Consider the following 121,896-nt stretch of genomic DNA (forward strand, 5'->3'; position numbering starts at 1 on the left):
AGTTTGTATGAAACGAAACACTGTGCGGCGCCTGCCAATATCGAACGAATGCTGTGGTTCAATGATGCTTGTATGTTTGTCCAGAATCCATATCACTAATTATTAATTACTTAGTCCCATTTATTTGCGATTAATCATCTGATTGAACCTTTATCTACTAGCTGAAAATATCTAGTACTAAAGATGTCCTCTTACGGCCATTACTTAGTTAGCGCGGAACTCTTATAAATATATGTTGTTCAAATTCATACAAAGCCATCCCAGACATTATTGATAAATAATGCCTATGTGAGATTTTTTTGTTTTGAATAAATATTATGTAGTAAAAAATCTAACAAACGTAAAAAAAAATAATAAAATAAGTAAACCCATCGCACACAAAATATAAAATTAACATTACGGCCTCGTAGTGTACTGGTCAGTGCGTTTGCCAACCATGCGAGAGATCTCGGGTTCTATTCCCGACATGGTTGATATGAAATATTTATTTAAAAGGGTGTTTTCACTCCAGAATAATTCATAGTCCCTGGAATGGTACCTGAAGCGTAAGACTGATTATCTTATCTTAATTTAACAAAAATTATCAATTAACATATTTAAATAGAGATTTGCATCTACAGGGCTTATGACCTGTCATTGGCTGGTTTTAGTGGCCCCTTTATGGTGGCATATTTAAACATCTATATTCCTTCAATTATTTCATCTGTTGATGTTTGTGAAGCTAAAACCTTTATTTATGCGGGTGAGATTCATCTAATTGTATTATTTCGCCTACATAGAATTCAACGCCTGAAATGTTTTTTTTTCAATTTCTATAGTTCTTCATGGACCAGGTGGATTTACCAACAATTTTTTGAGTTTGTCCAAAGTTTTGTAAACAAGGACTGGATTCAACTCCCTAGGGAGCTATTAACATTTACATATTACAACAGAGATGAATAACATTTTAGATAAGGTAATATATAAGTCTAGGCATCTACAGGGCTTATGACTAGTTTCTTCCCATTCCGCCTCCTTTCTTCATAGTATAGTGTTTACTTTTAGTCTAGTTAAGTTTTATTTCTACAATAAAATGTAAATATATGTTAAGGAATGGACGACGTGTGAAGAATACTTGATCCTAGGAGGAATAAAATTGAGATGGTGTACTGTATTGTTGGGGAAGGAAGTTGCGCAATTCAAATAACCTACTGATGATGAGGCGTGACGTGCGCTGAAACCTGCCTGGTGAAGTGGACGGTCGGGAGACGCTGGGACAGCTTGCATGGAGCTGGCGGTCTAAACGGACGCAGGCTCAGCTCCCTTGATGAATGATTTGTCAAGCACTTCACTTGTTTGATGTTAGATTAGTACTGCGATTTTAATGTCGTTACCGGCACTCACACGTAGAATTATTGTTACGTGGAGTACGCTAGAAAATGGGGATAACATAATTTAGAAACAATATAGATTTGGTTGAGAGTTGGTTATTAATTAATATACCTAGAATGTGTCCATATATGTAACAGTTTGGGTAGATAGGAAGCAATTGCCTTAAAGTAATATGTCCGTTCTCACAAACATACACCATAATAAATTAAATGAAATAATATATTTTGAAAAAATACATAATTTATTATGTAAGCGACGGCCAAATAAATAACAAAATGCAGTAATTTTGTAAAACCTAAGGTTTTGGATTGGATTGGATTAGATGTTACTAAAGTCTGTTCATTATTACAAGAATTTCCAAATAAACAAACCAGCCGCGTGATATCCGACGGTGAACAGCCTATTTCACACATATTATCTTAATCTAAACGGTACGGTAAAATTAAAGTGGATTTACATTCATTAGAATTGTTTGTACCTATTTAATTTATTAAAAAATATATATTTTTTACACAAACATATATACAACATTACAAGAAAAACAATCGTTGATAATATAAACATTTATCTTTTTTTTACAAAACTCCTTAGTAAATGATTTTTATAAAAATATCAATAAAAACCCATCGGTTAGTATAATATTATATATTTTTTTTATAAAAAGAAATATTAGCCTTCTTATAATTTACTCAAACATTTCATTTTCGGTTACCGTTTTCAACGAGTTGTAAATAACTCGCTATTAGAAAATGGAAATCAAGTTGGGGTAAAGTGAGGTTCGAACCTTGGACCTCTGATCCGTGAGTCCACTACACTAGCCACGGGACCGCAAACCCATTCAAATAATAAAGTAAAACTTAATAAAAGAGATTTTTACGATAACTTTATCAAAATCATGATTAAAATTTAGCGAGTACTCTTAGGTAAAAATCCTGCCAAACGAAATCGACTGGAGATGAGTCGGTTAGGTATCGAGCTGGTTATTGCTTTTGCCAAGTAAAACAAGTGTAAAAAAATAAATATCGATCCACTTTTTTGTATGTGAAATGGGCCAATCATGCGATATCACGCAGTGGGCTCGTGGTATGCACGTGCACAGCGGTTCAGTCTCCGTGAATTTACGGTAGCATGAAATAGTTAGTGTGTAAACGGCTCCAGTTCTTAAGGAGCAATCATCTAATTCACATTCGCTCGCCATCTCGTCATCGGACTGCGTTCAGGGAGGCAGTGGGCGCTCGACAATCGAAAACCAAATCTAACAAAGAGATCTTTTGACAACGCTTATTTAATTCTTTTTACATCCTAAATTGTCTCTTTTTATTTAGATTATAAAGTAATTACCATCTATTCAAATCTTTCTATTAAAGGCTCTTTATCTTTGTCGTAATATGTTGATATTCGTAACACCCTATGAGAAGATGTATAAATATTCCGGCGAAGCAACTTTACCACTTTGAGCTAATAATAAAGCACTTTGATGAGGAAAAAACCCTGCTCAGTCACCAACATGGAACAAGATCGATAACAGCCATAAAACTGGTAGAATCTAGAGCACAAAACTGCTATGGAAACAGGACGACAGAATATATTGTACCAAAGCTTTTTAATAAGCTTCTTGCCGAGGTAAAGAATTCTACCAGTTTGCAGCAAAGAAGCAAACGATTGAATGATTACCTCATCAAGAATCAAAACTTCAAGGTGTGAAGTTGTGTTTATCCAGTCCAAATACAATTGTGTTGTTTAATTTTTACAGTGGTTTTTGTTGTTGTTTGTTTTTGTGTTTATTTGATATTTTATGATAATTTACAATTTAATTTTTTTTTTAAACATGTAAAAAACTGTAATAAAAACGCGCCGATAAACTTTTATTTATTATTAATTTGGCGCGATCTAGATTTTGTTTACTTTTGTACACTATGTATTTTGAATATATAATATATATATTTTTATTTTTTAAAATATAGAGAAAGCGAGGTCAGTATGTTTGTTTTTGTTTAGCTTGTAATTAACTACCTAGGGGAAAAATCCTGTCTTTGTCTAAAAATATTTGGACAAACTCAAAAACTTTTTTTTTATTTCCTCTTTTAAATTACTATAATTTTTAAAAATATCATGAATATTTAATTTTCTCTTTCTTATGTTACACAAAAATATTATTAAAGCAAAAACTCATCCACATTTTCTTGTATACTCGCGAACAGGCCATGCCCTTGTGGGATTTTTTCGTTTACTATTTTTACTATTAATATGTATTTCATTGCTATGTTATTATCCTTTATTTTTTACCTCTTATGTATATTGTAAAAAACAGAAAAAAAAATAAATAAATTATAACTAAATTTTTAAAAAGCAACTGGTCCAAGAAGCACAATTTTTTAATGTTTTCAGGCGTTGCCTAGTGTGTAAAATGTTTCAGTCATATGAATCTCACCCACATCTTTAAAGAATTCAGCTATTTAACTTGACAAAAATCATTAGAAAAAGTACTTCCTCCATATACCCAAAACCGTTTTCAAGACCATGAATCTTCGGTTTCACTCTTTCACGGTTGCAATTGCTTTTTTGTCAATAAACGAGTTAATCTTTTAAAATGTTTAATTTCAGGTATCGCGATTTTAATTGAACATAACTCTAATACTTTCACTATGAGCTTGACAAATCTTAAAAGGCTCACCATATATTCGAAAGTATGTGTGTTTTTAATCTTATTCGGTGTTTTTTAAAAATTTTGTATTATTTTTTTACTGGAATTTTTTTATAATTCCTTTTATTATTTATTGAAACAATTACGGTCATACAAAGTTAACATTAGATACAAAGTAAAACAAATCAATAACTAGACCAATTAGGGTTTTAAATTTATCGATATATAAATATCAGTTCTCCACTGCAATATGTATCCTCATATATTTGCTACTAGTTACTAGTTACAAGTTTGTCATGATGATTATTTTTATTTGTTTTATTTTTCTTTTGCAAAATAAAATGCATTTCTATCTTCATATTTAAAAATGAACTTCTGTTCTTTTCACTTTTATACTAATATGTAAAGAAGATATTTTTTATATTTTTCTTTTCCTTCTAAAAATCATTTATATAATTTTTTGCTACTTCTGTGTAAAATACATGTCTGTCTTTTTTTGTATATATGTATGTAAAACATGTAAAAGCCTAAAAGGAGTTTAAATAAATAAATAAATTTACAACTCGTTGAATTGGCCTCCAAAATTAAAATATTTGGGTCATTCATATGAACAAAAATATTTTTTTTTTGTAAATAAAAAAAGAATACTCGTACGAAACTATAATTGACTTATGTTCATTGTTTTTCGGTAAAAAAAAATAAAAATAATAACATTTGCATTTCGTATTGTTATCACATACCTACTAAACCTATTTTTCAAAAACTTTTCTTTTTCATTTGCATCATTACACATGTATTATTTTTACATAATCTATTACTATATATAAATTTAATAATTCTCATCATTCCCTTTCCGCACCCAATGGTGCTTAGAGCACTGCATTAGTAAACCAATCGCAGCGTAACTTGATCATTTTTGTTACATGAAGGTCAGATGATTATTCTTACGCTTCGAATATCAGTCCAGGGACTATGAAACATTCTAGTGTGAGAACACATTTTTAAATAAATATTTCGTATCAACCATGTCGGGGATCGAACCTGAGACTTCTTGCATGGTAGGCAAACGCACTGACCATTACACCACAAAGCCGATTATAAATGAAATAGGTATTTCACTAATACTATAATTTTACAAAATAAATTGCAAAAAAAAAATGTATTATTTAATTGCCGGGCCTGGTCCTGGATGTGTAACAGTGGAAGAAGTGAAATGATCAAGAAGAAAAAAAAATGAAATGAGACACTGTCGAAAAGCATATAGTTAAATTATAAACGCCATTTTCTTAAAAATAGCTTGCACAATCTAAATGTATCGCATTAGAAATAATAAAACACCCTTTATTTCTTAAAATACTCTATATGTTTATGAGTTGAGGAGTCACATAACCGAAAAGCGAGCTAATAAACCACAAGAGGGGTTGAAAGTGGAACTTCAGCCCTGTGAGAAAAGTATAGACAAAAAATGTTTTCCAACGCGCGGTAAAATTTAAAGCATTAAATTATACGGCAAAAATTCTTGAAAATGTATGAAAAATATTATTAAAAATATTTTAATAAAAACGAACTAATTTGAACGATGTCACTAGTTCCCATGATTCAACCGATGATAAGAGAGTTCTGGAAGATTTCTGGTTTCCTAGAACTAGAACTGACTGAGAAGAAGCGGAAGAGAACTTGAGTCGTCACACGCGGAGTAATTTCAGAGATACAAATTTAAAAAAAATCTTAGCTCTGAAAATTTTTTTGGCTTAGTTTAATAGTCTATTAAAAAATGAAAATACATACAAAAACCATTGAACTGCCTCATTGTGAAGTTATGTGTTGCGGATTGCGATGAACAATGAACGTGTCTCTCATAGCAGATCAGTACCTTCGAAATCTTAGCGGGAGATGTTTCATACTACAGTCGCGATAGGAAATAGCGTATTTTTCAATTAACATTGGATGGAATGACACAGTACTCTGTACTTACTGCGAGCGTGCTAGTAATAGTCTGTTGATGGAAGAGGTGGAGTGTCCTTCTATTTAGAGTATTGTGAAGGTGATATGAACGTTTCTACGCGAACAGTGTTTAAATTTTATCAATTTTTTTCTACTTAATTGAAGTTATTGGGATGTGTTTTCAAAAATTAAATAACTTGTGTTGAATTGTTGCTTTAAGGTGTAACTCAAATAATTAATGAATTAGTTGATGTTTGAATGTGAAAATCTACCTTATTAAAAAATGTAAATCAACAGTACATGTTCATCTTCTTATTGTCTATCTTGGTCAGGCCCAGCGTTGCCAACTCTACTGATTTTTCTGTAGATCTAGCGATTTTTGAACATTTTTCTTTTTTTCAAATTTGTATATCATTTTTTTTTTGTATTTTTTCGTCCTCCATAAAGGCAATGCTCTTACGAATGAATAAACCAAATACTCACTTTTTTCTGTTCGCTCCGAAAGTCACTTTTCTACCATCTGTTAATTATTATGAAAATTGTTTATCCATTAGTTGCTTGGTTAGTATTGCTAAATAGTGACTCCCGGTTATTCTCAAAGTTTGTAAATTAAATTTATGTTATTTCTATTTCGGATGTTTGAAGCACTAACTTTGTAGTTCATTGTTATACTCGTACTTTTAATGTATCAATAAAATCACTTTGTTTCATGAACCACTTTTTTTACTGTCACAACTGACTAGTTTCGGCAACTCACGTCGCCCTCTTCAGGGTTATATAATATCTAAATTTATTTTAATTTAATAAGTATGTTTTTTTTAATTGACTAGCTTAATTTGATTGTATTAATATTATTAATGATACAGTAATGAAACGTTTATGTCACCTGCAAATATTTTCTGTTCAAATTTAGTTACTTATTTCAGCGATAAGTAGTTATTTTTTTATCGTTGTGCTAAAAAATTACGAAAAATGTAAAAATTTTCATAAATTACTGTGATCTCGTCGGAAATCGAATCCGGAACCTCCGTGTTCAAGTGTCGTTCATTGGTCCACGGTGCCCGCCATTTAAGTTTAGCGAAATTTTGTAATTAAAAAGGAAGGGACATTTTAATACACCTCCCCCCCTTCCTTCTCTCCTTGACGCCTACTCCACGAGGACAATGAATCTACGGAGTCCTTTTTCTGTACCTACTGATTTTAGCATGATGGAGGTTGGCACCGTTGGTCCGGTCTATTGTGAAGTGAACTACCAGTTGGACGTATGCCATTATCCATATTTTTTCTACTTTAGCGTTTTTCCCAGAAGACGCCTGCTCTTAGGAAAATTTTCAGAAGCAGAGAAACTAAATTTTATCATACTTTTTTACAATAATTCATATCAATTACCCCCATTGTCATATGATCGGCGTATACGAGAGTTCAACGAAACAGTTATAATGTATATTTCTTATCTTGGTATCGCATTTTACTATGCCATGTCTGGGTCAAGTTTTTTTGGTTTGAGTTGCCTTTTTTGTCAATTGTTTTTAAATACATAAATCCTTTTTTAAAACCATTCTTACATCTAAACCATCGGTGCGATGCGACTAATAGTTATTTATTTTTTTAAAAAAGGAAAACAAAATAATCATATGTGATGCATAAAATCAACTTCAATATATTGAAAAAACACATATTTAATCTTAATTACTAGTAGATTGAAATTTCTTCTGTTCAACAAAAATCCATGTTATTTGTACTTAACAAATTACAACAAGGATGGATAATACCTTAAATAAGGGAATATGGAAGTCAATGCATTTACAGGGCTTATGACCTGTCATTGGCTGGTTTAAGTGGCCACTTTACACACTGTGTAACATTCACCATTTTGCCTATGTTTGAACATCCATATTTCTTCAATTCTTCCATCTGTTGATTTTAGTGAAGTTAAAGAGCTGAAACCTTTATTGTTGTGAAGAGATTCATCTGACTGAATTATTTCGCATACTAGGCAACGCCTGAAAACTATTTTTCAATTTTTAAACTTCTTCTTGGACCAGTTGGTTTCATTACAATATTTGAGTTTGTCCAAATGTTCGATGTTATTTGTACTTCATAACGTTTTAAAAATACGTGATATTTTTATTTTTATTTCGTTGATTCTAAAAGAAGTATTTATTTTTGACTATGGATGTTGCAATTAAGATAGGCTTGTATATTTTACTTCACAATGACAGGCTTAAATACCTACCGGTTGTTATTCGTATCATTTCACCGGTTTTTTTATCGCAAGTATGTAATTAAAATTGAACACATTTGTTTCACATTTATCTACAAAATTCTTCTCACTACAAATTCTTAATGGACTACTGTTTAAGAATAATATATTTAATTCCAAGCTTCAGGCGATTATTTACTAAAGCACAAATATATTTTTTTTTTTCTATTTTCGCTTTATTTTATGTGTCACGGGGTGTCGAGTAGCACTCTGTAATGAGTTATGAAATCGCCCTTCTGTCGTTAATAGACAGCGTCAAATATTTATTTTTATTTATTTATTTATTTATTTATTTATTCATGCAAAGATACGGATAAAAAATTTGATTGTATTGTTTTATTTGATTCACTTTAAAATATAACAAGGTGTCTCCAACTACACTCGTTGGGTTCACTGTACTTTTAATTAATTATATTCTAATTTATATTTAATAATAATAAATATGTACAGATACTATCTTGTTATCTAACAAAGTGAATAAATATAACACTAATCTTCGCCGCTGTTTTACTTGAAGACTGGAGGGCGATTTATTGCAGGTGCTACTCATCAACCCATAGTACATAACATTAAGGTCAAATAGTACTAGAGCGGTACTTCACGGCACTGTACGGTTCGTCGCAGCAACACGAAATATTATTTACAGTGTTTTGGATGAAACAAATTATACTACAGCTACGCTACATTGCGCGGCACTACACACAAAATTTTGTCGCGCAGGCTTGACCTTTAAACACTTAAACGTCCAAAATGTAATTCACAGTTAAGTGAAAAAAGTTTTTTGAATAAAGTAACAGTACATTTTAATTTTATTTTATTTACAAGTTAAGGGATTTAGAACTAATGTGAACTGGTGACATCCTTCATTTAATTTGACTTTATAAATTAATCACAATAATGGCTATTGATGGTTGCAGATTTTATATCACTAAAAGGTGGCTAAACAATTTTATTGATTTTCTTAATACATGTGAGTAAAATGGTTAGTTAATTAACTTATTAAATAATTTACACACCTTACGGGCTTTTACATTTATTAAAAATACATTTTAAGTGCAGCAGTGAAACATAAGTATGTACATTGAGTTAAAATTAAAGATAACATAAAAAAACTAAAATATACAATAATAAATAAAAATAAGGAAATGTACTAACATAAGTGTATAAAGAAATATGTTTACATACATTTACATATAAAAACATACACACATTCATACACATGCACATGCATGCATACATACACACATACATGCATGCATATATATATATTTTTTTTATTTTTTTTTGTATTTATACTTATTTTAGAAGGTAAACATGAACATAAAATATAAAAGGAATAATAATGAAACCCACTAAACCGCGAAACCGGCTTGTCAGCAGGTTTCTTATTTTCCTTTACAAATAAAAACGTCATATTTAAATTTAAAAAGTAATATATACATTATTAAGAACTAAAAACATACGTACTTTTTACAGCAAATTTATTTACAAAAATTTAAATAGATGACTGTTAACATAAAATAATAATCAATATAAAGACTTGTTACATTTTAGCAATTTAATTAGTTTTTTCTTAAGAGTTTTGTTAACATTTTATTTTTAAATCTGCTTAGGAATCTTATTGAAAATTTTAGGAATTGTATAATGAAGTGTCCTGTGGCCATAGAAAAGCATTTACGGAGAGGCACCCTTGTTTTTTAAAAAGTTCGGATACCTCTAATATATAAATATGTACACGTATATATACACATTATTATAGAGATACATGAAAAAAATAGTAAATAAAGAACAATATTAAGAATTTTTATACAGATTAATGAATAGCCTTTTGAGTACTTAACCTATAATTATATATTAAAGTACATAGGTAATACTTGAGTAAACAAAATGTAAGAACTCTTCCGCTGTATCGTAATTCACCCCGAGTTAAGAAATGCTCGTCAGTTATTCAATCGCTGTAATTTTATAAACTCAATATTAAACAATACATGTTTGTACAAGCTATCTCAACTTTCTGTTATCGTTTGTGAGTTGGCAGGAAAACTTTAATTACAGATGAATACATCTCAGTCAACTGGTTAGTTCATCGGACTTCAATCGTGAATTTTATGACTAAAGAAGCAAACGTAGAATTCAAAAAAATATGTTAAGTTTGTAATATAATAATCATTTTTTTCAATTACCTATTTTCAGTGATAATTAATAATGATTAAATAAATTTGCTACGAAAGTGCTTGATAAGTGTGAGTGGCAGAATCAACTGCAAAAATGACAAGTGAAAATGGAAATATCAATAATGTTAATCGCGTTAAGACAAATGAAGACGAAGAAAAGAAAAGGATGCTGACGTTGAAAGAAGAACTGAATGAGTTTATCAAGGAGATGCCCGTTACTGAGGAGACCACGTGTGGCTTCTGGATATTCCGGGGACCGAACTTACAGAAACTAGCCAACAAGAAGATGTTTGTTTTGTTGTACGGACTCGCGGGGATGTTTTACGCTGCCACATATGCTTACTTCAATGGTACAATTACTACCATGGAGAAAAGGTTTAAAATACCAAGCAAAACAATGGGTGAGTTGTAAATAATGTTTATTTAAGTGTCCTTATTAGGATTTTTAGATCAATTTTAGTCAACCATGCATGTCCTGAGATATTAAATCTATGTTTAATTTTATCTGGTTGGTTTATCGAGTGAATGGATTCTCTCGGCATTTCTTAACTCTCTTTTTATTATATTATTGTTATCAAAAATATTTTTCACTTTGTGGTGTGACATTTTACACTTATGTGTTTATAAATTTGAATAAACCACTTTAATTTAGAGTTGTATTTCGACCGGTTTCGAGGTTACTACCTCATCGTCGGGAATTAAACTTACTTATAATTACTCATGTTGCTATTTATATTATAAAATATCGTATGAAAGAGACAGAAAAATGAAAAAAAACTAGAGAAAGAAGATAAAATGAACCATAATGGGAATATTTTTAAAAGAGGACTCGAAGTTAAATTTTATTGATTATTTATTATTTGAGGTTTTTTATTAATGGGTTTACTAATCGTTCTAAATTGTCTAAACGCAAACCATTTTTATTGCCATGCAAAATTTCCACACCCATTTCTTGATTAAAATCATGGTTTTCGGATATAAGATGATTTGCAAATTCTGAAAAATTATTATTACTGAGACATCTTATATGTTCTTTGATTCTAACTTCAAATTTACGTGAAGTTTTTCCAATATAGAAATTTGGGAAATTTAAACAATTTAATTTATAAATTCTCGAATGATTTAATTTATCATCCTTATCTTTTCAATTGAATAATATTTTACCTATATTATTATTGGTATAAAAAGCTGGCCTAATATTGTTAGGTACAATTTGATTTATTTTTTTAAAACTTTTTATTTTTTATTCGGATAACCAACAGCTATATTTATCTTACATATAAAACAAAACAAACTGCAAATAAGCTTATTACAGGTTTTCACAAGTAGCATCACAGTAATTTAAAAAATATTCTCGAACATAAAATGAACAGTAATCTAATGTAAATCCAAAAGAAAAGAAAAAACACTACGAATTATTTAAAAACAAACACCGCACATCATTATAATTATGCGTAAATGAATCTATGCTAAGTGACTTTGTTATTGCAATAAAATTATTAAAAGTTCGCCATAAATATTAATTTTGCCTATAATTAGATGAAACAAGAGGAATATGAAGAGGGGTGGATATAGTGCGAAAGGGTCTCCTGGAGGCAACTGGTGATGTCCACATGCTCCATTTAGGAACCGATGTGAAAAAGAAGAAAGGAGAAGTAACACGAGTCCACATATAATACAACACTTGAAATATCTTGCTTATTTATTTAAATTATGAAATTGTATTTTTTGTTATCTTCAAATGCACATTTTTACATCGGATTTGTAAAGCAAAATTTGAATAAACACGCTGGATTTTAATATTAAAACAAATTCAACAAAAAGTGGTAGTGTTTTGTTTTGGGTTCGATTCCCGACATGGTTAATATGAAATATTTATATAAAACGGTGTTTTCACACTAGAATATTTCATAGTCTCAGGGCTGGTACCTGAAGCGTAAAACTGATCATCTTACCTCCATGTGTCAAAAACGATCAAGACATTCTGCGTTTGGTTTACCAATGTAGTACCCTATGCACCATTAGGTGTGGAAAGGGAATTATGATGTCTCTATTTTTTTTTTCAAATGTCTGAACTTCAGTTTATTGTCCTTTGCTTATGGTAACACGATGTTACAACACCGAGTTAAAAGGAATTTTGTAGCACAGACTTTTTAAAGTTAAGCTAAGTGCTGATTAAAAATTTAAAAATGAATATTATACATGATTTCAGATTTCCTGAAATACTTCGCAAAAATCGTAAAAAGAAATAGGAATATTATATTTATTTTATCATTCATTGTATGAAATAAGTGATATAAAGCAGTGGATAAATTTTGGATTTCTTGTAAGAAATAGATTATTTTAAATGATTTTTCTTTTAAAAATTTTGGGCTTTTGTACAATTTCAACTAAATTATTCCAATTTCAAATTTTGTATACACCTGAAATGATTTTTTTTTTGCCTGGTTATTTTTCTCCTAAAATAAGGTTTCGAATGAAATGAGAAATTGGTCGTTTTTTTCCTTGCAGGAATAATTTCAGTTGGCAACGACATAACCCAACTATTGGGCGCAGTCATCATCAGTTACTATGCTGGGAGAGGACACAGACCAAGGTGGATAGCCTTGGGTATCTACACCGTGGCTATGTTCTGCTTCCTAAATGCACTTCCTCACATCTTGTATGGGCCGGGAGAAGATGCTCTGCAGCTGACCTTCGAGTATGGAGACGATTACCAAGTTAACGTCACCAAAAATTTGACGGAACTGCTCAAGACCAAACATCTCTGCAACTCGCTAGGTAATAGGAATATTTTTATGTTACATATTATGCCATCAAGTTATGCATTATCTTATCCTACTTTTTATGATAATCTTTATATGTAAATATAATTCTTGTTTATGTCACTGAACTGTGTTTGAGTGGGTCCCTGGATGGTTTAAATTCATAATTAGACCCGGTAGGTGGCGCTGAGATCTGTAACAAACTCTGTAAAAACTAGAGATATTGCACTCTTTTTTTCATTTTGTTTTGCAGCAAATCACACAATTACGAAACGAAAAGATTGAAAAGTCACTTAGTATATAGTTTATCGAAAATTCGAATATCGAAAAAACGTTTGCTGAGCTAGCTAATAGCAAGCTAGCAGTCTACCGGGTCCGCCAGTAATGTTTTAATAAACCCACTTAAAGGTCAAAGTAATATAATTATGAACCACAATCATTTACTTCTTTACTATGTCACAACAACTTTAAAAAAAGTATTTCGAGTTTGATTTCGCCGAGATAGGGTTTGCTAGTGTTGTGGACTCACGGTCACGAATCAGTGGTCTCTTCGAACTCTCCTTTACCCCAACAAAGTAAGTTTTTTACAACTCATTCAAAATGGCTACCAGAGTTAAAATATTTGGGCAAATTAAAATAATAAACATATTATTATAAAAATATTAAAAAATATCATAAAATATAAAATAAAAATGTTAATTTTTTATAAGGTTATTAGTATAAAAATAACGTCGTGTGAAAGACGCTAACAAATAGAATAAAATAAGGCAATTTCTGCATAATAAACCAAAAAATAAACTTGTTTATTACAAATACAATAAAGTATAATTTTAATGCAAAATATAGACAAAATATGGAATTCCAATAATGCAAGCGCAGAAATATCAAAGCATCTGATGTATAGTTTTTATGCCTGCATCTTAGTTTATTGACATAAGCAGCAGCTCAAACCGCTCGCTTAGGTTTTACAGCGGTTGGAGGATTTATAAAACAGATAACCCTAAGTGATATCCACGAACTCTTCCATTTTCAAATTGGTTCACTTCGCGTCTAATGCTATTCACCAAAACTGATCAATTTCGTACATCAGTAGGATCTTGGGATTCCATACTCTAATCAATTTCTAGTTGTAACTTTTCCTTCAGTGACAATTGGGGTTGGGATATGTTGCCTTCGTTCATCAGCGTAAGGTTGATTTAGTTTTTTTCGTATCATTAAATACCCTTAATGCTTCCTAAATGAGGTCATCATCAAGACGCTCTTGAATGCAATCCCAAAAAACCCCGAGATGAGCCGATTAGAAAACGACCGGAATCTCGGGATTCAGGATCCCAGGACTGTATTTTTTAGAATCAAGCCACAGAAGTACATGTTGTTGTATAATTATCATTACATTGTTTTTGCTATTTATCTTCCACGGATGTCATCTAGAATATTCTAGAAACTGGAGTATTTGAGAGATCTCACAAAATGCTTCTTGTTACGTAATTTATATTATCATTTAAATAAACTTTAACGCTCTTGTACAAACAGTTTTATTTGATTGTCTCTATCTTGTATTATTTAATGTAGGTAACAACTGTAGTAGATTTATCTTGTGGTTACAGCGAATGCCGAATGTGAGCTGGGCGAGTTGAGCGTTGCCCCCCTAGCGATATGGTTTATTGCCCAGCTGGTCTCCGGCATCGGGGGCACTTTGTACTACAGCCTGGGGTACTCCTATATGGACGATAACATCAAGAAGTCCAAGTCTCCGGTTATCATAAGTTGGTAGTATTCCTTATTCCATCACATCAACGTCATAATCATTTTAGCGAATTATCCACCGCATAAGGTTGGTATGGTAGCGGAATACAATTAAACTGTTTTATTCGTAGATAGTTCAATAGATAAAGTCATTATAGATTTCGCACCCCCAGAAGTACACTGTGGTATGTCTAAACTGGCCATTTTGTAGCAGAGCAAAATAAAACTTTTTAAAAATATTATTTGAAATTGACATTATTTCCTGGACTGAACGCGAACAGAAAGAGGTGTCAAAAACGCTCATCTACGTGTATGTGACATTCTATTTGGAAGGTTTGCAATCAAATAATATAATATTAATAATACCTTGTAGCGCTGAAAATTTGCTCTCGATGACGTATACCTTTACCATTTTGTTTAATTTTTGGTGCTCATTTTTAAATTTTAAAAAACGCACACAACTTATGTTGACACCTAGTAAATGTCACAAAATAATTGTAATTAACCGCTTACATACTTGCAAGATAGTGTTAGCTACTAAAAGCATGTGTCGTATCAGCTGGTTGGTTTTATATTTTTGTGCAACTACTATGGTGAATGTGTATAGTAAATTTTGCATTTTCATTTCATTATTGATTTTTTTGTGAATGAGAAGTGCCCTAGAGTACAGTTGCCTGACGTCCAGAACACCATCTCGTTCAAACACCTCCGTTGTGGGTGTTCTGATAAGGACCCCGAGCAGAGCCTTGAGTACGTACTTTTGTGCTATTTCCAAGGTATGCATAGCACTATTGCTGGCTCCGCCCCATGCAATTATTCCGTAATCTATAATGGTTTGGCACATTGTGTAGTATACTTGATTTAAAGTTTTTCTGTCAAGAATGTTTCTTACGGTATTAAATACAACAAGCTTTTTAACTTTTACTGAAACATTATCAATAGAAATTGTCCAGTCCAAGGTACAATCAATTTTGATTCCTAGATATCTTTTATTTTTTACATTTTTTATACAGTTACATGTGCATTTGTCACTATCAAAATCATTTTTATTGCATTTATGTATAATTTTTTTTTTGTTGCACTAAAATTAATGAATTTTGTATTTTCTTTGTTTAACGTCAAAAGATTCGAGTCTAAATAACCCTTGATCGTGGAAAGTGCTTTTTCCACTGTTTGGTAGGTTTCCTCCCAAGTGTTTCCATCAATGAGAATAACAGTATCATCGGCAAAGCTTATTATTTTCATATTTTCTTCTTGAGGGTTAAGGTCATTTATATACAGTAAAAAAGGAATTGGTTCCAAAACGCTACCTTGAGGTACCCCGAATGTGATTGGTAATTGGTGACTCAAGATTCCATTTACTTGTACCATGTGTATTCGATTTGTCAAATAGCTCCTGATCCACGCCAGTGCGGTGTCTTTTATGTTTAATTTACATAATTTACTTTATAACTTATGATGAGAAATGGTATCAAAAGCCTTACATAAGTCTAAAAGTATTCCAGTGCACTTTTTACTTTTGTCCAGCTTTAAAATATTAAGACTTGTTTACGCATTTAGCGCGTCATATATATACAATATACGATTATGAGTTAGAAACTAGCTTAAATATATCTTCTCTTCAAGACCGTCAAAATAAATCCGACCTTCTAGTCCTGTATACAATTCTCAACTCACTCTTTGATGAGCCTGAACTACTAAGCTCAATAAATTAAATATCCCAACTAGAAACCTCAGAAAAACTTACTTTTTCATACCGATAACCATAGAATTAACTATGGTTTTCATTCCCCAATGCCTAGAATTCTTAGGTCTGCCAACAAACATACCAGTCTTTTATAACAAGTTATCTTCATTCATAAGATCACTGAATCAAATTCAATTTCAAACACCTCTTTCCCCCTTCCCCTCCCACCAAGTCTACTGTTTACCATTGCGTCTTTCTACTTTCTTTGATAATAATTTTCTATGGATACCTATACAAATGTAATTAAAAATGCCCATTGGGGATATATACAAATAAATAAATATGTAAAGGAGATTTAGTATTTTTTATCTTTGTCTTTTATCTTTTTTTATTATTTCATAAGAAATATTTCTTATGAATTTTTCCTGTTTAAACAGGCTAAATATAAAAGGCTTAATATTATTACAGCTTCCGTTTGTAGCGGAAAGCTGAGTCGTTAAAAAAGTCAAGATCATACTTATCAAATTTTTAAAAATTACTAATTGCTCTTCCTAATAGAGAATTCTGAGCTGCTCTGGGGTTGGATTTGTCTTTACTCAGTAACGTAATACGATACAGTTTAATCCATTTGTTCACACGAAATACCACTATTTATTCTTTTGTAATATAAATCAATAAATTAAAGTATAACATACAAAAAAAATCTCTATGTTTGTTGTCAACCATTATCGTATTACGATAATTCCTTTTAAATAGGTGACGAGTCAACAAAATTTTGAGTATGTCGAGTAGACGAGTCGGATTTAACTTTCCAGGCAATTATCATGACCTGAATTTATTACAACAGAAAGAGAAAACAAATTTGAGAATTCAGTATGGAATCCTGGGCATTTACAGGACTTATGACACGAACTGAATTTGGCAATTTTGACGAAAGTTTTGAATTTTTGTGAGCATTTTTTTGTATCATGCACTAAGATAAATTTATTACACGTCAGAGAAGCAAAACGTTAAAAATTCCATAGTAAAAGATCTAGCATTATTACTATCAGCATCATTAATTACCTTTCCGCACCCGGTGATGCTTAGGACACTGCACTATTACACTAATAATGCAGCATATTTTGATCGTCCGTTTTATGAAAGTAAGGTGATAAATAAGTCATACGCTTCAGGTGACAGTCCACGAGTAGTGAAATATTGCATTGAATATTGTAACGGTCAGTGTAGGTTGAAATAAATTATTTGGTCCCAGTTGGGTGACATTATAGAGGTAGGTTATCAAAAATCAATAAGCAAATTTTTAAGATTAAGAAGAATAATGCAGATAATCAAATAAAGTACCTACAAACACTTACCATTCACCAGTTTCGCTCAATCGGCAAGAACATGAGAATTCTCCAAAAGAATAAGATTATGTTGTATAAGTTTAATTTTATGAACGGAATCAAAAACGTTATATTTATTTATTTATTTATTTATTTATTTATTTATTCACACTTTTTATCAAAATACAATTCCATATTCACTTTGCCCAGCTAACAAGGGTACATACCCCGTTCCAAGCTAGGCAATTACATTTTAATATATTATAATACTTAACAAATTAATATAGAGCACAGACAAACAAAATATAAACTTATTCGGATACACATTTTGATTCATATACATACAGACATACACATATATACACACATGTATATATAAATATACACATATATACACATGTACATACACACACACGTACATACACCCATGCGCATACACATACATACATTCATAAAAACATAGACAATTTATTTATGCGAAACTTCATGGTTGTCATCTATAAATATATATTTTTTAAATTATTCCTTATTTTTTATATTATATTTTTGACATCCAGTAAGGTTCTCCAATTCGTGGCATGCATCAACTTTTCTGACTCTCTGCGACCAATGTCATGAAAGAGCGAGGTCAACACCTTCCGTAACTTGACAACACTCCCGTCTTTCCACGATTCTGGCAAAAGGTTATGGACCTTTTTGCCTACGTTATAGTGTTGTCTCGATGCCAGAACAGTGTTGACCCCTTCACTTAGTATCAGATCCCTATTAGAGTATCTTGTATTATGGTTGTGGTTGACGCTTGGGTAAATGTCTCTCTTTATGTGTGTAACCACTACCGTTCTCAATATATACTGTTGAATAATATTCAGTACTCTGAATTCTTTGAAGAGCAAGTCACTTGGATAGCGAAATGTTTTTTTTAAGATGACTCGGATTAAAGATTTCTGTGCAATTGCTACAGGTTCAAGGGCGGTTTTTGTGCAAGCTCCCCAACCAATTAGACCGTAAGTCAACACAGAATTTGCCAGTGCATGGTATAGGTGTTTCAAGTCCGGGACTTTAAGTATATTTCTAAGTGGGATGAAAAAATGTATTAAGCGCTTAATTTTTGCAGTTATAGTTTCAATTTGTTCATTCCATCTCAAATACTGGTCTATAATTATTCCAAGATATTTTATACTTTGAACACTACTCAGTTTTTTGCAGTTGCAATTTACCATCACTGAACAATTATGTAGTTGAAGTTCGTGAATTTCATTAGGTTGCCCGGCGGAAGTTGCACTAAAACGTATGAACTTTGTTTTATCCGAATTTAAAGTCAACAGGTTTTCGTCTAGCCATTTTTTAATATAACTTAAGTCATTACTTGCTTTTTTATGAGTTTCTGACCAAGTTGATGCACTATAAATTATAGCTGTATCATCTGCAAATGAAATGATTTGTCCAAGTGATGGCTTGTTACAAAGTTCGTTAATATATATCAAGAACAGCAGTGGTCCCAAAGTGCTCCCTTGTGGAACACCAAATGAGAGCTGAGCAGGTTCGTTATATATAGAATACCTTACTGTAAAATGGAACAAATATGACTTAAAGATCTGGATTTTATGAAATAAACAACTCGTTAGTGAAATACAAAATTTTAATAAAATAAGCAATTCTCTACAAATGTACCAAGATTAGTAAATATAAAAATTCAGGATTCTGCCTAGCTAATATGAGTAAGTGGCTGACAATAAATTTATCTAAGAAATAAATATTCGTAACAGTAATAATGACAAGTGAAATAGATTCTTGATTTCGATCTCGATATGCGACGTCTTCAGTTGATATATTTTTACTCGTGGTTGGCTCAGTTGATGATTTCCCAGAAGATTATTTATATTTGTCGACATTTTAATTCAGTAAATGATCGTCTGCTTCCTTGCATTTGTGAATTTGTGTCTCATGATCTTGAAGAAAACTTTAAAATCTGACACTGACTTTTCCAGGTATTTACGAATAAACTTCGTAATAATTAGTGATCCATTCGAATCATGGAGTAAATATATTACATTGTAAAATCTTTATCATCGGACAAAGTAGATAAAAGGTGGAGTAAATAAAATAGAATTAGGTGGAAAAATGGAAAAAGATAGAAAAAGGTAGAAAAAGGTAAAAAAAGGTAGAGAAAAGGGAACCAGTATAAAATACAATCTCATTAGAATATGATATCTCTCTCTACAAGAACTTCGGTAATAAATTTAAAACAAATAGGCTTACGTTACGTTGAACGTTCCCTTTCTTGAAGGACTACATTTTTGAAATGTGCGGTCGCCTCTCTTTGAGTCCTTGCGCGACAGTTGGACTGTTTGTCCCGAGTTTTCAAATGGAAAAGAAGTTGTTTCTAATGCACGGATATCGTATGGATGAGTCACTACCGCGGCCGTCAGATGGCGCTAAATCAGGCAACTTAGAATTATAATCCAATACTAAAATGCTTTCAAAACGGGGTACGTTGGACTTGTTTTTTACAACGTTACAATATCACCTTTAAAATTTAATAATAATTTACGTTACCCTGCCAGTAATTGAGCCCGGGACTTCAAGCATGGTGAGCAAAAGCCCTAATCACTACACTACGAGGCGGATTTCGATCTCGATTTCCTTTTTCGGGATTTTTACTTGAGAATAGACATCGAGACGAAAATGCTCGTCCCGGGTTCTGGTTCTATTTCATATTTAAAACTGTTTTCTTCGTCCACCTGGACACGAACACACTATTGCTTTATTGTATTTTAATTATTTGTATCCATATTAATATGTATTTTTTTAATGTGACTTATTTCAGGTTTCACATATTTCATTAGAACCATTGGTCCTACTCTGGGCTATGCAATGGTATCCATATTCCTTAAGATGTACATAGCTCCCGAGCTAACTCCGACTATAGACAACTCTGATCCCCGTTGGCTCGGGGCCTGGTGGGTGGGTTGGCTGTTGCTCGGTAGTCTCCTTACTCTGTTCGGCACCCTTTTGCTGGCCCTCCCCAGGGAACTACCCAGGGCTGCGGCGCGCAAGCAACTTCTCAGGCAGAAGAGCAAAGAAGCCAAAGTTGAAGAATTTGTAAAACCTTCGTTCCAGGGTCTGTATTTTACCTTAAATTTGTTTGTGAAAATTTTAAATGGAAGTTTATATTAATTTAGTAACACTGTAAATAAAAGTTATGTTATGCTTAACCCTTTTCTTGGCAATGATCCTCTATCTCTATAGGATACATTAATCTCATTTTTTCTCATGAACTGTTAACGAAAAGCGGACAGTAGCGAAAAAAACGGATTCCATTCAGTTTCATAAAAGATTGGAAATATTTGAAGAAAAAAAAGGAACACGGATATGGATCTACCTTTGATACGATGAGGATGGTTTTCAATTTTGGGCACTGGGTGATGAAATTCTCTATGAAATGTAACGATTAATGATAACTTTTACAACAACGCGCGACAAATCCAAGAATTTTTATGCAATATTTATGTGTAGTGTCAAAAATGTTCATTGTTTTGTTACAAATCCAAATAATTTTTAGAAAACATATGGAATGTGTTGACAACTCATCTTAAAATTCAAAAGATGACTATCTTTAAAAAAAACATGAAATTTGGTCCGAAAAGGAAGAAATATAAACATTTAAGCACGGTGCAATTAAAGTATGCCAATAATAAAAAGTAATTGAGGCAGTTATTTCTGCCAAATGTGGAAATTCTAAATATTGTCTGTGTAAACAAGATAAAGTTGTAATGAGGCATTTATTTGAAAAATAAATAGATTATGTGATATTTATTCAAAGTAATTTCAAAGAAATGCAAGCTTGAATTGAGAAATTGCGTAAAATCCGCGTGGCCATAATTTGTTGTGTAGGTTTTGTATATCCAGATAATGTTTTTTTACAAATATAATTATAAAAATCAAACTTATAACACATCAAGGAGAAAAAAACCAAAAATAAAAGAAAAGAACGGCACTGCTTGCAAGAAGGTTGAGTATGATGAGATATGGCAGAGGAGAGGAAGACGGATTTTTACAATGGAATTAACATGTGTTTTCTTTGTTCCAGACATGATGACAACCATTAAAAGACTGATGACTAATCGAATTTACAATTACAACCAGCTGTCGTCGATTGCCTACGTGTTTGGTTACACCCCATACTGGATCTTCCTTCCCAAGTATATAGAAACTCAGTACAGGCAATCAGCTTCCGTGTCGAGTTTGGTGACTGGGACTGTAGGGCTGGTGTTCTCAGCTCTCGGAGTTCTGGTCGCAGGAATCATCCTCCAGAGGTTCAAGCCGAGGGCCAAGTACATGGCAGGCTGGAACACCATTATAGGAGTCATCACTTTGATGGGAATTATTGGATACTCTTTTCTTGGATGCCCAGCGGTGGATGAGAAAATGCCCATGTTTCATGATGGAAAGTGAGTATTTTGGGCTCATGTGTTGTTGTTTATATTACATGAACTAATTTTGATTAAATTTGCGTTGATTTATAAATCTATTGCGTATACATATATACAGTGGAACTCCAATTATCCGAATCAATTGGGACCGGACCCCATTTGGATAATTTGATTTTTTCTAAAAAAAAGGGTCTATTTAAATTCATTACTGTTTATACGGATATGTTTAAAATGAAAATTAATGATTGAAATCGAAAAATTAGCTTTTTTTTTTTTTTTAAAGGCAATACTTACATGTTAAGCGTAGTTACAAGCGCTGTACATTACTACAGTATGTACGTACCGTACTGTAAATGAATGCCATTGCACGATGGACATCTCGGTCAAAGTAAGCTGTTTGACTGTCATTATCCGTTTTCGTTTTAATTATTTTTATTGAAATTCTGAAAGCGATTCGGATAATCAGCGATTTAAAGCATTTTAACATTAATATGGAGTGACCTCTGACAAGGATAGCAATTTTTCTATTTGTTAATAGATTATTAAACTAAGCCAAATTGTATTTGTTTTTATTTTTATAAATCGTATTATCACCGCTATGATTTTTTAAGGTTTTGTATTTCTTAAATAACTTCGCGTGTGACGTCTGCGGTTCATCTCAATCAGTTCTTCCAATCGGTTCGTTTACGGTAAGCAAACCGGATATCCTTCACAGTTCTCATATCATTGGTCGGTTCACGTAAACCATTGACGTCGTTCAAAGTAGTGCGTTATTATTAAAATATTTTTTATTATTTTTTTCGTACATTTTCAAGAAACTTTTGATACAATTTAATGCTCTATTTTTTCCGCGCGCAAGAAAACATTTTTGTATCGAATTTCCCGTAGGGCTGTAGTTCCTCATTACCTTATAAAATAAATAAATAATATAAGCGTGACAAAGAATGCAAAATTTTACTTGAATATAAATTATATACTTAAACTAAATGTTATAAAATATTTGTATATAACGACTCACAGACTTTTCTAGGTCTACGGGTTTCAATAGGTACTGTCTCTTTGTCGGGTTACCCATTAAACCAGCATGCTAAACCCATTATACACCTTCACCATAGATGTTGCGCAAAAATATAAAACCGACATGCCATGCATTTTAATAGGCAACCCTTACATGCACTGATCATGTTAGGAAAATATTTTATGTTGTTGGAGAAATAGTTGAAAAAAGTGAGAGGGGATGAAGGAAGTCCTATAATATAATCCAATCAAACACAACAAATTACATTTCTATTGTCCTTAAAATATAGCTTGATTAGAATGACAGCAGTCAAACTAATTTCAGTGATGGGAAATTATTGATCACTGATCAAATCGATTTTATCAGTTATTTCATGCAATCATGAAAATCTGTTTAAAAAAATTGATATAAAAAACGAAAAACAAGCCGTAATACTAAAAATATGTACATAGATTTGTTCCACTTTTATTTTTATTTTTTTAATATTTTTTTTACCAGTGACCGGGTTTCATCGTGACCGACGTCGTCAGACTGGTCACGACGGGTCGGTCGGTCACGATGAAACCCGGTCACTGGTAAAAAAAAATATATATATAAAAATAAAACTATATTGGTAAGTATTTTTATTATTATAATTAAAATGCAGTTCCACCAAGAAATGTCAATAGAAAAACACCTATTTTAGTGTGTTTAACACAATTATTTACCAAAAAATGAGACATTTATACTTTTTTCATGAACAACATCAAATTAATTATTTTTTTATTCGATCGATTTGTCTCATCTCTAACGTTTTTGCAAAATGATGTAACCTCGTAAGAACGTCGTTAATAATTAGGTTTGTTTTAGTTTTCTTTTAGTTTTAAAGTTGATTTTATATATTAATGTTGATTTATGTTTCAAGCATTGTATTGAAAAAAATAATTAACACGCCAGTGCTGGTATTCCGAACGCGTTTACAGCGCGCTATAATGCGTATTTAGTACGTAAAAACGCGCTATACCGCGCTATAATTTCGTTTGGAATACCAGCCCAGATACAAATGATTTTTCGTGTGTCAAAATAAATAACTCCTTTGACGTTACTACAAAGTTATGTCGTCACTTTTTCCGATAACTGTCATTCTAATCATGTTACATTTTAAGGACTATAATACGTGTTTTGCCCTTTTTTTCAGGCTCATCTCGAATATGTCATGTAACGCTGACTGTAAATGTGAATACGTTAAGTTCTCTCCCGTGTGTTCTGTAGAGAGTAGAGAAACCTATATATCTGCCTGCACAGCGGGGTGCAAGAACCAACGCAGTGGAGAAAATGGAAAAATGGTATGGGAAAAATGAATAATTTGTTAACTCTTAAAAGACGGTGGTAAATAATTCCTTTGCGCACGGTGATGTAACATCGTGCTATCACTAGTAAAAGACGGAATATTGTAAAGTTCAGACATTTGAAAAAGAAAACATGACTTTCTCTTTAATAACTCTTTTTAGATAATTACGAATAAACATATAATTTAGCCCTGTTGCAGTAAAACAAATTACAAATACGCCGCTCACATTACGCGCGTGCGCTCCCCGTTACTGTCATTAACCAACTGAAGACTGAATCTGTTTTAGACAACACTCGCCGTAGAACAGCGTCTCTGTCTTCCTTGTTATGACTTTTATCTTTGTGCTATATAACTCTTTATTTCAATATGCCCCTTCAGGAGTTTCCCAGGGATCGATTCTAGGTCATTTTCATTTTAATGTTTTGTTTTTATGCCCAATGTCCGGACAGTGTATATTCGTCACATAACTTGTAATTTTTTCCGATAGATCTTCCGGCTTTTCGTAGATCTCTTCGCCACTAAAACAGAGTGGGATGAAGATGGATGGGCATGGTTTAGCTCGAAGTCTTATATGTTTATTGTGTTTATGAATATATTTTTTACCATTAATTTATTGCCTTTTGTTTGTCTTTGCTACATAGTTTGATGTTATTTTTGTTCAGGTTCTCGTATATATATTTCTTCATGTATAATAAATAGATAAATTAATTAATCCACAGAAAAATTGTTCCACGATGTGACACGTTTTGTTATACCTGTTTTAATGTGGGAATCTACAAAATCACCGCTCGTTAATTTGCCATTAAGCAGGCCATTTTCAAATAAGTCTAAACTGTGAATTATTTTAGATCTATACAAACTGCTCGTGTATTAGTACAAAGTACGGAGTGTCTGAAGAGGAGTCCCAATATGGAGGAACTGCCACATCCGGTCCATGTGAAGTAGACTGTCAATACTATTTCCACCTCTTCCTTGTGATAGTCTGTATCCTCAAACTCTTTGGAGCCATGGGCAGAGTCACCAACTTCTTGGTGACAGTCAGGTAATCACATTACTATACGTCAACAAAAAAGTGCAATAAAAATAACCCATTCAATAGAAATCGCAATCTTGCTTTTCTTTGTAAAATCGTATGCTCGTATTTTCTTCCTGCATTGGAGCAATTATTTTTTAACGCACAATAGATACTCGTATTTATCATTAGTTTCCTTATTGTTTATATGATAAATTGTTTAGTATGAGAACTAGAACCATCCAAAACCCCTTAAATGCGCCCATTAACTGCTGTACCGCAAAAGGTACCGACACAGAAATTTTTATTCTAAAACTGTTTTTAAAAGAAAACAACAAAACTGGTTCAGTTTTGAGGTGCGGAAAACGGGACAGCAAAAAATCTTTTTTCTCCGACGTGCAGTTGTCTTTTTCGCACAGTGTCGGGGAGGCATTTGTGATAAAGTGACAGAAAATCTTCAAATACATATGTTTTAATCAAAACTGTCTGGGGTCGCTTATCTTATTAGTTTTATTTGATTTTTTTTAAGCATCATTTAATGAAATTAAAAAAACTACATTTAAAAAGAAGGTCCTTCCTATAGACAGGATTTCCTAGCTAGTCGGGACCTGAAACAAAGAATCTCTGTAGGTTCATTTTAAAACTGTGAAATAAAAAAATAAGTTAATGTTCTTAACCTTTCCGTTACTATCCCAAAAACATCCGCGCGTTACGGTGTAGTTATTACACACGCGAAAAATACAATATTCAGAGGCAATAAAGCTAGGGTTTCCTAGGACAGCGGTGCCCGTAGTTTAACGGCCGTAGTGAACGGTGATGCGGTGGACAGCCGTTGTAACGGTGACTAGAGTGTGGTTTCCTAGGAAAACGGTGTTATCAACACCATTTAACACCGTTTCCCTCGGAAACCACTCTCTAGTCAACGTTACGGCGGCTGTCCATTGCATCACCGTTCACTACAGCCGTTAAAATACGGGCACCGCTGTCCTAGGAAACCCTAACTTTACTTCAATTATTTCAGTCAAAAGTGACAATATTTTTTATCTACTTGCTAAAAACATGAAAAAACCGTTAGCTTAGGCTCGCAGCACGGGCGAAAAAAAATAAACTTACTGTTCTGCAGAATTGGGCTATGAGAGTGATTTTGAGAAAAAATAAATAAACTAGAATAAAGTGGATGCTGAAACAAACAAAAATTATGGCAGTACGTCAACTAATATATTTTAATGTAATGTTTTTTGTTCACAAAATGATTAATGGTTATACCTCAAAAGAGTTGACTAAAAAGGTTTTTTCTAATCAATGTGAACACGTATATAAAACAAGAAATAAACATGAAGTAAGACTACCATTTCGTAGGAAAACAAGTACACAGAACTCGTTGATGCACCGAGCTGTACAGTTATATTATAAGGAAATACCATTAGAAATAAGAGAGCAAAAAAATATTATTTCATTTAAATGTCAGTTAAAAAAACATGTGTTTAGCAGATAAGTTAGTTTTTAAAAAGTAAATTTATTCGTGTTAGCCTTATAGAAGTTTTTTTTTAAGTGTACGTATATTGTTTAGAAATGTTAATAATTAGTATATGTTTTAATAATAATTAGATATAAGTTAATATTAGGACATTCATTTATTATGTTTGTATTATTTTAAGACTACATTAAAAAATAAATTAAAAAATCGCATCCGAGAAATTCGGAGAGTACTAGATTATGGGAGAAGTACTAGACACTTTGCCTTTCGCGCATGTGACGCGCGAACTTGTCTCTTTCATCCTCATAATTAGCTTTCCTCACCTAATGATGCATAGGGCACTGCATTGGTACAGCAATCGCAAAGTATCTGAATTTTATTTTTTTTTTTTATTTGAAAATTTATTTATAAACCCTTACGGATTATTACATTCATTTTACAAAAAAATAATATAAACATTTTTCATTCATACTCTGTTGTTCAAAATAATATTTTTTACATAAGAGTCTTTTGTTTAGTTTTGCTTGGTAGTTTATTGTATAATTTCAGTACCTCGTTTATTAGTCTCGACTGTCCTTGTCTTGTTTTAGGAGGTTGTTTATTATATTTTTCTGATATTCTCGTTCTATGTCCATGTTGACTACAATTTTTTACAAGTTTTAGTTCTTCGTCTACAATTACACTAGTGGCAAAGAGTTCAGTTATATTCAATTGCTTAGTTTGTTTAAAATGTTCTCTAGTTGCAGTAAGATAGGGAAGGTCATAAACTAACTTTAATATTTTATTTTGTCGTCTTTGTAGTCTGTTTTTGTCATTTGATATCCTGCTCCCCATAGTTGTTGCGTATAACATATTTTAGTTTTTACATAGGCTTCATACATTAGAATTTTTTCCGTTTTTGGAACAAAGTTTTTGGTTTTTAAAAAAAGACTTGATAATGTCGCCACTTTGCTAATTAAATTGTCGATACGAATTGTCCATGTCAATTGTCTGTCTATTGTTAGTCCTAACTATTTAACATGTTCAATTTCTGTAAGTGGTTCATTATTTATGTAAGCATCTACTTTATGACTTTTTTTTCTAGATTCAAAATGGATATTATTGCATTTTTTTTCATTAAGTGTAAGTAAGTTTGTGTTTGTCCATTTAGTCAACATAGTTAGGTCTTTGCTTAATCATGTTTGTTACATGATGATAAGATAATCAGTCTTCAATTCAGGTACCAGTTCATGGACTATGAAATATTTAACTGTGAAAACACCCTTTTATATAAATATTTCATGTCAACCATGTCGGGAATCGATCCAGGAACCTCTTGAATGGTAGACAAACGCGCTGACCATTACACCACGAGGCTGACTGTCTCTCTCACTCCCGAATATACCTGTATTATTGATAGTGAGACGTAAAGTGTGTGTGAGACAATTATGTATTAGGATTACTATTTTACTACGTACTCCGCAACATGCTACACATTGGTAAACTTTCTATTGAATTGATGATTTGTCTCCGATTTCGAAAAATGCTTTTTCTGTTTCCAATAAGGATTAATAGGATACGTAAATGTATAACGAAGCAATACTGAAAATCTTCAACAATAATTTTGTACATTTCTGTCGATATTCAAGTTATTAGATGCCGTGTGTACTAGCTTCACATCACCGAGAAGGGAGAGTCATGGGGCCAATTTATACCACTAAAAACTGTATTATTATTGCAGATGTGTTGAAGAAAGGGACAAAACTGTGTCTCTTGGAATAGGAATGAGCGCTATCAGTTTATTTGCTCTGGTTCCCGCACCAATATTCTTCGGATACATAATGGGTATTTATTTTTCTTTTCACTTTTTGTATTTCTGCCGTCCTGGAAGGCTGTCGATGACGATCTTTCGACTTTGTTTGGCGGAACCAAGGGACGCGGAGGCGAGAGTGCTGGCTGGCGATAGGGTCTCCCGGAGGCGTCTGGTAGTCTCCACATACTCCGCTTAGGAGCGGATGTGGAAAAGAAAGAAGAAGAAAAGTAATTTCAGTTGGAGAGTGGACTCGTAGTTGTATGGCGGACTCCAAATAAAAGCTTTTAACGACTCAATATAAGAACATCATAAAATATATTTATTTATTTATGCTTTACTAAGTTAGTTCATACATTTTAAGAACTAATATAAAGTTTTATTAACATCTAAAACTTCTCAAGAATATATTTTTTCAAATTAATTTTAAATAATTCAATTCCTCCCATTTCTTTAATCTCTTGAGGTAACTCATTATACAGCTTCAATTCCTTGAACAATGAGTTATGAGATTCTGTTTTTCTCCTCATTGGTACCTTATCTTATCTTTTTTTATCCCTTATTTCATATGTATGACATTGTAATTTTTATTTTTATTTTATTCATTCCCTCAATTATTTTATGTATAAAAATTGCTGCATTTTATTTTATTTGCTACTTTACTATCAGATTTTTTAAAATATTTTATAAATGTTTAATAAAACTCTGATAAAGGTGGGTTTGCGAAATAATAATCGGTGTGTTCATTGTACTCGTAGATATTAGTAATTTTTAAATCACCGTTTTTTCAGACTCCACTTGTCTAGTATGGGGGAAAACTTGTACTAATACAGGAAATTGTTGGATGTATAACGCAACGCTTCTAAGGCAGACCCTCAACTACACCGCAGCAATATTCTTCCTCATTGGCACATGTTTCGATCTTCTGGTTTGGTTGAATGTTAAGGATATGAACATGTTCGACGATGAGTTGGAATTGGCGGAAAAAGATGGTACAGCTCAAGCGACAGTTGTAAATAAAGAAACAGATGAAGTGAAAGAGCATTGTAAAGATACAAGTATACAGGATATTGGTCAAAGTATTGCAAGTCGAGAAAATCTTTAAATTTAAAATAAATAAATTTCTTAAATTAACATTTGTTTCAATTACAAAATTTCACTATCGTCTAAAAACAAACCATGCACTCATTCTTAAATAATACATACTCACTTTACTAATCGGCCTTCTTTTTGAGTCCAGTGTTGAACAAATGCCTTTCGTTTGGACTTCCATAGTTCCTTGTCAGTCACCACTCTTTGCCACTTTGGATCTGTAACACTCCTGATGTCGGCGGAGTATCTGGTCTGGGGTCCTCCTATACTCCTGCATCTTGTTGTTGGTCTCCAATGCATGCTTTTTTTCGTCCATCTACCATTCGACTTCTGAGAAACATGACCCGCTCAATTCCACTTTAGCTCTCTATTATTTTACCCACATCCGTTACTTTGATATTTTCCCTAATCCACCGATTGGCCTTGCGATCCCTGAGTGAGATGTTCAACATTATTCTATCCATCGCTCTTTGCGTCATCTGAAGCTTGTGTAAAATTCTTTGGTAATGATTGAAGTTTCGAACCCATAGGTGAGCACAGGGAGTATGCATGCGTCAAACACTTTTTTCTTTAGGTGTATTGGGGAAAAAAAAGCCGACAGTAAATAAAATAATTTTACTAGATATTGTACGTAGTCACAAAAAAGAAAACATTATGCTCGAATTTATTAGTTTTTATTAATAAGTCTAAATTTAATATTTTTTTTAGTCTAATGATCGACATAATATTAGATTCTTGTTGATTTTCGTTGTTTAAACTCTTGAATAAGGTCTCTTTGAGCGTTCGCTGAATTCAAAGGTCTTCCATCAAAACCTTGAGGACTTAAAGACCTTCTCATCGGTGGCCTCTCGTCCATCTCTTGGTCTTCTGTAGAATTCAGTGGTTCTACTTCAGCAGTCGAATATCTCAATGAACTTCTCGGTCTTGGCGGTCGTCTTTGTTCCGGGTTCGAAGGTTCTGGACTCGACTGAATTGTTGAAAATCTACTCGACTGTTGTCTAGTTACTGGTTGTTTTGGCCGGTTTCCACCATTTGCATCGTCATCTTCACTATCGAAAATTTTAAGATCTCTCGCAAAATATACTACCAAACAGTCCATTAAGATGGAAACAAATATCAGGCAAGCAGTGAGAAGAGTCAAAATTTCTCCAAATTTTTCCCCGTGGAGACTACAACTTTTTGAATCATACGATAGATATTTGCAAGTTTTATCTGAAAAATTCGTACAAAAATATTTGTATTTTAGAATATCATTATGATTTATAAAATTGTTTTAATAATATTAACTTTTAATAAATACCTGATATTAAATCATACATAAATTTGCCCGGAATATGAACTAGTATTCCAGCAAAGCACAATTCATACGCTATAGCCATAGATTTATCTGATGGAAGAACAGTTCTTAAGGTGATAAGAAGATTTCCAACGTAACCAGATGCTATAAAATATTTTTAAAATTAAGATACAACATGGTGAGCAAAAAGGGTCTATAATAACTGGCATCGGTGTTCACAATCCTTACCGATTAAGCCTGCAGAGAGAACGCTCAGACCTTGAAATAACCGCCAATAGAGAGCACATTTCTCATTATCACACGCACCTTCAGTAGCCAAAGGTGACAATTTATCTCGCCTCGGTTTGTAAGTACTGCATGTGCAGTTACTATAATATCTGTAATAAAAGGATGATACACCTTTAAAAATGAAACATTCTTTTCTATCGGAGCAGTTGCCACGTCAAAGAAACAAACCTAAGATTATTGATGTACATGATTTCATTGCAACCAGCGTGACATGGAGAATAGTAGGTGTTCTTTCCATCTTCAGTACAAACGGGTTCGAACTTAGTACTTGTGGCTGCGCAGTTGCAAGCTCTACTACACATTGGAGCTACTAACTGGTGTTTGTACTCTTCTACTAGTTTACCCTTTTCGCAACCTACAAATGCGAAGGATATAAAAATGGAAGCGACGATCATGGAAGCGAGCACATTCCAACTGGCTAACCGTGTCGTCCTCGGCTTGAACTTTGCAATGGCCAGTCCCGATATCAAAACGCAAAGTGCGATTACAGGAAGCTTTATAATATTTCTGACTAATCTAGATTTCCAGGGATCATTGAACCCTTCTCCCTTCTCTGGAATGTAGAATTCCGCCTCCATGTACTTGGCTTCGTAGCTCGAAAAGTTATCGATTGCCATGTACAAAAACACAGATGAAAATGTGTTAATGACTAAAATTCTGTTCGTGAATACTCGTCGTAATGACGCAACAAGTCCTAAAAAACAAAAAAATAATTAGTTGTTATTACTATAATTGAAATGGCGATAGTGACTTTCAACACATATTAATAATAAACTTCCTTTACCAGTTTTAGGAGTTTCATCTATTTCATCGAGACTTTGGGAAGAGTTTCCCCTGACTCTTTCTAAAATGGTCGCTACAGTTTGCTCCATTACTGTACTGAGTAAGTTTCTCGGAAAAGTTGCAACGAATGTTCCAAATATTATAAGTAGTGAACCAATAATAGGATATCCGATCCACCAGGCTTTTCCTTGTGAAAGAAGCGACCAGGCCATGAAGGAACCGAATTGAATGAATGACATCCTTACGGCTATAAGAATAGCTAAAATAATAAACGAAATTGTACAAAATAATATATTGGATCGAATATAATTTTAAAAAACTAGAAATTTTTACCAAGAGTTTACCTAAATATACCGGACTATTCTTTTTTTTAATATTATCGTCGAGATATGAGAAGCCATGTGAATAAAACGAAGCGTTTGATAATCCGTTTAAAAGCTGGATCAAAAAAAGTACGATGAGCGTTATTATTGCGTTTCCACTGTCATTATTAATTATTTCTAAATTAGAAGACAGATAAGGTCTTTCTTCTTTGCACATATTGGGACCTAAAAAAATATTAATTCATTAAAGTACATTTTAAACATAAGGTAATAAAAATACTAGATAGAGGAACGCGGGATTGACATGGAATGAGGCAAATGAGGCATGGAATGAGGCAAAAGGTCTCCTGGAGGCGTCTGGTGATGTCCACATTACACATTCTTCACTTAGGAATGAATGTGGAAAAGAAAAAGAAAATACCAACCTGTGTTTATTTCTATGTTGCTTTTGGCAGCTCGTTCAAGATACGGAATGATGACTAAGAAGCACGTTGTCCCCTGCAGACAAGCTAATCCTCCGATCCACGCAGCTCTGTGAATCTTCAGACCGTAGTGAGCCACCAGAAAGCCGAATAATCCGAGGAATATGTCGTGAGATACCAACAGCCATTCTGTAAAAAAGTGCAAAACGTTTAATTGTACTTGTATTGGAATACTTGTAAAAGATGGAGGTGAATGAATGACATTGACGTGATTTTTTGCGCCATAACAGGCCAAGAGGCTCAATTATAGTGGTAAATTACAACACAGAACACCCAGGCTTGGAAAAAACCACAATTATGTTTTGTGTTATCGCCGGGAATCGAACCCGAAACCTACCGTACGTGAGTCTTGACCACTACACCACGGACGCCGCATGTGATCCAGATAATGAAATTGAAACCATGGCAGAAACTCTCGCTAAAAAAAATGATCATATTTCTTTGATGGGACTTTGGTCATGAAAATTTAACTGCAAAAGTGTGACTTCAGGAGAGCAAAAAAGCATTATTACGAATCTTATTACTTAATTTTAGAGTGATTATTTACAGATCATTTCATCTGTATAGCCGCATTCGAGTAATTTAAATGAATAACAGAAATATTCCAGCATTGGTCCACCAATCGCAGTGTATCTCAAATCATTTTTATATGACATGAAGATAAGATGATCAGCCTTACGCTACTGGTACCAGTCCAGGGAATGTGAAATATTCTGGTGTGAAAACACCCTTTAAATAAATATTTCATATAAACCATGTCGGGAATCGAACCAGAGACCTCTTGCTTGGTAAGGAAACGCGCTGACCATTACACCACGAGGCCAAATCAACCCAAAAACAAAATTATTCATATTTCCCTAATAAGTAATGATACCATATATTTTTTTTATTCACGTCGATGCCCAATGTAGTTATTCATAATAGTAACCATTTTTTTGTCAAATTACCTATGACAACTGGTGGGTAATCATAAATTTCCTTTATGTAGGGTAATGTTGCAGCAAAATAGGCCTGAGCTGATCCCTGACATATTGCTAGGATGACTAGAAACAGCAGGAAGATCTTTGGAGTGGCGAATTGGTGGAACCAAGGTGGCAGACAGCATGGCAGAATGGTGATTCCACAGTCGATTGTGCCTGGAAAAATTAAGATTTTGCATATCTGGAAAATAAACCAATAAAAATCAATGACCAGGATACTGCCACAGGGAATCTTCTGTAGCAGTATCTCTCCATCTCTCTTACTTGATTCCCATTTTCCAACAAAGTTATTAAGAAAATTTCTTATTTTTCTAAGATTTAAAAAAAATAAAATCATAGGTACCTCTATAATAATATGTACATTTACGTGTATGTGTGAGTATATATATGTATATATGCATATGTATGTGTATATTTATATACCTAAGTATTTAATATCTTACTGTATACGCATATACCTATATGGGTACATTTTCTTATTTTAACTTATTATTGTTTCAACAATGTTTGATTATGTCCAAATGCTTGCAGACTGGCTGGATTTCCTCCCTAGGGAGTTGTTCATATTTAAATTTACTTCAACAGAGAGGGAAAAATTTTTGAGAAGCGAATATGGAAGTCTAGGCATTTACAGGGCTTATGACCTGTCATTGGCTGGTTTAAGTGGCCACTTTACACACTGTGTAACATTCACCATTCTGCCTAGAACAACTCCCTAGGGAGGAAATCCAGCCAGTCTGCAAGCATTTGGACATAATCAAACATTGTTGGATTACTACCTGGTAAAAGAAGAAGTATAAAAATTGAAAAATTATTTTCAGGCGTTGCCTAGTAGGTGATTTGGTTCAGCCGGATGAATCTCACCCACGTGATAAAGGTTTCAGCTCTTTTACTTCACAAAAGTCAACAGATGGAAGAGTTGAGGAAATGTGGATGTTCAAACATAGGCAGAATGGTGAATGTTACACAGTGTGTAAAGTGGCCACTTAAATTCAATTTCAATTCAATTCAATTCAATTTATTTATTTTAAATATAACATATACATTACAAAAATATATTCAATACGTACATATTATAAAAAAGGAAAAAAAATACACGAAAGAGACTCATGTCAAAGGAGTCGAAGAATCCTGCTCCGGAAAACCCCTTCGGATACATGGAACAGATCAATATCCAGAGCGATGTTGTTCAACATAGCGGTAGCTCTTCCAACAGGCATAACCATAGGCAGGTTGGTCCTGAATATCGGAATATGAAACAATCTATGCTGACGCTGTCTTAGGTAATTATCAGGAACATACAAACCAATGCTCATCATAATTTCAGAATTATCGATCATACCGCGCAACAATCGATAAAAATGTGTGGTCAAATACACATTCCTTCTAGTCTCTAAACTGTTGTAGCCAAGCATACCCTGGAGAAACTCGGTCGGGTAGAGCCAAGGATAATACCCGCACTCTCTCATGTAGAGATATCTCAGAAACTTCTTTTGGATTTTCTCTATCATAAGAGAGTACTTCAGTTCATGTGGCCCCCAAATCATCGAGCCACTCTCGAGTCTACTTCGCACCAAGGAGTTGTAAAGAGTTCTCAGTACGCGGGTATTTTCGAAAACCCTGGCAGTACGCAGAACAAATCCTAACATCTTCAATGCATCACCACTGATTGTCTCTATGTGTTCATGAAATGTCAGAGTGCTTACAAATCTAACGCCCAGATCCTTAACATTCGATGTTCGTATCAGATTCTGGTCATTCATTTTGTAGCGAAAAAAAAGAGTTTTTTGGGCCCTAGTGAAGGACGTGACCGAACACTTGGAAACATTAAACCCAAGTTTGTTTCGCCTTCCCCATTCAGATATATTAGATATATCCGCTTGGAGAAGACGAAAATCGTCAGAAGTTGTCACCTTTAAAAACAGTTTTAAGTCATCCGCAAACAACAGAAAACGCGAGTTCAAAATTACATTTTTAATATTATTAATGAAAATTGAGAACAACAATGGACCCAGGTTAGAGCCTTGCGGGACACCCGAGAAATTATGGAAATACTCTGACGCGAATAGACCGTAGGAGACGTATTGGTTTCTGTTTTGGAGGTAGCTCGCCATTAATTTTAACATACCATCCGAGAAACCGATCTCATACAGCTTATTTAATAAGACATCATGGTCGACAGTATCAAAGGCCTTGGCGAAGTCATTATATGAACAGTCTACCTGATGTCCTGCATCCAGAGCTTCCGTGACGTAGTTTGTAAAAACCATTAGATTGGTTTCAACCGAGCGGCCTTTCCTGAACCCATGTTGTTCATCAATAATAAATGGCTCTACTCGGGAAGTGACGATTCTACATATGAAACCAGCCAATGACAGGTCATAAGCCCTGTAAATGCCTAGACTTCCATATTCCCTTCTCAAATTTTTTTCCCTCTCTATTGAAGTAAATTTAAACATTATTGTTTCATTTGGTCTTCCCCATGTTATTCTTACTTTTAACTTAATATATATATACTTTTGTTAAACTGCTGCACTTGAATGTTCCGATAATAAATGTAAAAGCCCATAGGGCGTATAAATAAATAAAATTATTTCCAGGAAATACTTCGTTGTGGTTATTTTGCTTAAAAACCATTTTATTTGAAATATTGCAGAGATTTTCAATTTTTAGTTGATAGTTACTAGGCGTCAAGTTACATGAAATGGCAGCTTTCAAAAAGAATTGGGAGTGCGGCTACGAGTGGCAGGCGCCACATTCAACAGTACAAAGGCTGTCTGGAGATCGGTTATATACTCAATGAAAACCAAGTGCCGCCTATATAACGCCTCCGAAACACCTATTCACCTCTACGGATTAGAATTTTATCAAAATCAAAATACTGAGGTTTAAGAATAGGTGTCTCAGAAGAATTTGGGTGCGCGGTGGTTTGACTTTGTAAGGAATGAAGTAATTAAAGAACGGACGCAGCAAACTCCGGTGACAACTGTCACCAAGCGGAGGCGATACGGTTGGCTGAGCCATATATAGCGGGTGCCTTCTGAGAGCCTCAACCACGCTTGCCTACTTTTCAAGGCATCAGGTTCTTGTCGTCCTGGACGTCCTCAGCTGACTGTTCGTCGGCAGTTTATGTCAGAATTACAGGACGCGAACTAGACTTGGGAGGACGCACAGGAGCAGGCAGCCCTCTAACTAAGAAGCAGACATGGAACGATGGGGAGTTCGATGAGGTAAAACTACCCGTAGCGTTTTAAAATTAATTAAGTACTTTTCGGTGAATTTTATCGTCATAAATGTTAGATCTAGCCATGCCACTATAAAAGAATTTGATAAGTAAAAAGTAAAGTAAATGAAAAACACACCACAGTTAAGATTACGAATAAAAATGTTTTTTGGCAATTAATGAAAGCGTTATGTTATCATCATAACATACTACTTAGTAAATTAACCTTGCTAATATTTTTTAAATTTATTATTAAATTTATATGAGACGAACTGATAATGATGATTCGAAAAATGAATTAGAACTTCAGGCTTATTCTGTAACAGTTTCAAAGTAAAATTTATATAAATATGCTGGACTTTAATACAAAAAAAAACAAAAAAATTTACGCATAAAAGTGATGCCCATACCACAATTAATCTGTTTTATTGTATAAAAAAGAGCACGAGAATAGAATTTAAAACAAAGAAGACAAAGATGCTGTTCTGTGGCCGGTGTGTGTATGAAAAAGACAAATCAAAAAATGGAATGCGTTTATTCGGAATCAGTCGGTTATTGGCAGTAAGTGGGAGTGCACGCTAGTTATATGACCAGCGTATTTATGTTTTGGCGTAAGTATAGCCTGTGAGCTCGCCAATACATGACAGATGACATTAACATAACCATAGAAAAACATAGCAGTTGAGCTCTCAGAAGTAAAGCAACGTGAATGCAGCAATGCTTGAACTACATGTCAATAATATTCTAATAATCAATAATATTATTTGGCCATACGGAACTTTAAAGCACACCTTGGTTTAATTACTAATAGTATTTTATCGGTTAGGTAGGTGTATTTAAAAAAAATATTGCGTACCTGAAAAAAGCACAAATAATTATGTTTTTGTAAATGATGTCAGTAGCGACACTCAGAGAGTGGCTTTGTGACGTTTTGACATTTTTATAAGAAATTCATGGCGTAGCCGAAATACTGTTATAAAAACGAGGATGTTTTTGTTGATTGACGTTAGCAGGCGCTACCCAGGGGCGACTTTGTGACGTGAGAAATTATTTAAAAAAAGAGATTCATGGCGTAGCCGAAATATTGTAATTAAAACGAGGATGTTTTTGTTGATTGACGTTAGCAGGCGCTACCCAGGGGCGACTTTGTGACGTGAGAAATTATTTAAAAAAAGAGATTCATGGCGTAGCCGAAATATTGTAATTAAAACGAGGATATCAAATCAGCTAAAGAATCTGTATAGTTAGCCTATGCTTTTTACTTAATCTAAAAAATCTATCATCTGTCTTTGCTGCTTATTTCTGTTCCTTATATTTTTTTATTCCTTTGTAAAAATTTCTTTTAATTGTAATGTTTATAATGGACTTTGTCCGTAAATAAATAAATAAATAAATAAATAAATAAATAGATATTTTTGTTGATTGACGTTAGCAGGCGCTACCCAGGGGCGACTTCATGACGTGATGAAATTATTAATTTAAATATTTTTTTTCATTTTACATAGCGTAGCCGAGATAAGAAATTGCGTGGTGTTTCGAAATTTAACCGTGTAGGTAGCCGCCTAGTTACAATATTATTTTTGTATTTGTATAATTCCTGTTTTATAATGTTTATGTATTTATCGCTATAAGAATTAAACTAAAGATAGTTTTTACTTTTAATCGCTATCCGTTTTTTAAATTATGTTTGTAACACTCAGTAATATTTATTTTTCAAGTATTCAATGTTATTTTTGCATTTTAATTAATATTGTTAATATAAAGCGTATTTTTATTTATTTGAATTTACTAGACTGTTTTTATTACAAAAAATAAAAATGCATATTTCTCTATGTATTTTTCTGTTATAAACAATCTATTAAAATAATACACATCAAATTTCCATTGTCTGTTGATTTTATTTGCAATCTTATTTTTTTTCGATGGTTAAAACTCTAGGAAATTCAAAGACAATAAAATTTTTACTGTCATATATTGGCGAGCTCACACGCTATACAAAGCCCTATGTTTTTTTTTGCTTTAACAGATGTCAATTATATTTTGATTTTTATAAATTGTGGAAAATAAATTATTTAACGGTTTTTTTCTGTTTTTTTTTTAATCTCTGAAATTTAAATCATTATGTCTTGTGCTTAAGGTTACACGATTTTAATGTTGTAGCATTGTCTTATGAGAATTAACGTGTTTTATTATTTTATTTTGATAAAGTAAGTACTTAAAAACAGAAATATGTCTGCCCAAAATCATAAAAAATACAATCGAAAAATAATTGGATTCCAAGATACAAAAATAATTTAAATAGCTTAAATCAGTCGTCTATTTTTAAATAAAAAAAACTGAAATTTGCAATAGTTGTTCTTAATATAAATATAAAGTTTATTTTTGCTTGTGATGATGTGAGAAAAATAAACGTTATAATGCTTTTACTCGTATATCTACAATCACACAAAATATTATACACAAGTACCTTTTTGTATACTAACTGTCGGAACACTGAACTGCGCGGCGTGATCTGAATCAGACCTCAGCAAAGAAGTCGGTCTAATCATTATTTTTTGTGAACTCTAATAATATATTTATTTTATGTTCTGAATACTACCAACTACTACTGCAATGACACACTTTTTGTACATCTTCCATATCACATAAAAAATCGGTGAGCGCACATTATTTTTCACGCAGAACAATCTACTTTCTTTCAATAAATGTTAGATCTCAAAGAATCCGCAATTTTAAAACGACAAAAAATATTCGACAGGTTTAATTATGAAAATAATTTTGTAATGAGTATGTCTATAACACTCCCATGCTGAAAAGATATAAAAAGGAGATAAACATTGATAGTAACGATGAAATAACAGATAACAAAAGATAAGAGGTTTGATAAAATATGTATTATTAGTGAAGACGCAAACCTTTTAGACACCATCTGGCGGAAAATTGAGCAAAATATTGGTCGAGTTGTAATTTCTGGAAAATTGGTTAAATATTTCATTATTTTTATGAAAACCAGATGTCATTAAATGCGGTAAATATTCTTAATTAAACCACCAAACTCTACTTAATTTGGTTGATAAATCAATTTAAATAATGCATATATTTAAGTAAAGCAAATATTTTATCAATGCACAATTTATACCAATTACAGTTGACTTAAAATCGGTCCCATTGGTACTACTTACGTATCATTTAGTATGATTATTACTGTTTTTGTTGGTCTTAAGCACTCAGTAAAAGCTATACCTAGGTACTACAATGTTTATTTATTTATTCATACAAGCGTATTTAGCAGTTATGTTTTTACACAGTATATATATTTACAATTAGCGTATCTCTATCGTTTTGCTTTTTTGATTTATTGTTTCTTACGGGAGCTAGATCCATCCGAAAATTCAAAAAAAGTTCCGTTTTTTGTGCCGTCTTTGGATGTGCGGTATGGTATACAAACATGATTAACAATTTTGGGAAACTGAAAAGATTCCGACAAAGAAAAAAACATTATGATAAAACAAAATAGGTTGAGTTTTGGCATGTGGAAAATGGTGGAAAACGATTTTAGCTAGGCATAATCAGTCCGACGTGCAGTTGTCCTTTCGCACGATACCGAGGAAACATCTGCGAGAGACTGACAGAAAAACTATATTCAAGTATCTATTTGTCTTTTTTTTTCTCTTGAAACTGGTTAAATACTTAGGATACTTATTTTATTTTAATCTATTTAATAATACGTTTCATTGCTGTAGTATATGATAGTAGTAAATACTACAAACACGAATATCAATAAGCTTGTTGACATCTCTATTAAGTTATATTTTATCTAACGTGATTAAAAAAATAATCGACTAAGAATTCGCATTATCTTTATCCACCATTTATACTTTCCGAGAATATTTTTCGGACTTTTACACAGTCGTAGATGTAGATAGATGGATACGTGATAGAATGTATATTTTTTGCAAACATCAGCCTGTTAAAGTCAATACTAAATATTGAACTTACTTAGCATTTTCCTACTCATTACTATTTTGTCTGAGTGCAAACACCATTTCATTCGTGAGTCTTATTCTCAACACGTCATTATTTGTACAGGTTGTTTAACTAAAGCTGGCGCGTTCGGAAAACTCATACATACGCATTTAAAATCTACAGGATATTGATTTAAAAAAAGGTTTTATCTAGTTTTAACCAATTTTTTTATCTTTACTGTTTATCAATTAGTGTTTATACCCATCTTTTCTAATATAATTTGCAATATGCATTTTAATTACACTGATTTAATCATTATAAATACAGTGTAATGTAATACGAAAAATAAAATAAAAAGAGGGCTTTTTTAAAAATAATTAAATATATGACATTTTCTTAAGTTACCGTTTTTTTTAACTCTAATCCAAAAGAGATTTTTAAAAACATTTAATATAATATCAATATTTAAAAATAAAAATTCTGTAAATTTAAAATGTTATTTTGTAAGTTTTGCGAAAGCGCCAGCATTAGATTATGTACATTTACATGATTTGATAAAATGAAAATATATATTTACAAACCAATGTTTTCATGTAATACAATCGAATACATATTAATATCTCTTTACGATTAGGAATCGCAGCGAATTCTGACGAACGCAGAAGCATCTTAGGTATATGTTATTGCCATATCATTAGCAACTAACAAAGAAATAGTTGTCTATGTCATGCTCATAAGCGCGTCCGAGCGCGAGAGAGACAGAGATTATTTTCATAATGCGTATGCCGTGCGATGTCATACCATAAGCTTATTCACAGATACGACACGATGCGTTTGTGTAAGTATTGCAAACGCGCCAGCTTTAAAAAAACCACCAGTACTCGTATTGTACTCCTACGAATTTCTAGTTTTACTAACGATATCCAAATCTCAATTGTCAATTAATTTTACGAGGGTCTTAAAATCCTAATATTTAACAAAACGACGATGAAGAACATTTTAGAGAAGGTAAAATAGAAGCTTAGGCATCTACATGGCTTATGACCTGTCATTGACTGTTTTAAGTGGCCACTTTACTCACTGTGTAACATTTACCATTCTACCTGTTTTTGAACATCTATATTCCTTCAATTCTTTCATCTTCGACAGGGGTCATGCGACCAGTGTGGAATGTGGATCTGATGGCCAACAGTACGAATTTTGCAGTCTTCCGTCAGTTTGTCCGGACTTGGGTATAGCGTTGGGAGCTCCTCAGATGCGCGGACGCCTAGGTGGGTAAAATATGGTGGAACAGGCAACTGTTCCTGTGAGATGCTCATTCAGTTGGGACTGTGCTTCCTTCCGAGCGGAACGCACACGTTCTTTTGTTTTGGTATTCGGATCCTCTGCCTCTGACCACCCAGGGAGTCTTTCTTTATTCAAGGCCGTTTTCTCATTGTTTATATCGGTGTTTGTTGTGTAAGTTATGTTTGTTGTGTTGCTATAGTTTTAAGAAATTGTTTTTGTATATTTAGATACATTTATTTATATAAATTTTTTGTGTAAATACATATTTTTGAATAAAAAAAACAGAGGCACTGAGGGGTGGGGACGACATGATGGCCTCTGTCCATACATCCTCCTCCCCCTTCCTTAATCTGCATAGAGTTTGTATTCCTTAGGAATATTTATAATAACTTTCCTTTATGCGCAGCTGACAGAGAGTCCTTCGGGACTCCATAACAGCTGCGGGTGGATGGTGGGCTTAAGGATTTCCCCTCAATGTTGATGTTTGTGAAGTTAAAGAGCTGAAACCTTTATTTATGCGGGTGAGATTCATCTAATTGAATTATTTTACCTACACACCAGGCAACGCATCAAAATTTTATTTTTTAATTTCTATACTTCTTCGTGGATTAAATTAAAATTTTCAGTGGTTGCCTAGTACATATGTTGAATAATTCAATTAGGTGAATCTCACCCGCTTGAATAAAGATTTCTGCCCCTTAACTTCACAAACATCAACAGATGAAAGAATTGAAAGAATATAAATGTTCGAATTCGGGCAGAATGGTGAATGTTACACAATGTTTATAAATATAGAATATCTTCCATGTTTCATTGTAAAAATTCCCGAACGGTAACCCAATATAACACATACTCGTATAAACAGAGTACAAAAAAATATATTATAAATTAATTGCGTCTATATAAATCTAAGATATATATTTTGAAGATGCAATTGAATAAATCAAAATGTTTTTAATGTAATTGATGTAAGCAGTAGACACCATTATCTTAGATAATGTTTTTAATATTTGTTTTTGCTTTATTTTTTTTGTCTTTGGTCAGGCCGTGGGAAATTGTTAGTGGTAATAACTCCGTCATATAGCCATGTTTACCTTTGTTTTATTTTGTGTACATCACATTTTATATTATGATTGATAAAGATTGATTATTATTATTATAAACCTTATTAATACAGAGCATTCTGTGGTCGGATAATCTCCATTTAACATGGCTCAGCCTGTTCTAATATGGAGATTTTTTTATGTTTTAAGGTAACAGTAGTTCAATACTAATAAAACAATAACACATAAAACTAAAACCACTTATAATTTAATTTAAATAAAATTCAATAATCACTATTATATCAATATAAAGTACATGCAGGTGTGTGTTAAGAATACATAATGTTACTTAAACATAAATACTTAATATAGTAAAAAATATTATAGAAAACAAATGTAAAGTAGCGTAATACAGAAGCATATAAATAATACCTGAACCAATTATAAATATAAAGTAAAACGTTTATTAGTCTACATATATTTTTCAAAAAAATCTCTCGCTACACCATTTATCAGAATATGAACCATCTTCTTCATCTTCTTATCAGCCCGTTTCTCTCCACTGCTGGATATAGGCCTCTTCCAAATTTTTCCATGTTTTTCTGTCCTGGGCACTCTGTTTCCATCCATGGCCTACGAGTTCGACGACGTCGTCAGTCCATCTCCTCGGCGGTCTCCCTACTTTCCTTTTACTTTTGTAGGGTCTCCAGTTTAGTATTCTGGGGGTCCACCTATCGACTTCTTGTCTCGCCACATGACCCGCCCATTGCCATTTTTGTCTTCCTACTCTTTCTGCGGTATCGGTCACCTTTGTACGGCGTCTTATCTCCTTATTCCTTTTTCGGTCTGTTAAGGAGACGCCCGACATTTGTTTTTCCATAGACCGCTGAGGGCACTTAATTTTGCGAACACTTCTAGCAGTGAGTGACATGGTTTCAAGACCGTATGTTGCCACCGGCAGAACACATATATGAATCATATTTGGGTGTATTTCATTTATCATTAATATTATTATTGTAAACAAATCTCTCTAGCTTCTTGGTTTTATCAATAGAATGACGATCGACTTATTAAAAATACTAATACTATTAACAGTCTTTACTGCTCACTAGTTCGAACCCATCTAGAATATGCTTCTCTTATTTGGTCTCCATTCTATAGGACTCATATAGATCATTTCAATCCGTCCAAAATCGTTTTCTAAGAAAAGTGGCATCTTTGATCGGATTGCAATGGTGTTTTTTTGAAATAGAGCAATCTTTTATATGTCTTCATTGGACAAATATGCATTTTGATAAAATACTTATACTACCTATTTACCTGTGTTTCAATTTATTTAAATGTTTTCAATCGTATCACCATAAGTCAAAATCTGCCATTTTTTAAATATTCTAGAAGCCACTTTTGTTTTTATGCCCCAATGCCCAAAGTGTGGAGATTAGTCAATTCGTCACATAACTTAGAATTCAATATAATAGATCTTTCGGATTTTCGTAGATCTTTACGCCTTTAAAACAGTGTAGAATAAAGATCGTTCGGCATGGATTAATTCGAAGTCTTATTAGGTGATCGTGTTTTTAAATGTATGATATACAATTATTTTAATTCCCTCTGTTTGTCTTTGCTACATAGTTTTGTGTTCTTTTTGTTCAGTTTCTTGAACATTCCTCGTATGTTTCTTCATAAAACTGATGTAGTTGGCTTTGTATGTTACATATATCTGATTGTATTGTATAAATATATATATAATAAATAAAATAAAATAGAAATAAAAATTACTCCCCATCTGCACAAAAATAAATACGAATACATTCTTGTCAAAATGAGGTAATCAACTTGAAGAGATCGGGTTAAAATATTTATAATTTAAACAATGTATCACATCACTCAATAAGTCTGTAAGATGATATATAGTTGGCACCACTATTGAAAAATCGGTGTGATTTTTTGGAAGTACCAACCACTAACTTTTATATAATACGTGTCAAAATTTCACAAACATCTGATTAGTTCACAAGTTATAGTGGTTTTAGCGACGCTACTTTAATAATTTTAACAACGATGGAAAAACCGGAATTTCGAGTGTTGATAAAGCAGCGCCTTTTAATGAAAAAAATATCGTTTCAGCAAAGCAATGACTCGACAAGTATTATTTGGACTCTGCTCCATCAAGACAAATAGTGGAGAAGTGGTTTGATGATTTTAAACGCGGCCGTACAGACACCGATGATGCTGAACGCTCTGGTCGCCCGAATTTGGCAGTTGTTCTAGAAAACATTTTTTAAAATCCACAAAATAATTTTGGCCGATCACAAACTGAAGTTTCGTGATATTGCTTAAATATATCAGAAACCTGTGTATTCACTATTTGGCATCAACATTAATTTGTCCACGAGAAAGATTTGTTTGAAGTACCGCGTTTGTTCATAGATGATCAAAAACAACACAAGTCGATAATTCAGAGCGCTGCGCTGTTTGGAGTTGTTTCGGTAGAATAAAAAAGTTATTTTTCATGTGGTATTTGACAATAGATGAAACATGGATCCATCACTCTACACTTAGGTTAAATCGGCAATCAGCTGAATGGACAGCAACTGGCGAAAGCCGTCCAAAACGACCAAAATCGCAAATATCAGCTGGTAAGGTTTTGGCCTCCATATTTTGGGATGCGCGCGATATTTTATTTATTTAAATTTATTTCAACAGAGAGTATAATTATAATAATATAATTACAATAATAATTATTTCACAGATATTGCACCATGTCTCAAGTCGATGGTCAAATTGGGTGGAGTTGAACTTCAAATTACTCCCGCACCTACCGTATTCTTCCGATTTGCCCCCCAGCGACTATTGGTTGTTTGCAGACATCAAAAAGATACTCCAGGGAAAAAGGTTTGGTTCCAATGAAGAAGTGCTTGCCGAAACTGAAGCCTATTTTAAGGCCAAAGATAAATTGTTTTATAGAAAAGGCATCAAAATTTTGAAGGAGACTGTCGATGACGAATTTTGCCTAAAAGTTATTGTTTTATTAGTCTTACTACGAACTTATCGAGCGATGGGTTTACTGGGCTCTTCAGACCAGTCTGAAGATGCCTGCTAGAGGGTGAAAGCGCTTATTGCTCGAAAAAATTTGTTACATCATCAATAATAAATAAATATTTAAACGAATCACATATGTATTATAATAAAGTTATAATGTTATTTAATATCAAGCAGTATTTAAAACTATTTATTGGTAATAAGCAAATCGTATTTATATTTATAAATCGTTGATTATCTAATCAAGAGATTCTAATTCTCGATAGCGTAATATAGAAGTGAAAAATCACAAATATCATGTCAGCTCAGCTCGATATTAAGTATAGTATCACATGCACTCTAGACAGCTACTAAACCATCCATTGTTTCTACTTTTTATTAACTACTAGCTACATACGGAAGAGCCTCCTACAGCTGCTAGACAGAGATTATGATCATATCTTCATATTTACGTGTATTACTCCAAGACTTCAAGGATAATCGCGTTAGCTACTTCGGATAAATGAAGTGGATGACTAAAAAACTCATAAGTTATAATTTAATGCAGTATTCCCTTTATAATCCGGCACTTTTTGATTTTTGTAAGATTTCATCATTCATATTTCTGACGGCCACTTTTTTAAGACCTTATTTTTTCGTGTTTTGTTATTTTTGTAATAAAACTATTTTTTCTTTAACAACTGGTGTTGTTTTTTTCCAAATACTACAGCTACGTGTAAGTTTAGATTGTCATTTTGTAAATTAACTCTCCGATTTTTGTGGAATTGACAAAGTGACGGTACTGTAGGACTTTCCCCAATATGTAAACTATTGATAAAAAACTACAGTAGTACTGTATTGTAAGATTTTTTTTCCTCGTCGTAATTTTAGTTTATGTACACACTTCAATTGCGTGTATGTTCTAATGTAGTGATTAATCCAGTACTACATACATATGTGCATACAATAAAATATAGTTTCTGCCGTTTAAATGCGCCATTATTAGTGATTTTCAGTAATCCGGCGTTCAGTAACCCGAAAGTGCTATGGTCCGATATTTGTCGGATTACTGAGAGACCACTGTCTACGTATTTGAAAATTTTTTGAAAAAATATTTCTTAGATTTTTAAATACCAAACAAAAATATTTATTATATTTTTGTTTAAATTGAAACCGACCTTTCGAAAAATATTTTTCAGATAAAACAAACAGTTGGGTCAGTTAAATTTCGCAGATTTTTTCGGCATACGCACATGAGTTCAACATCAACCCTGATGGTGGACTCTGCAATGCGATCCGAAACGTCGGAAAAGAGTGCGAACCACTCAGAAAACGTATTACGAATTTTTAAAACATATCGTGATACAGTTACTTCATTCGTCAATCAGATTTTTAAGGCGTACTTGTATGTAAGAAATAAATCAAAAAATATTTTTGATTGGATATTCACTACAGTATTGTAAATACCAGTATTCCTATATGGGTGCGAATTTTGGCACCTTATCAAAGCTCCAAACACCAAATTTCTGAGTTTTGATAGTAAGCGCTTGAGAAGAATATTAGGCATAGGGTGGTTCGATTTCATAACTAACATTGCAACGACGCAACAGCCTTCTATAACGAGCGTCTTGAGGATGCGGTGGTGGACCTTGCTTGGACACGTGCTGCGCATGCCTCAGGAGAACGTAAACCCAAGTAGCTTCTTATTTACACCTACGGGATCCCGGCGCGCTGTCATGGAGGGTCGTCTATGACAACTGAGGGACGCGCTATCGACGTGGGAGGAGGCGAGAGGGCTGGCTGGCGATAGAGACTCCTGGAGGCGTCTGGTGATGTCCACAGTCCACAGGCTCAACTTATGAGCGGATATGGAAAGGAAGAAGAAATGTTAGTTTACATAAGGAAATATTTTAATATTCGTTTAAACGAACAACAAACGTTTGAATGCACAATTAGTTTTTTTGAGTTATTATGCATTGTGTCGTTCGGATTCTGTTCCGAAGATTCGCATCGCATAACAGCGTCCATCGTCAGGGCTGATGTTAAGTAAATAGTAAATACAAATCTACACCTAGGGACACGCAATTTGAGACACCCAGTATTTGCATACTTATTTTGATTATGTAATAGCATGCTCCTTTAACTACCTATTATGTAATTAAAATCTACGATCATGTACTATTATTATCTCGGTAGGTTGTAAATGTTTGTAATTTAAAGTATTATCGAAGATTAAAAAATAATATTTTATTACTTTTTATTTTATTAATAACTGTTATTTTGCAATACGCACATATTTAATACGAATTAAAAACTCGAGGGAAAATTTTCCCCAAGAAATTAAAAAAGCAAATTCACAATGACGATGCAAGAAAAGCAGCTTAAATTTTTCGTAAGGTAACCGATTTCAGATATGATGAAAAATCTACAGGTTAATTGTCGCATCATACAGAGACAACAATTTAAAACCATGATCATCAATATTTGTTAATAACTAAATAAAGACCAATGACATTTTCTTTATTGTACAATTCACACACTCCTCTGTGTCCGGGTGGATAAATAATACAGTTCTGTTTGTGAAATAGAACTAGAACGGACAAGTGTTTTCTATTCAATGTCTATTTTGCATTCGTTTGATTAATACATTAATTTTATATCTGTAATTTTCTTTACTTAGGTTTTTTTATAAAGCCTTTGGAATTCAAACTATCAGTTGCCAATTAAAAAAAATTAAATTATAATGGTTTGATTTTTATTTACTTTTTTGTCTTTATATTATATTTTATTTTTATTCTTTATTTTAAATTGTATTTTTTCTGATTGTTGTTTAAAACTTTCAAACTTATTCATAAATTTCATTTAAATTATTTATTGACAATTCTTGATGGAATTCTTTTTTTTTTTTTTTAAAAGAAATATTTGCGTTCTGATGATTTACCCAAATATTTAATTTTGAGGGCCATTTTCAACGAGTTGTAAATAACTCACTATTAGAAAATGGAATCGAGTTCCATTGTAATGATGTAATAACTTATATTTACATATAAGTTATTAATTTTTTAAAATACTTGGTACACTTCCACTTATTTATTTTGACCAATTAGCGCTTTCATCCTCTAATGGGCATCTTCATTCACCACCATTATTTACCAGTATGAAGATGCCCATTAGAGTGTGAAAGCGCTAATTGGTCAAAATAAATAAGTGGAAGTGAACCAAGATTTTTTTTAATTAATAACATATATGTAAATATAAGTTATTACATCATTGTTCATAAATTGTTTTTAGTATTTTATTTTTGTTATTTCTTTATTTTTATTACAATATACTACTTTTATAATATATTATAATGTATATATATGATATATTATAAATGTAGCTTTAGAACAGGTATTTTTGTATCTAGTGAACCTGCTTTGATTATTTTCTTGCAATTCAATTCGATGTCAAATTATTATGTTTTATTTTGTATTGCATGTATTTGCCTTTATTTTTTTTAATAAACTGGGTATTCTTTAAACCCTGTCACATCCGAAACCACTATGATCAGTATGAGCAAGAAGACATACTGGCACATTAAAATATTTTTTTAGAACGAATAAAATTTAAAAAAATAAAATATCAAAAAAAGCAAATGGTTTATTACTTCTGCAGGGGTGAAACGAGGAGGGGGAAAGGGGGAGTCTGGTACTGCGCCGCGCTCCCCCCACTTCTCCCCTGCAGAAGTAAGCAACCATTTGTTTTTTTAAATCTTTTATTTTAAAAAAATTTCTTTGTTCTAAATATTTTTTTAAATTTGCTAATATGTCTTCTTGCCCATACTGATCATCGTGGTTTCGGATGTGACAGGGTTCAAAGAACACCCTGTATACGCCGTATTTCGGCCCTGAACCTAAACCTGATTCAACGGCTACTCTCAGGTAAAAATTGACTGTCGATAAGTCTGTATTGTGGTTGGTGTATTTACCTATAATCTTTTATTGTTCCTGAACTGGCGCGCAAGACAGCAAGACTGATCACCTTATCTTCTGTAACAGATTATTTAAATGCGCTGCTTTTGAATTACCAATGCAGATGGGTAATGGGAATGGTGACACGCTCCTAAGCTGTTCCTTTTTATCCCCATTAAAGGCACGAATTTTGGATTAAACGAAATCTTTTTAGAATCCGCTTAGTTTCTCACCATATCTTACTTCCTGGGAAATAACTAGGTTACCTTAGCCAGCTCAGAAAAGTAGAACACTACGTTTAGTTCCAGGTAAATAGAAACACCATAGATGTGAGAAAATACGTTTCTTGAGACACATGTAGGTATAGGACACGCGCTGTATAGTTATGAAGTTTTACTCCAAACAAATTAGATGCTTCCGAGTAACGCATTCATCAACTTAAGCATATTTTGCTTCTTGTACAAGAACGTTGGTATCAACGAAGATCAATTAAAGACACAATGACAGGTACGAATTAGTTTTTCAGAATGTTTTGTAAAAAATCAAGAGAGAAACTTTTTATTGTTTCTTCATGTATGGTGGTTGGATATCATCTCAGAAATTCTGACTTTGTTTGCAGCTGCCCTTGACAAAAAAAAAAGAAACTTACATTATGAATTTTATATTTGAATCACTAACTTTGTGGTTATTCATTGTAATAAAATAAATTCATAAACAACTTTGTTTTTAACCACTCTTTTTTCAATCTACAGGTTTCAAAGCTATAAAAGCTTCTTTTTTATTTTTATAATTTTTATTTTATTATTTACATACATTTTAGTTATTTTTAAGACATTTTTAAGATTATTATTATTTTTTACAGGAATCACCAAGCCAATTAATATGGCTTGTCGGTAAAGATCCTTTACATTAAATCATATGATAGTCCTACATAGTTGTATAATAATAATTACTGCTTTATACTTTCTAAAAAATATTTAGAAAATTTATCAAGGTATTTATTTATTTAAACATCAACGGTTCAAAGAACCTTTTACAAAAAAAAGTTTTACAGAAATAATCACAGCAGTGAACAATTCATCATGTAATACATAATATGAAATATAGGAGAAGAATTCAAACTAAACAACTGAGTGACAATAAAATATATAAAAAAAACAACAAACAAACCATCACGCCGTTTCTCCGTAAGGATGGGCAGAGAGGATAGAACGCCATATCACTCTATCTTGGAATACAGACCTCGCTTCCTCTACATTCATACATCTTCTCGTGCACGCACGCCGATTATTCCTACTCTTGACATGTCCATCTTCAAGTATTTGATGGACTTGATCGTGCCATGTCTTTCTCGGTCTTCCTCGTTTTCTGCATCCTTCATCATTCGCATCGTAGATCCGTTTAGCCGTTCTACCGCTGTCCATTCGCTGTACATGTCCAAACCAACGCAGCACCCCTTTCTTGATTCTGTCGATAATGCATGTCTCAGCCTTACACACTTCGCGGATCTCGACATTTGTGCACCTATCGTACATCGTTTTACCACACATTCACCTGAGGAATCGCATTTCGACAGCATTCAACCTACTGTCATCATCAATTTTCCAATTCCATACAAAAACAACAAAAAAGTCAAAAAGAAACATATCTAAGATGACAAATAAAAGAAAACAATTAACGTGAGAAAATCTTATGTTCTAAATAAAAATACAAAAAAGGAAAGTTGAGAATAATTTAACATAAAAATAAAGTGACCATTATATATTATAATAACTAGCATTTCGACAGCATTCAACCTACTTTCATCATCTTTTTTCCAATTCCATACAAAAACAACAAAAAAAGTCAAAAAGAAACATATCTAAGATGACAAATAAAAGAAAACAATTAACGTGAGAAAATCTTATGTTCTAAATATAAATACAAAAAAGTAAAGTTGAGAATAATTTAACATAAAAATAAAGTGGCCATAATAATAACTAGGTAATAATGAAAAAGAAAAATAATACTACATACTAATGAATTTTATTATATCAATATTGTGCTGCATATAGAACTAATCAATCTAGTCTCTTTGTCTTGTAAGGATGGGAAGCGTAATTTGAGATGGATACGCTCAAAACTAGACAGGAGTAGACAAAAGGAAATATTTTTTATTTGGTAATTTTTTTTCTTATTTTGAATCGTTTTTTTAATTTCTTAGATTTCCAAGTTGTCTAATTTTAATATTTTATTTTCAACACAAAGAACTTTTTATCTAGTGTCTATTAAAATTATAATTATTTTCATAATGATCAGATGGTTTGCGAATTAAGAAAAAATATTATTATTTCGGCACCTTAAGTGTTTTTTTTACTACTTATTCTGATATTCTGTGTACCAATACAGTGCCCTATGCACTAGGTGCGGAAAGGGAATGATGATGATGACTTTGTGTGTAGGTAAAATAATTCATAATTGTAATGTAATGTAAGTAACGTCCATCTTATTATTTTTCTCATAGTCTAAATATAAATTATAATTGATTAACTTTATGACTGTTATCTTTTGTTTTATTGTTTTAAATCTTACGTATTAGAATTGACAATATTCGACAGATTCATGAACTTGTTGTGGCTTTTTAACCTGTGTCCATACTAAGCCATAATATTAAACAAGAATAAAAAATACATCGTAAAATAAAATAACTTACAAAAACATGTGATGCAATTAATCTAAGTTTAGGCCTAGAGGTATATTATGTGTATTAATATTGAATAAAATCTTTTTTTCAAGTATATTTATTTTGAAAATCATGCAGTCTTTGACAAAACACAAGGTACGAAATAACATTTTTTTAATAAGACTAATTGCAGCTTTTGTATTTATATTTTTAACAGATACAAGAGAAAAAAAATGAACGGAGAAGACGTTGTATAGTGACGATTAATTGATATAATAAAAAATATGCACAACTCTTTACACGCCTCTCACCTCCCTCTGCTTCCATGTACATTTATATTTATTACAAATAATATATTTTTTAAAACGGTTATGTATTAGGTGGCCACTTTCACTATTCTGCTTATTATTCTTATTATTATGGATAACGTATACAGCGCCATTTTCATAATATAATACCTCAGGGGTGCTTTACAAAGTGATTATATAAAAATACTAGCGGACCTGACAGACGTTGTCCTGCCAGAACATTGGCTTGCCTGCTATTTGGAGCTTGTTGGATTATCGTATTTTTGTTGTCTTTTCATTTTCTTATCATTCTTGTTTTTAAATAAGATATTAAAATATTGTGATTGTTCTTCGGGTTTTTATTATACGAAATTTTCAAACTTTTCAAATATAAACTCGTTCAGTTCAGAAACACAAATTGACTGTATTGTCCCATTTGTATCAACCGCCTTTGGTAAAAAGCAATACAATGTAATCCAAAAATATTTAATGATTTATTGCCAAATATAAAAGACTCAAAACGTAAAACAAATTTTAAAATAAAAATAACTGCACATATGTGTAGCGAGGGATTAAAAAATAAATAAATATGTAAATCAATAAACGTAGTACTTTATATAATTGGTACACATATTATTTATATTTTTATGTACTTCATTGCTTTATATTTGTTTTATTATTTGTTAAACTATATTATTTATGTTTAAGTAACATGTATTCTTGGCACATATATGTACTTTATATTTGTATAATAATAATTTTTAATTTATTAAATTTGATTAGCTAGGCATTTATAATTAAGTAGTTTTTTTTATTTTTATTTTCTTTTATTTAGGAAACATACAGTACAGTTACAAAGTTTAATATTTTACCCAGTTAGACTTAACTCTAATGGACCAGTGAAGTTTCCATATTATAAAGCAATTATATGTAAGTTTAATTATGAATGTATAAAAAAGATAAGGAAATTTTATGTTATTGTTTTATAAGTATAGGATTACTTACGCTCTAAAGATAGAAAATCTCCATCTTATAATAGGCAGTGCCATGTTAGATGGAGACAATCATAAACAGTCCGTTTTCATTTTACATTAATTGATTTTATATAGATTCCCTGTTATTAAGTATGTGTATAAATTTTTTTTTTTTTGCAATAAATTTATAAATAAATAATAATAATTCTAAAATTCTGTTTACTGATGTTATTTTATTGCGTTTAAACATGCCATGTTGTCACGTGGTTTAATTTGTTTGCTTTTTTGACGTTTGCAAAGTCACATTCCATAGTGTGACAATGTGTAATACATGAATAAAATATAATATTCCACTTTTGAGATTTGGAATTGAAAAAACAGCGGTTTCATTTTCCTTAAGTAAAAACGCTGGTGAAACAACGCATTGATAGTAGAACGATAGTAAAACCGAATTCGTTAATAAATTAAACTATAGTAAAACTCCACTTTTATTAACGATCAAACAACCGGGCCCAAGAGTCTTTGTCGTGCTCAAATCAAAATCATGCAAAAATCACTGCACTAGTGCCATAATCCAGGGAGAAAATACGGGAATACGTGTTAATGAAAAAAAAAAAAAAAAATAAGACTGCGTTTTACCTTAAGCCCTCTAAAATTATGGCACTCAACTCACGCCTAACGTGAACTTAGTCATTATTTAACCGCCAGCCGGGTTTTGACGCAATCTTGCCATTTAATTTGAAACCAAAAGAAATTGAAAGAAAAATGTCCGATTGTGTCATGAAAGCGTACAAAAGCTGTCTGGATAAAAGGAAAAAGACTTTTCGTTGATAAATAGGTGTGTGATTAAATTCCAAAACTAAAAATTGATAATATTAATTGAATATTGAATTTAAGTAGGTACCTAGGTACCTATTTATGGTTGAATTCCAAAACAAAACTAAATATTTTTTCAAATATGGCATTCTTTTTGCAAACATCAAACTCCGGTTTTCTCACCAACAGGGGGGGGAGGGTGTACTTACGTTGGAATACGATTTTTAAAAATGCGTTAAATTTAATATTATTTTACTATTACCGAAAATCCAGTAAAAATAAATGGATACGTAGAAATTATAATGAATTTAGGGAAAAAAACTGATTTAGATCCACAAAAATTAAATGCTGTTTGTAAACATTGAAAAACAAACTTATTTATACACAAAAAAATAACAATTTACCATTTTTTGTAAATGCATTCTTCTCGAATGCAACCCTGGTAGATCGATGAATAAAACATTTATGCTCCTTACTTCTGTTTTACATATTAGATTGAAGATTTTTATATCTACGAACACGCACAGTGCAAAGATCTATATTTCTCTGAAAACCGCACGTAAATCGCTTAAGCCGTTTTGGAGGAGTTCGGTAACATCACACGTACAGAGGAATTATATGTATTAAGATATATATAATTTAAACTTTTTTAATTTAAGAAAAACAATGTACTTTGTCACCACATGCTAAGGATTTATTCAAATGATTTAGATAACAAGTGCGTTTTAAGTTTCTTCCGAAACATCACTTTACTCTCACAGTTTCGGACCTCTGCTGGGAGAGCATTCCATGCCTTATCTTCCTCTGTTGATTTTTGTGAAATAAAAGAACTAAAACCTTTATCATGTTGGAGAAATTCATCCGGCTCAACCAATTCACGTACAAGGGAACGGCCCATTTAAACAATGACAGGTCATAAGCCCTGTAAATGCCTAGACTTCAAAAAATATTCTTTCTTTACAAAAATGTTTTCCCTCGCTGTTGCAACAAATTTATATCTGAAAAGCTCCCTAGGGAAGATATCCAGCCAGTCTGCAAACATTTAAACATGCTCAAAAAATGTTGAAATATGTATTAGTTCATGCATTTGATAAGATAGCATAATTAAATTAATGTAGAATAATATTTATTGCATTAAAAAAATATATATCAACAGATTATCAATTAGAAAAGAAGTTTGGTTGAAAACACATTTGATAGAAAAATATATTGTGTTTGCTGTACCGCCCATTCATGTTAACTAAACAAGTAAAACTGTACATGTAAATTCCTGAAACACGTAGAATGCAAATTTCATTTGCAATTTCGAATTTACATAGCTTCTTTAAAATTTCATAGCCTTGATTCATTAACACTCAGAAAATATATTTTCAATCAGATCCTGCTTTACAAAATTGTAAATAATAAATTTGATTCCCCAGAACTAATTCATCTACTTGCTTACCGTGTCCCCTCCAGACCAACTAGATTGTCTGATATTTTCTATATTCGTAATATTAAAACTAACTATCGAAAACATTCTCCCATCCCTCGTAAATGTGGAGTATTTAATAAGAATTTTAACAGTCTTGATATATTTAACACTCTAACATATAATAGGTACAGAAGAGAACTAATAAGCTTGATTCAGAATAACAGAGAATAAGCGTTTTGTCTCTTTTCTTGCTCTTAATCATTAAATCAAATTCAATTTACCACTCCTACTTTCCTTCAATCATTCTTAACCACTCCTTATTAATTTCCTTCTTTTTCTTCCCACTATCTCCTTGCTCTGTCCGTATTTCTTTTATTTTAAAATATAGTATAGTTATCATTTATATAGTTTAAACTATCGTCACTTTATTGTAGTATAATTTAGTGAATACATATTATTAGGTGGCAGGCCCTACTATGTATACATTTTTTTTTGTTTTTATGTATATTTATTAAACCTGTACATCTGTTTGTATTTGAAATAAATAAATGAAAAATTATATCTATTTTCAACAGTTAACCAAGTAAAGTTTACCACATTTCTGATTATCGTAGGCAACTGAAATGACTCAAAATAAGACAGCGGAGAGAATATAACTCCTTTTCACCTCTGTTCAATGTACTTCATAGTCCTAACGCTTCTATATACCTGCATGAAAAATTTCAACGCTTATCAGTTCATGGTTGACCTTTTCGTTCTAATTCTCAAGGCACTCACTTAATACCCATCCACAATTCCTCTTTCTTCTCTAACTCATATATTGTCCATGCGGCTCGACTGTGGAATCATCTCCTATCCACCATCAAAGGTGCTACTACATTATCTCTGTTTAAATCACGTCTGAAGAAAAATCTCCTTTCTCTTCCTTAATCTCTCTTCCTTTCCTTTTTCCTCTTTTTTCCTTTTTTCCGTTGAGTAATAGTTTTGATTTAAGGTAATTTATAAACAAATTCCTTTATTTCTATTTTTATATATCTATAGCTTTTTAATTTATTTTTTTATTGAATATGTTCTGTAACTTGAATTATAAAAACAAAACTTTTATTTTATTGGTTGGTTAGAAGAAATTGCCATTTCGCAATAAGCCCGCTAATGTACAAATAACATTATGTACAAAAAGTTAAATAATTTCTTTTTTTTTTAAATTAAGAAAATAATTAACTAACACATATTATATGCTGGCTGTATCGCTATCTTCAATGGCAATTATATTTTGTTTATCTTGCAAAGATCCCAATACGTGCCTGGTGCATTTATAAAGTATGAATACGGTAAATTGAGATTATCAGTCAGGAACGCGCTGATTGCTGATTGCACATCAGCGGACCCTACTCCGCGTGTCGCGTATTTGGAAACCCACTCTTTACTCTTTACTCTTTACTTTAGTGCGATGGAGCTGTGACGCGGAATGGACGTTAACGGGACCAGCTCATAATCTCTCGAGACTCGCAGGAGATATAATACAAACACATCGCGTGTTCCAATAACCCGACCAGCAATCGCAGCCAGCAGTGCCATTGTGATATAATCTCGTGCTACCGTGTCTATTGTCAGTAGTCGTCAGACTACGCGGACATAATATAAAGGCTCGTCTTAGACATGTGATAGGTGTGATCTGCAAGTCTGTGCATTTTCATTTGGATCCAGTTCTACAGAATCCTGTCTGAAGACCTCTCGAATTTTCGCGCTTAAACCCAAAGAAAATGGTAAACTATTTACACCTTATTACTTTCTTTTAATTATAATAATAAGCTATACGGTTTCAGAATATAGATGATCCTTCGGCAGAGTACCTTTGAAACGACTGTATATTTTCAGGTATTTACTATTTACACACATATCTCTTAATATGTTTTTTGCGTCCACTCTGAAAATATATTTTATTTTAACCATTTAAAATGGGATATAAATCAAATAATTCATTTGGTAATTTTGATTATTTTGTGTCATTGTATAAATGAATAGTCAAAATAACATAATTCAGCCTTCTGAAAAGTACAATAATGTATTATTACTTCTCTTGTTTCGGATTTTATTATTCGAGATGTGTAGTTCTAAATTTCAGTCCACCCTCTCTGGCAGAAGAGCCTTCTTTAATATCCAACAAGAAGAAGAGATTACATAATAGTATCATCTTATTTAGCATCTCTATCATTTATAGTATTTTTTTGCTACATTCCTGAAAATCTAATTACTACCTATTTTAACATATTAAAACAGAGATTAAGAACATTTTAGAGAAGGTGATATACAAATCTAGGCATCTACAGGGCTTATGACGTGTCATTGGCTGGTTTATAATTAATATTAACAGCTCCCCGGGGAGTTGAATCCAACCCTTGTCTACAAAGATTTGGACACATTCAAAATATTTTATTACCTATATGTTTTTGAAAGGTTTAAAAAATAAGTTTCATAACAAAACTTTTATCAATAAAATATTTCATTAAATGGTTTACATGAACGACCTCAATGGTCAAAATTAGTCTCTCGTATGGGGGGTTTAAGGTTTAATTCTCGGTGAGATCAAACAATAAAAATCAACGCTTTATTATAAATTAACAATTCCCCATTTGGCCAAAATGCATAAATTCGTCATTAGCATAATTCCCTTTCCGCACCTAATGGTGCATAGGGCACTGCATTGGTACAACGCAGCATGTCTTTATCTTTTTTTTAACATGAAGGTAAGATGATCAGTCCTACGCTTCACCTGCCAGTCCAGCGACTATGAACTATTCGAGTGTAAAAACTCATTTTTTTATTAAATATTTCACGTCAAACATGTCGGAAATCGAACCCGAGGCATCTTGCATGGTAAGGTAATGCGCTGGCCACTACACCACGAGGCCGACAAATATATCAATTGTATGTTACAAAATAAACCAAAATAATTACAAGACTCTTTTAATATTTAACATCTAATTTGTTTTTATACTTGACTAGCAGTTGTTTGTTATTTTGACATTATATTGCAAGTTTTCATTCGTTTTTACTGGTTTATTGTATTATTTTTCGATAACTGCTGTCAGCTTGTCGGGAGGTCGCAGTCGTGTCCAAACTGCGTGATGAAGACCTGACTTAGGAGGATGCACAGGTCTTAGAATCCAATAAAGAGAGTTAAAGACTGTTTGTGGATACCATATGCTCCAACCGGGAAGAGGATATAGAATGATATGGTTATGGTCATGTTTTCTATACCTAAAACTCGTACTCAAGTACATTGCGAATCTTTTTTTAAAAACTGGAAGTTATGAAAACACTAATATTATATGGCGATCCGTTATAATTGAACCATAAAAAAGATAATTAGGACTGATATTACATACAAAAAACGATAGTAAAGTATAAAATAATGACAATGTATCGGTAATTACAGCATTGTACTATACCCATAAATACTGCCACAAATATGTGTTTGTTGACTGAAGTTCTTAGTATCAAAGAACAATGTGAATATTTTGGAAGCAATATGAGAATCAGGTTTTTTAAACGAAGGAACACAGATGTAGAATATTGATACAACATTATTTACTCTTGACATAAAATTTTAGAGTTATTATTTCTGAACTGAAACCTACCAAATTTCGACATCAAGAGGAAAAGCCACTCCAGCGCTTTATAAAAAACTTTTTTTTTTAATTAAAGAGCACAATGAAATTAATAAAAAATCAAATTGGAAAATTTTATTAAACATAGATTGAAGAACATTTTTTTTTAAATAAGTAAATGGCGGGGACAGAGCCTAAAACCGCAGAGTATCTTTTGTACATAGCGTTCCGCGGCTGGAAAGATTTCTCCTGTAGTTTTCAACCTGTTTATAACAAAAAAAGTTAATAACTATTCGCAAACCCGTACGCAGTTCAATGGAGAATGTATTTGAAAACGTACTATTTAAATTTCAAATGAATCAGTGCATATTTGGCCGAGTTACCATTATGTCCGGCCAGTTTAAAAAACATGTGTCGAGAAAAACGTGTTTACAGTTTGAATTAACATTTAACAATAGAAATTTACCTGCAATTTACAATGCCAGCACCATACACTTGGCCTTTCAAGTAAATATTGTCCTCTTCTTCTTCTTCTTCCTTCTTGGTTAACTTTAAAGATTTTTAAGCGGCTTAAAATTCTGAAGTGGCTTTACCCTCTAAGAAGCATAATAATATCCAAATTAATTGCACTATTTCAAAATTCATCATCATTTTCTTATCCGCACTGAACAGTGCATAGGGCGTGTCAGCGATCACTAGTTTGTAATATACATGCGTATAAAGACAAAATGTCAGCCAGGCGCCAGCCCGGGACTATGAAACATTACAGAGAAAAAACACATGTTTAGTAAATATATTACACTAATATTGTATATATGCAGATAATCGAACACGAGACCTAAAGCACGGTAGACGAACATCAACTACTGCACTATGAGGTGGACTTATCTCTACTCGATTTCCCCTTTTAGGATTTTTACCCGAAAGCAGCTATTATGTTTAAAGCTATCGAGTCGAAAACACTTTGTAAAGATTTTATTTGCTATATATTTCACACGGAGACACGGGACGGGAGAAATACATTTTAATAAACTCATTTATTTTGTTCGATGAAAATAACATGTGTTGCGGATTTTATAGTTTATAAACATTAACAAAGAATCCCGCTTCCATATGACAGATCTGGTATTTATCAATAGTTTCTGACACAGTTGAAGAGGTTCACTTGTGATTTTATCGAGAAATTATTATAATTAAGGATCGCTTTGTCTTATACGCGTGTTCCGAATAATAAACGTTTTAATAATTACAGATTGACAACGCAAACCAAATTTATTTGTGTTTAAAAAAGATTTCACAATCAATTGGTAATTTTTAATTTCAGATCCGCGTGTATTCGTAAAACTTTGTACGTACAAAAATTTGTAACCCATTCAACAAAATTTTGACTTATAATTGGAATACTCACATATAAATATATTAGTTTAATAATAATTAAATGATAAATACACAATTTTTTTTCACTGTGTGTAATAACGACTTTTAGGTAATATAATGTTCTCAAGATTTAGTAAAAAAAAGGATAAAAAATTTTGATTATGGTTTTTCAATATTGTTATAAAACTGCTTATAATTTCAGACACAAAAAATCTCCATTTTAGAGTAGGCTGAGCCATGTTAGATGGAGACTAACGTGATCAGAAGAAACTCCATATTAGTGTTTAAACTGTGTTTTGTAATATGGTGAATTTGTTTCAAATGTTTTGTTCTCCCGTTCTCTGCAATATTTTTGTGGTAGCTTTCAAGTGTACATACGGATATTGTTAAGAAATATGAAAAGTTAGTTTATATTTCAATGATAATTAGATATAATAAATAAAGGAACATTCATGTAATGTTTGTATAATTTTAAGACTAAATAATAAATAAAATAAAAATATATAAATGCTCTAGTGTTATATGGATTCCCTGCTCACAAATTTGCATGTGCGTACATGCAATAAATTTATAAATAAATTAATACGTTTTCATAAAAATATATTTATTTAAATGATTTGAAAAATATTTCACAAAATACAATACGCAAAATATAAGAAGTATAAAAAGTATATAGTATTTTCAGACGTTACCTGGTAGGGAAAATAATTTAGACAGATGAATCTCATCCACATTAATAAATGTTTTTGCTCTTTTACTCCAAAGTCAAAAGAGAAAAGTGTTGATGAAATGTGGATGTTCAAACATAAGCAGAACGGTTAATGTTAGACAATGTGTTAAGCGATTTTTTAAACCAGCCAATGACAGATCATACACCCTGTAAATGCGCACATTTCCATATTTCCTCCATAAAAATGTTTTTCTCCTCTGTTGCAGTCAATTTAAATATACACCTGCCTAATATATCCAATTGTTTCGTGTTTATTGAACACGGTTTTATCTTAGTTTATCAAAAATTATCAAGCGATAGGTAAACACGGTTTAATTACTTAATTTATATTGGTAGATAATAGATGAATATATTTTTTATCTGTCTTTGTAGTCTACAATAATGCACAAGAATAAATTCACCCAATGATTGTTTTCTGTCAAAAACTGAACATGTTTTACAGAGCAATTAAAAAGTAGGAATTTCATGTTTTGATATTAATTTACGAAAAAGAAATATCTTAATCTAAATTTCATTTACTAATTATGTCGAGTAACTTTTCCTCTGTGTTGCTGCATTACATAATTTCCTTTTGTTATTGGTTAATTCCTTTCAATAAACGATGCTAGTTATTTATGATTATTGATTTATACTTATACGTATAAACAGACAATGCAAGAAATAAAATGAATAAAATGCTTAAAAGTTTTTTCAATGGAAGCGTATTACATATGTGTACAATGAATTAATGGATTTTTATTCAAAGCACATGTCATACAATAAAAAATGATAGAAACTTAATACGATGCGTTCTACTTTTTCGCAAGTAGAGGTAGTCGGGTAATTATATAAGACGATTAATGACAGTGCGTAAACGCCTCGAAACCAGTTAGAATAACCATTTTTCTAAACACCCACACATGGGAGACTCTGGTTTCCACGAATATTTACCTGGTCAAGTATGTAACGGAAATCTACAAAAATATTAATATTAATATTTGTCATTTTACGTGCGTACCTACTTAAAATATAATTATTCTGTATATAAGTATTCAAGGTTAGTTATCAAAATTTACTTCAAAAACAAAAAAATGAGTTTAAAAAAATATATAATAATAATAATAATAATAAGGACAAAATAATAAAATATATGGTAATAATAAATCACCTTTATTTGATTTAAATTATTAATTGTCAATTCTTGATGCAATTCCATTATAATGATGTAATAACTTATATTTCCATATAAGTTACTAATTAAAAATACCTGATACACTTCCACTAAGTACCTTCACTTAAGATAATATTTAGTTTTAAATAAATTATCCTTACACTGTATAATATTCACCAGTCTGAAGATGCCCATTCGAGGGTGAAAGTGCTAATTGGTCAAACAAATAAGTGTTCCAAGTATTTTTAATTAATAACTTGTATGTAAATATATATTATTACATCAATAAATTACCTAATCAATTTTAATGATAACTTTAATTAAGACACTGGAGTTAAAATTTTACATACAAAAAATAAAGGATTAAAAAAACAAAAACATTTTTTAGCACCACAACAGACCAGGATGCCCAATTACAGTGGTGAATTACAACACAGAATACCCAGGCTTGAGAAAATTCGCATTAAGTTTTTTGTGTTCTCGCCGGTAATCGAGCCCGGAACCTTCAGCGGAATTGTCGGCCTCATGGTGAAATGGTCAGCGCGTTTGCATACCATGCAAGAGGTCTCGGGTTTGATTCCCGACTTGGTTGACAACAAATATTTATTTAAAGAGTGTTTTCACACTAGAATATTTCATAGTTCCTAAACCGGTACCTGAAGCGTAAGACTAATCATCTTACCTTCCTGTAACAAAAATGATCATGATTGCTGCAACAATGCAGTGCCCTATGCACCATTAGGTACGAAAAGGAAATGATGATAATGGTGATGAGATATTAAAAAACACAATGCATTTCATCATTATTGGATACATATATTTTATTAATTGACACAAAAATTTTACGTGACATTTATTTTTAATATATTTATCAAATCTTTTATTTCTGACTAAGATGTATTCACACAATATTCTTAATCCGTATCGCAAAACAAGCTGACTATTGACCCGATAAATTACTCGTATTATTAATATTAATAATGATTTATTATGATTTGGTAATTATTGCTTTTACTATAATTGACTAAACGCAATAAATAAAAAGATATGTCTTTTTCTTATGAAAGCCGCGTAGCAGGCCACTGGCCAGTGGCCAGAAGCTCAATCATTAATAACTATCGATGTGCTAATAGGCGACGTGATAACAATTTCTCACCGTGGTTGTTTATCATATTTGCGATCCTGATGGAACATCCGTGAACACCTAATATTAAATGTCAAAATATTAATGTTTCGCGACGTATAATCCTGCTGCGCAATCACATATTTAAATTTCACCGCTGTTAATATGGAAAACATTAAAAAACTGCTATTTTTATTTATTATTTATCATGCTATGCATGGCATTGAGCCGGCGATTGGCGAGCTAAATGTAAAAAAAGCAGTCGCCATAGAAATTGTAATTGAATTTTTACTTTTTCGTATTAAATACTCCTTACTATTTTGCAAATGCAATATATTGTATTATTTTTTTAAGTAAACTCCGATTTTTTGCCAATGAACTGTATTTATTTACTAGGAAAACAAAAAACAAACTGACTCGAGCGTTTACTTAGAGATTACACACGCGTTGACTTATGACTGCGATAACTTTATCATGTTTAATAATATGCTTAGCATATTTTTAAGCGCGTCGATACTTATTTGTGATTGAGCTATAGGTCGTAATAAAGCGGGTTTGGTTGCAAAATGTCAAAAGGCTGTTTTTAATTTTGGATATGTTGTATGTTCCCAAGAATTCATCATCATCATTCCCTTTCCGCGCCTAATGGTGCTTAGGACACTGCATTGATGCACAATCGCAGCGTATCTTGTTTTTGTTACAGGAAGGTAAGATGATCAGTTTTATGCTTCAGGTACCGGCCTAGGAACTATGAAATATTCTAGTGCGAAAACACCCGTTTAAATAAATATTTCATGTCAACCATGTCGGGAATCGAACCTGAGACCTACCTACCTACCTCTTGCTTGGTAAGCAAACGCGCCAACCATTACACCCGAGGCCCCAATAATTTATTTGTATAAAAAATAAAATATTTTTATTGTATATTGTTACGACCCATGACGCCAAAGAATTCGAATTTGACGCCGGGGTCTAAGCTTACATAATCGACCACTAGATGTCAGGTGTTACTAAGGGCTGGGGTGACGCCAGCTTGGTGACGCCACTACGAATTGCTAGGGGAGGATAGAAAGCTTGGTATCGAGAGAGAATTGTGCAAAGTCCGATAAGTGTGAATTGAGCGATAATTGATAAATAAACTATTTAATTACTAATAAAAACCGTGTTATTATTTAAGAGCCGTCATAAATTCAGAAGTGGGATTCATCCAAATTGCGAAAATCGAGAGTTAAATTGTGTGTGCCTTTGTTCTCTTTGTTTACTGACGCTACGCTACAACCTGTTGATTGTTTTTGTGTATGCCACCGATTTTTTGGACGTTTTCGCCACATCGTGTAGGACATTATTTAGTTTAATATTTCTGGTGCCTTATTCGTGATTTTCGGACAATTTAATTGCCAAAGTTTCGGATAAGAACACTTGTGCGGAAATGGATCGTTACCACCCGGAGGAGGATCAGCGTCAGCGGCTCGAGACGGATAGAGATTCGGAGGGGGAGTCAGCGAACACCATCCTAAGGCAGCTGATGGAGGAGAAGCTTCAAGGGATGGTGCAGAGCTATTTCTCCCAAATCCATTTTGCGCCGCCAAGGCACGCGTCGTCTTCTTTGGGGCAGGTGCGAGGGGAAAACATTATTCCTCCTTTCAGTCCCGAGGACAAGAGCACAAATGTCGTCTTATGGCTTCGTAGGATCGACCAACTGGGCGCCATACACGGATGGGACGACTACACCAAGTCGTTCTTCATGCAGTCCAAGTTGTCGGGCCAAGCCAGAGACTGGTTCAACCGGCTCGACAACTACGATCTGTCGTGGGGCGCCTGGAAGGTCAAGCTTGCGAGGGCTTTTCCGAGACGGCATGAATTTGCGGAAGCCTTGGAGGAGCTAGTGGCGAGGAAGAAGACCAGTGGAGAGTCCATGACTCACTACTTCCACGCCAAGCTCGCATTGGTACACCGATGCAAGATAGACGATGAGGATGCGATATCCTGCATCATTCGGGGTCTACCGGTCGAGCTGCAGGCGAACGCCAAGGCTTTCCAGTGCTCGACTCCGCAAGAATTGTATGCAGGATTCTTGTCTTCACTGGATGGGTACCAGACGCCCTCAGGAAGTGCAGGTACCAGAGGTGCTGTCCGATCAGCCCCACAAAGGACATTTGGAGACAGCCGTAACTGGTCTTCTCGTGTGCTGCCAGCCCCACTGGTGACCTGTTATAACTGTGGGAAGAGGGGGCACATTTCGAAGGAGTGCCGCCTGCGGGACCAGAGGGCATGTACCAAATGCTCGAAACGGGGACATTTGGCCAAAGATTGTCGTAAGTCAGTCCCGGAGAAGTCAAAGGTAATGTTGATCGGAAAGCCAGATAATATATTTTATAAAGTGGGCAAAATTAACAACCACGCTGTGAGGGTGTACTTGGATAGTGGCAGCCAGGTAAATATATTATCATCAAAAATAGCAGAGGCCTTGAAGCTAAGGAGATCAGTAAAAACTGAGCCTCTTATTGGGTTTGCTGGAGGTATCACTTTCTCCTTAGGTGAAGTAATATTCCGTCTTCAGATAGATGGGATCGAGATGGATACAAGGGCACTTGTATCTGATGCAGATATGAGAGATGCAGATCTGATTGTTGGGCAGCCAGTCATCAATAACAGTGAGGTAATATTTACAGTTAGTCAAGGCATGGCTCGGTTAGAAATGGATCAAACACACCACTTAGAGGAGAAATGTTTGCGAAGATCCTCGCATCACAGTGGAGTTGCAGGAAGATACTGTGATAGATGTTGGGGAATCGAGATATGTTCTGGTGATTATTAAAGGTAATGCTGGAGGTACGGTTTGTACGAAGCCACGATACTTTGAGTTAGGTAAGATAAGTTACATGTTACCAGCCACCATCATGACTGGAGAGAGAGGATTGATGTCTGTCTCCAATATGGGTCACGAACAAATTCAATGGAGTGCAGGACAAGTCATCACTCGTGCTGACTTATGTGCAGAACATGTTCCGAGAGAAAAAGTTAACCGTGAGAATACATCTATGAGAGTCATGTCAGGCCAAATGCCACATACAAGTATTATGAGAGTGAGAGTAGGAGATATCCAAGTTGGCGAAATACCATCTGATAGTATGAATGAACTGTTGACAGTTCTAAATAGACACACAAAAGTGTTTGCAGATCACGAGTACGATCTGGGGACCACCAATATGGCAGAGATGTCAATTAGTTTGAATACAGATAAACCTATATTTTACAGGCCTTATCGTTTATCCTATGCAGAAAATGAAGTTGTTCGCTCCAAGGTTAGAGCCTTGTTAGACGCAAACATAATAAGAGAATCGAATTCAAATTACGCATCGCCTGTTATTCTTGTTAAAAAGAAAACTGGCGATTACCGTCTGTGTGTTGACTATCGAGCGTTGAACGCTATCACAGTTAAAGACCGTTTCCCACTGCCTCACATCGAGGACCAACTCAGTCGATTGGGAAGTACTAAATATTTCTCAAGTTTGGATTTAGCTCAGGGGTATCATCAAGTTCCAATCGCTGGGGACTCTATTCATAAAACATCATTTGTAACCCCTGATGGACAGTACGAGTATGTGAAAACACCATTCGGATTAGCCAATGGTCCGGCAGTGTTCCAACGCTTAATTAATAGAGTACTAGGCAAACTAAGAGATGAAAGAGTTCTGGCGTTTATGGATGACATTCTCATTCCGTCAGCAGAAATTACTGAGGGCATTAATTTACTTGAGAAAATACTTATACGTTTATCAGAGGCTAATTTAAAACTTAATTTGAGTAAATGTTTCTTTCTTAAAACCAGTATTAGTTATCTTGGTCATGAGGTCCAATCAGGAGAAGTCAGGCCAGGGAATCTAAAGATTGCAGCTGTTATGAGTTTTCAAACACCCATTAACGTACATCAAGTTCGTCAATTCATTGGGTTAGCTAGTTATTTTAGAAAATTTGTTAGAGATTTTGCAAAAATTGCACAACCTCTGACATCGCTTACAAGAAAACAGACAGACTGGAGTTGGGGTGAGCCCCAGGAAAATGCATTTCAAACACTGAAAGGTACTCTCACTTCCAGACCTGTTTTAGCTCTCTACGATAGAACATCAGAAACAGAAGTCCATACGGATGCATGTAAAAATGGACTCGGAGGGATTTTATTACAAAAGCAACAGGATAATGCTTTAAAACCGGTATATTATTTTAGTAGAGTAACAACAAAAGAGGAAAAACATTATCACAGTTATGAATTAGAAACACTTGCTGTAGTAGACTCACTTAAGCGCTTTAAAATATATTTAATTGGACTACATTTTAAAGTAGTTACTGATTGTATCGCAGTCAAATCGACTCTAACAAAAAAGGATATAATTCCGAGAATAGCGAGATGGTGGTTAAGTATTCAGGACTTCGACATGGAAATTGAATATCGACCTGGAGATAAAATGAAGCACGTTGATGCGTTAAGTCGAAATCCTATTGATTTGCTTCCAGCAAATGTTAACATTATTGCGCAAGCTGACTGGTTCTTGACATTACAACTGCAGGACCCTAAATTACAAGCGATCATTCGCCTTCTGCAAGCAGAAGAGGCTGATCAACAGATGATTACAGATTTTGTATTTAAAAATGAACGACTTTATAGGAAAACATTGCACGGGGATAGATTAGTAGTACCAGCCGGAGGTCGCTTTAGTATAGTTCGAAAGAATCACGATGATATTGGACATATTGGTTTAAAACGTTGTGAAAACAGGATTAAAAGTGAGTACTGGTTTCCAAAAATGACTCGGTTCATAAGAAAATATGTAAGCGCTTGTATAGAGTGTAGTTTTAGAAAAGGTAACTACGGAAAGGCGGAGGGAAAACTTCATCCGATTCCTAAACCCGACAACCCCATGATTTGTATTCATATCGACCATCTAGGTCCATTTAACCAATCGAGACGTAGATATAAATACTTACTAGTAGTAGTTGATTCTTTTAGTAAGTTTGTAATAGCAAAACCCGCTAAAACGGTGAGTTCGATGGAAACCATTAGACTTCTAGAAGAAATATTTGCATACTTCGGTACTCCATCACGTATTATTACAGATCAAGGTAAAGCATTTACAAGTAGATATTTTAAAGAGTTAGCTGTCCGAAAACAATTTAAACACATCATGAATGCTGTGGCTACGCCACGAGCTAATGGACAAGTTGAGAGAGTTAATAGGACTATTTTAGATGCTATGCGTACCAGCATAAGCGACCAGACGAAATGGGAAGAGAGTATTCCTAGTATTATACGAGGTATTAATAATACAATCAATGAGTCGACAAAAGTGTGTCCGTTTGAACTAATGTTTAGTTTCAAAAGTAGATTACTACCGGATATGGAAAGCTCTGACCGCCAGGAGCCAGTAGAAACTTTACGCCAGCGGGCTCGAGGAAACATTCAGAAAGCTGCGATACGAATGAAAGCGCAGTATGATAGAAAACGAAAGCGGGCGAGAGTATATAAAGTTGGTGATTTGGTGTTGTGGAAAGGCGCACCAGCTTGTACAACAAGTGGTGTCAATAAGAAACTGGATGATAAATATTCAGGGCCTTATAAAGTATCTACGGTGATAGGAAATGATAGATATAAAATCAGGAGTATTAAAGGTATCCGGGGATATAAAAACTTCACAGCTATTGTGGCAGCCGATGCAATGAGACCATACGTTTCTTTAAACGCAGTGACGTCGGAGTCAGATGAAAGTGATGGAAGTATGAGGGACAGAGAAGATCTTATTGATTTACTAGAGAGTTAGTGTTTACTGAAACTGAATTGAATTCTTTATGAAAAGTTAAAAATAAAGTATAATATTACATAGTTGGTTGCTCAACAAGTAAGTTTGATGAATATCGATTCATACGCTAAATTGAGTTCTATATGAAACGTTAAAATGGAGTATACCATTACATAGTTGGTTGCTATATGAGAAAGTTTGAGAAATATGGATTCATTCGCTGAATTGAGTTCTTTATGAAAAGTTAAAATAAAGTATGATATTACATAGTTGGTTGCTCAACGAGTAAGTTTGATGAATATTGATTCATACGCTTAATTGAGTTCTGTATGAAAAGTTAAAATGGAGGATAATATTACTTATTTGGTTGCTATGTGAGTAAGTTTGATGAATACTGAATTGAGTTATATATAAAATCTTAAAAAGAGAATAATACTACATATTTGGGTGCTATGTGAGTTGACGAATAGGGATTCACATGCTGAATTGAGTCCTATGAGAAAACTTAAAATAGAGTACAATGTTACACATTTTGGTGTTATGAGAGCAGCCAGATACATACTCAAGTCAAGTAGTATTGAGGAAGTTGGAAATAAGTATAAGTTTGAGAGTTTGACTGCCATGTGGGCAAGAAATTTGAAATTGAGGCCTTATAGAGTACTAAGATTCGTGTGGCAACTTGAAATAAAAGTAGAGCAATGTGTGTGATCCAAAGTGAGTTTGGATACTGAGTATTTAAAGCTCCCATGAGGGTAGAGCAATGTGTGTGTGTATGTGTGTTATCCAAGTGAGTTTGGATACTGAGTATTTAAAGCTCCCACGAGGGTAGAGCAATGTGTGTGATCCAAAATGAGTTTGGACACTGAGTATTTAAAGCTCCCATAAGGGTAGAGAAATGTGTGTGTGTATGTGTGTGATCCAAAGTGAGTTTGGACACAGAGTATTTAAACCTACCACGAGGGTAAGCAAGGTGTGGGTGTGCGTGATCCAAAATGAGTTTGGGCACAGTATATTTCAGGCTCCCACGAGGGTAGAGCCTAGAGTGAGTGTATGCACCCAATCAGGTGTATCCACTAGAGTTTTAGCTTCCACGAGGGTCAAGCTAAGTGTGTTCCAAAATGAGTTTGGGCACAGTATATTTCAGGCTCCCACGAGGGTAGAGCCTAGAGTGAGTGTTTACACCCAGCCAGGTGTATCCACTAGTGTTTAGCTTCCACGAGGGTCAAGCTAAGAGTGTGTAGCTTCCATGAGGGTCAAGCTAAAAGTGTGTACCAAAACGAGTTTGGGCACAGTGTGTTTCAGGCTCCCACGAGGGTAGAGCCTAGAGTGAGTGTATGCACCCAATCAGGTGTATCCACTAGAGTTTTAGCTTCCACGAGGGTCAAGCTAAGTGTGCTCCAAAATGAGTTTGGGCACAGTATATTGCAGGCTCCCACGAGGGTAGAGCCATGAGTGAGTGTATGCACCCAATCAGGTGTATCCACTAGAGTTTTAGCTTCCACGAGGGTCAAGCTAAGTGTGCTCCAAAATGAGTTTGGGCACAGTATATTGCAGGCTCCCACGAGGGTAGAGCCATGAGTAAGTGCATGCACCCAATCAGGTGTATCCACTAGAGTTTAGCTTCCATGAGGGTCAAGCTAAGTGTGCTCCAAAATGAGTTTGGTCACAGTATATTGCAGGCTCCCACGAGGGTAGAGCCATGAGTAAGTGTATACACCCAATCAGGTGTATCCACTAGAGTTTTAGCTTCCACGAGGGTCAAGCTAAGTGTGCTCCAAAATGAGTTTGGGCACAGTATATTGCAGGCTCCCACGAGGGTAGAGCCATGAGTAAGTGTATACACCCAATCAGGTGTATCCGCTAGAGTTTTAGCTTCCATGAGGGTCAAGCTGAGTGTGCTCCAAAAACGAGTTTGGGCACAATATATTTTATGCTCACCATTGAGCTATTGCATGTAGTATTGTAACAAAAATATTTTTATTGCAGGAATAAATTTGGATTGAAAATGTAAATGATGTGAGACATCAGGGTAAGGTCGAGCGTTGGGAGGACCCAACGCATTTCTAGGGTGGGAGAGTGTTACGACCCATGACGCCAAAGAATTCGAATTTGACGCCGGGGTCTAAGCTTACATAATCGACCACTAGATGTCAGGTGTTACTAAGGGCTGGGGTGACGCCAGCTTGGTGACGCCACTACGAATTGCTAGGGGAGGATAGAAAGCTTGGTATCGAGAGAGAATTGTGCAAAGTCCGATAAGTGTGAATTGAGCGATAATTGATAAATAAACTATTTAATTACTAATAAAAACCGTGTTATTATTTAAGAGCCGTCATAATATATAATTTCCTACAATTAACTTGTACAACATGTTTTTCTAAACCTTTTACAGAGCTTCAAAGTTTTTTTTTTCTAAGAGTTCAAATTTTGAATCATGGTCAATTGACATATCAATAAAAGTGGTCTTCGTTTAAGATGTACGAATGTGGAAGCAACTAGGATTTTTTGTCAGGATAGACGTCAGTAGCGACTCATCATCTCTGCATACCCCTACGGGTTATGGCGCGTGATGGTAGTAGTACCTATTGTTTATCTTCATTATTCATATTTTATCCGTTTTTAGCCTTGATATTTGAAATTATATGATTGATTTGATATTTAGTTTCGAGTTTTAGTTGAAAATGTAAAGAATCTCAGTAATTGTGCAATATTTTGGTGACAGTTTATATTATATTTATACACAGTACACATAAGTATATGCAGATAATATTACATACCTCTATTACGCCTTTAATCAGTTTTTATTTGGGTCACCAAATAGTATCTACATTAAGCATTTTTATCGATACAATAATAATTACATATATAGGTAGTGTCTCTTTATCATTAATAATATAAAAGTACAGTATAATTATGAGCCAATGATGGGAATTTAAATGAATTGGACTACTACTACTAGTACCATCACCATACCAGAGATAATAGACCGCCGCACACGTCTATCCTGGCATACATTCCTAGCTTTTTCTACATTCATACATCTTGTCATACATGCCCTTCGGTTATGTCTGCTTTTGACATGACCAGACTTAAGATTTTGGTTTATCTGATCATGTCACGTCTTTCTTGGTCGTCCTCGTCTCACGTTGCCGTTCATTTTTGTCATATATACTTGTTTTACCATTCATTTGTCATCCATTCGTTCTACATGACCAAACCATCTCAGAGATTCTTTCTTAATATTATCAATTATACTTGACTAGATTGATTTACACTCTCGCCTGATTTCATCATTCGTAACCCTGCATACATTGATTTCCCACACATTCATCTAAGAGATCGCATTTCAACCGCGTTCGCTCGGCTTTCATCCTTTCTTTCAGTTACATGTTTTACTTCCATGCTCCATACATAAGTGTTAGGACTAAAACTCCGTTGCGCACTGCCAGTTTACTTTCGATTGACATATTTTTATTAGCAATTACTGTGCTTAGTGCGCCGTTCATTTTGTTACCCGTATTCACTCTCCTTTCAACACCTTTTTCTTTCTTCCGAATCTTGAAAAAATGCTTCCCAGATACACAAATTCTTCTTCTTGTTCGAGACATTCGTTGTTTACATTTATTATGCAGTCAGTAACCTCACTATCCCTTTCAAATACCATCACTTTTGACTTACTTTCGTTCATCGCCAATTCACTCTCCAGGGATACATCATACATTCTAAAAATTATTTTTTGCAAATTCTCGTTGCTGCTTACTAACAGAACTGCATCATCAGCATACAACAAGCAGCTTACTAAAAAAATATCCATTTTTGCTCCAATACACATACATTCTATTTCTTTCATACAGTTGTCCATGAATAGATTAAACAACCATGGTGACATTACACATCCCTGTTTCACGCCTTTTGAGATCGCAAACCAAGAAGTGAATCCCTCATTAACTCTTACACACGCTGAACTCTCCTCATCAGATGATACTGCACGTATAAGTTTACTGTTTACTCCATAATTTTTCAACACGCCCCACAATTGAATTATAGCTACTTTATCATACGCTTTTTGCAAATCAACAAATGCGCAAAATAGTTTCTGATTTTTTACCAAAAACTTATCCGTTCCCATTCGCAGTGCAAAATTTGATCCGAATTAGAAATACTTCAAAATAGAGCCATGAGAATTGTGCTAAAGAAAGGTAGATATAATAAAACAGAAAAACTGCCAGAAGAACTCGATTAGATACCAATAAAAAAAAGACTAATATTACACGACTATTGACTAAATACATTTATAAATATAATATTAATGCTTGTTTTATATTATATTTTTTTAAACAATCGAATGCTCAAATACTTCATCAATGAGAAAGTGTTATGTTCAATAAACATTTTCATAAGCATGTAACTAGAAATAAAGATAAAATAAGTCTGACATTTAAGAAAAAACAGAATCCCAAAATTGCATTATGTATAAAGATTTAAACATGCATGAATGTCTGAATGTATTAAGAATTAAAGGGGTTTTAATGAATTTAAAAACAAACGTTTTGTTTACTTTAAGATGATGAATTAAAGCACAGTTGAAAAAAAACAGTTGTTTTATAAGAATACAAAGTATGAAAAATAGTACATACATCCGGTTAAAGTTTTTCACAAATATAATGAGAAAAAATGTTACACAGTAAAGAAAAAAAATCATAAGACAAGAGAAAAAAAGAGCACGTAAAAAGGTTAAGGGATGAGAATATAAAGTGGTGTAGAGGGATTTTCATTATAAAGACCGATTTAAAATTTTGATATGATAAAAACATGAACATAATTAAAGTAACATGAACTTATTATACACACTTACAAATGTTTCATTTAACAGTGTTTCAAAAAGTTGTTACGTAAACAAATTGTAATGTAAACAAACTTAAATAAATATTTATATGAAAAAATTTAAATTTTAGAAATAACACTTGTATTTTCTTTAATTTTTTTGTTTATTTTACGTAGATTCTTGATTTTAAATTCTTAATTACTTTGCTGATGTATTGATAGTGTACACACAAAATATTCCGTTACTTACAAAAAGTCACTTACATAGTTTTACCTACGTCGCCGACGCGTCGTTTACAAGTAGATATACTAATTTATCTAAGTTTATATTGCGATGCTCTTTGCCAATGTTTCAATTAATGCGTACGTGGATTACCTATATATTATTGGATAATAATGGTCTTTTGAATAGACATCAGATGCTGCGCGTTTCAAAACTTCCTGTGACATTTGGCCTACATAGCGAACTATTAGGTATATCGCGATGAATCGAGCATTGTTTACCTATCAACTCAAAAACCTTAAATGATTCATTCGGACTACTTATTATTTGTCGATTCGGTTGAAAACAAAAGATTAGATAGTAATTTATTAAGTAGCTATGTTCTTTCCTAGTACCTAATTACCGAATTAGTATGTTCTAAGGTTTCTAAAGTACTCGTATGTAGGTACTAATGTCCAATTATTAAAATCCAACACTGATTTGAGTCTACTTAAAACCTAAGAAAAAATATTTTTATTTTTAAACACAAAAACAAAAAGCTCTGACAATTGTTTCGCCTTGGCAATCGTTTGAATATGCCAAAAATGAAAATTAGGAAGTTCAGAGGTTTTTTTGTTTATATTATTAAACTAAGTCATATTTAAAAAAAAATATGTATCGTATTATCAGCGCTATGAATTTTGAATGTATTGTATTTTTGAATTTATGTCTCAAGTTCTCTACCGCTTCTTCTTGGTCAGTTCTGCCGATTGGTCCGTTGACGGTAAATAAACCGGAAATCTTCCAGTTCGATTTTATTAAAATATGTTTTTCGTACATTTTCAAGAAACTTTGCCGTATAATAAAGTGCTTTAACTTTTACATTTTTTGTATCGAATTTCCCGCAGGGCTAAAGTTCCTCATTGTCCGATTTTTTTTGTCTTTAAAACTAAAATATTTTTTTTAAGTAGATTCAAATCAGTGTTTGATTTTTTGTTCTACAAAATAAATACCATGTCATTAAACTAATGTTTGAACTTAGTACCCAATGTATAAAATATGTAGACACATAAGCTGTTTCGACTTGCATGGAAAGTACAGGCTACAGATTTAACATCATATAATCCCATTGTTCGCATGGTGTACAGGTACAGTGCACTAAACTATTATTTTTCAAACGTCTTCACGAAACAGCTTAATTTTGAAACGGTAACTGTTACTGCTAATCTGATAAAAAACAGAAATGCCCATGTCTAATAAAGAGCCTTTCGGAAGCCAAATACACCAATACGTACATTTTTGCATGTGTTTGTTGCGTAAGCTATATTTTTCGATTTTGCAAAAGTTCCAAGTGCCTTTTTTATAGCCTTAATTATAATATCGTACGTGCATATTGGGCATAGCTGGACATACATAAAACCAGTTTAATTGACCTCTGGTTTATATGGCTTGTCATGATCAGTGGAAATACCTGCAACTTTAACATTACTTCACTGGTCATGACCCCAAATTGAGAACGTGACTCTTGACTCATGATAACCAGCGGAAGACAGACGAATCAATTCAGACGAATTAAAGATGCAATGTGCAGAATATTGTTGCATATTTTGTTTATGAAAAATAAATACTATTTTTCTGACTTGCCCCTTCCCAGTTCATCTACGGTACGCCGTCTCCGAGTCTTCAGTCTTGTGTCATCTCACTGGTCAGCTGCTCCTCCCTCGGGCGCCTCTCAGTATTGGTCCGCAGGGTGGCTTGTGGACGACCTCGAGCTCTCGCTTGTGTGGGGATGCTAGCGCAAGTCTGACCACGTGATCGTCATTTCGTTTGTCGACGTGTCGGTACCATCAGTCTAGTCTCTTTTAGTTTCTCCGGAATAGACGCGACCCAAAAACTACCACGAACATATTCCTTTTTATCTTATCGATCCAGGGTACGTATTCTGATGGGAAGTCAAAATTTATCTTAAATTTCTACAAAGTAAAATTGAGTTTTCTGTATAAAAAATAGAATATGTTTTAAAAAAAAATCTAAACATGTTCTATTACCGGTTACCGACGAAGATACTTTGAATTTTTACACAAATATACACCTTTTCGTACATAAATATCGATATTAGTTTATACTGTCTCAGCATATCGTCGCTGCACGTAAAATATGACTCATGTGACGAGTACCATGTTTCGAGAAAACAAGAAAAAACTGTTTTATTTTAATATTTTTAGTGAATGACCCATGTAATAATAAAAACTCTATTAATTAATGAGTTTTAAACAATATGTATGTGATTTTTAATAATATTTGTCAAAATTTTATTTATGATGAACCTATATATTTTTTTTATTATATTGAAAACATATTATACATAATTATATACAATATTCCCAAGGAGTTTTTTAAAAAAAAACTCATTTAGGGGCATACAGATAATAATTTTTTTAGAGACGTTTTTAAATTTTAAACTATAATATTATTTAACAAAAGCAGAAAAATTAAAAATATGATATACTACAAATTAAAAAGGGTATGAAAAATACTTGAAAATAACAGAATAAACAGAATACTAGGCATGGAAATAAATTCAAAATAATGTTTACATTATGCAATCTGGGAAAGAAAATTGAAAAAGTTTAAAAATTACATGGATGTATATATACATACTGAACTAGTACAAAATAAAATCATTTTTGTTAATTAACAAAATATGCGCACACCCAATACAGGTTAATTTTTTTTATCAAAAACGTTGAAAAAATTGAAATTATGTATACAAGCCAAAAAAAGTATATAAAAAGAAAAAAACACAAATAACATTTAAATAGTATTAAAAATTACATATACAAGCAAAAACAGTGAAATATTAAAAGGTATATGTTCAAGATGCGCATTCTCTATAAACTAACATTATTTATTCAAAGTACTTCTGGAAAAAATAATTCTTCAATTCGCACGTCCTGTTTCTATATTTTGAAATAGGTACTTTAAATTGATTAATTTGTAATGAATTGGAAAATTTTAAACTCTGTATTGACAAACAGTCGTCAAAAAACTAATGATAAATGTGTCAGCCTTATAGTTAATGATAAAGATATAAATGAATCGAAACAAATAGCAGAATCATTTAATAATTTCTTCATATTGATTGGAAAAGAACTGGCTGCAAAAATAAAAAAGTTTCCAAGTTATTTAAATACAATTAACGCGCAAACAAAAGCTGCCTCATCATTTAATATGACTAAAACATCCCAAACTGAAGTTCTGAGAATCATTTCTACTCTTAAGCAACGGCGGCTGCAGGAAGGGGCGATGTAACGCCAAAAACGGTAAAAAATTGTAAATACGAAATTGCTGAACCCTTAGTTGATCTCATTAACTTAGCGATGGTACAAGGTATATTTCCTGAAAAACTTAAATTGGTTAAAATTATACCACTTTATAAAGATGGATGCAAGAAAAATGTACAAAACTACAGACCCATATCCATTCTTTCTGTTTTCTCAAAAGTTTTTGAACGAGTACTTAAAGACAGGCTTTCCAAATTCTTAAATGACTGTAATCTATTGACTCCATTACAATATGGCTTCAGGAAGCATTCGAGTACAAAAACGCAGCTTTCAACTTTATTTCTACGATCGAGAAACATTTAAATCAAAGTGATTATACTGCTGGTGTTTTCATAGACCTAAAAAAGGCTTTTGGCACTTTGGACCACAGCATTTATATCGAAAAACTTCAGTATATTGGTGTAACTGGAATACAACATATATATTTCAAACAGATCATCTCTTGTGGAAGTTGGAGGTAAGCTTAGTACTCCTGGTAAAATCACCTGCGGGGTACCTCAGGGGTCTATACTCGGTTCGTTGCTTTTTCTTATATACATCAACAATATGACGAAATGGGGCATCAAAGGAGGAATACAGCTTTATGCAGATGATAGACAATTTTATACCACAGTAAAAACAAACAAGATTTACAGAAGACTGTTGAAAGTGACGTCTTACATCTGGCATCTCGACTCAATGCACAGTAACATAAAGCCCCCTTTAAATAGAGACATCCATCAGTACAGTACTCGATCAAAAAATAATATTTATATTAGATCTGTGAAGTCTACGAAGTTTGGTACTAGATCTTCACAATACATAGGTTTCAAGGAATTTAATAAATTGCCACAAAAATTTAAAGTACCAATTTCAAAATACAGAAATGGGACGTGCGAATTGAAGCATTATTTTTTCCAGAAGTACTTCGAATAAATAATGTTAGTTGATCCTTGAATCTTGAACAAATAACTTTTAATATTGTACTGTCTTTGCTTGTATATGTAATTTTTAATACTTTTGAAATAATATTTATGCTTTTTCATACTTTTTTAGCTTGTATTATGTGTATATAGTTTTAATACCCTTTTGATATTTTTTAAAACTTACTTTACTTTGAAGATAAATGTAAACTTCCCATTGTGATCGGGGACCAGCTAGTTTTTACCTAAACTCAACTGAAAAACGTCACAACATACTACTGTATTCCTTCTGTGTGCCTTGAACGTAGACTCCAACTATATCTTCATCATTTTAATAAGCATTTTTAGTTTATTTAGATAAAGATCGGGTTGTGGTCCTGTGGCTAGTGTCTCGGACTCACGGACCAAAGGTCCGTGGTTCGAATCCCACTCTACCCCAACTCGATTCCATTTTCTAATAGTGAGTTATTTACAACTCGTTAAAAATGGCCCTCAAAATCAAATATTTGGGTTATTCATAAGAACGCAAATATTTCTTTTTAAAAAAAAAAAAAAAATGACAAACTTTAGGTCTTTAATTGTTTTTATTGTATTTCACATTTGTGTCAGAGTGGATGAAGAATACAGTCCTGTATGTGAAATAGAACCAGAATCCTGGATAAGTATTTTTGACGCAACAGCCATTTTTAGGTAAAAATCCTGAAATAGGAAATTGAACAGGGATAAGTCGGCCTCATAAGTGGTTGGTGCATTAGCCAGCATTCTTGATGTCTCGGATTCAATTTCTGGCAGGATCTACATGAAACATGAATTCTTTTGGTAGTCTTTGTTCTGAAAAAAGTATAATTAAATGATAATACAAGCATATTACAACAGAGATGAAGAACATTTTAGAGAAGGTAATATAGAAGTCTAGGCATCTACAGGGCTTACGACCTGTCATTGGCTGGTTAGTGGCCATTTTACACATTTTTTACACTGTGTAACATTCATCATTCCGCCCATATTTGAACATCCATATTCCTTCAATTATTTTATCTGTTGATGTTTGTGAAGTTAAAGAGCCGAAACCTTTAATTATGCGGGTGAGATTCATCTAATTTAATTATTTCACCTACATTCTAGGCAACGCCCAATATTTTTTTAATTTCTACACTTCTTCGTGGACTAGGTGGATTTATCAACAGTAACAACTTTTCAGATCAGCACAATGCAAAAACAAGCCTTAGGCTGTAAGGAATGGATAATTACTTTTTTTTTTAAGTTGTAGAAGATTTGTTTTCAGAATTTATATTTACTGCTTTCAATTCCACTATCGCTGTCAGTATACCCCGATCTACATAGTAATTTTTTACATCATAGACCTAATTTCCCTATTGTAACGGTGATAGGGTTTGTTAGTTCATTAGCTTGTTATTAAAACGCGTGAACCAAGTTCAGGACTGAGCTGTTGCCACTCCTCTATCCGGAATTATAAGCTAATGTTCCTATATACCTCTATGAAAAGTTTAAACGCGTATTAGTTCATGATTTATCACTTCGTTTTTATTCTCAAAACACATTTTGATTCCCATCCACAATTCATATTTCTTTTTTAACTCAGTGTCCATGCGACTTGACCGTGGAATCATCTCCCATCCAATATCGAAGATGTCCCTACGGTTTCTCTATTTACATCACATCTAAAGAAATATCTCCTTTCTCCTCATTAATCAATCCTCCCTTCCTCGTTCCTTTTTCCCATTTAGTACTTATATTGATTTAATGCCACTCATGTAAACATATTATTATTTATATTATTGTACATCTTTAATTTTTTAAAATTTTATTTTCTATTGAAAATGCTTTGAAACGTAATGAAATAAATAACGTTTGTATTTTTTTAGTTGGTTGGAAGAAATTTCCATTTGGCAACAAGCCTGCTAATGTATAATTTAAATTATGTAAAAAAGTTAAATAAATAAAAAAAATACATATGTATAAATTGGATGTAGGCACTTATTTTTTTTTAAAAACTTGTTTGTTAATATTGGTTATGCGTGCAATCCATTATTAGACGTGTCTTGAATCTATTATCCTTTTTTGTATGTGTAAAGGGTCTCCATGCTCGAAACGATTGTAATGCTTTGATGCCAGAAAGTTTGAATGTTTCTGTGTCGAAAAAAAAATCTAATCTAAAATCTCTAATCTAGACCTCTTGCATGGTAGGCAAACGCGCTAACCATAACACCACGAGGCCGACATTAAACATCTTCTGTAGAGATGATAATGCATTCTTCTCTATTTACATCTTTCAACAGAGATAGTATTTAAAGAAATAATGAAATATTTATTGTTCTCCGTAACCTGCATTTATTTTAATTATCTCTGTTTATATTTACATGACTCATGTGTTATCTAATTATGCAAATTATGTTATGTCAATGTTTTTGCTTATTTCTGCGCATCTGAGGTAAGATAAGTTAGTAAAATACTGTATTTTAAAAGTTTATTAACAACATTTTAGTGTAGATAGTTAAATTACATTGTTATGTTAAGTTATCTCTGCAGAAAATATTTCATAATATAATTCAACTAAATCAGATTTTAAATAAACGTATCAGACTGATGTTCAGTATTCAACTATTGAAATCTAAGAGAAAATATAAACTTTAACATACTCAGAGTAATAACGCACTACAGCATTAGATATGCCATTATCTTTCTAAAATGATTTCTGTCCGCATGGGCAGATGGCGTGTTATTACTCTGAGATACAAATACCACCTTATATGAAGTTATCATTTTATTTTGACAAAGGTTTGTAATTAATAAACTATTTTGGAATCATCTATGAGGATTTATAATAATAAAAATAATAAAGGGGCACTACGAGATGGAGTAATAAAATCAATATCTCAATACACAAAAAAAATAAAAAATTATTGTGTATTGAGAGGTGTGGTTTATTGAACAGCACTGAAAATTTTTGTGAACATTACAGATGCAAACATTCTTCTACATAATGCATTATTGTTGAGTAAATACTACAAATGTAGCTTTAAAAAAGAGGTTAATCCATTATATTCAAAATACAATTTTTAAAATGTCATTGGATTACATAAAATATAAATGTATCTAAGACACATAGATAACTCATTTTACATTGTGGTATGGTTTGGTTTGGTGTGGTTTCGCCGTTTTGTCTGTTCTGCATTTTTTTGCAAATCATGACATTGGCCTCTGTGAGATTATTTTTAGGTTCACATTTGTAATTTTTTTATTATTACAGAAAAAGGAAACAACATGTGGCTTTTGGAACATCCGGCCCGCCTTCCTCCAGCAATTTGCTACCCCTCGCTGCTTCATGGTCATCTATGGGCTCCTTGGCACAATACAAGCCATGGCATATATATACTTTGTAGTCTCACTAACCACCATGGAAAGACGATTCAAAATACCTAGTAAAACAACGGGTAGGTACAGATGTTTATTAAATCTCTTCACTTCTTGACATAGTAATACTTAATCCAACAAATTGATTATATTTTAATACAATTTTAAAAACTCTCCTAATTTAGCTTTTAAATACCATCTTATACCCGTATGCAGAGACAAACCTTAAGGTGAGGAGAGTACATTCTATTGTCTTCACCTTCGGGTTATTCTCTGCATTTGAAATTAGAATGTACTTTCCTCACTTTAAGTTTTGTCTCTGCATACGGGTATTAGTTACAATATAAATTGTGGTCAAATTATTGATTGATGCTATGATAGTATTATAAATACGAAAAATGTCAGCATTTTCAGCCACCAATACAGATAGTGTTAAAAATTTTCACTCAAATAGTAAATATGCCAAAATTGATAATGCCATATTGCTAAAAATTCCAAATAGCACAAGATCGCATTTAGATTTATTAAATATAAAAAAGTTGACAAAGTTAATAGTTCAGTCCTACTTACCTACCTATGTATTAATTCTATTTTTTCAAACCTGCAATATGTACTGCAATAGACCAAGAACTAGTATTAAGGAAAATAAAACATAAACTTTAAATAATCATCATGCTATTCAACGGGATGTTACACAATCTGAAAGATTTTTGTGTACCCTTGAATTCTATTTACAAAATGCCCTTATTCTTTTAATTTACATGATACTTTGTATAAATAGGCTTTAAAATATACTTAATGGATTTAAATAACCTTATAAAATAATCATTGTACATTATACATACAATTTATATCCGAACAGGTGAGCAACTGAAAACTAAGTAATACAGTCCAAAACGTTGGCAACCAAAATACCAGATTGAATTACATATATAAATTTATGTCAGCAATTTGTGTTTTATGAGAGTTCAATTTTTGCTTTTGTATATTTTCATTTGGCTTCATTACATCACGTTTTCATATTTCAGGAATAATGCTGAGTGGAAACGAAATTAGTCAAATACTTCTCTCCCTCTTCCTTTCATATTTTGGTGGACAAAGAAATAGACCGAGATGGATAGCGTGGGGAGTTTTATTCTGTTCTCTATCCTGCTTTATACTTGCCATGCCTCACTTTCTTTATGGACCAGGTGATGTAAGTTTGCTTACAATTAGTTGGGTTTGCTATTTAATGTAATTAGTTAGGAAATTTCCTTACAATATGATTGTGCATTTTTGATATAAGTAGAAAATAATTTGAAACGCTGAAGTTCTCATGGTAATATAAAAACAGAAGGCCTAAAAAGAAAGCTTGTGTTGACCAATCATTAAACTAGGTATTGTTGTTGACAGTATTAAATTATTATTTTTCAGCGACTCTTTATTTATGTAAAACAAGATTTTTACATATCTTTCAGCACAATAAAATAACATACTTATCTTTTTACGTGTCTTTATACTATCTATAAATAACATACTTATGTCTTGACCAACAAAGAGATGTTTATATGTGTTTTATCGACTATGAGAAGGCATTTGAAGACACGATAAGTTGCTGGATCTTCTTAACAAAATTAGGTTGGATGGGAAAGATATAAGGAGTATCTATAACCTATATTGGAATCAATCTGCACACGTCCATATAAATGAAGTCAAAACTGATAACATACATATTCTGATAGGTGTAAGGCAGGGTTGCATACTTTCGCCAATGCTTTTTAACTTGTACTCCGGATTCGTATTTAGAGAGGCCTTGCAAGATGTCGACATAAGAATTCAAATAAATGGTAAAGTGATTAATAATATAAGATACATTGATGATACTTCCATTAAAGCTGATACTACGGATCATCGACAGCAACTTGTCGACAAGATAAATAATGCAGGTAAGGAATTTGGACTCAAAATGACAAAACCAAAGCTATGGTGGCCAGCAAACGGAGAGGCGTTAACATCCATCTCACTATAGATGGTAGTGAGATAGAACAGGTTACCCGTTTTAAATATTTAGTGATGATGTAGATAAGTGGAATCCAGATTCTGAAATAAAGATCAGAATTGAAATTGCGAGATCAACCTTTTTACTACAACTTACTTTTTTTTCATGTAAATAATAAAATGATTCTTACTTATCATGTCCCTACTTTAGAGCCGTTTTCTACACAGATGTTTTTAAATTACCTTAAATAAATCTTTGGTGGATAGCATGGATAGAAATTTAAGTAAAACATACATAAAAAATATTGCAGCTTGCTTTATAATACTGTGTATCTGAATTTAGGGTGTTAAGGGGGTACGAAAAAATCTTCACTTTAAGAATTCAGAATTGCACAGTTTTGGAAAGAAAATGTCGGATTATATTTTTGGAACAGCAATCTTGAGAAATTAAAATAAGTATCTTAATCACTTGATGGCACACGCATTAGCAAAAAATTAAAAATTGAACATATTTATTGAGATACGCGGTGTAGTACCTACACATAATGTATAATATACATGTACTTAATATGATAAAATGAGAAATAGGAAGCATTCTAAAAGATGAAGAATACAATTCTGTGTGAAGTAGAACCTGAATCTAAATTAATATTTTCGGGTAAAAAGCAAGAAAGAGGGAAACGAGTAAAAAAAATGTCCGCCTTGTATGTAGTGTAATGGTTGACGCGTTTGATTTAAATGCTCAAGGTCCTGGGTTTGATAACTTGAAAGGTCTACATGATATATTTGCTCAGGTGGTTTTACATTGAAATATTTCATTGGAAAATTGGAGAATATTGTTTCCTCATGACTATTTGGTAACACGAATGGTAGCAAAAACTGTGCTTGAGTACGAGTGTATCAAATTCAGCTACAAAAGTTTTCGTCCATTACATTACTTTTATAAATTTAATGTAATCCTTATTATTTTTAACTTCTTAACTCCAAATCCCTTTCACCAAAAGATAAAATCATGCATTTATCACCGCTCATTTTAAGGTTATTAACATCACCAATTTAATCAAGTCACAGTGAAAGTAGTAGATTTAAATTCAATTGAAATCATTATATCTGAAATTGAAAAATTCACAAGAGTAACCTGTTATTGACAAAAAACATGGGTTTTCTTGTTTGAGCGAAACTGATAGGAAGACCTACAGTCTTGAAAACGGTTTACGGGGATGTGGAGGAAGTGCTGGAATATTTCACTGTGCCTGGACTGGCACCGAACCATAAGACTGATCACTTTACATTAACGTAACAGACCCGACGGTATACAAAACAGGTGCGGATAAGGGTATGATGATGATAATAAAATGACTTTTTTTTTTTTCTGTTTCGCAGGATGCTTTAGCACTAACAAGAGAATACTCTGATATTTATCAGAACTCATCAGCCAATCAACATTTACGGGGAAAAACAATATTGTGCTCTAATTCGAGAGACAACGAGAAGTGCGAAGAAACTGATTTCTTAAGTGAATTCTCACTAGTTCCGGTAGTTCTAGTATTTATATCACAGTTTGTTCTTGGCATTGGAAATACTCTATACTACTCATTAGGGAACACTTACATGGATGACAACACAAAGAAAACGAGCACTCCAATGTTATTGGGTAAGACATTTGTTTGATTAAGATATTCTAATTACTTAATAATACATACATGATTAATTAAGATATAGAATTCCTGCATAAATACTCTTCTCTTTAAATGTGAATTATGGCACCACACTAGGGCCCAAAACTGCAAAAAAATTAGATACATATAATATAAGATAGACTCAGAATGAAATGAGAGAATCGAGGGTTGATCGAGATGCAAAGGTTGGCTGGAATATCTCCTGAGAGCCTGAACCAAGCTTAACTACTTTACAAGGCATCAGGTTCTTGAGGTTTTGAAGTTACACTGCTGAAAATTTATCAGCATTTGAGATGTGAACCTGATTCAGAAGGGTGCACAAATATTGACAGCCGATAGAGAGGCCTGGAGGCTGTTGACACCTTATGCTCCAACTACAGAGCTAAACTAATTAGAAAAAACCGATATTGATAAACCGAATGAGGTACAAAATAGATGCAGTCAGGTTCGGATCTATCAGGATCAAGCACCCTGTCACTTACTGAAAAGGGACGGGAATATACACGTTTCTAAATTAACACGAGTATATTATTTTCCCCTCCCTTGTAAGCAAGTGTCCGGTTCTTTGTGCCAACTGATCAAACGGTAGATTCGGCTCTGGATGCAGTATTTAGGTCACATGCTAGTAAATGCTTCAGGTGTTTATTAGTTAAAGAATACTTGTAAAAAACAATCTGTGTTTTATAAATTGTGTATTTTTCCAGGTTATGCATGCGCCCTGCGTACACTAGGCCCGGCAGTAGGTTTCGTAATAGGTCCCCTTTGTTTATCTTTATATATAGACCCGTCACTAACCCCACTTATTACTAAGGATGACGCAAGGTGGATGGGAGCTTGGTGGTTAGGATGGATAATTCTCGGCCTCTTGATGTTTATGTTTTCATTCTTTGTCGGACTGTTTCCAAAAGAACTTCCAAAACCAACTGTGACTCTGGTAATCAACCCGGAAGATGGAATCCCGCAATATGCAAAGTACACACCGACCATAACAGAAAGTACATTGAAGGATGAGATACCTCTAGCCAAGAATCCATTTGCTCTTGACATATCGCAAGTTTCTCAGGAAGCCATTATTGAACATAGCAGCAATGTAGGTGCTGCATTTTCACAGCCTGATGGGAATAATTTTCCAACAATGAAAGGTAATTTAAAAATATTTTTAATAAATTCAAACACTTTGTAATTTTTCATACACCAAGTGAGCGACTTGAAAACAAACAAAAAAACATCATCATCATTACCTTTCAGCACCTAATATGTTTCTGTTATTAATTATGTTATTCTTGCTCTCTCTCTCGAATTTTCTTCGCATTGTTAGCATTGCCTAGTGAACTTTTAGACAAAATATAAAAGTATGTAAATTACACAGCGTAATTCAAATTATTAATGCGATAAAATGGTTGATAGAGAAACGATTGGTGCGATTTTTTAATGAAATTAATTCAGGATTTGAAGAAATAAACAAAACATATGGAAAGTGATTATTTGAGGAACGATAGATAAAGGTTTCACTAGATTACCTTTACAAATTAACACTCAACACCTAGGAATATTATAAATTGTCTATATTTAACAATTGTGTTTTGTTTCCAGAATTACCAAGTGCATTGAAAAGGCTGATGGGAAACAAGATTTTAATGGCAAATATTCTTGCCGGAGTATTTTACATTCTTGGTTCCAGTGCATACCTGACATACATGGCCAAGTATATTGAAGTTCAGTACAGCAGACCAGCTGTGACATCAACAATCATCGCGGGTCCAGCCATCCTTATTGGGATGATTGCTGGATTCCTGTTCTCGGGGTGGTACATATCTCGCAAGAAGCCGGTACCCAGAAAACTCTTGTTTTGGAATATTATAGTGGGCTGTGTTTATCTTATAGGAGAAGCTTCATATGTATTCCTCGGATGTCCGCAGAATTCTATTGAAGAGCAAATTTCACAAACAGGAAGGTTTGTACTAATATCTGCATTTTTTTATATTCATTATATTTCATAGGTAGAATTTTAGGAAAGATTCTTTTGAAACATCAAATAACAATTGTCTCTATCTGATGGGAGCTAGTCATTTATTTAGTAGATAAGCCTTCAAGACAAAATTTGAGATGAATTTTAGAAATTCAATGTACAATATCGTCAATATACCATAAACAAAAAAATGTACTAAATCCTTGCAACACATAGTTTGATATTAGATCCTTGCAACACATAACTTTCAAACAGTTTATCAATTGCCACAATGATTAAGAGTAGCGATTTCAAAATATAAGAACAGTTACTTTGAATCATTTTGCTTTAGTTGATTCAGAGAATGTTTATTATGTACAGTTATGTAATTTTTTATATTTTTTCATACTTTTTAATTTGAATTTACAATAAATCATAATTTTTATTCTGCTTTTTTACATAACTGTTAAAGTGTAAATACGTCTATAAATAAGTATTGTTATATTATGCTTGTTCCAAAATCTCCTCTGGAATAAGTTTTCTAAAATAAATATATGCAACAACTGGGCAAGTATTCATGTATAAATACATAATTAGATAATAAACACATACATTTAATCATTAAAATGTTCTCTGGAATCTCTGAAATAAGCTTCACTAGTACATATTTAAAACTAGTAATAAAATTCATACATTTAAAGAAAATATCAACTTCAACAGTCTTCTTATGTGTTTCTCCCATGGTGTTTTTTAATTAATTCTTTGTTATTTGTATCAATTAAAACTCATTTGTATTAATGTGTACAAATATGTTTTCAGATCCATGCTCCAAGTATCGTGTAACGCAAACTGTATGTGTGACAGTGTAAAATATAATCCTGTGTGTCACCGCCCTAGTGGGCAGATCTACTTCTCCGCTTGTCACGCTGGATGCGCGGGACAATTACCACACTCGCAAGTAAGTTGACAAACTGTATGTGTGACAGTGTAAAATATAATCCTGTGTGTCAAATACTTGAAGATGGACATGTCAAAAGTAGGAATAATCGGCGTGCGTGCATAAGAAGATGTATGAATGTAGAGGAAGCGAGGTCTGTATGCCAAGATAGAGTGTTATGGCGTTCTATCCTCTCTGCCTACCCCTACGGGGAAACGGCGTGATGGTTTGTTGTTGTTGTGTCACCGCCCTAGTGGGCAGATCTACTTCTCCGCTTGTCACGCTGGATGCGCGGGACAATTACCACACTCGCAAGTAAGTTGACAAACTGTATGTGAGTGTAGTATGATCTCGTGTCAGTGTCACAATCACTACATGCAAAAGTTGATTAACTGTATGTGTGAGAGTGTGAAGTATAATCGTGCGGGACTTATTGACAGATCTACTTCTCTGCTTGTCACACTGTAAGCAATCAGTGGTAATGCATTGAAGATGTTAGGATTTGTTCTGCGTACTGCCAGGGTTTTAGAAAATACCCGAATACTAAGAACTCTTTACAACTCCCTGGTGCGAAGTAGACTTGAGAGTGGCTCGATGATTTGGAGGCCTCATGAACTGAAGTACTCTCTTATGATAGAGAAAACCCAAAAGAAGTTTCTGAGATATCTCTACATGAAAGAGTGCGGGTATTATCCTTGGCTCTACCCGACCGAGTTTCTCCAGGGTATGCTTGGCTACAACAGTTTAGAGACTAGAAGGAATGTGTATTTGACTATACATTTTTATTAATTGTTGCGCGGTATGATCGATAATTTTGAGATTATGATGAGCATTGGTTTGTATGTTCCTGATAATTACCTAATACGGCGTCAGCATAGATTGCTGCATATTCCGATATACAGGACCAACCTGCTGATGGTTATGCTGAACAACATCACTCTGGATGTTGATCTATTCCATGTATCTGAAAGGGTTTTCCGGAACAGGATTCTCCTACTATTTTGACAAGAGTCTATGTATTTTTTGACTTTTTATAATATATACGTCTTAAATTTTTAGTTGAATTGGGTTGTGGTCCTGTGGCTAGTGTCTCGGACTCACGGACCAATGGTCCGTGGTTCGAATCCCACTCTACTCCAACTTTATTTCCATTTTCTAATAATGAGTTATTTACAACTCGTTGAAAATGGCCGTAAAAATTAAATATTTGGGTAAATCATAAGAACGCAAATATTTCTTTTTTAAAAAAAAAAAAAAGTTTGTAATGTATGTATTATTTCAAATAAATTAATTGAATTGAGTATCTGCTGGATAGTTACACATTCAAAACATTTTAAGCTGCTCACTTTTAAATACATAGTTTATGACTACACATTCTGTCCATGTCCAGGCAGACGGAGAATACAGTTCTGTGTATGAAATGGAACCAGAACAGTGGACAAGTGTTTTATACTTGACGGCTACAAAAAGATAAAAATCCTGATCAAGTGGGGAAAAGTCTGCCTCCCAGGTTTGAAGTTAAATATTTGTTTATACACTGAAATTTTTCAGTGACCCTGAGCGGCGCCTGAGGCCCAAGACTAATCACCCTACCCCACCTTCTGATATTCGACATTTTGTGTTCCCAGCGCAAGCGCAGGTGAGGGGGGTATGATGATGGTAACCACACATGTCATTTTGTCGCTGCACACAATGACAGTGATGGGCAGACCGCCGCCTGCGTGCCAGATGTGACCCGATTAAAGGCTCCATCCGGCCCACCAAAGATTTTATATAAATATGTACACATAAAAAGGTCATTAGGTTTGGTATGAATACTGAGTGTAAAATTATGAGAAAAACCAAAACAGTCAATTTAGAAACAACCTATACTTGAAGAGTGCTGTACTTGAACAGAAGACTATGCAGAATCCCACAGTCCTACATTATAAAATGTTTATTTGTAAGAATGTATTTTTAAAACATGTTTTTAAAAAAACCTCACAACAACCCCATTCACTCTCCTGGTTTTCTAATAAATCAGGTGGGCTGTTTTATTTTGTTTTTTTCGGTCGGCTTTAAAAAATATTTGCCTACTATTTTTTATCTTCCAGATTTACACCAATTGTTCGTGCATTCCTTCCCACCCTCAAATCAATCTTCTGAATATCACCGGATCAAATAATAGTGATTTAGGGGGCCCGGACTACTCAGTTCCTATGTCGGATTGGAATCTCCTTCACGCTGGTTCCTGTTCCACGGGATGTACGTTTGGATATTACATGTTCTCCCTCATAGCAATGTTAATCAACATATTAGGATCATCTGGCAAAATTGGAAATATTCTAGTCAATTACAGGTAAATAAGTAAAATCTTTTATACATACCATCGTGATCGTAGAACAACAACAGTTGTGCGAAAAATGTGACATTGACTTTCTTTTATATTATTTGATCATGAAAAAGTTGTATAAAAGCTTTATATTCCAGGTTTTAAAAAAATATGCATATAACTAACCCAAGTATCAAATTATATACCTTTATACTCAAAGAGATGTGGCAATATCAAAAAAAAAACTTAAACCGCTCTCTTGTAAAGTTGAAGAAAATCACTATTCAATATTCCCCATAATTAGGAAAACCCCACCCCCTTCACTGCACATTGACTTACCCCTTCCACCCGACCCTATCAGTACCCAAGTACTAATCTGTGTTTATATTTTAGTTTAGTTTATATTTACACCTTATGATGCGTAATTCAGAATACCTGTAACTAGTTGTGTTATAATATATTAAACTCTTAAGTGGTAAAAATTACAAAGTGTTTCATTATAAATAAATTCAAAATGTTTATCCACAAAGTAAATGCTGAAACAATAAATAGTATAAAATCACATGCGTAGTTGTTTAATGATCATGACGATATGTACAGTTCTCACAAAACTGTATTAAACAATATGCGGCACGAATAAAAACCTTCATTCTGATTGAACCTTTAATTTCTAATTTGTCATGTTCACTACTTTTCATTTATAAACATTTTTCTACAAAGTATCAATCAGAATGGTTGTTCTTAAATAGATACTTTAGGTTAATAAATAATATTGATGCTTCAATAAGAATGAGATTTAGCAATAAGAGAGCACTCGTCCTCCACTCAGTAGTATAGCTCTTTTAAGACCTAGGTTTGGAGGGCGAGCACTAATTTACCCAGGTCACAGTGATGTCAGGAGCTTATATATATACTGACCCATATCTTTCATAATAAGAGTAATAAATAATAAAGAACCTCTACATATACCATGTCAGGAGGCAAAATACAAACTAACTTTGTCATTTTAAAAATACCTTCTTCTTAGACATGTAAATAACACATATTTTATTATATTTTTTCTTGGCTCGAATGACTACCAAAACGAGTGCTGTAACATTAATTTTAGAGTTCGTTCATAATTTATCCATCCACCCTCTACTATTCACAAATTATTGAAGCTCTCTTACTTCATCGAGGAAAGAATAAATTGTATTTAATGTCAAATATTTCCTTGTACAAATTAACAATGAAAGACATTGTTTTCCAGGAGTGTTGAGGTCCGAGATAAATCCTTTGCACAAGGTTTGCTCCTTCTAATGATATCCTTATGTGCCCTGATTCCTGGTCCAATAATATACGGTGCCATTATAGACTCCACTTGTATAGAATGGGGAGAGCAGTGCGGAAAGCGAACAAATTGCCTAATGTACAATAAAGACACTTTCCGGATATACATAAATGTGGCTGCATTCCGTAAGTACACAACCAGATATATAAGTTAAATAAAATTTATTTTACCTTTTATAAATAAAAATGGACAAACGTGTTTGATGAAATATTATTAAGACTGAGGAAACGAAATTACAAATTATTTTTTTCTTTAGCCTTACATTAAGTTTAATTATTTTTTAAAAATATGTATGTATTTACATTTCTTTTTTTGTACATGCAACGCCCCTACAAATTCAATGCAGTTGATTCTTTAGACTGCATTTTCCTTTGGAATCGTAAAGCAGTGCACCGGCCAGACAATTCAGGTCGACTGTTTTGCCTCATTTATTCTGAAAAATTAATTATCATTAGAATTTCATGTCTTTTTGAACAAAGATTTTACCTTTTCAAAAAAGTTCAAAACATCAAAAGTAGACTTTTAGTACAAAGTATCATTTGTCCGTAATATAAGGTCATATTCAATAAGTACGTATGTCAATTTTGGCAAGTTCCCATGTACCTACATATTGCAAATATTATTTGCATTGTATGCAAAATATTTATCAATACATCATATATTATTTTATAGTACGTATTTTTTTTTTACTTTACTAAAAGTATTTTTGTGGGTCACTTATAACTATTGTTTATTAGATATTTCAGCATTAAATCTTATTGAAGTTGCATTTTTTTAGTGTTTACATTTGTCGGAGTGGTCTTGGATGGAGTTGTTTGTTATCTCGGGAAAGATCTCGATCTATATGGAGACAAAGATGAAGACAATGGAACAAAAGATTTATCAGAAAACAAAGTGGAAAAGACAAAGGATTTAAAAATCCAGTAGCCTTTTATTTCGTGTAAAATGAGAAAGGATAGTAAAGTTGTGAATCTGGACATGAAGTAAAAGCTGAAGTGACAATATCAAAAAATATTATAATGGAAGCATTACGAAAGCAGATGTACTGGTACTTAATTTAAAGTTGATATTAAGACAAATTAAGCCATTTTTTCACTTTCGAGCTAACTGGAAATGGACAGAAAATTATAAAACCATTTGATAATTACAATTAGTTTGCATAGTTGAAAAGTTTAGCATCAAATTTATCGATAACTAAACGAAGCAATAATATTTTACTGCAGGAATAAAATATCGACATCAGTTTTACAAATTTTCCTAACTGAACATTGGTTATATTATATAAAATACAAAAGTACTATCAACCCATAAGTAAGAGAGGTGGAAATGTTGAAATAATTTGAATCAATTAAGATGGTCATCAGTAATCGTAAAATACACGTGCACGTCAACAAAACTAGGTGGAAATCGAGCAGATTACCTCCAAGATTTTACGTGAATTTACGTATCATGAATTAATTGTCTATTAATTATAGTTCAGAAATTTAGATGCCATGTATGAAGCCATAAACTATTTCCATATTTATATTAATTTTGAACATTGTCATCATTGCTGGATATCATAATGTCATGTCTGTATTATTGGATGTTAAATGTAATTTTAAGTTTTTATACTATTAGACAAAATAAATTTATTTAAAATAACAATGTATTATTATTAAATGATGATGATATTAAAAATGAATAAAACATCGTGTGAGTATTCACAATTGAGTTATATTAGAGCACTCAGATAATGGTGAGCTGTTTGAACATATTAATATGTTTGTAATTATACCTGCAATAGCCCTTCTTATTTAGGAAATGACGGCTATAGCCGTTGGTCCAAAAGACAATGGTAGTGAAAATAAGTTATTAGCCTACGTGAAACTGATGCAATTATATGGTATGAGGAGATATTGTATCCCTATAAAAAACAGTAAGCAATTGTTCCAGTATGTTAGTCAAAAAATATTTACTTCTAACCATCAACTACAGTCAAACATTCCAGAAATAAGAAATTTATGATATGTGTCCATATGAGTGGATCCTATAAGAAATTGTCGACAAATCTGCTTTAATACTGAAAAAAGTATTGCATTTTTAATGAAAAAAAATCCTTTAAAACCCAAAAAAATGTGAAAAATAATAAAGAAGCTAAGAAATAATAAAACAGTTTGAACTGATAGTAGTAATTTACTGCAATATTAAAAAAAATACAAGTATACCTAACTAAAATATTTACTATCATCACTCCTGCCTGTACCCGATAGTGTATAGGGCACTGCAATTTTAGAATAAATGCAGCACATCACAATAATAACAAACATGAATGTAAGGTGATTAGTCTTACGTTTCAAGTGACAGTCCAGGAATAAAATTTAAGAACCCACATTTTATCAATAATAATTTGGGTATGTCCACATCTTTGAGGATAAATTTAGGATAGAAGTATATATTAACCTATAGGCAGAATGGTGAATGTTACACAATGTGTAAAGTGGTCATTTAACCCAGCCGATAAAAAACATAAGCTCTGTAAAACCATAAGACTGTCATATTCTCGACAGCTTCATCTCTGTTGATAAAACAACCGATATTTTATGTCGATTTTGCCAGTAATAAAATCCGAGACATACGCTTCAAGCGCCAGCCCCGCCAGAAATCGAACCTGAGACCTCGAGCATGGCGGGCAAATGTGCCTACTACTACACTACGAGGCGGATGTATCTTCACTCAATTTTCTTTTCAGAATTTTTAACTGACGGTAGAAGACATCAAGTCATACACTAGTCCAGCATTCTGACTAAAACATTTAAGTATTTCTTTAAATAATACAATGTTGATACAATGTAATGATTACATAAAGCTTTAGTTACATTCATAAATGATTACATAGGGTTAGTCATTTTTATCCTGATGATGCCATGATTATTGCGAGAAACAAAGAGGACCTGCAATTCTTGGTAACAAAAGTCTACAATGTATGCAAAGGGGGTGATTTGCTGATGAATGTCAGTAAATCAAAAAGTGATGGTTTTTGAAAGAAATGTAAGTATGACTTAATGTGAAATCACTGTGAAACAGGTAGAGGAATTTGTGTATCTGGGAAGTATAGAGATGGAAATACTAAGAAAGATATTGAAAGGAGGGTGAGTGCCGGGAACAGGGTGAACAGTGCACTAAAATCAAACATGGCAATTAAATGTTTGTCGTAGGAAGCGAAATCAGCCGTTCAAAATGGAATCCCGGTGCTGATTCTCATTTATGGAAACTAAGTATGGAATTGGAAAAGCAAGCATGAAAGTAGGCTGAATGCTGTCAAAATACAATTGCTCTGGCGAATGTGTGGTAAAACTATGCACGATAGGTGCACACATCTCAAGATCCGTGCATTACGCAAGGATAAGATAAGCATTATTGACAAAATCAAAAAAGGAGTTTAGTTTTTTAAGAATGTCTAAAAGATTTACAATGCAAAAATTAATGGATGCAGAAACCGAGGATGACTGAGAAAGACGTGCCATAACCAAATCCAATAAATACTTGAAGATGGACAAGTCAAAAATTTTAATAATAATGAATGTAGAGGAAGTGAGTGAGGAAGTCAGTGATATGGCATTCAATCCCCTTTGCCTACCCCTATGTGGAAACCACCTAATGGTTTGTTTATTTGTAGAATCTATACTTTGGTTTCTAAGTATGTGCTTTCTATACAGGCTAAAACAAGTACAAAGCAGAGAAAGAAACAAAAATAACTGTTTGCTATTTTAAAATATTTCAACAAATAAATACATGCACAGTGAACAAAGAGTGTAATGAAATAAAAGAAGCGGTAAAAAAAACAATAAATTAAGTTTTTCTCACCTTTCATTGGATTCAGTCTTTTCAGTAAAATTGAGCATTATAATATCAGTAGACCTCATAATAGAATGAGGTAAGACAGAATATGGAGTTTGTAAATTATCAAATAATAACTGCTCAAACTGTACATCGGATCCCATGAATACACCTTCGATGTTGTTCCTCTCAAATGTGTGTACATAACAAGCTTTACCTGTAACAAAATTCTAATTATTTAAAAACAAATATACAAAAACGATAATTTGATCATTTTCAAAATAAATTATATACAAAAAAGTTGTTTTATACCGTTTAATGATATTATGAATTTCGTCAGATGTTTTAAAAATAAATATTATTACCTTTGAATGCCGACATCGTTCTTAAGAACCCTTCTCTTAAAGTGGCTCTCGCAGTCTGCTTTTCCTTTTCAATCGTATTTAAATCGTCAGACATATTTTTTGAGTAATATACCAATATTCAATCAATTCTATTTCAAATAAATTTCTAAACACAACAAATAATAAACATCCCGGCAAAATCTGTCAAAACCATGTCGCTCATCGCTTGCTGTCAGAAACAGCACATTTTCATTACCATAGACAATTAAACTACTAGCCGTAAAATTTAACAATAGACATTTTATTAAAAATAATAAGTGCATAGTACTTACTTACTAAATATTTCAGGGGCACTTTTTTCACGTCAGTTAATTCATTAGAGACAATAATAGTAATATGATTTTGAATTGCTTACGTTTAGACTTCTTCACAAAAGAATTTAGTAAGTAGATAAATAAATATTTGGTAGAAGGGATTAGCAAACTTTGCTCTTTTAAACTCAAAATTATAACCTACCTTTTTAAATTGAATAACTAGATTACATCGCATTTGATCTATTTTATGGGACATTGAATAAAACATTATGAGCCACAACAATAGTGTCTTGTGTTTGATTTCCAAAAATATTTCGTAATCGAGTGGCATCTGAAGCGTGAGACTGATTACATTAATGTTCTGTATAAAAAATAACACCGGCCAATAAAAGCAGTGTTTTTATTTTATACCCATTGAATAAATAATGTAGCCAGAAAGGAATTTTGAAAAAATTAAATATGTATTTTTACCGTGGTCTAAATTTCGTAAACTTTATCACTTTTTATAAAAGATCCGTGTAATTTATTTTTATTTTTAGAGGTGGGGTTCAGTACTATTCAAGCTCCTGTCGTCACTACGACCTGTGACGATTAATTGTGATGGGCCCCCTAAATTAGTGCTCGCCCTCCAAACCTTGATCTTTAAAGAGCCGTACTATTGCAGTGCTCTCTTATTACAAAAATATCCTCCAACAAACTTAGGCGTTTGAAGCATCAATATTATTTATTCACCAAGAGTATTTATAATATGTTACCGTGTAATTTAACATAAAGAACTAATTAAAACTATAGAGAGTAATACCAATATTTTCCAAGGACACGTTTTTTAAATATTCATTTTAAACAATAGGTTTTCAAATTCTTTTGTTTCGTCGGGTAACTCATTATATAATTATTCAGCCTCATACATTTAGTTTTAAACTAATTGATTATTAATTTATTTACATTTTTGTACATTTCTTATAAAATATATTACCACATTTATGAAAAATAAAAAAAATCAAAATATCGTTCTTCAATTTGTTAAAGTCCAAAAAAAATACATGCTCTTCTAGCATATTTTTTATCCACTGTTAGCACGAATACACAATTTTATTAATGTTGTGTATTTCTAATTTTCGTCGTTCTATAATAGTTATTCATTGTGGTATAACGAAAGTAATAATATAATACAATAGTCATTAAAGTCAAGCGTAACTTAATTTACTGCACTTGTACTGAGAGCAAATTTTTTTTTATATTACCATTTTAAATTTTGTGTTGCGAAACATTCATTAAAAAAATCATTCTCAAAATCAATTGATTTTTGTTAAGTTAAAGAGCTTAAACCTTTTTTTTATGCTGATTAGGTTCATCTGAATGAATTATTTCACCAACAACGCCTGAAAATACTTTTCAATTTACTTGCTTCTTTTTTACCATATAACTAAATACTAGGTACATAGTTCCTGTATTGGCATCTGAAACGTTCATCTGATCATCCTACCTTTATGTAAAACCAATATGATCTTAAAACCCTGCGATTGGTATACCAACTCCGTGCTTAAGATATCAACATAGTAATATTAAATTTGTTGATTTAACAGGGTTTTGTTACATTCTATGTACAAGTAGGTATCTTTTTTTTAGGTAGTAATAAATAACATAACTTAGCCGATCTCACAAACCATCGTAACAAATTATGAATTGTTCACAAAATATTTTGCCTAAAACACGATTCCGTTTTTAAGGAAACAATTTTTAAAATAATCTCACTGAGATTGATAGTTTTTTTATTCAATGATTGCACCTGACGATTGTGGTGAAAAATTAAAATAACAATCTAAGTAATTTACAATCATTATACTTCAACAGCTCGCGATTTACTAACAGCCCGCATCTCGATAATTTATTAACCAATGTAAAAAGCTTAACTTTCTCTATTATGGTTGCAGGATGTCGGTAAATATCGATAGTACAGTTTTAAACATAATAATATGTGTGAGATATGAGGGAAATTTCAATTATTTAGTAAACACTTTAAACTAGAAAATCGAGCAGATCGCACGCTTCGAAAATGAAACATTTAGATGTAGTGCTAGGTGTTGGAATATATATTTTACTGATTAAAATATGTGGCGGGTTGTGTGAAATTCCAAACGAGGCCAAAGGTTAGTCTTTTTTTAATATTTTCAATTCGACTTGTAGTTAAATTAAATTTTAACAAATTACAACTGGGATGGAGAATACCTCAACTAAGGGAATATGGAAGTCTAGGCATTTACATGCAAAATGGTGAATGTTGCACAGTGTGTAAAGTGGCCACTTAAACCAGCCAATGACAGGTCATAAGCCCTGTAAATGCCTAGACTTCCATATTCCCTTAGTTAAGGTATTCTCCATCCCTGTTGTAATTTGTTAATCTTAATGACTCCCGAGGGGGTGAAATCCAGTCTTTTGTCTACGAACGTTTGGACAAACTCAAATATTGTAAATTAAATTTTATTTAATAATTCCGTAGCTCAAAAGATATTGGATTTTTATTTAATTAATAATAGTAAATACTATGTACTACCATAACTCCATTTTGCGTAAGAGTAGGCAAAGAAGATGGAACACCACACGCGTCAATCTAGGCTTAAAATAATTTTTACATTATCATACATCTTGTCTAGCATTTTTACTGGACTTTTGAAGTTCTTATCCATAGAAACGCTAAAAAGTTTATAAAAAGATGTTAATACAAATTCGTTGACATCTTTACACATTTGTTTCAATGTTAATTACATAGATACAAATCCATAATATAATCACTCCCTCTTACATATCATATATTTATATACGCACGCGCACATTTAAGAATGTACCATAATTTTGTAATTTAATCATTGTTGATTGTATGCTTTTAAAACGAAAACTATTCCACATTCAGTGAAATACATCCTCATATTTTAAATATTTACTTACCTGTTTTAGTGGATGTTGTATTATTAGTTACGTCCGTTTGTAAGTAGATATTAGAAACATGAGGGTATTATAAGCAAACTTAGAAATCGCCATTGAAAGAGTTACTGATATAATTGCGAAAAACTTTGAAAAAAGAATTGTAAGATTTATAATTATTCTGGTTTGCGGTGTCAAGTAGTATAATTGAAATGTGTTTTTGCCAGATTTAGAGACGGTTTTGAATAGCGCTATTATTCAGGTAGGTAGGTTTTTGTGTAGAGTTTATTTTGGCATCAATAACTAATTTTCTGTTTTTGGCGTAGACTTCTAACTTTGCTTTTAATACCCTCACATATTTGCCACTGTTTTGGGATATTTTTTTATTACACTTTGTTCATTTGCAGTATTTTGTTTGTTGTAATTTTTTTCTTTTGTTAAATGCATTAGCCATGGAATAAAAAAATAAATAATGACAGGCATGGAAAACATTTTAAAGAAGATAATATGGAAGTCTAGGCATTTTCAGAGCTTATGACCTCTTTACAAAAATAAAGGTTTCAGCTCTTTAACTTCACTAAAACATATAGGAGAATTTAAAAAATATGAATGTTCAAACTTAGGCAAAATGGTGAATGTTACACAATGTGAAAAGTAGCCACTTTAACAGGTTATAAGCCCTTGTAGCTGCCTAAACCTCCATATTCCCTTCTCTAAAATGTTCTCCATCCCTGTTGTAATTTGTTCATCGGATGAAATCCAGTATTTTGTCAACAAACATTTGGAAAAACTCGAAATATTGTAAATAAATTATGTTTTAAAATATACAGATACCATTTTTTTTTAAATGGGTACAAACATCTAATCAGAACGCCGATTTTTTACAGAAACTGAAATGGATCTTGTGAAGATAGACAATCGCCTGTCGAACGAATCGTCAGTTACATCGAGACGAAGACAACAGAGAACCCTTCACGGGATTCTTGGTTTTCTCACAGGTTTCCGTTTGGCTCAGCTCATGGGACCCACGAGCTATAGTTCTGACCTACGGGACAAATCTAACCTTAACCAATTTACAAATCTCTTTGATTTAGCCCTTCTTTTATCGAATCTACAAAAACCAAACGGCGTTTCTAATTTATACAATCCGGTAGCATATTCCGATTCTTATCAGCTAGAAAACATATTTCCTCCAAATTTACAATTGCCATTATTACAGACATCTGCTGATTTTCCTCAGGATTATAGCGTAGTAAATAAAAATACTGATACAACCACAAATAATGATACAACCCTTGAATCAATCATAAAACCAATGGAAAAACTATTCAAAATCGTTAATTTCAAAGTGATAGAAGAAAACACCAAACAGCCTTGTGAAAAACTTAATGCATGCGATAACACTTTAATCAACAATGAATTAACCTCTCTCGAAAGTAAACATTCTCAAGACGTAAAAGAGTTCACTGAAGTCGAACTGATAACCGCCAACAAAACTATTTCCAATTCAGGATTAAGCAAATTAGCTATCAGACTAAATGATAACATGAATCAAAATAAAACATCAAGTTTAAACGCAAGTACTATATCATCCGCAAGAGATAAGAATATTACTTTGGAAAATGCAGCCCAGCGAAACATAACTATGGAACACGCAGTCAAACCAAATGCTACGATAGACCATGCAACCAAACCAAATTCCACAATAGACTCTGCAACCAAACCAAATTCTACAATGGACTATGCAACCAAACCAAATTCTACAATAGACCATGCAACCAAGCCTAATTCTACAATGGATAACGCAGTAGCACCGAGCTCTACAATTACTCACGCAACATTTTACCCCTACCCATACTACCATAGTTACTCGAATTCGTCAGATTACGAGCATATTAGCATAACAGAAAGTCCCCTGAATCACGATCACTTTCTAAAACAGCAAGAATATTATGAAGACAATTATGATAATTACCTTCCGCACCCTGAGAGTGAGGTTCCGTTTCAGTTTGTGAGAGAGGAGCAGTATATCGGTCAAAGTGAAGACCATTTCCATCCTAGTTTATCGTATTACGAATCAGAAAGCCCCGATGGGAGTAGCAATTATCAACCAAAATATAGTAGAAAAATAGAAGATAGCGGATTTGTTCCATTGGGAAATTTAAAAACCAAATTTACAAAATAAATTACAATACATCATATGTTTGGTACAAAAATGCATTGTATTCAGATTTCACAGTTAAACGTATTTAATTTAAGTTTGAATTGTGAACTCAATATTTGCATCTGAATTTGTTGGAACAGAGAGGTAAAACATTTTTGAGAAGGGAATGTGGAAGTCTAGGCATTTACAGGGCTTATGGCCTATCATTGTCTAGTTTAAATGCCTACTTTACACACTGCGCTGTTTAAACATCCACATTTCCACAACTCTTCCATCTGTGTAAAAGAGCCTAGTCTTTCATTTTTCCTTCTCAAAACGATTTCCCTCTATGTTGCAATAAATTCAGATCTAAATAACTCCCTAGGGAGGAAATTCAACCTTTCAACAAACATTTGGACATACTCAAAACATTGTTGACTTACGTCTAAGTTTAAAATAGATAGATACATAAATGCAGTTTTTATTTAATGAATAATACAAAAATCATAACCTTTTCATATGATTTTTTTACATACTCATGTGCATATATTTTTTTTTCACGTTAACTGAAATTTTAGGTATTGGTATAACAGTCCATAACACGTTTTATTATTTTATTTAATATTTAATGCACAAAAGATGTATAATTTTATTTTTTTGAAGAAATAATAGTGCAATCATGAACCGATTTAAATTGCTATTCTTTAAAATTGAAATCAGGCCTATACAAGCTTCTGACGTCACGATGACCTGTGGAGATCTATTGTGACGTGTATTGCCCTTCAATCCCGGGTCTTTAAAGAGCCTGGCTCTGTGTGGAGACCGAGAGTTCTCATTTTGATAAATCTCCCCCTCCAAGCCTAGACCAATAAAGTATTGGGCTATTAGGTAGGGAGCGAGCTCTTTAACATCCTCGGGTTTAACTAGTGAGTAATGTGTATACAATGAAAGCATCTATCCCTTTCCCAAACTGTTTAGAAAGACTTGTGTTTTTTTAAACTAATTGAACGAAAATTTTATATTGCATTGCAATCAAACCTCTAAATTAACAAAACATAGAAACATTAAAAGCTTTTATCGTACCCCCCCCCCCCTGCAGTCTTGAAAATTTTTGAGCAACACATGACCAGTACAATCAGCTTATTCTATTTTCCCTGCATGACAGTGAAGAAGGACAGTGTTAGTTCCAAATTGAGATCACGACCATACGCTCCAGAACCCGCTTCAATATTATTTATTTATTAATTAATAGAAAAAGAATGTAGTTATACAAACAGTACAAACAACGACACAAAACCCAAATACATTATTCTATTTCATTAGTAAACATTTGAAGAATTCTCCCAATACAAAATGCACTCAAACAACAGAAGAAAAACAATTCGCATTCCAAATATAACGTGTAAAAGTGTTTCCTCGTCTGCACTGCAGAGCCTACATCTATAGCTTCAGAAACGTTTATTCCAGTAAATTGTTTATTTAATCTGCAGTGCCCTGTAAGAGCTCTATAGTCCTTAAAATATAGCTTGATTAGAATGACAGCTGTAAAACTAATTTCATTAGTGGAGGGAAATTACTGATCACTGATCAAATCGATTTTATCAGTTATTTCATGCAATCATGAAACTCTGTAAAAAACGAAAAAACAAGCTAATTAGTGTGTTAACATAATTGTTCACCAAAAAAATGAGACATTTATACTTTTTTCATGCACAACATCAAACGAATAATTTTTTTATTCGATTAATTTACTTTGATCAATTTGTCCATCTCTAACGTTTTTGCAAAATGATGTAACCATGTAAGAACGTCGTTAATAGTTAGGTTTATTTTAGTTTTTTTAGTTTTAAAGCTGATTTTATATATTAATGTTGATTTATGTTTCACGCATTGTATTAAAAAAATAAATTAACACGCCAGATACAAATGATTTTTCGTGTGTCAATATAAATAACTCTTTTGACGTTACTACAAAGTTATGTCGGCACTTTTTCTGACAACTGTCATTCTAATCATGTTACATTTTAAGGACCTATAGTGATAACCATCATGAACAGGATGATGAATGTTACTCAGTAATAGGTAATAGGTTATGTGATTTAAAACAAATGTCCAGAATTCCGATTTCACATCCTTCAATAGTTTTAAGACATGTTGAAATTTCTGTTGAAAAATTACGTTTATAGTCTATAATACTGCCTCTTGGGTAGGCAATTTATTTTTATAAGTTATTATTTTTAAAACAATGTGTTTTTTAAATAAATTTATGAACTACATAGTTATCGATACCCTAGTTCCACTACTTTTCAGACTGTACCACTTCATCACTAAAAATTAGACCCAACATTTAAATAATTAATCAACCTATCATACCTACGTAATGGTTTAAAACACTTTGATATAAAAGTTTTCTTAAATAATAAGCTTTAATCCTATTTATTTCTACCCAAACTTGTACATTCCACCCAAAATCTTATTTCTATAGAAACAATGAACTGTTTCTCAATAGAATAGGAAAATATCACGAACTACGAATACCGATAAAGATTTGTGAAAAGGATTTACAAAAAAAAAAATATATATTTTGGAGAAATGTTTTCCTACATAAATGTAAAAAATAAATTCAATAAAAATACGTAAAATATGTTTGGCCTCGATTGTTGTGACGTCAAGATTCGTGATATTGTTCTAAACAAATTTCAATGGCAAGGAACAAATAAACATGAATCATGATGTATTAGGGGCGTGGCCAATGAAATGACCGTTTTTGTGGGATTTCAAAATTACAAATTTAAAAGTATTTTTTATGCTACTAATAATTTGCAAATAAAATATATGTTTACTGAAAAGTATTTCATAGACCTTTATTACTTTAAAAATGTAAAAAAAGTGATATTTCCCTGTTATGTTTTTTGGTATTTTACGTTAAACAATAGAATATAAATTAATATATTATTATTATTACATTAAGAAATGTTTTAGATTACCTATGTTAAATTTCGCGTTTCATTATTTTTATATTATTTACAGACTTGAGAAAATTCCCTTCATTATTGTTGTCTCACCTAGAATCGAACCCGCAACCAATTTTCAAGAATATCTACTCCAAAAAAAAAGTTTTTATAATATACGAATATACCTGATTTTTTCAATTTCCTAAAAGTTATAATCAACTTTTGCCATAAAAATGTGAATTAAGTTGTGTGCGGAGCGGGGTTCGAGCCTCGGAACTTTTATCCTTGAGATCGCAACCCTACCAAGGGACTACAATCTGGTTTACCTGATTTTTACACCATCGCATTGCATTTATTAATTATTTGCTCACTTTTGCTGCAATAGGGATACCACTAAAGTGCCTTATGTACCATTAGGTACACAGAAGAGAATGACGATAGTGATGAATATTTATTGAATTACACACATTTTGTATGTTTACTGGTTATTTATTGAAAACATGTTGACATAGTTTGACAAAAAAAGTCAATGCCAAGGAAGTAGGTACGTTATAATTTCATTAAAATTATCATAACTATTCCCATATCACCACCCAGTGCATAGGGCACTGTATTGGTAAACCAAATGCTGCGTATCTCAAGCATCCGTTACACGAGGATAACGTGATCTTACATACGCTTCTGTAGCTCCATCATAAATACTTGACTTACTAATAACGTGCTAAGCATTTGAGCGATCACAATGAACAATAATGAACATGCTTAAGTTATCGTAGTCATAAGTCAACGCGTGTGTTATCTCTAAGTCAACGCTCGAGTCAGTTTGTTTTTTGTTTTCCTAGTAAATAAATACAGTTCACTAGCGAAAAATCGGCGTTTACTATAAAAAATAATACAATATATTGCATTTGCAAAATAGTAAGGAGTATCTAATACAAAAAAGTGAAAATTAAATCACAATTACTATGGCGACTGCTTTTCTTGACATTTGGCTTGCCAATCGCCGCGCCGGCTAAATTCAATAAATAGCATGATAAATAATAAATTAATAAATAATAATAGCAGTTTTGGAATATTTTCCATTTTTACGCCGGTGAAATTGAAATATGTGATTGCGCAGCAGGATTATACGTCGTGAAACGTAAATATTTTGACATTTAACATTAGGTGTTCACGGATGTTCCATTGTGATCGCGAATACGATAAACAAGCTCGGCGAGAAATTTATTTTTATTAGGGTGTCGATAGTTATTTGTGATTGAGCTAGTGGTGCCATTCCAGAAAATAAAATATTGCAGTGTAAACAACGTGTATCAGTATTATGGTATGTGTCTTATGACTTTCTACTTTTAGCTGCGTTGAAAAGCTTTTAAAATAGACACAACAATCGAGCGCAGTGCCTTATACATCATTGGGTGTGGATGGGTGTCGGAATGTAGGTACTATGTATTCATAAATAATTATTTTAATCCATTTTTAGCAAATTACATTATATTCACCCTAGGTCCTGTGCCATATACCAGTAGGTACTATAATACATGTCGAACTTAGGACCTCGAGCATGGAAGGAAAGCGCGCCAACCAGCACACGACGAGGCGGACATATCTACACTTGGTGTAATATATTTCTATAGTTATATTATCAGTCAAAGAAGTAATATTAAGATTAGTCATTTAAAGCAGATAAACCGAGTTGAAGTATTATGTTAAGCTGGAGATGGTTTAGAAGAAATTTCTGAACTAAGTACGAATACCATCAGTGGTTGTACCCGTCAGACTTCATACTCGGAATGCGTGGCCACAGTAGACAGTAGCTTGGAGAAAACAAGAAATGCATATTTGCTTATTTATTTTTTCGTTTGGTACGTGGTATACTGTGAATATAGCGATCAACTTAGGTGTAATGGAGAATATTTTTCTGTGTGTTCTTAATAACTGCTTTAGACAATGGTAATGCCAGTGGGAAGAGCAATGTCTTTACTCAACCGCATCTCTTAGAATATAGAAATCTTTCACGTTACTGAAAGAAAGTTCAGAGTTAGAATGAAATTAATGAATTCTTTACGGATCTGGGCTTGGAGGGAGAGATTTAGCAAAATGAGAACTCTCGCCTTCCACACAGTAGCCAGGCTCTTTACAGACCTGCAGTGGTATTCTGAACCTCTCTCGCGGCCGTAGAAAATACTTTTATGTTACAGAGCATTTGGAATATCACCCCTGAGCTTGGAGGGCGAGAACTATTCACGGGGACCCGTCACAATAGATCTTCACAGGTCGCAGTGACGTCAGGAGCTTGCATAGCACTGACCCCCACCACTAAGAATAAGAATAAGAGTTAGAATGGTTTAGGAATACATTTGTAAAGCGCCCTTGAGGTGATTTTTCACAAAAATTACGCTCTATAAATCAGCCAAATATTGTTCTTATTATTATAAAAGGATAGTTTCCCTTTAGTCTAATTACTGGATGTTTTTGTTTTAACATTTTTTACATTCAAATTCGATTGTTAATTTTTCTCATGATACGAATGCCCTGAAATATATATTTTGTAATTTAGATACATATCAAATAAATACATACATTTAAATATAAATACGAAATATACGCTAAAAATACATTATTTGAAAACGAAACGTAACAATAAATTGATAGAAATGAATCACAGCTATTTTCAGGTATAGTTGCTCGGTTGTCCCTAAATCCCTTATCAGACCTTATCGTGTACCTATAGCTTTCGAAAAAAGAAAGACATTTAACGATACCTGAAGGTACATACCTGCCCAAATAAACAATAACATTCCGATATGTTCCCAATACACTCACCCTGCCAGCTTACCTACTCAGGGCCACAGGGCCTAGGCCGATCTAGGTACAATACCTATCTGCGATCGGTTTTCTAATTCTAACAGAACATCCGAGTAGGCAGACAAGCAACATGTTGTGACTGGTGATTGTTGGGATTTAATTCGTGTTTGCAGACATATTCCCATGTTATAATATTAAGTGTTGTGCCAATGGAATAAAAAAAGATTAAACAGTTTCGAAGTAAAAATTCAGCGATGTTTAAGGTTAAAATGATGCTTTTGTACGTGTTGTGCTTCGCTGTTTATATTTCAAGTGGACAAAGTGATGGTGAGTTTACAAGTTTGTATTTTTAGATTTGTTTACATCTAAAATACACTAAATTATTTACTATTTAAAGCGCAAGGTATGTCGGGGTTACGAGAAACATTATGGACGCCTTTATTATTTTTAAATTATAACAGGAAAAATAGTATGTATTACATTTGTTGTTATTTACAGTTAACCTAGAAATTAGAAATGAGAAAAAAGTGGCATAAGTCACCACATGTATTTAGATACAAAAAGGCATCGCGTCATTTAGTCAACTAACTTCTTAAACACGCCTGTTTTGATTCAAAGCTTCGTTGATTTGTTTTTATTTATTTGCTAACTTGAAAAAAATTTCGTCAATTAAAAATAAATAAATAAACCCGTTAGTATAATATATTTGTAAGTTTTAGTTTTTAGAAAGTAAGAAATTAATTTAAACGCATTTCGTGTGTAATTTCAAAGTAGAAATCTACATTGATTTTCGATTTTCAATTATCCCCGAGATGGCGCTGGAAATGACAAATAGAAATGCTTAAAAAAACTTTTAAAAATATATTGGGAAACCATTTTAATACATATATCTGTGTCTTAGAACATAAAACACGGGAGTCTACTAGTTGAAAATGCAGAAATTATGACAATAAACTACCTATTTTATAAGTGAATAAAACAGCTAAGTCCACTTTCGTTCTAAAAATCATTTGAAATAAAAATCTGCAGTCCACTTTGTTTTAACGTAAATAACATCAGTACTTTTATTATTAAAAATACATTGTTTTATATTGAAAATTCTTTAAAAGTCAAAATTATTTCATTTGGTTCAAATGATGTTTCAGAAATAACACAATCACGAAATCTAATTTAAGGTACTGATATTATTATGTTGTAACTATAATATATTATGTATACAAATATTATCACAATTTATCACAGCAAAATATTATCCAAGCACAAACCAAAAAATATCATATTAGTTCTATTTCGTATGTAGGCATACTACACTATTTATAAATGAGTGCTGGGCTGGTATTCCAAACGAAATTATGGCGCGGTATAGCGCGTTTTTACGTACGAAATAACCATTACAGCGCGCTGTAAACGCGTTCGGAATACCAGCCTATAAACATATTTTGTGCGTAAATAATGTACTAATTTATTAACTAGTTACAAAGTCAAACATTCGAAAACAATTTTATTGATGTGATGGCGAAAGTTCAAATCTGACATCTGACTTCAATATGTTTCAATTATACATTACATTAAATTTTAGTCGGAATAATCGCCGTGTATGTATAAAAAGATGAGTGTATGAAGAAAAAACGAGGTATGATTTGTATTATTTTTTTGGAAACTTTGCCTAACTCGAGCACATAACTTATTCTTATTGCTAAGCAATTTCATTGAAATATACAATAGTTATTTATTCTATAGAGAGAAAAAAAACTGCAACTGATTTTCCACTTTCCAGAACACAGAGAACACTTACCATTCCTCGACATAGCACATCATTTTTCATCTATTCCTTTTCCGTTCAAGCTGCTAAACTTTGGAATGAGCTACCTAGTATGTAGGTGAAATAATTAATTTGGATGAATCTCACCCGCATAAATAAAGGTTTTAACTTCACAAACATCAACAAATGAATGAATTGAAGGAATATAGATGCTCAAATATAGGCAGAATGGTGAATGTTACACAGTGTGTAAAGTGGCCACTTAAACCAGCCAATGACAAGTCGTAAGGCTTAAAGATGCCTGGATTTTCATATATTACCTTCTCTAAAATGTACCTCATCTCTGTTGTAATATGTTAATAATGTACTAAGTCTACAGAATCACTGTCAAAATAATATTTTCTCAGTACATTTTTAATTTTTTTTTTTTAAATTTATTTGTTAACCCTTTTTATTATTACAAAAAGAACAGGCCTGAAGGGACTCTTTTTTGTCAATTTGAAATAACATTTTAAATATTAATTATTCAGGATTTTTTAGCATTTTAAATTTTGGCCTGATATCCGTGCCTGGGCGAATACAGAATACAGATTTGTGTGTGAAATAAATCCAGAACCCTGGACAGATGTTTTCTACTCGATGGCTACTCACTGATAAAAATCCCGAAAAAAATAATCGAGTGGAAACATGTCCCCCTCGTAGTGTAGGGTGGCGCGTGCTTTTACCACGCTTGAGGTCCCGGATTAAATGCCTGTAGCTCAATCACAAATAACTATCGACGTGCTAATAAGCGACGTGATGACAATTTCTCACCATGGTTGTTTATCGTATTTGAGATCACGATGGAACATCCGCGAACACCTATATTAAATGTCAAAATATTTACGTTTCGCGACGTATAATCCTGCTGCGCAATCACATATTTCAATTTCATCGGTGTAAATATGGAAAATATTCCAAAACTGGTTTATTATTCATGTATTTATTATTTATCATGCTATTTATTGCATTCAGCCGACGGTTGGCAAGCCAAATGTCAAGAAAGGCAGCCGCCATAGTAATTGTAAATTAATTTTCACTTTTTTGTATTAGATACTATCTACTATTTTGCAAATGCAATATCTTGTATTATTTTTTATAGTAAACGCCGATTTTACGCCAGTGCACTGTATTTATTTACGAGGAAAACAAAAAAACAAACCGACACGAGCGTTTACTTAGAGATTACACACGCGTTGACTTATGACTGCGATAACTTAAGCATATTCATTATTATTCATTGTGATCGCTCAAATGCTTAGTATGTTTTAAAGCACGTGATAGTTATTTGTGATTGAGCTACTGGCAATATAAACGTGAAATGTTGATATTTAAATTTATTTCAACAGAGAGGGAAAAATTTTCTGAGAAGGGAATATGGAAGTCTAGGCATTTACAGGGCTTATGACCTGTCATTGGCTGGTTTAAGTGGCCACTTTACACACTGTGTAACATTCACCATTCTGCCCATGTTTGAACATCCACATTTCCTAAACTCTTCCATCTGTTGACTTTTGTGAAGTAAAAGAGCTGAAACCTTTATCACGTGGGTGAGATTCATCCGGCTGAACCAAATCACCTACTAGGCAACGCCTGAAAACAATTTTCCAATTTTTATACTTCTTCTTTTACCAGGTAGTAATTCAACAATGTTTGATTATGTCCAAATGCTTGCAGACTGGCTGGATTTCCTCCCTAGGGAGTTGTTCATATTTAAATTTATTTCAATGAAATATGAAATAAATTTAAATATGAACAACTCCCTAGGGAGGAAATCCAGCCAGTCTGCAAGCATTTGGACATAATCAAACATTGTGAAATGTTGATTTTAAAGGTGGTTCTAATCAGGAAAATTTCATTTGAGTGAAAGACTGATCGCTTTACCTTCCATATAACCAAAATAATATAGATAAGCCGCAATTGCTAAACCACTGTGCACAGAGGTATGCTGATAATGATGAAATGATTTGCTATAAAATTATAGATTATGGTAAATGGTAAATGGCATACATTTTTAAACAAGAACACTGCAAAAAAACCATTACGCATACATATTTCGCTTTTTCTGCATTCATACATCGCCTCGTGTATGCATGCTAATTATTTTTTCTTTAAAAATGTCCTTCTTCAAGTGTTTGTCGACCTGGTCATGTCTTTTTTTTCGGTCTTCCTCGTTCTCTGCATCCATTAACATTCGCATCATAAATAATATCTTATTCTTTCCAATATTAGATTTTAAGCTTTTCTTTAATCCTCATTTTGTGTATTACCTAATATAATATTTTAATAAATAAATTTCTTTTTCTAATATGTTCTCCCTATTGAAATTTGTAATTAAACCAAATATACTATTTATTATTTTTCGATTTAACTATAAGACAAATACTTCCTGAAACTAAACCTCGTAAGACAATAATTTTGAAACCATTGTTCTTTTTCCAGAAATTTCACCGCTAAACCAATGGATCGAAGATAGTCTGAAATCTCCATACAAAGATTCAAATGAAATCCCATCAATAGAAATCGATTATAATAGACGCAGGAATGACTTTAAATCTTTTGAATCGAATATACCTATAATCGGATACGACGACATTCCTTCAGTTGTGATGGCATATGTACAAAAAAGCTTCGAGCCCGAAGACAATGGGTTTAAAAATATTATATTGATAACGGAACCTCAGGCTGGGGATGAAAACTTCATTCACTGGATTCCTAATATAGAAGACGAAAATCGTAAAAAAGCCGAAACCTTTTTGTTCGATACTTTCATGCCCAAAAAATCGACAGAACCAACAACTAAACGAGTTGAATGGATTGATATTCGTGGAGGACTATCATCGAGTTATTCAAATATTGTTGATTTAGTTAGCTCGATTGTTCAAAGTCAGAGTTCAACAGTCAAAACTCTTCCTAACAATGTTAAAATAGAAAATTTAAATACCGCCCAACCAACAATTCAGTTACCACCCGCATTTACTCCAGTAACTGAAAACAGTTTTGATGAAACCGACTTTGAAACTATTTTAAAGGGAGATAATTCATTTGGATTTCTTAATAATCTAAACAAAGATAATAAGAATACGTTGGAAAATATTGGTTCTGCATTTAGCGAAATTATTGCATACAACACGGAGCCGTCAGTATCCGTGGAAAATACTCGCAACAAGTATGAAAAATTTAGCGCAATTTTAGCAGATACTAATTACGAACCGGCTTCCTCGAAGTATGACATTTCTAGTATTGTACAGAATTCCCGACCACTGACCATTCATAAGACTTTTAAAGTGACTAATTCACCGTCGAATTTCAACATTAATACAGCCGATAAAGATAATAAACATAATCACAACCTAACAGCAGAAATGATCGATTTTCATTCAATATATGAATCGAGCAGCCAAAAACATGGTTTTGGTGTATATCTCAATAATGGGATGCAGAAAAATGACACATTTTATAAAGAGGAAGACGTAACTAAAGCGAATCATCCAAAGTTTAGCTTCGCTAAGAATAAGGATTATAAAAATATACCAGAAACAGACGAGAAACAAATAATTTTACCAAACGACAAACTGGAATCCGTATATGATGATTCACACGACACGATTTATTTAAATGACAATCAAACTAATATGTTATCGGTAACTTCTACAGGACCCTTTGATCCTCTCGTAACTTATATCAACTCTATGAAGGAAAATGTTAATTTTGAGCACAAACAGAAAGAAACGAGCGGTGAATTCAATCTGACTGTTGATAAACTGAATAATGACGATGACTATGAAACAAGAAAATTCAATTTGGAAAAAAATATCCCTCTCAATCAGAATGATGACAAAATATCAAGTCAGAATGATGACAAAATATCAACTTATTCTGAACTATTGGACGATTCCATTGATATGATCAAAATTCTAACTACTAAAGACGACGATCTCATTAATACTCATCCCGAATTTACTACTCAAATTCCAAGTAAACATAATGATAAAAAAGAAACATCATCAACAATGAATGAAATGAGTTATATACCTCTACTGGAACGTGTTACAAGTACAATAGATACGCATGAAAAAACATCATTCACAGATCCATATGAAACAGAAATTACTACTTACAACTACACAATGAAAAAAGAAAATTCAGATCCATATGATTTCGAGTTCACAACAGAAAAAACTGGCAGATTTCGCGATGAAATTTTATCCGTGACGCCTTTTTACGTCGAGTCAGAGAGCAACGAAGAAGAAAATAATAAAGAAAATGTCAAAAACTGGTCAACAGAGGTATACAATGCTATGAGAGGTAAAATATTTCATGTTATTCCAGAAAATTCGGTTGAAACAAAATCAACATTGGATCCTATAACACTTCAAGTAATAACTAATATTTCTAACGAAAAAACAAATAATTACGAAAAGAGTATTTTTGTAACAGATAAATTTACAGAATCGGATAACCTCGATTTAAATGAAGAAAGTTTGAGAAATACTACCGAAGTCGAGTTAATCAGTAAAACTAATGTTGACATTCATAATATTTTGGATAACGATACGAATAATGTACAAACGGATAATTTTAAAGATAAAATAAATTCTGATGAAGTCTTAAGAGGTTTAATGATAAATTCAAAAAAATTGAAAACGTCTCTTGAGACCTCAACTATACGTAATAATTTCAAATTAAAACAAAAAGAGTCTAATGATGTCAATATATTTGAAGATGTTATTATTAACAAATATAATACGTTATTAGTTGAAAATCAAACATCGAATCCAGAATCAAACCTGCAAGAATCTGAACAAAAAATATCGGAAAATACCGAAACGACTACAAAACAATTTTTGTATTTTTCAACAAACCCGCCATTTGTCGATTATTTTAGTTCTTCAAAATTGAACCTTAACGGATCATCTAATGATAATATAACACATGTTGAAACTGAAGATCCAGACATCGCTTCATCGAAATCGGATGATACAGAATTGTTTACCGAATACAAAACAAACCTGGGGAAAAGATCGCCTAAAAATGTTAAGGTAAGAAAAAGTAGGAAATTTAATTTCTTAAACAATTTTAACACAAAGGAACAAAACGTATTAATGAATCTAGATGATCTGAAAACATCTTATCGCCGACGATCTGACATAATACCGGAAGAAGAAAATTACTAATTTTTACTAGTTTTGATGGAACGTAAATATACATGTATATTATATTCCTAGGTGTGTCTTGAAAACAATTCTTCAATTTGCGGTATTCTTATTAGATTTCAAAATTATTCTTTCATTTCATTAATATTAACTTTTATTACTTAATAATTTTGACTGTAATTAAGTGACTAAATAAATTATGACATTGAATGACCTGTATCTTTGATTTATTATTATTGAATAATAATGACTTTTTCTAAAATAAAGTGTATTTATTATAATTGTTACACGATCCCTCTTAAAGAAATTTACCGTAATACGAGAAATATTTTGTGCCCAGTTTTCATACAGTTAATTGTAAATTGCTGTAAAATTATTACAGTTAATTAAGTTAACCTTAAAATTCGTTTTGATTCTTACAATTCTTTCCATAGGAGGGTAAAAATATTTTCTGATCTTTTTGAATTATTATTCAACACAGGCAAAAAACTTTTTTTAGATGGAAACACGTACAGAAAGTAAAGGTTTTTACAAAATTATAACTACATCCAATGTTAAATTTTAATGTCCTTAAAAAATTGGCTTTATATTCTGAGAGATGACAAGAATTTAAACGTACTTATTCAAAATATTGTATGACCGTCATTAAAGTTAGTCTAATGGGAATAGAAGCTCATGCTTGATTTTATTTATTCATTTTTGTACAATAACTATTCGCCAGTAACTCTTACATAGACACATAAAAAACAAAATGGAACAATATGAGGTACAAGAATCATAAGGAATTAAAAAGTAAGCTTAAAATTTTATAAAGCACAAATTAACAAAGGAAGAAAATTAAAAACAAAAACAAAATTAAATCAAAAGTTATTTATACACAATGATTATTTAAGGCAACAATTGCCAAACCTCCTCTTGAAATCTTAAATATGATAATATGATTGATAAATGCTTCTCGCATTGTCTGAGTAACGTGCTTTACCATATTATATTATATTATATTATATTATAATAATATATATTATATACAATATATTATTTTGTACTTTTCAATCCAGGGCTAGTATTCTGAACGGAATTGCGCGCGAAGAGATCGCTCTGTTAGCGTGTATTTAGTACGTAAAAATGCGTTTTCTACGCGCGCTTTTGCGTTCGGAATACCACCTCAGGAAGCTTTAAGTGCACACAAGTCTTGTGTGCTCCATCGACAGTACTATATACACCGACAGATTGTTGAACAAAGAAAGCTCGTGCACAAGTGCGGAAAGATCGGATTACTCGTACTATTGTACTAGGAGGAAAGTACATCATTAGGTAGATGTTATAATTTAATAATACCTGTAACACTATACTGAAGACTGCAATATGGGAATATCCTGCTTGTGGTAGGTATGCATCAGCCGATGTGTTTCCGGGACCAATCGACAAGTTGCAACAAGGAAGGTGGGTAGTATTTGGTATGATGTATGTACGTATCCAACATTTAATATTTGACTATACCAAGTAAATACATTCTATAAACGGCGATTTATTTAGGTAGTTTTGTTTTGTTCACTTTTTATTATGGACACTTGACAAACTTACTACCTAATTTGTTCAATGTATATTTTATAAAATGTATTTTTCTTCTTCGCACGGTCCCCCCGGCGCTGACAACTACTCGGGTGAAAACTTTCATATCCTGAGCAGAGCGAAACAGCTCCTCCACAGTTCTAATCTTGGTCCATGCACGGATGTTTCGAAGCCAGTAAAGTTGTTTTCTTCCGACCCCCCTACGTCCACATAATTTTTAACCCCTTCACCTCTCAACACATGGCGTATTAGAATTTCATGACGTAAAAATTCGTATTAGCTCTACGTAATTCTTCATTGTTGGTTATCATATCGGTCCAAGATACTCTTGACATTCTACGGTGAATCCACATTTCAAATGCTTCAAGGCGGTTCATAATATTAACATTATTAATATTAACATATTACAAAACAGATGAAGAACATTTAAGAGAAGGTAATATGGAAGTCTAGGCATCTACGGGGCTTATGACCTGTCAATGGCTGGTTTAAGTGGCCACTTTACACACTGTATAACATTCACCATTCTGCCTATATTTGAACATCTATATTCCTTCAATTCTTTCATTTGTTGATGTTTGTGAAGTTAAAGAGCTGAAACCTTTATTTATGCGAGTGAGATTCATCTAATTGAATTATTTCACCTGCATACTAGACTAGGCAACGCCTGAAAATATTATTTTTTCAATTTCTATACTTCTTCATGGACCAGGTAATTTATCAACAATATTTTGAGTTTGTCCAAATTTTTCCATGTTACCTTCTCTTAAATGTTCTTCATCTCTTTTGTAATATGTTAATATAAACAGCTCCCCAGGGAGTTGAATCCAGTTCTTGTCTACAAAAAGTTTTGACAAACTCAAAATATTGTTGACATTATTCATATTAAGATAATTTAATATTCAGATAATGTTTAAGTTGCTAGAAATCCATTCTTCTATGCCAGTCATTGTCAAAGTGGGCGATAACGCCGAGATTTTGAAGGAGAACAATTTTAAAGTTTGGTGGATTATGATAAATTTGAATTTTAGTTTTCAAGCCAAATTTTAGTGTCAATAGATGCATTGAACATTTGTTTCGCCAGGATTTATTTTTCTCTTCAGAGCATTTACACAAAATGCTAAAATTACAATTTTTTCCAGACATCTAAGTATGATATGTCACTTTGATACACTAATTTCTATTTCTACAAATTGTGCAGTTTAGTTAGTACACGAAGGATTAGATGTGAGAGGTTAACTTTGCGTCGTGGAATTTGGCGAAAAGTGATTTGACATGTCGGCAACATCGGTTATCTGTCGCATACCTCTATACAGCAATATGTCGAGCGTTAGATACTTACAGAAGTTGAAATATCAAACGATGCTTCAGTCATAATATCCAAATCTAATCCCACGCGTAACACACGGAGTTAGCGGAGTTTGTGGATATATGAAGATGTTGTGTACTATATGTCAGAAGCTAAAATTAAAACACTTAAAAAACTGTCACATGCCACGTGCGCAAGACGCGGGACTATGGCGTACATCAGACATTACGGTAATTTGGACATTAGCATTATAATTACAGATTAATATATTACATCACAGATGGAGAATATGTTAGAGAATGGAATATGGAAGTCTAGGTACTTACAGGGCTTATGACCTGTCACTGGCTGGTTTAAGTGCAACGTTTTGTAACATTCATCATCCATCTCCAAGCCCAGATCCGATACTTTACGGATCTGGGCATGGAGGGGGAGATTTAATAAAATGAGAACTCTCGCCTTCCACACAGTAGCAAGGCTCTTTATAGACCTGCGGTGGTATTCTGAACCGCTCTCGCGGCCGTAGAAAACACTTTTATCTAAGTGGGGGCGAGAACTATTCAAGGAGAGCCGTCACAATAGATCTTCACAGGTCGCAGTGACGTCGGGATCTTGTATAGCACTGACCCCCCCCCGTTAAGAATAAAAATAACATTCATCATTCTGTCTTTGTTAAAACTCCCATCATATTTTTTTATTTTTGAAAATCGTGTAATTATTTGTTTTTTTCTGAATAAAGCCTTCCAAAAAATACACGAAGCACGTCGATCCTGCCAGGAACCGAACCTGGGAACACTCAAACGACGAAACAACTTTCAAAAGTATTTAATGTCGACCTTGCCAGGAATTCGACCCGAGATCTCACCAATATTCCACTAGGTGGTCTTATCGCCAATCAATTTCAGGGTGTAAAATTGATTCAAGTTTAATTTTATTAAGACGTATAATAACCCGATGTAAGGAATAGTTAAAATATTAAAACAAAAAAATATATAAATAATTTGCATAGAAAGATAGCTTTATGCATAGTGAGGAAGTTCATTCCTACGGGAAATTGCATATTAAAATCTTTTCTTAAGCGCGGTAAAAATTAGAGCATTTAGAGATTAGAGATTTTTTTCGAAAAAGTATGAGAAAAATCATTATAATGAACTACTTTAAACAGAGTAAAAATCTATGCAGAAAGCCAACCCGCCAATCAGCGGAACTCACCGAGAGAACTTTTGACGTCACAGGCGGAATAATTTCAAAATCACAAAATTAAAAAAAAATATAGCGCTAATAATACAATACATAATTTTTTTTTTTTCAATTTGCCTTTTTTAATAGTTTATCGACAAATAAAATCTATAAAAAACTATTAAACTTCTTCATTCATGGACCTAAAGCTCGGCCTCGATGCCAATGCGCCAAATATCCATGCCAAAAATTATCCATGGCTCAGTTCCATAAATAGACAAGTCAAAAATTATACTTCCTTGGTCACTTTCTGTATCCGGGAGACTGAAATCAAGTTCTGAGTTTGAAATAGAACCTGAATCCTGGACGAGTGCTTTCGACTCAATGGCTACTCTCAGGTCAAAACCCCAAAAAATTTAATCGAGTGGAGAAGTCCGCTTCGTTGTATAGTAGTTGTCTCATTCGCTGACCATTCTTAAAGTTCAGGGTTCGATTATTGACAGGGTGGACGAGCAATATTGATTTAAACGGTGGTTCTATACTGCAGTGTTCCATATGTCCTAGATTGGCTCCTGCAGCGTTAGATTGATTACCATATATTTTTTGTAACAAAAATGAACAAGATGCGCTGCAATTGGAGTATTTATTCAGTCTTATGACGACCGAGGAACAGATTTTAATTATTTCCATACAACGTGAAGAAACGTTAAAAGGTATTCGTGGGAGAATAGTCGGGACACCAAATAAAACATAATGTATTTAAAATGCATAAAATGTGCAGATTAAATCTGCGTTAAATTAAACTCTGTGCGGATATAGTGACAGTTATAGTTGTCTCTTGTGATTCCTACTTTGTAAGCAATTTTTCTTACAAATTTATGCTGAACAGACTAGACGCAATTTATATGAATAACATAAATATAGGCCATAACTAATGTTTAGAGAGTTTTAAGATCGACTTTGTCAAAGGATTTAGAGGAGTCAGTATAAAATACGTCATCTTCAAGTTTGTTTTCAAACGCTCGAAACGCAATAAACGAATGTCTTGGGTATTACGAGTAACATAAGTTGTGTCCGTTTTTTTCCAAATGAAGAGAACAATAGGAGACTACAAAAAAATTACAACAGATTTGCCAATAATAATTTTTTAATTGTTTTTTATTCATAAATTTCATAAAAAGTACAAGTTTTTGTAAAATTCTAAACATAACTACTTTTACACATCTAGTAAATTTTATCACTGTAACTCTCCAAAAAAAGAGACTAACTCTTGTGCTTGGAGAGTGAGTTTTAGTTATTTATTTTTAAGAGTTTATATAATTTTAATACGAGCACATGAAAAGAAAAATAAAAACATAGGATATATAAAGAATAAACATAAAACAATAATACATTCATACTAATTAAAATTTAATGTTGTTTTTAGTTCAAAAAATTTCTTCATATTAACTTTTAATTTATTAAGTCGCCTTCATTATTTTGCAAGAAATTAGTCAATAATTGGGATAAGTAAATTTATGAATAAATTAGTCAATTAGTGCCCGTTCAGGGATATGAATGACAAGGGTAATAAATCATCATATTTTTGTCAATATTCTTTAATGAATTTATTTAAAATTAAACACCGTGTAATTTTTACCACATAAGAGTTTAATATATTATAACACAACTAGTTTCAGGTTTCATTCAGAAGAATTACCCATCATCTTGTGTAAATATAAACTAAACTTAAATATATACTCAGATTAGTACTTGGGTACTGATACGGTCGGGTGAAAGGGGCAAGGCAAAGTGTGGTAGAGGGGGTAAGGTTTTCCTAATTATGGGGAATATTGATAGCAGGTGTGAAAAATTTTGGAATGTTATATTATTAGTTTTTTGTATTTCAATATTTCAATATTAATTGAATTTAAATCGGCAGTTGCGTACTAAGCGACGTCTTCAGAGTAACTAATGGCCAAAACGTAAGACTACTCATTTATGAGTAGTTTAGTCGGCTTTAGTTTGATGCGCATACACGGTCTCTGGACTATTATAATTCTATGGACGCGACGGTACAAATAAATTTTAGATTTATTCCGTAAATTTGTC

The 121,896-nt window shown here is 32.8% G+C and overlaps 5 protein-coding genes and 2 long non-coding RNA genes across 8 annotated transcripts; 5 read left to right on the forward strand and 2 right to left on the reverse strand.

Annotated features, from left to right (window-relative positions):
- The first annotated feature begins 6,043 nt into the window (after positions 1-6,043).
- LOC148281900 (solute carrier organic anion transporter family member 74D-like) lies at positions 6,044-30,117 on the forward strand. The gene is made up of 10 exons (XM_088225910.1): positions 6,044-6,059; positions 10,416-10,797; positions 12,908-13,177; positions 14,769-14,927; positions 20,750-21,043; positions 22,013-22,373; positions 24,551-24,698; positions 25,552-25,745; positions 28,913-29,016; positions 29,773-30,117. The coding sequence occupies exons 2-10, from the start codon at positions 10,491-10,493 to the stop codon at positions 30,084-30,086; spliced, it is 2,151 nt and encodes a 716-aa protein (XP_088082036.1). The 5' UTR covers positions 6,044-6,059; positions 10,416-10,490; the 3' UTR covers positions 30,087-30,117.
- A 556-nt stretch (positions 30,118-30,673) lies between these two features.
- On the reverse strand, positions 30,674-40,284 carry Oatp33Eb (Organic anion transporting polypeptide 33Eb). 2 transcript variants are annotated; one of them, XM_088225924.1, is made up of 9 exons: positions 39,917-40,284; positions 34,194-34,382; positions 33,190-33,375; positions 32,786-32,989; positions 32,443-32,700; positions 31,827-32,352; positions 31,599-31,747; positions 31,374-31,514; positions 30,674-31,285 (listed from the first exon to the last, which is right to left on the reverse strand). In XM_088225924.1, the coding sequence occupies exons 1-9, from the start codon at positions 39,996-39,998 to the stop codon at positions 30,801-30,803; spliced, it is 2,220 nt and encodes a 739-aa protein (XP_088082050.1). In that variant the 5' UTR covers positions 39,999-40,284; the 3' UTR covers positions 30,674-30,800. The 2 variants fall into 2 exon arrangements, with proteins under 2 accessions (XP_088082050.1, XP_088082051.1); XM_088225925.1 differs by lacking the exon at positions 32,786-32,989 and having other exon boundaries at positions 39,917-40,136.
- An 18,032-nt stretch (positions 40,285-58,316) lies between these two features.
- Positions 58,317-95,128, forward strand: Oatp33Ea (Organic anion transporting polypeptide 33Ea). Its single transcript, XM_088225913.1, has 10 exons — positions 58,317-58,638; positions 83,202-83,385; positions 84,334-84,500; positions 86,666-86,936; positions 87,666-88,103; positions 88,555-88,915; positions 89,729-89,867; positions 91,940-92,184; positions 93,407-93,612; positions 94,266-95,128. Exons 1-10 carry the CDS (start codon positions 58,636-58,638, stop codon positions 94,412-94,414), a joined length of 2,163 nt encoding a protein of 720 aa, XP_088082039.1. The 5' UTR covers positions 58,317-58,635; the 3' UTR covers positions 94,415-95,128.
- LOC148281903 (uncharacterized) lies at positions 65,789-72,989 on the forward strand. The gene is made up of 2 exons (XM_088225914.1): positions 65,789-67,204; positions 72,645-72,989. Exons 1-2 carry the CDS (start codon positions 66,293-66,295, stop codon positions 72,648-72,650), a joined length of 918 nt encoding a protein of 305 aa, XP_088082040.1. The 5' UTR covers positions 65,789-66,292; the 3' UTR covers positions 72,651-72,989.
- Positions 95,129-97,333: 2,205 nt separating the features above from the next.
- LOC148281904 (uncharacterized) lies at positions 97,334-97,897 on the reverse strand. The gene is made up of 2 exons (XR_015822232.1): positions 97,672-97,897; positions 97,334-97,523 (listed from the first exon to the last, which is right to left on the reverse strand). It is a non-coding gene; the product is annotated as an uncharacterized LOC148281904 (long non-coding RNA).
- Positions 97,898-101,781: 3,884 nt separating this feature from the next.
- On the forward strand, positions 101,782-103,124 carry LOC148281905 (uncharacterized). The gene has a single exon (XM_088225926.1). The coding sequence runs from the start codon at positions 101,782-101,784 to the stop codon at positions 103,069-103,071; it is 1,290 nt and encodes a 429-aa protein (XP_088082052.1). The 3' UTR covers positions 103,072-103,124.
- Positions 103,125-108,845: 5,721 nt separating this feature from the next.
- LOC148281906 (uncharacterized) lies at positions 108,846-114,733 on the forward strand. The gene is made up of 2 exons (XR_015822238.1): positions 108,846-109,115; positions 113,032-114,733. It is a non-coding gene; the product is annotated as an uncharacterized LOC148281906 (long non-coding RNA).
- The last annotated feature ends 7,163 nt before the right edge of the window (positions 114,734-121,896 follow it).

The sequence above is a fragment of the Micrasema longulum genome, unplaced genomic scaffold (genome assembly GCF_059751315.1).
Source record: "Micrasema longulum isolate JH-2025_06_02 unplaced genomic scaffold, ASM5975131v1 h1tg000401l, whole genome shotgun sequence".
NCBI classification, from domain to species: Eukaryota; Metazoa; Arthropoda; class Insecta; order Trichoptera; family Brachycentridae; genus Micrasema; species Micrasema longulum.

Coding starts and splice junctions, on each gene's coding strand:
- LOC148281900 (XM_088225910.1), top strand. CDS start 10,491: ATGACAAGTGAAAATGGAAATATCAATAATGTTAATCGCGTTAAGACA. Junction 10,798..12,907: donor AATACCAAGCAAAACAATGG/GTGAGTTGTAAA, acceptor TTTTCCTTGCAG/GAATAATTTCAGTTGGCAAC. Junction 22,374..24,550: donor CCCATGTTTCATGATGGAAA/GTGAGTATTTTG, acceptor CCTTTTTTTCAG/GCTCATCTCGAATATGTCAT.
- Oatp33Eb (XM_088225924.1), bottom strand. CDS start 39,998: ATGATTAGACCGACTTCTTTGCTGAGGTCTGATTCAGATCACGCCGCG. Junction 31,748..31,826: donor ATGTACATCAATAATCTTAG/GTTTGTTTCTTT, acceptor CTTTTATTACAG/ATATTATAGTAACTGCACAT. Junction 31,286..31,373: donor TATGTATGATTTAATATCAG/GTATTTATTAAA, acceptor CGAATTTTTCAG/ATAAAACTTGCAAATATCTA.
- Oatp33Ea (XM_088225913.1), top strand. Junction 92,185..93,406: donor AATATTCTAGTCAATTACAG/GTAAATAAGTAA, acceptor ATTGTTTTCCAG/GAGTGTTGAGGTCCGAGATA. Junction 93,613..94,265: donor CATAAATGTGGCTGCATTCC/GTAAGTACACAA, acceptor GCATTTTTTTAG/TGTTTACATTTGTCGGAGTG.
- LOC148281903 (XM_088225914.1), top strand. CDS start 66,293: ATGGATCGTTACCACCCGGAGGAGGATCAGCGTCAGCGGCTCGAGACG.
- LOC148281905 (XM_088225926.1), top strand. CDS start 101,782: ATGGATCTTGTGAAGATAGACAATCGCCTGTCGAACGAATCGTCAGTT.